We start from the raw sequence: 107,283 nt of genomic DNA, 5'->3' as shown, positions 1-107,283 counted from the left end.
GCTCACCCAGGAGGTGGGGTCAAGGAGCAGGCCTCAGGCTCCCAGCAAGTGTGCAGGAATTGCACTGCCTAGAGCCCCTCTCCCTCTGTGCTGTGGGAATGCTAAACAAAAGGGCTCTGAGGTCATAATCTGTAAAAAGGGAAAGGAGGGGCCTTGGCCCAAGCCAAAGCCCAGACTAGATTCAAGGCCGCTGCATCTCAGGTTCCCTGTCCCCAGCTCAAGGCAAAGTGGATACAATGGGGAGTTTTGACAATAACCTCCCTCCTGACCCCCTTTCAACACTAGGCCTCAGGGTTTCTGGTCTGGGTCTCCCCTACTAGGGGGTCCGGGGGACATCGCCCAAACGTCCACATGCTGCTGCCTCTGAGCTCCGCTTCCTCCGTCTGTGCCCTGCAACTCCAGGTGGCTGACAGTAACGGTCACCCACCAGGCCCTGGACTAAAACCTTCACTCGCATTAAGCTGCCGAATCCTCACACCAACTCAGGGACGGAAGCATTGTCATCATCATCACCCCCATTTTCCCGGTGGCGAAACTGAGGCACAAAGACTCTCACTTGTACAAGTTCATCCAGTGAGTGGCAGGACCAGGATGTGAACTCACACAGTCTGGACTCTCAGGCCCACACTCCTCACCATGTTGCTTCTTAAGCCATTATTTCACAGACACCCTGTGGTCCATCTCCCTGCTCTGCCAGTCCCTGCTGTGTGGCCCCGAGCAGCGCGACCACTCCCTCGGCTTTGTCCTCTTGCACAAAAAGCCAGGACTGTCCACAGGCTGCGGCCCAGCGCTTTAGCGCCGAAATCTGCCAGTGTTAGGCAGCGGGCACTGCACCAGCATCGGGGCTACAGTCATTTGTTTTCTCAAACAGGAGAAGGTTCCAGATGTGGGCAGGGCCTCCCTCGCCCCGCCCCGCGCCCCGGTATGCAGTTGGGGGAATGCAGGGGGAGGGGCTGCCCCCAGCCAGTCATTGCCATTAATAGAGACCTGAAACACCGCCTGCTAAAAATACCCGGCTGGCCCATTATAAAAGCGCTGCGGGCTCGGCCCACCGACACTAACTCCCCTTCTCCCAGCCGCAGCCGGACGCGTCCAGCCAGCGCAGCCAGCATGACTGAGCGCCGTGTGCCTTTCTCGCTCCTGCGGAGCCCCAGCTGGGACCCTTTCCGCGACTGGTACCCGGCCCACAGCCGCCTCTTCGACCAGGCCTTCGGGCTGCCCCGGCTGCCCGAGGAGTGGTCGCAGTGGCTGAGCCACAGCGGCTGGCCGGGCTACGTGCGCCCGCTGCCCCCGCCCGCCATCGAGGGCCCCGCCGCAGTGGCCGCGCCCGCCTACAGCCGCCTGCTCAGCAGGCAGCTCAGCAGCGGCGTCTCGGAGATCCAGCAGACTGCCGACCGCTGGCGCGTCTCCCTGGACGTCAACCACTTCGCCCCCGAGGAGCTGACGGTCAAGACCAAGGACGGCGTGGTGGAGATCACGGGTGAGCCCCCGGGGACCGGGACGCGCCCACCCCCCGCCCCTCCCGCGCTGCCTCTCGCGCTCTTTCCGGGGAGGAGCCCTGGAAAATGGAAACTTAGCCGAGGACGGGGCCAGAGCCCGGGGAGCCGGCCTGGCCTCTTCGCCCTGCCCCTGGCCTGTGCCTGCTTCCCTGGACTTTGGGGGGGGTGCTCCTAAGTCCTAAGGGATCTTTTGGCCCTAAAAGCTCTCCAGTCAGGGAAGAAACGCCCCCTTCCAGCGGAGACGCCCTCAGCCCCAACGCCATCCGCGAGGGACCAGGTCTCCCCGCGCCGCGCCGCCCCCCCCCGGCCCCCGGCCCCCGGCCTGCAGTTGGTGTGGCAAGGGCGACCCCCTCCCCCGACACGCGCACGCACACGCACGCACTTCCTCCCCATCCCTAGTCCAGGTCCTCGGAGGGGGCGTGTGTGCGTGCCCATGGCTGCTGCCCCACGCCCCAGCCCCAGACTCCTGGAACCGAACTTTCCAGAAGCTTCTGAGGTCCCGGGACAGGTCTGGGGTACCCACATCCCTTAGTCCTCTCCTGGCAAGCGTTCTGGCCACCGGGTGGGGCTCGGCTGGCTGTGGGCCAGCGGGAGCGCCGGCCCCTTCAGGCCTCCTCTGACCTCCCTCCCCCACCCAGGCAAGCACGAGGAGCGGCAGGATGAGCACGGCTTCATTTCCCGGTGTTTCACTCGAAAATACACGTGAGTCCTGGCTCCGGGTGGGGTGGGGGGTGGGGAGGGCCCAGGGACGCACCGTGGGTCACTCCTGTCCTGCCTCTCCCTGTCCAGGCTGCCCCCCGGTGTGGACCCCACCCAGGTCTCCTCCTCCCTGTCCCCTGAGGGCACGCTCAGCGTGGAGGCCCCGCTGCCCAAGCCAGCCACCCAGTCGGCAGAGATCACCATCCCTGTCACTTTCGAGGCGCGGGCCCAGCTTGGGGGCACAGAAGCTGGAAAGTCGGAAAAGCCCGGAACCAAGTAAAGGCCTTCGCCCTGCTGCTCACCGCCCCCCGCCCAAACCCGCACCAGCCATCCCCACCTGCCAACTCTCTGTGCTCTTTTGATACGTCTACCTTCTGTTTTTCTCGAATAAAGTTCAAAGCAACTGCCCGCCACTGTCTCAGACCCTGGTGTGCTTGTGGAGGCTCAGGCGTCACTCCTGGTTCACGCACTCATCACGTTTGCCGAGGGCCTCCTGTGTGCCAAGCCCTGTGCTGGCCCCTGTGCGTGCTGCGTCCATCACAGGGCACAGCCCTGCCCTCCAGTCCCTTGTTGAGGGAGAGACTGTTTATGCGGCAGTTAAAGCCCCCGGGGCCAGTGTGGGAGCAGGGACGCCAGGAGAGGCACCCGGCCGAGGCACTCAGGACACCTGGGCAGGGGGCGAGGGAGGGGGACGTCCCGGCAGCTCAGGGTTCCTTCCTGACCGCATCATAACCTCCTCATCTCCACGGAGAAGAGCAGGACCGCAAAGACGGGATGGGAGGGGTGGCCACCCATCTGAGGCGGTGGCCTCCGTTCCCCCAGGCCTGTGCAGGCAGGATGGGGCCTTGACTGGCCTGGCAGGAACAGTCACACCCACCTTGGCCCTTGCTTTTGTCTGTCCTTGTCCTACCCACCACCCACTCGCTGGCCCGGGGAGGGAGAAAGCAGACGGGGGCTTTGGAGTCCAGGCTTAAGTCCCCAAGATCTTGAGAGACCCCCACTATTTCTACCAAGGTCCCAGAGCCTGAGGCTGTGGCCATTTTCCTGCTTTGCCAGGGTCCCTGAGAGGGGAAGGGCCTGGGGCATCCACACACACCTGCCACCCCCACCCTGCCCCGATTCTCCAGTTCTCCTCCCTGGTGCAGACTCCCTGTGGGGACACGACAGTCTGGAGCAGGTGCAAGGCCAAAGCAGGTCCCAGCCCTTGAAGGCCCCGCCGAACCTGGAGGGAGGCCCACAGGGAAATAAACACATGGAACAGGGATGTGGCCCAGCTGGCAGCGCGGGCCTGGGCCTGTGTGCCCGGGTGCTGCCCCGTCTACTCCCCGTCCCGCCACTCCTCTCCTCCGGTCTCCCATGTCTTCTGTCCTCTTCCACGACACACACCCCACATCTCAGGTGTCTCCTGGATGCCTCCATGTCCCCGTGGCCGTGACCCAGAGACAGCCTGTGGAGTTCTCACCCTCACTCTCCTGGCCAGCGGCCTTGTGGCTGGCAGCGGGATGGCCCTGACGTCCAGGGGTGTGGCTGGGTGCTCCTGCTTGGTCAGAGAGGGTGATGGCAAGGCTGCCAGCTCCTCCACCCGTGTCCTTGAAGTGTGGGAGAGCTGATGCCAAGCCTTTGATGAGGTAACTCTCACGTCAGCCCTGAGAAGAGGTGCAGTTACTCCTGCTTGGCCCCTGGGCAGCGAGCCTCAGAAGGGAGCAGCTAGTTCTGGAGAGGGTGTGGCACCAGGAGGGGAGGGCAGATTAGCCCAGACCGCTGCCTGGGTGGGGGGGGTCTCCCCAGCTTGAGACTCCGTGGAGCCTCAGGCGGCCTTGAGAAGATGGGATGAGTCGCAGCTGAGCCTGGGAGCCAGGGCTGCTGGGGGAGCGAGGCTGCAAATGGTTAGGAGAGAGCTGATTAGGGTCCGGGGCAGGGAGGGGTCAGCACCTTACGAATGGAATGTAGGTCCCAGGGGCCCAGGCCGTAGTCAGGGACACAGCTGGGGCACAGGTGAGGTAAGAGGTCAAGAATTCAGACCCTGCAAAGGAAACAGGCCCCAGGCTCCACGGGAAACTGACGTAGGAGACGGGAAACAGGCAGATGCCGGTGGCCTGCCTGCGCTGCTCGTGGGGCTGCGGCTGGGCTGGCAGAGTGGTGGGTGGGGCAGGCAGGCTGGCTCAGGCCTGGGGTCTCCACTCGGAGAGGCTGGCACTGGGTATGGCGAGACCTGGTGAGTCCCTGCCCTGCTGCTGGTCCCGGCCTCTCTAGGCCTCTCCCTCACTTTCAGTGGGTTCCTCTCTGAGGCCTCTGGTGTCCTTCAGGCCTGCACATTCAGACACTGGCCTTGGCTCAGTAAATGCGTGACCTGGGCCTCTCTGCTCCACTGAGGGGCGTCCGAGGGGCAGCGTCCCCGCCCAGGCCGATGACCACGGCTTCCTCAAGGACCTCAAGTCCCCATAGCTGTGGCTCACCTCTCCTGAGCTCCAGCTTCCCTGGGGATGCATCCGGCACATCAGCCATCCTCACTTCCAGGCTGACCCTGGGGTCTCTGCTTTTCTGTCTCCCTCTCGATTATAAAATCTGACTTCCATTGCTTCTCAGCCTTTTGGCTAAGATCAAGTGAAATCTGCCCTCCGGGTGGGCACCTCCTCCGGACCCAGCACCTGGCCCATGGGACGAGCCCCTGGTTGAGCTCAAGGGGGGCAAGTGGAGGGCACAGCACAGTGATGAGTAGCACTCTGCCATTAGAGAGAGGCCGGGATTTCTGGAAGTGGCCCCTGTGTGACAGGCAAGGGGGAACTGCATGGGCGAGGGCTGGAAGGCTGGCCGCAGTCAGGCTGGAGGAGGGGCTGCCAGTGGAGAGGGCAGGAGAGGGAGGCAGGTGGGGCCCATCTTCCCAGGCCTTGAAGGCCATGCTAAGTACAGGCTAATCAAAGGATTTAATCATCCTTGCTTTTGAAGTTCCCTCATGGTGCAGTGGGTTAAGGATCCAGCATTGTCATGGGTTCGATTCCACATACTACAGATGCAGCCAAAAAAATAATGTGTCTCGGAGTTCCCATCGTGGCTCAACAGTTAACTAATCCAACTAGCACACCTGAGAAGACAGATTCGATCCCTGGCCTCGCTCAGTGGGTTAAGGATCTGGCATTGCCGTGAGCTGTGGTGTAGGTTGCAGACACGGCTTGGATCCGGTGTTGCTGTGGCTCTGGTGTAGGCCAGTGGCTACAGCTCCGATTGGACCCCTAGCCTGGAAACCTCCATATGCCGTGTGTGCCGCCCTAAGAAGACAAAAAAAAAAAGGCGTCTTTGCTGCAGAAACGGTTCTGGATTTTAAAGGAGGGTGGTTGGGAGGTGCCAGCCTTGTGCTGCTGAGATATAGTGAGCATAGGTCCTGCCAGGAGGCAGAATATTAACCCAGGTAGACCGTGGAGGAGTCTGGGCTTGGATGCAGTCTTTGATATGGCTGTCGATGAACATTTGTGGTTCGAGGGCTCCAAAGAGCGATTCCCCACAGGCCTTGTTTACTGTAGGAAATGCGCCTTCCTCCACATGGACCTTAATCTCTAACCCACTCCTCAACTGATAGGAATGAGAGGAATGGTGACTCAGAATAAGGGAAGAGGACAAAGAAACCATAAAACTGTGGGACAGGTCCACCCGTGAAACCCCTATTGGACAAGGACTGATACAGGAAACTGGACAAGGCCAATGGGAGAAAGCCACATCTTTCTGGACCCCACGTTGGTATCTCCCCCCAACTTTAAGAGATAAAAGCCCCGATAGGACCATGGGGGCGGGGCTCTTCTCCCCGCTCCCAGCAGCCCTGGGAGCTATTTGCTTTCCTTTAATAGAGATTGTGCTTGCTTGCTGCCTGTGTTCCTGGAGTTCATTCTTCCACTGCATGAATAAGAACCTGGATTCTGGTAACATCCTTCCGGCATCACCAGGATGTGGCAGCAGCAGGCTCTGCAGTGTGGGGCGACAGCCCAGATGTGGGGTGCTGGGGCAGGGGAAAGAGGGGATCTCTGAAGTCCTGAGCGCTTGACTGCCACGGCTCCCTGCCTGGGGCTGGCTGACTGCACAGCCTCTGGAAGGTCAAGAAGCCCCCAGACCTTGGCTGCTGGGGAAGTGAACTGTTCCCAGCCACCATCGTCTTCCCTGCTACAGAAGCAACGTAGGGTTTGCCAGGTGCTGACTGCTCCAGGGAGAGGGTGGGGTGGGGAATAAAAGCTGCCCAGAGCATGGCTGAAGACGAACCGTGTTGGGGCCAAAGGGCATGGCCAGAGCACCTTTGTGATGACAGAGGGACAAGCAAGCGAAGAAAGGAGAGGAGGGTGGGGTAGGGCTGGAGCCTCTGCCCAGGGCGGCCAAGAGACCCCTGGCCTGTTGGCAGCCATGCAAATCCTACCTGGCAGAGTCCAGGACAGAGCAGAGAACAGGCTGGCAGGGGTCAGGTCTGCTGGCCTCGGCCTAGCCCCCCTGCACCTGTGCACTGACCGCCACAGGGCATGGGGGTCTGGGACAGCCCTGCAGCCAAGGGCTTGGTCCCAGGTCCAGACTTGCAGAGCAGCAACTGAGCTGCCAGCTCAGGACCAAAGCAGAGGAGGAGGATGCCATGTGGATGAGGACTGCTGGGCGAGCCTGGGCTGGTCTTAGCCAGGGTCTGGCACTGGGCCCTGCAGCTCAGACCCTGATGAAATGGGGGCTAAGCCTTGACCTTATGCTGCTCTCCTGAGGAAGCGGCCCCCGGGAATGCGAAGGAGGCCCCACCCTAAAGTGTACACTGTCGCTCCATCTACCGATGCCCCTGGTTCCAGCCCTAAAGAGCACCGGAGCCTTTGGCCACCGGAATTACTCCATCCCTGGCAAGATCCTTAGAGTCAAGGGCTCCGGATCCTCCCCTCCCTCCTCCACCTGCCCAGGTGACTTCACTGAATGCATCTAACGCTGCCTCCCAAAGATGAGCCACATTCTCATGGGCCTTTTTTTTTTTTTTCTTTTTTCTTTTTGGCCATGCCCTGCATCATGCAAAAGTTCCCAGGCCAGGGATCAAAGCCACACCACAACAGTGACAAAGCCAGATCCTTAACCTGCTAGGTCACAAGGGACCTCCTCAAGGGCCTCATATGAGACAGCTCTCCCAACAGCTAGTTGTGCTGGGAGAGCTGGAAGCATGAAAAACCCCAGGAAAGCCAGACTTAACTAAGAAGGGACAGTTCCAGCTCAATAACAGATTTCTCTGGGTGGCCTCCAGTTGGCACATGGAGGGTGGAAGAGCCTTACTGACCTGCCAGCCATCGTATCAGAAGGGCAGACCAAGGGCAAGGAGAAGTCAGGTGCCCAGCTGGGGCTCCCAACCCCCTGCCCAGAGAGAAACAGTCATGTCTGGGACCCCGGGGAAAACTGACCCGCCCTAGGAGAGGTCCCAGCAGCTTAAGGGCCCTTCCCACCCTTCCTTCAGCCTGGCATGCCTACCAGCCTGTACTCCTCCCTGCCCAGCCTAAGTGGCAGTGGTTAGTCAGGATGCAGCACCGGCGATCCAGGAGCTGCCTCCGTGGAAGGAAGCCTCCCCTCACTTCAGGGCTGAACAGGGTGGAACCTGCCAGGAAGGTTTATATTAAAGAATGGATAGAAGTGGCAGGAGCAGCTCTGCGTTCAGGGAAAAAAAGCACTGGGCTCGAGCCAGCTCTGTAGCTCTTGGAGGCATGATCTGGGGTCTAGCCCCGCCCTGGGTTCAGTGTCCATCCTGAAGGGTCTGAGTGGCCCCTCGGGCCCCTCCTGCCTTTGCTGTGTTGTCAGCTCCGTTCACACCAGGAGACTGGCAGCTACCCAGAGTCTCCTAACAAAGGTAGGAAGGCCAAAGCCCCAGGGCGCCCCAGGGTATAAGGATGGCTCTTTGCAGGGCCAGCAGGAGTTCTGTTTGTCTTCCCACAGCTTCCCCCTTCTCAAGATGGGTTCGTTAAATTCGTTTTGAAAATCCCTTAGCAATGGTTGTGTTCAGGCTGGGAGACAACGGGCGGGGGGGGGCATTGAGAACCCAATCAGGGGGACCCCAGCCATCCCTGAGCCCTCTCCACCCCAGCCCCCGCCCTGTCTGACTCCTCCCACACTCGCTCAGCCCTCCTCTCCTCCCCCAGCCCCTCTGGGTTCCCACCCTCCTTGCTGGGCCTCCCTGTCCCTCTCCGATCCTCCATCTCCCTCTCTTCACCCCACCCCCTCTCTGCACCCCTCCCAACACCAAGTCCCTTCTCCAGCACTGAAGCCCCCCTCCTTTCTGGAGTTCTCCCGTCTTCTCTGCACCCCCTCAAACCATCACCGTGCCTTCTCACTTCCCCAAGCCTCCCTCCCCTCTTGGAGCCCCCTGCTCCACCTCTCTCTGAGGTGGCTGAGCTATCCTTGCACTAACCCGTTGGGGGCCCTGTTGAAGATCTTGAAACCCCCCTTCTCTAGGCCTGAGCAGCCTGAAAGCCTTGAACTCCTGGAGTGGTCCCACAGGCCAGTTCCTCAGCAGGAGTTCTGGAGCCCCGAGGCTCTGGGTGGGAGGAAGAGTGATTCTGGAGGCAGGATGATTCCCATCAAGAGGGCAGCAGGCCCTGCCTGCTCAGGCCTCAGGCTGTACTGGCCAACTCCAGAGAGGAAGTCTTGGCCCCACATGCAAGGGGGATGGAGCAGGGCCAAAGCAGGTCCTGCGTCTCCCTCTGCAGGACGCCCTGGGGCTGGGCCTTCCCAGCCTCCCCCCACCCCTCTAGGCCCAGATAGGACAGTAAATGACTGCCCCCTGGTGCTCTCTCAGAGACACCCAGATACCTGACGCCACCCACAGAATCTTCCAGAATCTCTGCCTAGCTTCTGGGTCCCGCCAGGCCCGGAGTAGAAATAGGGGCAGAAAATCCAAATTCCGGAAAACATCGACAAGCCCTAGCCCTGCAGCTACCACGCCTCAGTCCCTGAGAGCTCTCAAGCCTCCTGGAAGTTCCCTGCCAGAGGACCCAGCTTACTTTCTCAGTCTTTTGAAGAGTCTGGCAGCCAAGGCCTGGAGCTTGGGGGTGACAGAGGACTGCCCACCCTCTGTGCCTTGCTGTGTAGGTGTTCGGTTATCATCACAACTGGCACATACTGGGCACCTGCCAGCTGCCGACCACTCCTTAGCTTATGAAATCCTCAGAGCAACCCCGTGTCACTAAGATGCAGCAGAGGGTTACAGCTGAGCTTGTGGCCACAGGCCAAGCTGCCGGGATTCAAATCAGCTGGGGGCACTGACTAGCTGTGGGACTGTGGGTGAGTTACTAAGCCTGTCTCTTCCTCTGCAAAATGAGGCTGATTATAAGAATGAGTACATGTGAAGCCTTTATTTATTTATTTATTTTTGAGTAAAGACAGAAAAGCTTATGGGAATTACTTATGGGAGGATAATTTTTATTAAGACATTCCTTATTACCTAGTGGAATCATTGCTGATCTCTGTAAGTCAAAGGTTAAGGGAACTATGAGGAAATGCTAACTGTTTCTTTACACAAAAAGTTACAAAAAAGGAAGGAAGATGGGACTTGAGCTTTAGCAAGTAAGTGCAGATAAGATTTCCTTTGAAAATTAAAGACAATGTGTTTAAATGATGTGAGGATGGATGAAGAGAAGCAGTGGAGAAGTTGATCATGGAGATGGAGGTTTAATTAATTAGTTAATGAATCAGGCTGCACCCATGGCAGTGGAGACCTGTGCCACTGCTGTGGCAACGCTGGATCCTTAGCCTGCTGCCCACCAGGAACTTCTGGATATTTATAAACAGGAATATAAAGTTCTGAGAAAGAAAAGAACAGATGGAAAGAAGGGAGGAAGGGAAGGAAAAGAAAATGGAGTTAGGGTAGATGTGACCATTCAGGATCAAGGAGAAGAAAGAAGAGTGTTTGAAAAAAAAAAAAAAAACCAAAAACACCAAAAACTCATTTGAGTAAATTAGAAGATCTAATTGGCTTCAGTCAACTATTCATGAATTATTATTTCCATTTTACAGATATGGAAACTGACCCTCTGAAAGACTAAAGAACCTGAGAAGTTATGCTGCCCCACTAGGACGGAATGGGCAGAGAATTCAAGTCCTGACCTCTTATGCTTTCTGCCCCTGAGAGCCCTTCATTTGTAAAGTGACAGAAGTTGCTGAGTGAGAGAAATCATAGCTACACTGAAGTGGGTCTTCTGCCAGCTCCTAAGTCCACGTTTATTTCCCTCCCCTCTCCCCCTCCCTCCCTCCCCTTTCCCCCCTCCTCTCTCCTCCCCCTCCCCTCCCCCTTTCCCCCCTCCCTTCCCCCTTCCCCTCCCTCCCCTCTCCCCCTCTCCTCCCCTCCCTCTCGCCTTCCGTCCCTTTTCCCATCCCTTCCGGCCCCACAACACGTGGAAGTTCCCGGGTCAGGGATCTGAGTTGCACAGGAGCGTGGGATCCTGACACCACCGCGCTTCCTCAGAGGCAACGCTGGATCCTTAACCTGAGGCGCCACGGCGGGAGCTCCCCTAAATCCAGTTTTGGCTCTGCCTTAGGCAACCCATCTGCCCTCCTGGCCTCAGATTATACAGCTCTATGTTGGGAGATGAGAAGGGCGGAGGTCGGAGTGCCTGTGACCCCTAAAATTTCTGACCTCTTATTCTGGGGTGAGCCCGGGTTGAGCACTACTCAGTTGCAGCTGGAAGCGGCTATGCACGAGCGAGGGGAAGGGAGGGCCTCTAGCGGGACGATGGGCCGACAACGCAGGGGACAGGCGGCAGGCGAGGCTGGACCGGTGGGCTGGGGCCTGGCCGGGAGGGCCCACGGTGCCCGCGTGTGGGGTGATGATCCTGACAGACCTGAGTCACCATCGCCCTTTGGCCAGTCCCTATGCTCTGTGGGCCGGGCAAGCTGCAGGGAGCCCGGGCTTCCTCAGCTTTTTCTGGTTCCAGAAAGAGCGAAATGCAGGTGAGAAAGCGTGGCGAAGCCGCACAAGACTGGAGAGGCGGTGTGGGTCGGCTGGGGAACCTGAGGGCAGGCACGCCGCCGTCGAGAGCCAGCGGCACCCCGCGCCCCGCCCTCCCAATCCAGCTCCCTCCGCCGAAGACGGCAAAGGACAACGCCCACGGATGTCGCTAACGTCCTATTAAGGAATTGCAGTGCCCTGCAGAGCCCAGACCAGGTCACTGCAGGTGACAAAGGCCCACGCAGAGGGCGGAGACCAACGAGAGAGGAGGAGGGTGGGGAACTAGGAAGAAGGCCGGCGGTGGGAGGAGGGGCGGAGGAGGGCCAGAGGGGAGCGAAGGGGTCGGGCAGCCGCCTGGGGGATCCCGGCTCAGAGCCCTAGCAACAGGCGGGCCATTGGACGAGCGGGGCAGGCTGGCTGTGATTGGCTCTCGCGCTGCCGCCATTGGAAGGCGGCCGCGTTCCCGCCCCCCTCGTATCCGGGCGTCTGGTCTGGTCTGGAACCTTCGCGATCTCGATTTGTCAGAGCTCCTCGACTGCTAGGGATTGAGGGAACAAACGGCTGGCGGTTTCTCAGAGCGGTGCAGCTCACCCACACCGACTGGTCATTGCGGAGGCGGGCATGTGTGCCCGCGCAGAAATGAGGCCCCAGGGACAGGCAGACAGCAAAATCCTCACCCTGGGGCCCAGATGGGCTGCAGCTGGCATCAGGGCGGGCTCGAGGGCGCTGCTGTCGTCCCGGGGTCTAGGCCTAACCCGGGTCGCACGAAGGCTTGCAAGAGCCCGAACCTGGCTGGCACCGGGGGCCGGGCGAGCCAGTTGCAGAGCGGCGCTGTGCCCAGCGGGGGGCAGCAGAGGACGGCGCCATTGGAGCCAGCCCCTGGGCGGGGGTGGGGCCGGGGCCCAAGTGGATGCTGAATCCTCTCAACTCCAGGGCCCTGCAAACCATTTGGCAACCCATAAGGGGATAGGGATGGCCAGACCGGTTGCTGGTGAATTCTTGAGAGCTGAAGCCCTCAGGAATGGACCAGGGCTGTTTTGTTATCTGGGTTCGTTTTGGCCCTGTCACCCCTGGGTTAAAGAAGTCTTAAATCATAACATCTCCCGGGAAGCTCGGCTCCTTTTGCTTTTACCCAGGAGTGGAGCGTAGGATGTGTTTAATCCTGGGGATCTGGACATTTAGGGAAGTTTCATGGCAAGGAACTCTCCCAAAATGCTTGTGGTCAGCCACAAACTGCTCATCCTTCATTCTGGTTACCCAGCCATTATTTCCCAAGTCTATCTTGTCTCTATTTGAATATAATCTCCCAACTTGGGTCAAGAGAGTATTTTTCACTTAGGTCTGCTCACTACCCTACCTTCTCCAACCTAGCACTCATCACTGAGGGACCACAAAAAGAATCTTTATTTGTTGTCTTTTTAGGGCCGCACCTGCGGCATATGGAGCTTCCCAGGCTAGGACTCTAATCAGAGCTACAGCTGCCGGCCTACATCACAGCCACAGCAACACCAGTTCCGAGTCGCGTCTGCGACTCGGCAACGCAGAGATCTTTAACCCACTGAGGCCAGGGATGGAACCCGCAACCTCATGGTTTCTAGTCGGATTCGTTTCCGCTGCGCCACGATGGGAACTCCCCAAGAATTTTTTTTTAAAACAGAGCACTTTCCAAACTTGAGCAGGCAAGACCACCTTAATACCTTCATACTTTGGGAGGTAAGGGCCCCTAGAAGGCATTATGCTTTGATAACAAACGTGAGGGAACCCAAAATGTGCTTTCAGTCCAGCTTTAAAGAACTGACCAACCATCAAAACCCCATCCCAAAAATCTGGGTTCAGGCTAAGTGAGTGAAAAGAGATGAAAGGTTTTGATGTCTCTTCTTGGCCCCTTCTCTAAGAGCCAGTAAGTAGCAGGGTAATTTGTCCATCCTGGTGGGAATAACTATTTAACCCTGAGATTTTAGATCCAGTATGAAGGCAGCCTCTCAGGATTGCGGGTTCCTGAAAACTCTGGGAACGTGGTGGGCTGCACTATTTCACCACCTCCCACAGGCACGGGGGCCAACAGCTGCAGACCAGCAGGGCCGATTGCGTACAAGTGTGAGGTGGATTGCTGACGCAACGCACGTGGCTCAGGGGCATCCACCCATCCAGGGAAGCAGGAGAGGGTTGTGAAAGGGCAAAACACCCTAGCCTTAAAAACTTCCAGTCAGAAAACAAGATGGCTCTCCTGGGTGACAGGCAGGCAGCTTTGTCCCTGGGGGCTCAAGTCACAGGACCTGGTGCTGACAACCGCTACAGACCACCTGATTCTGGGGGAGAGCCCTGGGCTGGCCACCTTTTAATTCAAATTCAATTCCACCTGAGCCACTGAAAAGGCTGGATGAAGAACAAATCTTTATGCAAGACAAAAAAGTGCCCCAAAACGGGTGGAAACAAGTCAAATGACACAGGAGACAAGTCAAATGACACAGGAGACAACAGCTGTACAGACCCAGGATGCGAAACTTCCTCTAAGACCACCAAGCAGTCAGAAAAGTCAGTGCTATTAAAAAAAAAGAGGTGAAAGTCGTAGAGACTAACAAAACTTAATCAATTTAATTAGACCAGGGCAGCGGGACACGAAGCACAATCAAAAGCATTCTGGGCACAATTTGAGGAAATCTGAGTATAGGCTATTAAGAAATTATTGTGATCTTAGGTGTGATGACAATGTGATTGCTATAATCTTGTTTTTAGAAGTATGAACATAGGGAGTAAAATGTCCTTACTTTCAAGGATCCACAAGACAGAGAGAGAGATAAATAACATATTAGGTTATCACTGTACCATTCTTTTCAACTTTTGTGTTTGAAATTTCTCTAAGTTAGGGGTGTGGAGTTTCCCTTGTGGTACAGGGGTTAAAGATCTGGTTAAGGGTTGTCACTCCAGTGGCTCAGCAACTTCCATATGCCACAGGCACAGCAAAGAAAAACTTGGGGGTAAATCTCCTGATACCACCTAGCTACCCTTGAAACAGGGTTAAGTCTAACTCAAGAGGCAAATATTGTTAACACTAATTTGAATATCTACATCAAAAAATCACAAAGCAAAGCCTTATACGACTTAGTGCTCAAAAGCAGCAAAAATCCTTCTGTCTCAAAACCAGAATCAAGGCTATTGTCTTCAACTGAGCCAGATGAGGAAGCACAGAAGAGAGTGACTGGTTACCTCTAGGAAGGGCAGGTTTATGGTTACTCTTACCTGGTGTTGCCAGACTACTTGCCAGATGGTATTTTAAATTTCATGATCGATAAATATACTGTCTTCTTGCACTTTTCCCCTTTTACAATCCTTTAAAAATATTGAGCCCGGTGTGGACTCAGCATGAAGATAAAACATCAAAATCCCGTGAGCTGCTGCTGAGGACTCAGTGTTACCCAGCCACTCTCACCCCAACTCCTCCCGGACCACAGGTATCTGGTTAATTGGAAGTAGGGCTTGTGTCCATGCAGATCCAACCACATTTATCCTATCCGTACCAGAACTGGAAACTTCAAACCAGCAGGCTAAATTAGTAAGCTGGGACATCTTAACGTTGATTAAGCTAGAGACCACTTAATGTCAACTCCTTGAACTAGAAAACAGTGTTCACCAGCTAGTTCTCAGGTTGTTTCTCCAAGCTTGCTGGGAGGACGGTGCACAGGGCCAGGTAGCTGTCATTCTTAGCCACTCAGATCAGTGAGTCAACATGCAGGTTCAGCTGACCGGCACAGAGGCCAATGCATGCAGTAATCACACATAAATAGAGCGGAGGGAGTCTCGGCTCCACCCAGCTTCCCTGCCACCAAAACCCCATCTGATGTCCCCTCCACTTGCAAAGGTCTAGGGATGGAGAACTCTGCTCTGCGGATGCTCTAAGCAGAGTGGGTTATTCACTGCTTTACCTTTACTCTCCCACCCATCACCTCTATCTCACTGCTTCCATAGCAGTTATTTTTTAAGTTCTGGAGTGCACTGAGGAAGAGGACCTCTGTTATGGGTGTTTAACCCCAAATATCACTCAATTCCTGAATTAGAAGAGCTTTCTTTGTGTGTGTGTGTGTGTGTTTCAGCCACAGCATATGGAAGTTCCCGGACTAGGGGCTGAATTGGAGCTGTAGCAGTACCAGCAACACAGGATCTGAGCCGCATCTGCAAACTACCTACACCACAGCTCACGGCAACCCACCCTGGATCCTTAGCCCACTGAGTGAGGCCAGGGATCAAACCTGCATCCTCATGGATACTAGTCAGGTTCATTTCTGCTGAGCCACGACAGGAACTCCTAGGAGAGCTTTCTAAACCTCAGCTCTTCAGGAGGTGGGGAGAGGGTGCATGCCTGCAGTCACAGCATAAAAGTTCCAGGAATCAAACGCATGCCACAGCAGTAACACCACCAGATCCTTAGCCCACTGAGCCACCAGGGAACTCTGTCTTCAGGGCCATTCTTTCACAGTTACTTATCACTGTGATGCCAAATCTTTTTTTTTTTTTTCAAATACTTCATATCTGAAATGTATCAAGAGATTGAAAGCAAAAGCAGCTATCAGTCCAGATGACTTATACTGAGATCTGTGAACGTGTAAAACAATGCTACTTTTATTTTTTTGTTTTGGAAAAGTTACTTTTCATGAAATTATATGTATCTTAACATGTAATAGTTTCTTACTCTTTTTTTTTTTAATGAATTATTTTCAGTTTCTAGTTTTTGATACACCCTACCTACACAAAAGGTCTTATGTAAAGAGGTCCTGAGATGAAAAAGTTTAACTCTGAGAAACACTGCATTAAGGAACTGCTAAAACTGGGTAGAAATGCAGCACCAGAGAGCATTTTATCTCAAGGGAAATTTAAGTTGTCTGTGGAACAATCCTCTGGGCAAATCCCAGTCTCATATATCAAATTCCATTCAGTCTTATGTCAAATCCACTCATAATGGGAAGTCACACCAAAGGGGCAAGGGTGTCATTTAACAGCTTCCAGGAGCTAGGCTTCTTTCTGAAAAACCTCAGCGAGCCAGTTCTGATGGTGCCCATATCTCTACCTTCCTGCTGGCAAGATATCATCTGACCGTCTCTACCCTCAGTGACCCCCACACTGCAAGGGCTCAGTCAGCGTGTGCTGGGTGTTGGTTGCTGCTCGGTTTGATCTCCTAGCTGAGCACAAGCAGCCTGGTGTTAGGAGACGCATCTCAGGAGGGCCAAAGACTTGGGGCTGCAGTGTGGGTCACCAGCGAGTCGTGGGACGTTGGGCTCATTGGTCACTTTTATGGCCACAGCTTACATTTGCAGTGAACTCTCAGGGTGTTTCTGAGGGACAATGAGCCAAAATAGGTGAATTCATTCAGTAGCATGGCAAAAGTCTGGTTACACAGTGTTACTCTTAAAATGTGAATTAAAATTTCTCAAAAAATTGAAAAGCTATCTTCTTCCACTGCATGAACCAACACACCCTCCCCAGCCCTTGCTGGAGCGCAGGCAAGCTGATGGGGAGAGCCTTGGCCTTGGCACTTCGTCCTACAGACAAGCCCCTCCTCACGGCTGGCTGGGGCAGAGCACCCCATACGTCCAGGGTGGCTGCCATCAGCAACGCAGCCTGTTGAGACCACAGCCCACATCAACTAAGGCTGCTGACCCCTCAGGAAGACAAAAAATCCCAGGACAATGTATTTACAAATATTTTTAAGTGCAAAACCCATCTCATCCAAGACATAATGAGCTCTTCAACAGGCACCTAATTGAGATAGCAAACCAGGCCCATGACCCAGTATTCATTTAGACCTAGAGCCCCCACCCCAGGGCTCAGAAGTTTAGTCATCTGCCTGAGGATCAAAAAAAAGGAGCCATGATTCAAACTTAGGTCTGTTGAGGTTTGTATAGTAAGAGAAATGATGGAGACCCAAAAGATGTGATCATGTTTCAAGGTCAATAAACCCAGGTCCGACTTCCCGATACAGGCACCTTCCAGTATACACTGCTTTGCCCCCCCGCCACATCCAACGTCATTCTTTTAGTGGGTGGGGGGGGGGGAGAGGAGAGAATATCCATGTTCAATCAAACCTTCAAAAGCAAAAGAAAATTTCAACTTATTAAAATAAAACTAAGTAGCACTGACATCAGATCTGTAAGTTTATTTGCTCAATGTACGACAGCTACATAATGACTCACATTCATGATATTCCATCACTGAGGAAAACTGCTAAGAATGGTCCGTGTGTGAAATAATTCCTTAGAGAAACACGGAGTTGGAAAAATAATCACTGATTAGACCTTAAAAATAGTTCACTGCATAACATGACAAAAAGCACAAAGGCTCATTCAGAGAACATATTCGTTGTTCTCCTACACTGTAATAGTTATAATTTCACCATGACAAACACCAGACATTAAGATTAAGCTAACACTGGTGTTTCTTTTGCTCCCCCCCCTTTAAAAACAAAATATATAACTGCATGTCACTATAGCAACATCCAAAACAGATCAATTTGTTTACGATCACTATTTGGTAGAGCAAACTTTACCCCCAAAGGAAAAATTAAATTAAAAAAACTTTAAAAAATTTGAAGACTTAATTTTTTTTTGTCATAGGAATACATAACACCTACAGTATAAGTTAATAAATTTCAAGCTACTGTATAGAAATACAACACTAGCATGCACAATATTGTATCAATAGAGTAATGGAGGAGTAATCATTTCACTGGAGAGACAGTATCATAGGCAAGTGCATTTCTTTAAAAATAAAGAAAAGAAAAGAAACCATTCAAGCTGCTTAAATATCAAGTCTCCCATTCCCTCTTCATTTTTAGCCCTCAGATGTGGTTTTATCTTGCATTATTCTAAAAAGCAGCCAGAGCCAAAGCTGAAATTTTAAAGAAAAATAGGTTTTGTAATTCCAGTAAATCATTTCCAAATGCTACAAGGAAGGACACAACACTGCTCACTGGACATGAAGATAAATTAAGGAAAGCCCCCCCAACCCCCCCCCACCTCCCTCCCCCGCAACTGTTCCCATCCATAGCTTTGACCTTAGGCCCCCGTCAGGGACAGAAGCTGTAAAGCTCTCTTCCGTTGGCTCTTCTAACAGGTTCGGTTAGTTGGGACTTCTGCTCTAGCATGTGAGGGGACCTCCTAAGGAAAGTCATGCTGGGTAAACTGTGCTACGTTACAGGGCATCGCCACACTCTTCTGGCTTCACTGCCACCTGGATCCTGGTCAATGTGTGTATTTCACAACTGGAGGCTCAGGTTTTCCTCAATGACTCATTCCTCTCCTTGCCTAAATAAAGCAAAGAAACAAATGAGCCCAGTGTCATTACCTATCTTGGAAGTTCATGCTGTTACTATCTTATAAAAAAGGCTGAACACACATGCGACAGGTCGTGTTTTCAGAAAAACTTAATCCAAAATGAGAATGAAGGACCCAAGGCTAACGGACACAAACTTGTGGAAATAGCATCGTGGTTTCCCTTCAATTCTAAAACGTGCACAGACGGCACAAGCGAAATCCATCTCCAACCTCTATGCTTTTGTTAAAAAGGAAACAAATACATAGGAAAAGTTTTGGTCAAATAGGAGTTAAATATTTATTATCTGATAGTGATTTTAGCTTATTTTCCTACAATGATTATTTGGGGAAGGAGTGTTTTCAGAGAGAAAAACTGACACACTTACAAGGCTCTCGAAATTGGACAGAATGTTTATGCACAGGGCTCTTCCTTTAGGATTTTTCTACCAGTTAGCTCCTGGCACCTGAATTTTCACACACTGCACCACGAGGTTTCTCAGAACCACCACCAGCTTCTACAACCCATGGGGGCTTTTCAACCCATCCGAACGAGTGCCACTGAGGTACAGTGGGGAAGACTCAAGTGGAACGAGAAGGGGCAGCCCAATTCCTGAGGAAGGAGCTGCGGCAGCTTAAAAATCAGGATTTCTCTGAAAATATCAACATAATAAATGACATACAGACCTGAATTTTCTCTATTTTTGTGGTGTTTAATGTTTCTATTAAAGTGATTAATAATTTTTGTGGTGGGTTTAAGTTAAGAAGAAGGGACCAAAAAAAATCCCACAGCCACCTGCCAAGCACCTGTTAACCAAAACCTAAAGTAGCTCTGATTCTCCTCAGGCAAGCCTTCCGGCCTAGGAGAGAGAGAACAGCAAAACCAACCTGGATAAGGCTGAATAAGGACGTACAAGCCACAGTAAAGAAAAATACACAATCAATGGCTTGATGTTACATATGGCTGTAATGTAGAAATACTGTAAACTGCAATTTAGTGTTAATACTGTCAACCAATCAGGAACTTCTGAAAACTGGCAACGCCTAACCCATAAGGATAAATATACCTTATGTTCTAAGTCTATCAGCTTGGGATTTAAACTATTCCATGTCTGGTAGAGTACACCCTGAAAAAAAAATGCACAGCTAAAACAGATGAGACAGAAAGTACCCAAAACTTAAGACAAGAGCATATGTACATAAAAATCCTTACTGGAACCACAGAACTTATTGAATGAGGGCCATTCCATTTAAGTTTTCAATTCATCTTTAAACCCTATGTTCTAGCAATAAGTTAAATTAAAGACAGCTCCACTTGCATTAATCTACAGAACAGTCCATAAGCCAGTGTGAGGCTGCTATTCCAATACCAGCACAGCTAGCCTGACTTTCCACTAGTGGTATTTTGGCAAAAATGTCAAAGAGGCGATCAAAGACAGGACAGGTCGTGGGTTTCTCCCTAGGAAGGTCATCCCTCCCTTTCCCTCCCCCACCCGACCCCCAACTCATGGGAAAAAATAAAGACTGCAGTAGTAGCATCAGCGTGCGCTGCCAGTCCACCTGGGGCCTTAATTGTTGCCTTCTCCACCGTCGTCGTCTTGCTGATCGCTTGTCCAGAGCGTGAGGTTGTCGCGGAGGAGCTGCATGATGAGCGTGGAGTCCTTGTAGGAGTCCTCGTTGAGGGTGTCAAGCTCGGCGATGGCGTCATCGAAAGCGGTCTTGGCCAAGTGGCAGGCTTGCTCCGGGGCGTTCTGGATCTCATAGTAGAAAACGGAGTAGTTAAGGGCCAGGCCTAATCTAATGGGGTGAGTGGGCTGCATGTGCTCCTTGCTGATCTCATGGGCTTCGCTATAGGCCTTCTCAGACGACTCCACGACGGTCGCCCTCTTCTCTCCAGTGGCTACTTCGGCCAGGTAGCGGTAATAGTCCCCTTTCATCTTCAGGTAGAACACTTTGCTCTCATACTGGGTCTCGCTGCAATTCTTGATCAGGTAGTTATCCAGCAGGCTCAGCACATCCTGACATACGGCCTCCAACTCCTTCTCTATTTTTTCACGGTAAGCACGGACCATCTCTATCTTCTTCTCATTGCCATCTGCAGAGGTCTTCTGCTCAATGCTACTAATGACCCTCCAGGAAGAACGGCGCGCCCCGACTACATTCTTGTAAGCCACAGAGAGAAGGTTTCTTTCTTCATTGGACAGTGGCTCATTCAGCTCTGTCACCTATTAAGGAGGAAAGAAGACAGAGTTGTTACGGTACAGATGATGTCAGCTGGATTAATCACTTCTTTATGCCGCTAAAACATCAGCTGCTAAGGTCATTAACAGTCAGAGAAGTTAGGCCGTGCAGCTCTATGGAAGGGGGACGGAGGTGGGACGAGCAACAACCAAGGAAAAAAAACTGCAGCTGGATCACTGGTGCCTCAACTCCTGCTTCCTTCCTAGAAAAGGACACACACACGTGTCACGTAGCTCTCCCGTAAGATGACAAACCAAATCTCGATCTACATTACAAAAGGTCAACAGCTCTCATGCAACATTACATAGATACCAATCCTCAGGACTTTAACTAGAGATGGCTTCCATACAGCATCAGTTTTTTAAAGAAAATGGAATAACAGCTTCTAAGCTTGACCTGCCAAATTTCAGTCCCAGCCCTCTGGATGAGAGTATCTTGCATGCTGGGTGAGAATATATCGAGTCAACTTCAAAGTTGACTTTTGAGAAACAAAGAAACTTTTCTGTTCTTACGTTAGTATAAACTAGAGTTCCTGCTGTGGTGCAGTGGGGTCAGTGCCGTGTCTGCAGCACCAGGATGCAGATGCAGGCTCAATCCCCGGGCCTGGCACAGTGGGTTAAAGGATCCCACCTCCCGCAGCTGCAGCGTAGGTCACAACTGCAGCTCAGATTTGATCCCTGGCCTGAGAATTCCATGTGCCACTGGGTGGCCGAAAAAGCAAAAAGGATAATATAAATTACAAACCTCAGAAAGAAAGTAAAAATTGGGGGCATGGGATTGACTCTATAATTACTGAGATATTTGCAACTCAGAGAATAAATACTTGAATACAATTAGCAAAAAGATGGAGAGGTGAGCAAAAAAAGCACTTCTGAGTTGAGGAGACCAATAGGAATGAATGCTTCTTTTTTTTCCCTTTTTATTTTTTTCTGTTATAGTTGATTTATAATGTTCTGTCAATTTCTGCTGTACAGCAAAGTGACCCATTCATACAGATATGAATGCTTCTTTCCATTGTACTTATTTATTTTTCTTGGCCATGCTTGCAACATGTGGAAGTTCCCAAGCCAGGAATCAAACTCTCACCACAGCAGAGACCTGAGCCACTGCCATGACAATGCCAGGTATGCAATCCGCTGTGCGGCAAGGGAAGTCCCAATGACTAAGAGCTTTGAGGAAAATTAAGCAACATACACCAATATTCCGTATTTTTATGACTACCAATCAACTACATATAGGAAATGGAATCAAGTGACTAAAGTTATTTATTTAATTTATATTACCTGATTTCTGTGATGTTAGAGTCATGCACCTTTAGACATCTGACAAGGACATGAAATAGAAAGTTTTATAAGAAGGACAGAACTCGGAGTTCCCGTCGTGGCTCAGTGGTTAATGAATCCGACTAGGAGCCATGAGGTTGCAGGTTTGGTCCCTGCCCTTGCTCAGTGGGTTAAGAATCCAGCGTTGCCGTGACCTGTGGTGTAGGTTGCAGACGCGGCTCGGATCCTGCGTTGCTGTGGCTCTGGCGTAGGCCGGTGGCTACAGCTCCGATTAGACCCCTAGCCTGGGAATCTCCATATGCCACAGGAGTGGCCCTAGAAAAGGCAAAAGACGAAAGAAAGAAAAAATAGAAAGAAAAGAAAGAAAAGGAAAGAAAGCAAGCAAGAAAGAAAGCAAGAAAGAAAGAAAGAAAGAGAAAGAGGACAGAACCCTCCCTATCCTGGGGCCACATTTTTATTTGTATGGTTAACTACCATATCTAAATTGGTACAGGCTACGTCAATGGCAACATCAGGAATGCCAGATTATGTGTCTTACAACAGACTAAATGCTTCGCTCACCTCATCTTCTCATGTACTGGTACTTCAGTGGTAACATGGTAACTGCAACAAACTTCATACTTCTGCCCTTTGTTCTTCTGCCTCTGCCTACACTATTTCCCAGTGTTCCCGCCTGCAAACTACTTAACACAGTTGTCAAGAATCAAATGAAACTCATGTCCTCTATGAAATCTTTCCCATTTCTATTCCTCCCACCCCAGTTAAATGGGCTACTCTGTTCTCTGTGTTAGATCAACCACGGCGTCCACATAACATCATATTACTTATAGATGTGAAAGATAGTGGCATATGGAGTTCCCGTCGGGGCTCAGTGGTTAACGAACCCGACTAGTATCCGTGAGGATGCAGGTTGGATCCCTGGCCTCAGTCAGTGGGGTTAAGACCTGTCATTGCTGTGAGCTGTGGTGTAGGTCGCAGATGTGCTTGGATCCCGCGTTGCTGTGGCTGTGGTGTAGGCCGGCAGCTGCAGCTCTGATTAGACCTCTGGCCTGGGAACCTCCATATGCCTTGGGTGTGGCCCTAAAAAGACAAAAGACCAAAAAAAAAGGTAGTGGCATATAATCCAAGAAAAGCTATGCTAACCATCTGGGGAAGGAGGGGTTGGGATACCAAGTGACGTCTATTTAAGGATCATCTACGTTCAGTAGGTGTTCCTCTTTTATAAAGGGGGGGGGTTATGCTGTGAAGGGGTTATGCTCAATTAAACTGGCTGTAAAATTTAAATAGTACCTCTAAGATAAATCAGAATGTAAACCATACTTATTAGTTTACTGAAAGCAATTCACTCTTTGAATGAAATGATCACGCTTTGCTTACAAGGCAAACACCCATGCTGTAACTCTCACAACATCCAGCAAATAATATACATTCAAGTATTTCCTAAGCTTTTAGTGGTTTTTCTTATGCTGACCTTTTACTACACATGTCTGCTTCTCCACTCTAATGCTAGAGAACAGCAGCTCTACCAAAGGAGGCCCAAGTGAAACAGAAGCAGAGTGGGGAACAGGGTTTGGGACTACTGACCTCAGGACAGAGGGAAACCAGAAGTGAGGAGCTTTGTACTCTCTGGGTCCCGCCCGGCCCCCCATGGAAACCCTACTTCCTTTGAACAGAGGCTTATCGCCTCATCTCTGTTTCTCCATACCTTCCAGACCGTGGAGAAAGCATTCCCAGCCTTCAGACCACGTCACTCCTGTTTCTAATGTTTATGCAAATAACCCAGAGGACGAGGGCTTTCCAGTCCCACCCTTTACTAAGTGATCTGGGGGACAAGCCATTGCATCTCTGGGCCTTGGTCTGTATATCTCTGAGACAGATCTCCGTCTCTCTCACGAGGTCACATAAGGGCATGTCAGATGAATGAGAACGTGCCCCCAGCACAGTACTGTGCTACAGAGATGCGAGCAATGACTCTTGAGGATACCCTGAGCAGTTTCTCTACATTTTAACTTTGACCATGGGAGGCCTCTAAACTTAGCATTTCTGAGCTTATCTTCCTGTATCAAGTATCTCTTCTCCATTTCATGCTGTTTTCTAGTCTAAGTTCAAACTTCCTTAGCTACATACGTTACATCACTTCCTTTCCAGAAACTTTACTATGACGTAGCCTGGAATAACTCCCCAGACTGGCTTTCAAACAGGCTGAGGCTTCTGCAGGCCCTGGGCCCGCACACTGCAACGGCAGGACACGAGCCCGTATTCACTGAACGCACAGATAGTGCAGATACTGGAGACTAGTCGCCTCTGGTGTAACCTGATAACTGTCCCCAATGCAAGAAGCTACCGTACCCAAGGCCACTGAGATGGGGTCCTGGCCTTTTCCCCAAATCATGCTGTCCTTATTTCAAGAGCCAGCGACTATTTAAAGCTCGATCGCCTCACCACTACTCTATACCATGAGGTCTCCTCCTGCTGCAAACGCTGGGTGGCAGAGCCCGAAGGCAGCCACTCGTGCTTCTGTAAAGTCTGTCTAGTTGCCCCAGACAAAGCGGAACATGGAGAGGATGAAATGCCACCCTCACCTTTAGATACAGTAACTCAACCACATTTGGAACATGCCCAGATGTTCTGTGCCACTGAAAAACTAAGTTAGAGGGGAAAAGCTTTCATTCTTAAAAAAAAAAAAAAGTCTGCTCAAAGGAAAGAGTTCTCTAAAAACCATAAATCAGACTTTAAAAAAAATCCTTAAGATCAAAATAACTTGTAAGAGTTAATCTGTGATTTTTACATTAAAATAGAGATCCCAACAATACTACTTTCAAAAGTCATCATCTTTCCAGAAGGTCAAAAACATTATTCACATAGCATCCAGAGAGGTTTAACCAATGTGGGAAGATGTGAGCTATGCGTCATTTGGAAAGGAAGGTACTGCTTTACAGCACAGTCACTGATCGAAGAATGCAACACTTAGAAACATGGTACCCCAAATTTACTATCATGGCTATTGGAAAACGTGGACAGTTTATAAATTCTCTAGTGTTTTATGTTCTGCTTAAAAACAAAATTAAGGTTTCTCTTCTCAACCCCTATGATACTAGCTCAAGCGCAAATTTCTTGTGGTGAGTTAAGACAGAGCTGTTGGCAAAAAGTTTAGAAAAATGTGTTATTTCTCACCAACAGTTTAAAAACCAGAACTCCCCAAATCCCAGCTGCTAAGGAATCAGATATTAATTAGTATCAGCTGTTCTCCCCTTGGAGTTGATGAAGAGAAAAACTGTTCTACCTAGATTAGCAACCCTTGAGATTCTTGGAAGTCTATTTAGATGACTTTCCGACCCTGTCTTGGAGCACGAAGTCATTCACAATTCCTTAAACTATCAAGAGGCATAGTCGTAATGAACACAACTTGAAATGTTTAATCTCCCCAAATACAACTTAAATTAAGCTTACTTTATTTAAAAGGTGGGGTGCTTTTGGCTGCACCCGTGGCATGTGAAAATTCCCAGGCCATGGATCAAACGCATGCCACGGCAGTGACAACACTGGATCCTTAACACACAAGGCCACCTGACAACTCCTTAAAATATATTTCTTTTATGCAGAATCTGTACAGAAGTTACAAAGTAAGTTGAGGTGGTAAACTTAAGTTGATTTAAGGAAAGCCAAAAACCTCCAAAAAGAAAGAACTTAAGTTTACATCCAAAAAAACAACATAGAAGGAATGAACAGGTTAAAAGAAAGGATTCTTAGGGCAGTGAAACTATTCTGAATGATATAATGGTGGATACATGTCACCATACACTTGTAAAAATGCATAGAATATGCAACACCAAGACTAAACCTTAAAGTAAGCTATGGATTTGGGTAATAATGACGGGTCAGTGTAGGCCCATCAGTGACAACCCGTGCAACTCCTCTGGGATGCGGATAATGGGGGAGGCGTGGAGATCATTAGAACTCCTGTGCTTTCCCCTGTGAACCAAAAACTGCTCTGAAAAAAGTCTTTAATAAAATGGAGTTCCCTGGTGGCTCAGTGGGTTAAGGATCTGGCACTGACATTGCTGTGGCTTGGGTTACTACTGTGGCGCAGGTTCAATACCTGGCCTGGGAACTTTTGCATGTTTCAGGAGCAGCCAAAAAAAAGCAGACTCTATAGTCATAATATGTGGCCTCACCATGCAGTTTTTGGTCTTCCAATGTTTAGAGTTCTTTCGTCTGAAAGGGCCAAGGGGCCATGGAAAGGGTAAATGCAGTGATTATTATACTTACAGCAAAAATAAAGGAAAAACATGACAAGGTGCAAGACGAGCACTGGTGTCCATGCAATGGACACAGTTACCTATGCACCATGCAGGCAGCAGAATAAATGACTGCAAGTAGATGTGACACTGTCCTGCTTGACTATAATCATGCATGTATTCTACAGAAGACCTACTAATGGCATACTAACTTTCTTGAAAATATAAAATCTTGTCTTGGATATCTGAGCATAATGCCTTAAACTTGAAGTATAGTCTGTGCAGAAGAGGTAACACAACAGGCTTCGGGCGGCTATCTTTAGAAAGGTCTGCTTGCAAAGTGGACTGTTGGCTAGTGTCTCAGAACTTGAATTTTGGAAGGGTGCCCGCCATCCACCGATAAGAACAGCTCACTGTCTCTAAACTGTCCAAACAATGTGGTTTCCGCTAAACAACTGTTTTCCTTCCAGGAGTCTTGACTTTGGCATGTGCTGGGCAGAAGGTGCCTGTGTGACCATCTCCCAATCAAACCCTTGGGCAGAGTCACTGATGAGCTTCCCACTAGACAAGGCTTCACTAGTGCAGTTCATCTGAGGTCCCGGGAAGAATACTCTTGAAAAAACTTGCTCCTGGTTACTCTCCTCTTCACCCCAAGCACCTTCTCCCCTTGCTAATTTAGCTTTGTATCCTTTCACTGTAATACATCAGAGCCATGAGTACGGCTACAGGCTAGGTGCTAGCAACTCACTGAACCTGGGGGTAGGCCTGGGGACCCGACACATATTCATTCCCTAACTTTTTTTTTTTTTTTTGGTCTTTTTAGGGCCACAGCCACAGCATATGGAGGTTCCCAGGCTAGGGGTCGAATGAGAGCTGTAGCCCCTAGCCGACGCCTAAGCAATGCCAGATCTGAGCCGGGTCTGTGACCTACACCACAGCTCATGGCAACACTGGATCCTTAACCCACTGAGTGAGGCCAGGGATTGAACCTGTGTCAAGGATGCTAGTCAGATTCATCTCTGCTGAGCCACGACAGGAACTCCTCATTCTAGGAAACATGATGTAATGTGTCATGTAAGGTCTGATGACAAGAAAAATATACTTAGAGGCCAGTGCTTATGAGACGACTCACCAAGCATTCACTGAGCATCTGCATAGAAAACGTGAGGTATCCTCAAGGTGCTAGTCCACAAAGAGGAAACACAAACTTAAATTAGACTACCAGTCACAGAGGTATTCTCAAAGGCAGCAAAACTCTGCCTGGAAAGCCCAGAGATTTTAACTAGAAAGTAGCAGTATTAGCTGGACTTTTAAAATTAAAACAGCAGCAGTCACCCTGGATAAAAATTGTGAAGGGAAACATTCCAGGAGGAGTAACATCCTAGGAGAGTCATGAAACTCCCCTGGCATACTCAGGACCATCCTCAACGTCTCAGAGATGAGCAGAGAGCTGGCTAAAAACGGGGCTTTTTTGACAGCCACCAGCTCCAATTTCCTTTCAACAAGGTGGACACAAGTGGGATTCAGAGAGAAAATGCATGGACCTTCCCCCCCCACACACACTGCTAACACACAGCAGGGCAAAGACAAACTCTGGTCCTCTGACTTCAAATCTTGTACCCTTTCTCACCTCCTGAGTCTCCTCCAATGATGTTAAATTTTGCAACACATCCCAGAGAAAGGGCCAGTTTCTCTAATATAGGCAATACCTTGTTTAGCGCGCCTACAGATACTGCCATTTTTACCAACTGAAGGATTGTGGCAACCCTGTGTTGTCAGATGGATGGTTAGCAATTTTTAGCAATAAAGTAAAGTACTTTTTAATTAAGATATGTACTTTTTTTTGAAGTTCCCATCATGGCACAGCAGAAACGAATCTACGAACCATGAGGCTGCAGGTTCGATCCCTGGCTTTGCTCAGTGGGTTAAGCCATGAGCTATGGTTTAAGTTGCAGACGTGGCTTGGATTCTGCATTGCTGCAGATGTGGCTGTGGCCAGCAGCTGTAGCTCTGACTGGACCCCTAGCCTGGGAACCTCCATATGACATGTGTGCAGCCCTTTAAAAAAAAAAAATTTTTTTTAAACATGCTACATTGTAACACTTAACAGACTAAGTATAGCGTAACTATAACTTCTATATGCCCTGGAATATCAAAAAATGTGTGCAACTCACTTTATTGTGATATTTGCTTTATTGTGGTGGTGTCGAACTGAACCTACCCTATCTCCAAGGGTGGGTTACATAAAGACCTCCTAAAAAGAATTTAACACCTATCAGTAATAGAAAAGTAAGTGAAAGGAATGGACAACTGAAAAAAAAGGAAAAAACAGGTAGAAAACCTAACTTTACTCATTTTTTTGGCCCCACCCCACACTCTGTGGAAGTTCCTGGGCCAGGGACTGAACCCTTACCACAGCAGTAACCCAAGCTGCTGTGATGACAATGCCAGATTTTTAACCTGCTGCACACCAGGAAACTCTTCACTTTATAAATGCTAATTTTTTTCCAATCAGACTGACAAAACTTTTTTTTTCCTTCTTAGGGCTGAATCTGTAGTATATGGAAGTTCCCAGGCCAGGGGTCAAATTGGAGCTGCAGGTGCCAGCCCACACCACAGACACACGGGATCCAAGCCATGTCTGTGACCTATGCCCCAGCTCACAGCAACACAGATTCTTAACCCATTGAGCGAGGCCAAGGATTGAACCCGTATCCTCACGGATTCTAGTCGGGTTCGTAACCGGCTTAGCCACAACAGGAACCCCAGACTGGGAAAACTTAAACTTAGCTGCCTCACTGTAAAGGCTAACTGTGTGGATAAACGGGCACTCTCATCCACTGCTGGAAACGATAAATTAGTACAAACTTGATGGAGGGCAATCTGGAATAACTATCAAATTGATGTCATTACAAATGGTAAAACAGCCTTCTGACTGGGCCATTCCATTTCTAGAAACTGATTCACTGCATTATTTGTAACAGCTAAAGTCTGGACTCACTTAAATGGCCCTCTAGGGGAGACTGGTTAGATGATGACACATCTACAGAAGGGAATTCTAGGTAGCCACTAAAAAAGTAACTGTATATTCTCAGCGACTTTCTAGAAGGGTCTGAAAACAAAGTAGCTGTGGGAGGCAGTCAAGGTTGAGGAGATTGAATTCTGATCTGTTACCAGTTGTACTTATTCAAACAAACCCTCTCCATAATATACCCAATTAATTACACTAACAATTAAAGCTTAAACCCAATTTTGAAAATCACATTTTCAAAAAAGCTCAAAGCCAGTATTTTTATGTAAACAGATTTATTCCTACATCTGTTGTTTTGTGCTCACCACACCACCTCTACCAAGAATACCTCACAAACAAAAAAACTGGGAGTTCCTGTCGTGGCCCAGTGGTTAACGAACCCAACTAGGAACCATGAGGTTGTGGGTTCGACCCCCGGCCTCGCTCAGTGGGCTAAGGATCCAGCATTGCCGTGAGCTGTGGTGTACGTTGAAGACATGGCTCGGAACCCGAGCTGCTGTGGCTGTGGCGTAGGCTCGGAGCCGCCGTTCCCTAGTCTGGGAATTTCCATATGCAGCGTGTGCGGCCCTTAAAACAAAAACCACTCTCCTTAGCTATCCTAAGCCTGAAAATTCAGGAATGCAGGGGATCCACATGTATCCATTTCTCAAAACTGCAGCACAATGTTCCTCAACATGCTGAGTTACCACACAACGCAATCCACATGAAAACCTGCACACACATGTTCCCAGCAGCCCTAGCCACAACAGCTAAAATGTGGAAACCATCCAAATGCCAATGGACGGAGGGAATACTATTCAGGCATAAAAAAGGAATAAAGCACTGACACATGGTACAACACGGATGACAATGAAAACATTAGACTAATGAAAGAAGCCAACCACCAGTGACCATATATTATATGACTCAAATTATATGAAAATAGTCCCAGGCAGAAAAATCCATTAAAAACAGAAAAAAGATTAGTGGTTGCTTAGGGCTCGTTTTCCTTTGAAGGGGGTGCAGGCAGTGATGGCTAATGGGTACAGAGTTTCCTTTGGGGGAACAACAGTGTTCTGAAATTTATATAACAGTGATCATTAGGCAATTCTGAAGTAAATCGTACACTTGGGGTAAGTTGTATGGTATGTGATTTATATCTCAATAGAGCTATAAAAACACAATTGCTTCACAATATCATAGTCTACATAGCACTTCCACAACTATTAGTAGTTAAATATTAGCTTGTTTGACAAGTTCAGAATTCCAACTAGTTCATGCTTCCCAACATGTGGGTTTTTACAAAGAAAATTCACTGTAACAGAGCATGGACCTCTACCTCTTCATTTAACCCTCCTCTTGAGACTCCAAATAAACTATGTATGTTGTCTGATGTACGTTAATGTTTCTCAATATCCTCTCCAAAAATGAGAACAAGAGCACTATTTATGTTTATTGCTCAGATACAGTTAAGCAAACTTGAAAAGGGATAAGAATTTTATATTCCCTAAAGTGGGCACTTCATTATGAAGCATTAAATTCCACCACCATTGGGAAAAAAGGTCAAGGAGAGAAACATCAAAACAACTTCTCAAACTCCAATCCACATACACACCAAACCACTGTTCCACCCTCTACTTGTACACCTGTGAGAATTCAACCTAAATTCACCCTTAGAAAGCAACTTGAGAAGGACCTGACTTCAAGCTAAAGTTAAGTTTCTCTCCCTACAACTGCTGTCCGCTAGCCTTAAGAATTGTATTCCTTGGCACTGTGATCATCTCTTGCAGTAGACAAAGACAGTCCTCCGACCCTGAAGGCTTCTCTACCTACAGTTTCTAGGATCCAGATACAGCGCCCCCACCACCCTCTTTCCCCCACACTAAGGGAAAGTGTGCCAGTACCACTCAGCCTGCTACTTACAACACTTCAAACTTCAGGAGTTCCCGTCGTGGCGCAGTGGTTAACGAATCCGACTAGGAACCATGAGGTTGCGGGGTCGATCCCTGCCCTTGCTCAGTGGGTTAACGATCCGGCGTTGCCGTGAGCTGTGGTGTAGGTTGCAGACGCAGCTCGGATCCCGCGTTGCTGTGGCTCTGGCGTAGGCTGGAGACTACAGCTCCGATTGGACCCCTAGCCTGGGAACCTCCATATGCCGCGGGAGCGGCCCAAGAAATAGCAAAAAAGACCAAAAAAAAAAACAAAAACACTTCAAACTTCAGCTGGATTAATTTCTGAATTTAACACAAATGAACTAACATGTATAACTGTTAGCTTTACCACAGATCTGTTTGGGGTGGGGGAAGAAGTTAAGCAAGCTGGGTAAAGTAGAGTATATGTTTAAAACACTCTGATTATAGACACTATCTATCGGGCAGAAGCCAGGCATGCTGCTGAACATGCTACAAGGCCCAGGTCTGCCCCCTCACAAGAGCAAAGACTAATTTATTCCAAATGCCAATAGTGCCCAAACAGAAAAATACTGCTGCAAGTCATCGATACCCAGACTCAGGTCTCACACTCTTGCTCACATTACACACTCCTCTGCTCCTGCTTTTCCTACCACGGGAAACACTTCCAGGACCCATGAGGAAAAACGCTCTTTTATATGTCATTCTTTAAGCCCTACCTCAAATACTACATTTAGTTCCTAAAGCCTGAAAATTTCTTAGGCAGAACTAATTACCACATACTCTGTGTATTAGTAACTTTACCTTGCACTGTTCTTTGGTTTTGTTTTGCTTTTTAGGGCCACACCTGCAGCATATGAAGTTTCTGGATTAGGGGTCAAACTGGAGCTGCAACTGCTGGCCTACGCTACAGCTGCATAGGATCCAGCGGCAGCGCAAGATCTGAGCCACATCCTTGACCTGTGCCACAGCTCACAGCAACACAGGATCCCCAATCCACTGAGCAAACCAGAGATCAAACCTCTTGGATAGTAATCAGGTTCATAACTCGCTGAGCCACAAGAGATCTCCCTACCTTGCACTTTTTCTGCCTTTTTCTTTTTTTTTTGGCCACCCCATGGCATATGGAGTTTCCAGGCCAGGGATCAGATCCAAGCAGCAGTTGCAACCTATGCTGCAGCTGCAGCAATGCAGGAACTTTAACGCACTGTGCTGGGATCGAACCTGTGTCTCTGTATTCCAAAAATGCCCGTCGCACCACAGTGGGAACTCCTATACTGCTTATTTCTAATGCCCTGTAGTACAACTGTGTAACTTTCTTTTTCCCAAAAGATTAAAGTCCTTAACGGCAGGTGGCACACTTCACGAATCACTGAATAACCAGAGCATCTACAGCTACTTCTAAATGTTAAGTGATATGAATCTATATAGACTGTATCCAGCCCAGACTGCCTGCATAAAGGCCTTCCAACCCTGTTCATATCTTTTTGTTTGTTTCTAGCTGCACCCACGGCATGCGGAAGTTCCTGGGCCAGGGATCAAACCAGAGCTACAGCAGTGACTTAAGCCACAACACTGACAACTCCGAATCCTTCACCATTAGGCAACAAGGCAACCCCTCTCCTTCCCTTTTAATATGATTTTCAGCTTCTTCTACCAAGAACTGGAACGCATTTCTCCATCTCTTCAACCTGAACTTGGTCATACAACTTACTTCGGTTACTGGAGCAGTGGCAAATAAGCATGAGGCAAGCAGAGGCCTGAAAAGCACTTGTGAATTGGGGCTCACTGTTGGGAACCTCCCCCAATCTGAGAAGCCTGGGTTCATCTGGACATGAGGCTGTGTGAGGAGGTCCCAGCCTCTCTGTGGTTCACCCAGCCCCCTCAGGAGCAAGCCTACGCCAGTCCACAGAATCGTGATAGCTAATATTAAGATGGCTACTGTTAAGGTGCCACATGCACCAAATGTAATGAACAGCTGAATTTTAGGGTCAAAGTACAGGACCTGAAGCAAAAATAAGGCCACTTCATTAGCCCAGATTCCACCCATTGCTGCAGTCTGATCTCACTTTTCAACAACTGGGACACATGCCAAAGCTTGGCAGCTCACCATTTAGCCCCACGTTATCAGGGAACAGATTACTATGCTCTTGCACTCCCTTACCTAGCAGCCAATTAATCCTATTCTAAAAATTAGTGAAATCAAAATTAAACAGGTTCTTATACAAACCCATACAGATTCCCTCACAATTATCTCCTCTATCAAGCCTTTTCTTCGCTTCTAAAATTTCTCCTGGGAAATGGAGCTCCCGCTGTGACACAGTGGGTTAATGATCCAGCTTGTCTCTGTGGAGGTGCCAGTTCGATCCTCAGCCTGAGAACTTCCATATGCCATGGGGACAGCCGAAAAAGAAAAAAATTAAAATAGTATTTCTTATGAAACCAGTGTCAAGTTCACTTTCATTAAGATTGTTTACCTGTATGCAGACCTCTGGCCCCACTTCCTTATCTAAGGCTATTCCCTCAAATTAATCATAAACAACAGTTACCTCATAGATTTTGACAACTTATCCCCAAAGCACACCTTTGGCCTCATTCACAACCATTCACTTTAAAATCAAACTCTTGGGGGGAGGGATGGACTGGGGGTCTGGGATTGGCATGTGCACACTGATGTGCATGGAATGACTGGGCAACAGGGGCCTGCTGGATAGCACAGGGAACTCTACCCAATATCCTGTGATGATCCATATGGACAAAGGAATCTGAAAAAGAACAGATGTGTGTGTATGTGCAACTGAATCACTGTTGTACAGCAGAAACTATCACAACATTGTAAATCAACTATACCTCCACAAAACTTTAAAAAATGAAAATAAATAAAACTCTTATCCTCCAATATTACCAGTCCTCACTCCCACCTACTACCAGACTTGCTCCTGATGCCTCTCCTTTCTCTCAGCCCTTTTCTCTTTCGGCTTTATTTCTTCCTTCTAAGGTTCATCAAGATTCATCAAATTCAACTATTTTGCATTAATATCAAGTTTCCTATGCCTTGTCTTTCTGCTACACCATCTCTAAAACACCCAAACGCTCAATCAATACAACCACCCAGCCTGATTTTTCTACTCTTACACCCAAAATGTAGGTGAGGAGAGGGAGGGAGAGGCCAACCAAAAAACTACAGATTGTAGTCACTATAAACTGAGGTTTTGGAATTCCCATTGTGGCTCAGGGGGTTAAGAACCCGACTAGTATCCATGAGGATGCAGGTCTGATCCCCTAGCCTTGCTTAGTGGGTTAAGGATCCAGCACTGCCGTGAGCAGTGGAACAGATCACAGACGTGGCTGGGATCTGGTGTTGCCGCGGCTGCGGTGTAGGCCAGTAGCTGTAGCTCCCATTCGACCTCTAGCGTGGAAACTTCGATATGTCGTGGGTGTGGCCCTAAAAAGACAAAAGGAAAAAAAAGAAAAAGAAAAAATGATACGGTTTTCTTACCCTCCACTGGGCCCTTAGCACTCACTGCCTGACAGTCCTTGCTCATCACAGCCTCTTTAGGGGAAAGTGACCAAAGGCCTCTACCTAACCAGGGCCCTACCACTGCCTCCTCCCTGTAGGCAAACACGATGTTCTTCCCATCATTCTCTTCTCTGCACTTTCCCCTTAACTTGTAGTCCAAGGAGGACTTTTTATCACATTTCTTCCTTATTTCCCTCAAAATCGAGTTTCTAAAAAGAAGCTGTACTTGTTACCATTTCTGGTGCTTTTAGTCACTCCTCCCCCTGTAACCACTGTTATCAATGGTCTTTCTATCTCACATACCCCATCTTCTCTTCCCTCATCTTAAATTTTAGTTTGCAAGGAATGTAACACTGCAGACAGATTCCCCCTTCTCGACCCTCTCATTCCTCTGTTAGTTTGCTTTCTTGGTTTTCTATCAGCATCTATTTAATCTTTTCTTCCCCATTCTAGGAACTACTAAAGTGTAATTCCCCAGGGTTCCCATTTTGACTTGACTCCCAATTTTCCCCAGGTGACCTTAGTATGCCTGGTTTTAACCATGGGATTAATGGAAGACTCTCCCACTAGAACATAAGTTCTAGGAGGCCACAGGATATTATATTCTCCAGGTCTTAGGCTAGAGCCTGGTTCTTAGTGGCCTCTATATAAATACTTGTTTAATGAACAAATAATAGCTAACAGTGAGCACACATTCTGTGCCAGGCACTGTTCTAAGGGCTTTTTGTGTGGAGTTCCCCTTGTGGCTCAGCAGCTACGATCCCAACTAGTATCCAGGAGGATTTGGGGTTTGATCCCTGCCCTCATTCAGTGGGTTAAGGATCTGGCATTGCCACAAACTGAGGCACAGGTCTCGAATATGGCTCGGATCTGGCGTTGCTATGACTGCAGCTCCAATTCGACTCCTAGCCTGGGAACTTCCTTATGTTGCAGATGCATCCCTAAAAAGCACGTGCGCATGTTTACCTCCACTTAGTTTTCTCAAACACAGCATGTCAGCAACTGACCTCATCTCCTCCATCATCTCCCCTTCCTCCTATTTCCAGCCATGAAATTCTCTCAAATCTTCCCTCACAGACCTTGTAAGGGCCTCATCCCATCAGAATCGACCCTGTGATACTCGGCCCCACTCTCCTATTCAATTTCCACACTGCTGCCAAGGCGCTCTCTAAACCAAAAATTGCATCCTACATCTTCTGCCTACAATCCTTCAATGACTCTCCACAGCTTAAGAAAAAACCCCAAACTCCACGAGGCCTTTCACAAACTGGCCTCTATTTACCTCTCTGGATTCATCTCCTAACATTCTCTCAGTGCAACCACCAGTGACTCCATGAATGATGCAACAGCTTCTGCTCCTTGTACTTCTGAAACTAAACAATGCTATTCCCTCTGCCTGGACACGCCTTCGGCCAGCCCCCACAAGACACCATCTGCTACCATTTATTTTCCTAGGAAACTCCCCTCTGTCCAGGATAACTTCAAAGTCCTCCGACTCCATAGCAGCAGGCCCACGTGCAACTGTGGGGTGTGGAATATCCTCATAGATGTTCAATAATCCCCCCTCACAACTCTATCTCCCCAGTGTGATTTTTGGATCAGTACCATCCACCTCTTCCACTGCCTGTAACAGCTACAAAATAATCAAGTTAGTTTTCTGTTCTCCCTTTGATCTTCACTCAGATCCCCTCAAAACATGTTTCCACTCCAGTTTGTGAATTCCACCCAAGGCCATATTTTTGATGCACAAAACAGTCACAGCTTCCTCCCATTTTCTTTCAGGAGAGGTATACTCTTCCACTGAGTCTGGAGTGACTCCTTTCACCTCCTGCCAATACCTGTCACGACTCCAAAGCAAAACCACAGTACTTACCTCCTCAAGCTAAAAACTGCAAGTTCTCCTTTGTTAATATTTAAAACCTATCATAATCACGGGACCAAATGTCTTCTAAAAGAAAGAAGATTACATTCTTGAGTAATTTATCTTAGGGCTGCCCTAAAAGAAGTTTGTTCTGTATTCAAAACCCATACTACATAACCACTCTCTCAAGGACAACTAAATGGAACAATATTAAATATGCAGCAGTTTCAAGTATTTTCAAAGCTTCTGTAAACAATGGAACATTGACCAAAATGAATGGAAATCAGATCATGGAGACACTGGCTCAAAAATCACCAGTATCTATGTATATATATACTCTTTCCCTAAGACTCCTTTTTGAAAACTAAAAAAAACCGCTCGAGAACCTTACGGGGGAAAAAAAAATCCTTTCAACTCAAGTCTTATTAAGCAAGTTAAACATTTCCACTTTTAAAATGAGACTACCACTTTATGAAACTGTTGTGAAAGAGAAAAGCATATAGCGATGCTTCCCAAGTGACAGTAAATGTCCAAATATACTGCAATATTTTATCTAAGAGTGTGTAACTTAAAATGTTTTGTCTTTCCAGAAAGACTACAGTCAGTACAGAAATGCACGGATTTTTTAAAAGTCATACCAACAAGTACCCTAGGTTTTCCACTGTGGTCCAGATGCTCAGTTTAATTCATCAATATTTCAGGGTTGGAGTTACCACCCCGTTGCTGTGCTGTAGGCTGGCAGCCGCAGCTCTGATTAGACCCCTAGCCTGGGAACCTCCATATGCCGTGGGTGCGGCCCTAGGGGAAAAAAAAAAAAAATTCAGGGTTAAGGCTATGCTATAACAGCTTAGTAGATATCGGTACTGCCTTCATTTTTACAACAGATACAAACACTTTATTAAAAAATGTGTGCACATAAGCCAGCAAGATTATTACGAGAAAAACAAGTTCAAAATGCTGGAATACTGTAAATCCAAAATAAGAATTAATTATAACAGTGTTTTTGAGAATCTATACGCCAGACAAAGTCCTAAGTAAGCAACAGAAATATACTTTACACAAGTTTTTGTCGTCCCCCCCCCCAGCTTTTTAGGGCTGCACTTGAACCTATTTAAGTCCCTAGGCTAAGGGTTGAATTGGAGCCACAGCAACGCAGGATCGGAGCCACGTCTGTGACCTACGCCACAGCTCACAGCAATGCCAGATCCTTAACCCACTGAGCAAGGCCAGGGATCGAACTCACATGCAAATGGATACTAGCTGGATGCGTTTCCACTGAACCACAAGAGGAACTCCCAATTTTATGCAAGTGTTAAAATTCAACCCATTACTATAGCTGTTTGAGGTTTTCCATATTTTCTCCTCCTCAAAAAATGGATCTAGTTGCAAAAATCTAGCCTTTTTCTGTATGACCTTCAAATGGTAAAAAAAAATAAAACAGCGGTATATGCATCTAAATTATTAAGTATACACAATAAAACTGGTCAACTCCATGCTCCTGGACTCAAACTCAGACTGCCTGGGCCCAGAGAGCTAGTTTACATACTATCTACTTACTCACCTACGTCTTAGTACATACAACCACTAGTACACTGACTTGAAGGCAAAAATTATTTTTTAAAAATGCTTAGCAAGCAACAAAACCAACACTTGGTTATCCACATCGCCCTCAATAGATCAACTGTGTTTTAGCACTTTTATCCAATTGGTGGTAAAAGCCAGAACTGACAGACTATCTGCCTTCACCATCCTCTGTAGGAAAGAACAGTCCTGTAACGATAGAACCCTTCTCTAAACCTACGGACACAGCATCACCTTTGCTCTCCCCACTCCAGACACATCCAGCCTTTCCTTGAGCAAAGGCTGATAGGAGGCAGCACTTGGACGTCAACTGAAGAGAAACACTGCTCTGAAAAAAAAAAAAAAAAAAACAAGGAAAAACTTACCTACCAGCTGGATTAAATGCTTTAAGAAACTACACTGAGGTTGCCAAATTTGAATGTAAAGAATCCTGCCAGCAACTGAGCCATTTGTGGCAAATAAGAGATTTTAAGTCAACAAAAAGCCATCTTGCAAGATGGTAAATGCCAAGGAGACCAGGAAAGTAGGAAAGTATATAGATACAAGATTGGCCAACAGGCTCACAAATGGTGCAACTGCTTACATGGGGATATATCATGCCACCCTTCTTTATTCTGTATGTATCTGAAAGGGCCCATACAGTTGAGGGTTTTTTTTTTTTTCAATTGTGGCTCAGCTGTTAATAAACCCGGCTAGCAATGATGAGGATGCAGGTTTGACCCCTGGCCTTGGATCAGTGGGTTAAAGATCCAGCGTTGCCTGAGCTGTGATGTAGGTTGTAGATGCAGCTTGCATCCCACGTTGCTGTGGCTGTGGTGTAGGCCAGCAGCTGCAGCTCTGATTCCACCCCTAGCCTGAGAACCTCCATATGCCACAGATGCGGCCCTAAAAAGACAGAAAAATAAATAAATAAAAAATAAAATATTAAAGGGACTCATTCCAACCATAAGAAAGCTTCAAAGGACTCTTGCTTCAAATAAGCTAGCAGTCAAGCTTTCCCATTTCAATCTCATTTTCTCTTTGGAGCAGAAATGGCAATAGGGTACCCTTGAATTTTGAACCATGTGTATGTAATAACTATCCAAACAATTATGACTTCCCAAACTTTTGAGATAAACATCAGTCATAGAGATGGTTTCAAATTTCTTAAAAATCATCCCAAACGCTTCTTCCAGTAATTCCACTTTGGGGTCTCTGTCCTAACAATCCAAGTTGAAAGCTTTAGCCACAAGTGTTTATGGTAATTTTAGGAGTTCTCGTCGTGGCTCAGTGGTCAACGAATCCAACTAGGAACCATGAGGTTGCGGGTTCCATCCCTGGCCTTGCTCATCGGGTTAAGGATCCGGCATTGCTGTAAGCTGTGGTGTAGGCTGCAGACGAGGCTCGGATCCCTGCGTTGCTGTGGCTCTGGCGTAGACTGGTGGCTACAGCTCCGATTAGACCCCTGGCCTGGGAACCTCCATATGCCGAGGGAGCAGCCCACAAATGGCAAAAAGACCAAAAAAAAAAAAAAAAAAAGTTTATGGTAATTTTATTTACAAATTTGAGAACAGCCTAAACGCTAAATAAAAATAAATTGACACACAGGATTGTTTAAGCCACTGGAAACACTAACAGAAGAAAGTTTCAAGGGAAAAGGTCAAGGTACAAAACCCTGTAGAAAAAGACACGGAAACATCCCTGTGTGGGGAATTACTATGGTGATACGTGTCACTCCCCGCCCCAAACTTCCTAGTGCCCTAAAGGCCAGATATTTTTTGTCATCAGTCATCAGTCCCACTGATGATAGCCTTCCAAAAACTAGACTCCCTTATTAAATCAGACCGTCCCAAAATTCAAGATATCCTAGAATTTTCCTTCCCTACTCACTTGTCCCCACCAGCTTTCCCTGTCTGGGAATGCTATTCTGCTGTTCTTATCCTATCTTGCTAATTCTCCTTTTCCTTGTGGATCAGGTCATTTTCAAACTACTAGAAAAAAAATCTAGTGTATATCGTCCATCCACCAGTCTACCGGGGCCAGTCAGGCCCTCATGTACCAATGTTCTGGGGCAGAGTATGGGATGGCTTGCATGACGACGATCCTTGCCAGGCCTCTGCTGCAAAGGCATGCTCATTCACTACTTCACATCAGACTCACACAAAAGGAGCATTGTGTTGAACTGAATGGTAGAGAATTGAAACAGTTCAGTCAAAAAAATGTTAAGCTTCAAGTACTGGCCCCACAGACCACTTTGTTTCCTAGATGCTGGTTATTTGAACATAGTAGCTGAAGTGACTTAGTAACTCCTTTCAGAAAGTGAAAGCTGTTTTAAATGAGCTCTACCTTCCCAACAAACCTGCACTTTTCAGAGCCTTCCTCTTGTTACCTCTTAGCCTCCTCCACCTCTCACACCACAGCTGCTCTGTCACCCTTGGCTGTGGGGGAGGGGGAGGGGGGAGGAGGGATTCAGCTGCCCACTGCTGTCACTGTCAAGTTCCCAGCTCTGGCACCCCTGTTCTAGTAAGAGAATTATTAAGAGGGAAAAGCTGACACCACACCTGGGTCCAACTCACTGAGTCTGGCTTTACATCTCTCCAGAAATAAGATACCACTCCAAAGATGAAGAGGTTAAGACCAAGTTTATTTGGAAAGTATTTACCTGTTCACAACCCAACTATGCTGGGCACCACATTTAACAGCGTTCAATTCAGGTAAAGAAAACCCTACCTCCGTGAGACACTCTTACAAGTAGCATACTGACAAAAATTTGGCTTAGGCTTCACCAGTTCTTTTAAAAGAAAGGGGAAAAAAAGACTCAAGCAAAGTCTTAAGATTGACAAATTTTTATTGTTTCTGCAAAATCATGGAACCAAACCAATTTACCTCTTATCTTAAAATTAAAGCTTTCTTTTGGGACTTTTTGTTGATCACTTTTCAAGTAACTACTTTGTGTAATACTCAAATTCATAAATTAGTAAAAAAAACCAAAATTTCAAGGATTTCTACAAATGCCAATCTGAAGAAAGAAAACATGGTTTGCTACTAAACCAAAATGGTAAGTCATACCTAAAATGTAATTTGGGAAGACAACAACAACAAAAAATAATTGTGAGAGAAAAGGCCATAGGCAGCTCGTGCTGGCAGCCTTTATAATCTTAAAAGACAACACATAAAGGCCCCTACAATTACAGTCGACTATGTGGTCAAGCTCTAACAAACAGAGCTTAAAAAATTAGACAAGACAAGGGTTTATATGCGATCTCCCCCCGCCCCCCAACTGTTACATAAAATGATCATTGCTTCTTTTCTTCCACATCTCGTGGGATCTGGTAGAAATACAGAAATAATTAGATGCCCTGCCAGATACGAGCTATGGTTGGTGACAATGGGCTAAGAAGTTGTTTCTCGATGTCTCAGAAACACCAACACAGTGTGCTGAAACATCTTATTTACTCGACGCCCATCAGTTTAGAATCCGGTGCCCAAAGAGCTCCCCACCCTCAGCACTGCACAGTGTTCTTTAGGGAGCCGCTGCCACGCAGCAGGCAAGTATGTCTAACAAAGTCAGCCTTGGACTGGAAATGAGTGATACTAAGAACACCAGCAAAATTCCTGTAATCTCCAAATAGGTAACACTTTGCTGATTTCAGGTAAACTGTTATTCATTTGGGTAAGCATCACGTAGTTTTTAGAACCTTTAACTTTTTAATGGAAATACAAATCTAGCCAAGATAGGTCCCTATTTTCGATTTAGGCTGAAAAGGGTCAGATGTCAGTTAACAAAGACAAAGGGACATGATTACCATTGGCTGTGAACACTTCCTTGTTGACACATTCCTGAATCAGTAATCAGGTACTGAAATCCAGCCAGCTACAGCCAGATCATCACTTTAAAATATCGTTTTCCCATTTTTTCTAGGTAATGGCTGCCTATCATTGCGAATGTACTAAATGTTACTGAATCATACACTTGAAAATGTTTGTGTTATGAGACTTTTACCTCAATAAAAACAAAATTGTAGCCTCCATTCTTTTTTTAATAATTTAATTTGTTTCAATAACTAAGTCTTCCGCCAAGTGCTAGGGGATGAAATCCTCCCCAGGGTCTGCAATTTATCCAAAGAACTGTAATGAGGATGCACATTTAGCAACTTCTTTTATCTCAATATAACTCAAAAGATACATATGAGATATTTTAAATAAGAAAAAGCACTTAACAGTCATTGCAGTTACTGCAAAGGATAATGTAAAGGGCGAACTGTTATCTGTGTTCTTCCAATCCCAAAGATGAGAACTGAAACCACATGACTTAAGAGTAAAGGCTGGCAGAACTCCGCCTCTCAAGTCTACAGAGGGGTCATTACTCCATTAGTGATAATGGCTATTGATCTAGCCTCCTGGAAAAGCTAGGAGGAAACAGAATATTTAACACAGTAAAAAAAATGTTAAGGTGTATCTATTCCACTAGAAAGACTTTTTTATATTATTAAGATAGACTTCCGCCACCACTGCCCTCTCCCACACACACCTGAGTTAAGTTGCTTAACCCAGTAACTTGAACAAAATTAGTAGCTCAGAATCTTTTCTCCACCTCTCACCCCAAGCAAGTACCAAAGTCTACTCAGAATACCAACTCAAGAGGCTATTAAAATCCAAAGGACAAGTAAGTATTGTCTAATAGGAAACATCTCAGGATTCACTCTTTTTAGATACAAGCTTATGCATTTATCTTAAAAGACTAAACTTCCCCCTCTTCCTCCCTTTCAAAATACTGCATATTATTTCTACCCTGGTCACCCACATGTCACAGGTCCTAACTATTACTAGGGTAATTTCATTAAATTCAAATAAATTTCATCACTCTAGCACCTGGATTACTCCAACCTTAAGGGAAGGACTTTTTTTTTGTATCTTCCTCTATTTTCCAAATTCAGTGATAACCTTTACAAAGAGAGGAAGAAACAGTTACTTTTTTAAAGCATCTACAGTTTTTATTTAATCCTTGCAACTTTTTCAAGTAGGTATTGACCCATTTTACAGAGGAAGAAAGTGAAGGTCAAAGGTAAGCCTAACCCTCAGAATCACAGTAAACAGGTTCGAAAAATGTCTGCTTTATTTTATGAACTGTTCTTTCCTCCATGCTCTGTCGTCAAAGAGCAGAAGCATCAACACAGCAAAAGAAAACTTTTCCCAATCCCAAGCTCAAGTGTTCTGAAACGGATTCTCATTCCCTGACATTTACTGAAAATGACCGAGTAGGAAGTTGTAATTTTTTAAAGGTTTTTTTAAAACCTGCCACATTAATAATTTGCAATAAAGCCATGTATACAACCCACCCCTGCACTATGATCACAAAAAAATTGCTTAAAATTTTTAACTTTATTCCTTCATTGCCCAATTTTAATAGTGAGATGAATGTTTAAAAACACTACTGTATCCTTAAACTTTTGAGAAAACTAGAAATAGGAAGGAGAACAGGCATATCTAGAGGTCCCTGATTTGCAAGTCTAAGGATAAATGAAATACTTTATTTTGGGGACCAATTCTCATCTGATAGAACATAAAGTACTCAATTCCACCTGGCTCATCTGATAATTTCTGCATTACCTTGGACAAATGCCATCTGAATACTCCCTACCAGCCCTTAGGTGCATTGCAGCCTCTGTGTCATTGTGTGACATCACTGGGTTGCTATGGATATAGGTGCGAGGTCACTCGCTTTCCTGTGAAACTAGAAATATGGAAAAATTAGAAGAGTCTAAATAATTGAACTGAAGATACTGATATCTATTAAAGTATAACTTCTATCATTTGCACTTTAAAGACAGCAACTGTAGCAGTCTCTTAATAAAGCAGTGCTCCCAATTTCAGAGTCAATTCTCTTCCTTAAGGGAATAAAAACCCCTTATTAATGTAGATGACTTAAATATAAAGGCATCAGTATTGTCATCTTTTGTGAACCAGTAAAATTATTCAAGAATTAATGAATCTGTAATACCTACACTGCTTCATTAAAAAGATTTAACACGCAAGGTACACTCCTGCATCTGCTACACACAGGAGATGCACTTTAAAACCTTTGTTACATAAGGCAAGAAGTATTTAACTTATTTATTAAAATAGTGGGAGACCTAAATCACTAGATAATTTTCTAGGTTTCATTTAATAATGGTCAATACTCCCCCCCACCATCAAACTGGTTGTCTGCCCATTAGACAAATGTAGTGTTACAAAATGGTGCAATACAGGCAGGAATCTGCATCCCAGACAAAATGCGACAACTGGAGATCAGTATTCTCTTTTCATCACCAATAAGGATGTGATAGCTTTTTTTAAGCCTCAGATATATCTAACAAAACAAATTAAAAAAAAAAAAAAAGATATTTTTTCCCCTTTAAAATAACTCCTCCCAGCCTCCACCCAGTCTAGGCTCTCTGCAATATGACAAATGCAGAATCTTCTGGAATGACTTGATACTGCCTCCCACCACCGCTTTGTTTGCAGTATCAGATCAGAGAGAATATTTTTTCAACTTATAGGAATTTCAACAGATGTGTGCCTGTGTTTAAAAGAGAAACGGCATATTATCACAAATTGAACCAGTCAGCTAAATTCACAACCTTTATTTTTAAGACAATACCTACCCTTTTCAATACAAAAAACACTAGGAAAAATTAGAGATAACATATTAAGAACAATCAATGAAAAAGCTAGCCAAACAAACGTTCCCCTCTTCCTAAAATCAAGAGGGCTTGCTTTGAGGTAAAGAAAGAGGAGCCTTTTGTTAAGAAAAACGTGAGCAAGGAGGTTTCGATTTTGTACTACTGCGCCCAGGTTTTCAGGACAGCCTACGTTTTTACCGGGGAGACTCTAAAGGACCTGTCTCGAGAGACAGTGGGAAGATTTGGGGAGAGGGGGAGCATCAGAAAACCGGGAGACCTGCTGAGTGAATGGAAAAGGCGCCGCCCAGACACCAGGGAGAAAAGAGGAACCGCATCCATGCGGTCCCCCGCCCCCACACGCCCAGGCTGGGAGGAGGGGAAGTGGGGCACAAAGGATGCGCGTGGCCCCGGCTCAGGTCCCCGGCAAAGCCAAAGGCGCGGCGGCCGGAGAGCCGGCTGCCCAGACCAGCCCTGCAAGACCCCGCCCCAGCCCGAGCGCGAGGAGGGCTGAGGAGACAGCGCCGCCGGCCCCGGGGGACGCTCGGAGCGAGGCCGCGTCACACCCGGTCCTCAGCGCTCTCGGGACCCTCCCCAGCTCCCTCAGGGGCGAGAGACCTGCAGCTGCAACAGGCAACCAGTCCCCCGGAAGAGCCGACGAAGGCCCGCGTCTGCAAAGGGGCTGGGGCGAGGCGGGGGGAGGGGAGGAGAAACTCACGTTCTTCATGGCCGCGGCCATGTCGTCGTAGCGCTCCGCCTGCTCCGCCAGCCGGGCTTTCTGCACCAGTTGCTCGCGGTCCACCATCTTCACGGGCTGGGTCGGGCCGGGCAAGGAGACCGGGGCGGCCTGAGGGGCTCAGGGGACGGCTGCGACGCGGCTGGAGCCCGTGTGCCGGAGGGACCGACCCACGAAGCGAGCGGCTGAGGCGGCGACGGTGGCGGCGCAGAGGCTGCGGCTCGAGCTGCGACCGCGGGACCGGGCGCGAGGCGGCTGCGACTGCTGTGCGTGCCGCGGGCGGACAACCCCCTGCGGCCCCGCCCACGCCGCGTGACGCAACGGCCCCGCCCACCCGCCCGCGCACCCCCGCCCCGGCCCTTCCGTTCCTTGGGTTTCCCCTCCCCAACTCAGCTCGGCGCCGCTCTCTGGGCGTCCCCTCCTTCCCCGCTGCCCCCCAACGAGCCGGGTGCTTCCCTTCACCCCGGCTGCTGTGCCCTATCTTCTCCAGACGGCCCCCACCCTTCGTCCTGCAGACCGCGGCCCTCTCAGGCCTCCGGCGCCTGGGCCCCTGGGAGTTGTAGTTCATCCTCGGGTGCGGCGATACGTTGGGGAGATCAGGGACAAAGGGGCAGCCAAGACTACATCTCCCTGTTGTCGTAGCGCTCAGACAGAGGAGGATGGGACGGGGAGGGGGGGGTTCCTAATTCTGCGGCCGCTGGGGACCCCTGGCGGGGACGGAGGATGCATCAGTCCCAGTGAGTGCTGATTCACGGCCCCGCCCCACATGCTTGGGGAAATTACTGGAGGAGGGGGCCAGGGCCTCAGCCCTGGACCATGTTTCTGAGATAAAATAGCAGGACATGGAGGGGGGTGGGGGTCTGGAGAGGTGGGGTCCGTACACTATTGATTAAAACTGTGAGGGTGGTGACCGCCTGAGGGATGGTTGAATTAAGGAGCCAAACCTTGGGGGACTGTCACCCTCCCCCACAAGGTTCCAGCTCCCTCCGCATCCCCACCTTGAGATTCTTGGACCTGACAGGTGGAAATCTGGAAAGACAAATACCAGGAGGGCGTCCTGGTCAATTTGTAGAAAGGATACAGCAGTAGTTTGCGGGTCTACCCCTGGTGAGCCCCTTCCTTCCTCTCCAGGGTGGAGCATTAAAGATTCAATTCAGTTAGCCAATGGCTGCTCAACACTGGGTTGTGTGTAGGGGTTAACCAACTCTTTTCTGCCCGCCTAGAATATACACGCTGAGGTCAATCTGACTAATTCTTGCTCATGTGCTTCCCTTTTTGACATTCCATGTAGCTCACACAACCCACAGTTTTGACTGCACGTTTTATTTCGTTTATCCAGCACTTATCTTATTGCACACCTACAATGTTCCAGGCACTGTTCTAGGCAATAGGGTACGGCAGAGAACAAATCAAATAAAATCCCTGCCCAAGAAAATAGGCAAAGTAAAGATAAGTGTGTAGAGTACTTTAGAAAGTAATAAAGAATTTTTTTTTTTTTTGCACCCACAGCATATGGAAGTTTCTGGGTCAAGGATCAAACCCACGCCTGCAGTTGAAGCCTGCACCACAGCTGCAGCAATAGCAGATCCTTAATCTACTTCCCACAAGGAAATTTCCAGGGATTTTTTAAAACAGTGAATATGAAGTGTTGTGTATGAGACCAGAGAATAAAGGAGTTTCGGAGAATTATTCCAGGCTTGATTCTGGAACAGGGCGTGGAACCTTACCCTCAAGGGATTCAGAATTTGTTAAGTGGCGTTAAATTGGTTTTTGTTTTGTTTTTTAATTCAGGCTAGATAGGAAGAGGTTCTGAAAAGCTTCCCCAGGGAGTTAGGTAACATTTCCAGTCCAGCCCTTAAAGATGTGTAGGATTTGAGAGCAGGCAAAAGACACAGGCAGTTTCTTCCCGACAAAAGTTTTTGTTTGTTTTTGTTTTGCCTTTTAGAGCTGCACATGTGGCACATGGAAGTTCCCAGGCTAGGGGTTGGATAGCAGCTACAGCTGCTGGCCTACATCACAGCCACAGCAACGCAGGATCCAAGCCTCGTCTGCGACCTACACCGCAGCTCAAGGCAACGCCAGATCCTTAACCCACTGAATGGGGCCAGGGCTTGAACCGGCTTCCTCATGGATACTGGTCAGGTTCTTTACCACTGAGCCACGACGGAACTCCCCTAACATATAAACATTGATAGGCAAAAAATCCAATGTGTTTGTTGCCTGAAGTGATGGGTATTGGGGCTGGACATGGAGTCAGGAGCCAGAATGTGAGGAGCCCTGAATGGCAGTCAAGGGAGTGCAGTCTTTCTTTCAAAATAAATAGAAAGCTTGTGAGATTTTAACCAAGGCAGAAAAGGATGAGATTGGCATTTAATCTTCATCGCCATTGCTTCCTCAGTGCTGGGCACAGTGCCTGGCACACCTTAAATACGAAGAACATGCAAAATGAAGGAATGAATGAATGCATGAATGCATGCACGGACTTAGGGAGACAGCTCTGGGCTGAGTGAGGAGAGTCTAGAAATAGCTCTCTTCTCCCCTCCTCCAGTATAGGCCCTGGTCCCTCTTCTCTTACTACACCACCCGGCAAAATGCAATCCTGCTGGTGAATATACCCTCCCACTTCCTTCTGTCTCTTACAGGAGTGTTCGCCAAGTCATTTCTCTTCCTTTCTCTTCCTCCCTGCAGGCCAGGCCTCAACCACTCTGGCCTGGGCCACCCAGGTCCGGCGGGAAGGAACCCTGACAGCCAACCCTGGTTGTCTACAGTGGATTAAACATGTCAACGATTTTAGGCCCTGGAACCTAAATTCTCGGGAACTTCCTGGCACATTTCAGGCTGCCTCTCTGACCTCGCCACCTCAGTTCCTTCCCCACAACCAGTCCAATGTGCATTAAAAAAAAAAAATAATAATAATCCAGGCCAAATCTGTTTGGGAAAAAAGTAAAGCAGAGGCAAAGACAAGGATGTGCCAAAGCCACACAGGAATGACATCTGCAGGCTCCTACGGCGCAGGAGAGCTGGCCCTGCCCTCCTTTCCCTTTTGATTCTTTTTAAGACTCTAGGCTTAAAGCCGCAGCTGCCCAGAGGCCCTGGCTGTTGAGAGGGCTGCTTCAAAGCCATGGCGACATGACACAGAACAAATGGCTTAAGATTCTAGCTTCCTCCTCTACGCCTGCCTGGAGGAGGGAGGTGGAGAACTAGCATTCTGGCTTCTGCCTGGCCCCCAGCTCTAGACGCAAGGCCTGTGCCCTCTCTGGGTCTTAATTTCCCCACCCTTCAAGTGAGAAATTAAAGTAAAAGAGCACTGAGTGCTCCGCCCTGCTGTGACAAGTCACAGTGCTAGATCCAGCCTGTTCATTTTCTCAAGTGGAAGGCTATTGGCTGCGGAAACATGGGCTCTGCACCTGCAGTCCTGGGAGATGGTTCAGTCCCAGAGTTGAGAGGCTCAGAATCAGCCCTGTTTTTTTAGACTTGGAAGCTAAGACAAAGAGATCTCGGCTGCATGACCAGCCAAAGGTCACATGTCAGTGACCAGCAGAGCCTGACTTCAAACCCAGGCAGATCTTCTGTGCTCCTGGTAGCAAGGACACCCTTTCCAGCCCAGACTATGAGCATCTCCCCCTTGGCATCTGCTCAGGAAAGGAGGGGCCTTGCCCTCTGGTGACTGGCCTGACACAGGGCACTGGGCAGGCACTCTGTCTGGCTAACCCTTTGCCCCATCTCCAGTGCTGGAGGATTCAACCTTTAGACGGATCCTCTTCAGGCCGAGTTGGTGGACGAGCAGGCCAGCCAGAAACCTGAGTGTCCTGCTGTTTCTGTGCAGTCATAAATCACTGCAGCCCCGTCCTCTGGCTCCTGGCTTCCTCCTGCGGCTAGAAAGCTCCCTGATTGGTGTGGAGGCGGTGGCAGCAGCGGCAGCAGCAGCATCTTCTGAAGCAGACCGGCAATGCTCCCCACCCTGTCCTCTGGGAACACTTCCCAGTCACTGCCCTAACAGGCTGGTCTGCAGTGGGGGCAGAGTGCACGGTGGACTCAGAAGCAAAGCACAAGGAGATCTCAGCAGGCTGCTTCTCCTCCTGAGAGTGCTGGGCCAGTGGGGGAAGCCTGTGCTGGCAGGCACCACCCACAGGTTGAAGCCTTGACTTTGCTACTCACCTTGCTGGGTGACCTTGAGCATGTTACTTTACTTCTCTGGGCCTTGGGCTGCACATCTATAAAATAACAGAATTGGATGGATGCTTCTTAAGGTCTTCCAGCCTCTAACTGCCCTATCTTAAAGTCTTCCCAGCCTCTCCTTTCCGAGGTCTGAGAGATCTTTCCAAATGTGCATGCTCTCTTCTCTTTCCCTTGCCTTGGCTCTGCCAGGTGTGCAACTCCACTGCATAGGGGCCAAGTCCCTGCTCCTTAGCCGGGAATTCAAGGGCTTTCCTGAGGCCCCTGCCTACCTCTCCAGCTGCATCTCACATGACACTTGACTGACACATTTCTTTTTTCTTTCTTTCTTTTTTTTTTTTTTTTTTTTTTTGGTCTTTTTTGTCTTTTCTAGGGCCACACCCACAGCATATGGAGGTTCCCAGGCTAGGAGTCTAATCAGAGCTGCAGCCGCCGGCCTACGCCACAGCAATGCCAGATCTGAGCCATGTCTGCAACCTACACCACAGCTCATGGCAACGCCAGATCCTTAACCCACTGAACGAGGCCAGAGATCGAACCTGCAACCTCATGGTCCCTACTCGGATTCGTTAACAACTGAGCCACGACGGGAACTCCTAACACATTTCTTGACCATGCAGTCCTCTTCCAACTCTGAGCATTTTCAAAAGCTGTTCCTTATGCTGGGAACTTCTAATCGTACCTAACCCTGCCCCCATCCAATCCTACCGATTCATCTTTTTTTTTTTCTTTTTTTTAGGGCTGCACCTGCGGCATATGGAGGTTCCCAGGCTAGGGGCCTAATCGGAGCTACAGCTGCCAGCCTACAGCACAGCCACAGCAACCTGGGATCCAAGCTGCACCTGTGATCTACACCACAGCTCATGGCAATGCCAGATCCTTGAGCGAGGCCAGGGATCAAACCCTCATCCTCATGGATACTAGTGGGGTTCATTTCCAATGAGCCACAATGGGAACACCCCTCTTCATCTTCCAGCCTCAGACAAGGTGTTGAACTGACCCCCTCCCCCCTTGCTCCCCCCAGCTCCCAGAAAGGGTTCTAGACTTTGTATGTGGCTCTGTCTTGCCCTGTGGTCTTATAAATAGATTCCTCAAAGACAGTTCCATTGAGTCACCTATGAGCTCCGAGCCCTGCTTGGAGCAGGGGCTCAGGGAAGTTTTGTTCAACGAAAAAGACTGCTTCAAGAACGAATTGCCTGGAGTTCCTGTTGTGGTCCAGAAGAAACGAATCCGACTAGTATCCATGAGGATGCAGGTTCAATCCCTGGCTTCGCTCAAGGGGTCAGGGATCCAGCGTTGCCGTGAGTTGTGGTGTAGGTCACAGAGGTGGCTCGGATCCTGAGTTGCTGTGGCTGTGGTCTAGGCCTGCGGCTACAGCTCCTATTCATTCAACCCCTAGCCTGGGAACTTCCATATGCCGCAGGTGCAGTCCTAAAAGCAAAATATTAGTAATAATAATAAATGAATTCCCTGGTGATGGTCTTAGCTCTTGGGGAGGATTTGAAAGGTTCTGCCCCAAACAAATGGCCGTGCTCAAGTTATGGCCCAAACTGAGGAAGACAGAACTGCAGACAATCCCAGGGGCAGACAGGGCCACAGTCAGAAAGGATGGTCTTGGAGAAGATCCAGACTGAGGATTTCAAAGAGAGGCCTGTCGACGTGGGGCTGACAACCCACAGAAATTCTCTGTTCCAAGGGCCTGGGGCTGAGTGTTCCTCACCAAGCCAGCTTCCCAAATCTAGGGCCTCTCAGATCCACTAGACCGATTGCGCGAGAAGGAAGGCGAGACTGAAAAATCGTAGCACCTCTTTGCAATTTACGTTTTGCATTCTCCTAAAAAGAGCGCACTTCATAATTTACCACACCAAAGGGAATGCCCATCACCACAGAAAAATAGGCCATTGTTTCAAACAAAGAGATAAACTGTCCCCGTTCTCAAGGGATGGGCATTTCAGAGCAGAGCAGCCCCTGAAACTCAGCTGTGTGAATTTGAGCCCGTGCTTCACTAATCTGGACCTCGGGTTCCCCCTGGATCTTAAAGAGAAATCACCGCCACGCCCTCTGAATTGGCCTATAAAAAGGAACGTGTTCTCGACTTGGTAGAGAGGTCTGAAGTGAGGAGTTTGGTGCCTGAAACTCGAAGGGCAGATGACACGGGGCAGTTTGATGGGGATGGTGGCAGCTTGCCTACCACAGGGAATGAGGCAGGTGCTTTTTGTTTTGGGAAGACTCCAAGCTTGCAAAGAGCCCCTTGCTTTCAGCTCTCTTCTAGGAAGCAATGTCCCCATCAGCTGGAGCCATCTACCAATGGCAGGGGCTGGGTCTGGGGAGAGTGGGACAGGAACCAGGGCTCAGAGACCAGCAGATAAGCAGGACCAGAAGACCGGCCACTCAGAGGTGATGTGGGCCGGGGTTCCCAACTTGGCTGTGAGTCCCCCCGTACCTGAGGAGAACGTGTCTAGAATCCAGAGTCCTAGGTCCAATCTACTGGATCAGAATCTGCAAGAGTTGGGTCTGGAACATGGGTGTTTTTAAAGCTCTCTGGGGGACGCTTCCACCATCAGTGGTCTGCCGGAGTGACCTCAAAAGGTCCTGAAAACCCTGAAGAAGGCCAGGCGGGGCTGCTCAGAGAGGAAGTGGAGTGGCCATGAGGCCTTCTGAGAGCTTGGTGGAGGAGCTAGGGAAGCAGCAGTTTCTAGCGTTGGCCATTCTGCCGAGTCAGCCCGGCACTAAGGCTTCCAGAGTGCAAATCCCACTTGCTGGTGTAATAGGAACGCTGGTGCTGACCCAGCAGGCAGACAGGAGCCCGGGCTGCACCAGGGACAGGAGGTCGGCACAGACACTCAGCACCAACTCCTTGCTCGGAGCCTGGGGACAGACAGGGGCAAATGGCACTCCCTCCATACCAGGCCTTGGGCGAACTGAGATGACTCAGGAGCATGGGGCCTGCACTGGCTTCTAGGTATCAGGGCCAGCCAGCCTCCCTCCCTGTCTTCCTGGAGCTGGAGCTCATAAACTGGAAGGGACAGCAGAAGGAGCCTCATCCGCCCAGTAGACAAATCCCTTACGTAGCACCCCATCTCCTGGGCATCAGTCCTTTGCGAGCACACCTCTGGCCACACACAATGTATATTTCCTGAAGTCTCCCTTCCTCTGGGGCACAGCACTCAAGCTCTCAAATTCTTTTGTCCATCATTCCTCAGTCTATCTTCTGGAGTTACAAGAAAAAGAAGAACCCTTCTTCTCCCCAACAGTCTTGTAAATTTTATTTTATTTTTTGGCTTTTTATGGCTGCACCTGTGGCATATGGAAATTCCCAAGCCGGGGGTCAAGTCAGAGCTGCAGCCCCTGGCCAAAGCCACAGCCACAGCTACTCCAGATTTGAGCCACACCTGTGACCTACACCACCGCTCACGGCAACACTGGATCCTTTAACCCACTGCTCAAGGGCCAGGGATCAAATCCCCGTCCTCATGGATACTAGTCAGGTTTGTTACCACTGAGCCACAACCTCACCTCAGTGTCTAACACTCAGATGGCAAAGAAAAGCCAATAAGTGAGAAAAAGGAGTTCCCGTGGAATCGGACTAGGAACCATGACACTGCAGTCCAATCCCTGGCCTTGCTCAGTGGGTTAAGGATCTAGCATTGCCGTGAGCTGTGGTGTAGGCTGCAGACGTGGCTCGTATCTGGCATTGCTATGGCTGCAGTGTAGGCCAGAAGCTGTAGCTCCAATTCCACCCCTAGCCTGGGAACTTCCATGTGCTGCACTTGCGGCCCAAAAAAAAAAGAAAAGAAAAAAAGTGAGAAACAAACGGGGAGAGCATATGCATTTTTTTCCTCATGCCCTCAGACAGGAGAGATGCCACTCTGTAGATGAGGAATCCAAAGCACAGAGAGGTTAAGTAAGCCATCTAGGTCACACAGCTAATCAATGGAGGGGCTGGGTCATGAAGGAGGTTCATGTGTTTCCTACTCCTCATTGCAGAGAGTTTTTTCTTTGTTGGCCTCTTTTCAGAGTCCGTGAAGGCGGGCTTGACTCTCTACCCAGCAAGCCTGGGTTTACTTCTAAGGGCTCCAGTGGGAGGCTGCAGGAAAAGCTGGGTAGGAGGAGGGGCCTAAGAGAGGAAGTAAATGACCTGCTCACTCATGGGAATGGGAATGGGAGTGAGTGTGGTCTCCAGGAGGGTGAGTCAGAGCCAAGGCCCCCCTGGAGAAGCTGGAGGGATGGCAGTTCCCTGGCACACTGCCCAAGGCTGTGAGTGTCCACGCTGGATTCAGGGGGCGGGGGGCACAAACAGGACACTGGAGGCCTGCTTGCACCAAGGACGACGTGCTGAACAACCTTCAGCACATCACTTCTTTCCTCTGCATCTGTCTCTCCTTTGCAAAATGAGGAACCGATGGTCCAGCAGCTCAGAGCAGGCCCCTTGGGTTCATACTAAAACCTCTACATTCCCAAATTCTCAGGGAGGTCAGGGTCCCTGGAGGAGGGGTCTGCTGGGATGGAAGGCAGGTGGGGTGGACCTCTGAGTGGAGAGCAGGGAGGTTCCTGAGAACCTTCTTCTCCGAGAAGGAGAGGCTGAAGTCATCTGCTGAGTCACGGGAGGAGGAGGGGAGGCGGCTGGTGAACAGGCTGAAGGCTTGAGAGAGCCTCTGGGGAGGGTGGGGGAGGGAGCTGGGACGAGCACCAGCTGGGCCGAGGCCATGCGCACACAGGGCCCCCATCTGCCCAGCCCTCCCTCCGGCAGCCCTGGGCAGTGTGGGCTAGGAGCTGAGAAGGTCGCGGTCAGACCACCCAGGGCAGGCAGTGGTCAGCTGCAGCCAAGGGGCTGGGAGACCGGGGACCAATATATCAGAGGAGTGAGTGCCAGGACTGGCCAAGGACCAGCCAACATGGGGAAAATAAAGACCAGGAGAGGGTCAGAGGCCAGAGGGCTCAGGGACACAGAAGAGCAGGCGGAGGGCAGCAGTGACATGGGAGGGCCAGAGCCTCGGGAGAGTGGGAAGTCCCTGCCAAGACCTGCAGAAAATTCTGGGGAGTGGACAGGGGCTGCGCAGAGGCCCAGGTTTGTGCTGCTTTACTTGAGGGGCTCCAGGGGAAGATGTGCCTGTGGATACTGGAAGCCGCCAGGATGAGGCAGCGCCTGGAGGAGGAGGAAGACTACAACCAGAGGGCCCCCCAGGAACAGGTTTTTTGGGCCCAGGGATGGTTCCCAAAGCTGTGGGGTCGGAGCCCCAAGGAGGGGGTTTGGAGGAAGCAGTGCAGCAGGAGGCAGGGCCGCTAGTGGCTTGAACCTCCGCACCTTTCAGTTCTGCCTGGCACGGGGCCCTGCCACCCTCACATCCTTCTCCCATAACAGTGGTCTCTGGGCCAGCACTTCTATTGGAAAGATGGGGACAATTTAGGCATCTTGAGCTTCACAACCAGGGAAAAGGAGGCCAAGGGCTTGAACAAAGAGGAGTGTGACTAGGGTACTCCCGTGTTTTGTACTTCTGGGTCGTGCAGGTGGCAGAGGAGAGGTACCAGGCAGAGTAGGAGACCACGATTCCTGCCGCACCAGATGTCCTGTGGTTACTCCTGGGGCAGGGAAAGGCCAGGGAAGAGGCCCTAGGACAGGCAAAAAAAAAAAAAAAATATATAATAACATGGGAGTTCCTGTCATGGCACTGCAGAAACGAATCCCACTAGGAACCATGAGGTGGTGGGTTCAAGCCCTGGCCTCGCTCAGTGGGTTAAGGATCCAGTGTTGCCATGGGCCGTGGTATAGGTTGCAGACACAGCTCAGATCTGGCATTGCTGTGGCTGTATGGTGTAGGCCAGCAGCTACAGCTCAATTCGACCCCTAGGCTGGGAACCTCCACATGCCGCTAGTGTGGCCCTAAAAAGCAAAATACTAATGATAATAATAACAGACAGACAGAAACTATTAGACTCTGACAGAGGACAGACAGGAAGACAAACTGCCTGAGACAGAGACGAGGAGAGAAGGTGCCGAGCATGCTGGCCAGGTGCCCACGGCTCATCCCGGAAGCTTCTGGGCTGGACCCAACCCAACCGGTACAAGATGGATGTCTGCTCTGGGAAGGCAGAGGCCTCAGGGCCAGGCAGCTGGAGCGGCTCTTCCATCTGCACCGCCTGCTGCAGAAAGCCCAACCAGGTGACCCGTGTGCAGACTGAGAAGTACCCCCCTGCCAGGCCTCCTCAAGGGCAGCAGGAGGTTGGAGAAGGGGCTGTTTGGAGGCAGGACCCCCGCTCTGCCACTCGCTCACTGTGAGGTTGGGTAGCCACGGAGCTCCCTGCAGTCCTGGTCCCCATCTGTAGAATGCGAACAGCCCCCCCCAACCCGATCTTCAGTGACTCCAACATGTTTTCGCCTGCCCCACAGAGGACCTGGGGAACCTGGGGCATCAAGGGTGCCCTTTAAGTCTGACAAGAACTTAAGAGTTCCCATCGTGGCTCAGTGGTTAACGAATCTGACGAGCATCCATGAGGACGCAGGTTTGATCCCTGGCCTTGCTCAGCAGGTTAAGCATCCGGGCGTTGCGGTAAGGTGTTGTGTAAGTCGCAGACGCCGCTCAGATCCCACGTTGCTGTGGCTGTGGCGTAGGCCAGCAGCTGGAGCTCCAATTGGACCCCTAGCCTGGGAACATCCATATGCCTCGGGTGCAAAAGACAAAAAAAAAAAAAAAAAAGAACTTGGAGGCAACAGATGCTTTCTGTTCCTGGCACCCTTTGAAGATAGTTCCTAAATCTGGCCAAGCAGTTTGTGCTGAAGATGGGGAGTCAGGTGAGTAAGCTGTGACCCCAGTTCCCAGGCCTGCACTATTACAAAGATCCCGCCAATTAAAGGCTGCGCCCCACCTCCCCCCATCCCAGCACTTTTGCTGCTGCCAAGCCCCACCAAAACAGGAAGGAAAGGACATGCTTCATTGCTGTCCTACCCACCCAAGGGCTCTGTCCCAGATGGCAGCCCTCCAGCACTGGGTTGGAAGAGACCTTCCTGACTACCGTCACCTGCAGTCCGGCCTCATTCTGCCTCTCCGCCATGTATCTGCCCCTCCACTGATTCAAATGTTGAGTGCCTTTTAGGTGCATAAAATCCGGTGAGGTGAGACAAGTAATGGAACGTGATGAGAAGGTGAGCCCAGGATGCTGGGGAAGGACACAGAGGGGACCCATCGCCCCACTCCCACCTACCCAAATCCATGGCCTTCAACTCCAGCTTAAATGCTCCTTCTTCCAGAAGACTTCCTGGAACTTCTACCAGGAGTGACTTCTGCCTCTGAGCCCACACCACTTCTCCAAAGCCCCACACACTGGGGTCTTATACGTGGGCTAGGGACGGGATGTATATGCATTATATCTATGGATGGCTTCCTCTCTGGGGACAGAGCCCCGATCCTGTTCAGCTCTGCATCCTGTGGAACCCAGCATGGTTGCAGGGGATCACAGTTCAATGGATACATATTAGCGTCTTTTTTGAAACTCAGTGGAGCTCCTCAGATGCATAACAATTTGAATCTTTAAGCCTCAGTCTCTTCACTTGTTAAGTGGGCATAATAATTTTCACTTTCAGACGAGGCCAGATGGATCAAATGAGATATTGCATGTGAAGTCCCCTGGCAAGCTGGAGGCTGTATGACTCTGCGCAGTTGTGGCTTGTTGCTAATAATACAGCAATCTCGGGGCTGGAGTCAGAGGCAGAGAAGCAGGGAGGCAGGGAGCAGGCGCCCCTCTGTCTGCAGCTTCTCCTCCTGCCTGATAGTGGTGGAGAGGCTCTCTGAGCCTAAAACAACCCAAATGTGGGCAGGCAGACTGCAGTAGGAAGAGGAGCCAGTGGGAACCCCGATACCCAAGTTCCAAGTCTCAGGTGGGTAACTTTGGGCAGGTCAGTCCCTTCTCTAAGCATCGCTTTCTGCATCTGCCAAGTAGGAATAGATGAGGGGAGCAGCAGAGATAAGGGGAGGCTCTGGTGAGAGTTGGAATCCATAGGAACCCCCACATCAATGTCCAAGCACTGTGCAGCTGGGTCCTGGCACGGTCTGCACCAACCCCTCTGTAGACATCACCCCTTCTCTTCCGCCCCGAATGGGTCAGACAGCAGCCGCTCTCCCTGGGAAACTGGGCATACTTTCCGGCCACAGTCAGCTCAAATATTTGTTGAATGAGAGAATAAATAAATGAGTAAATAAAGGGAGGACAACAGAGGAAGCACCACTCCAAGGCTCCTGAATCATTAGAGCTCCTGTTAGACAGGTCAGCAACTCATCCTCTGCTCACTGTCTGTCCCATGTCCACCAGAGTCCAAACCACCATCACCGTCAACTCTCCCCTGCATTAATGCAGCTGCTTTCCCTGTTTCCGTCTCACTCCCCTACAATCTAGCCCTTCTCCACGGGATGCCCAGAGTGACCTTTTTATTTATTTTATTTATTTATTTTTTCTTTTTAGGGCCACACTTGTACATTTGGAAGTTCCCAGGCTAGGGGTCGAATTGGAGCTGCAGCTGCAGTGCCTACACTACAGCCATGCTGGATCCTTAACCCATTGAGCGAGGCTAGGGATTGAACCTATATCCTCATGGAGACCAGTCAGGTTCTTAACCCGCTGAGCCACAATGGGAACTCCAGAGAGTAATCTTTTAAAAACTCAAATCTTATTAAGTCTCTCCTCTGCTTAAAATCCTAGATAGCTTCCTAGTACCCTCAGGATAATCTCCCTAATCTTTAAGGCGCCTACAAGCCTCTCCTCCCAGCTCAATCCACAGTCTCCCTTGAACCTCCCTTCCAACCATCTGCTTCTCCTTCCATTCTTTCAGTAAGGCCAGGCTCCCTTCCCTGTGGTTAAAAACTACTTTTTTCCAAAAGCTTTCCCTGGTCCCTCCGCTCAGACTAAGTTAGGGGGCCCTGCAACTGCCCCTGACTTAGCACTCTGTCCTTCCCCCATCCAACTCTCAACAGCCTTTGAGAATTTACAGTCTGGGCAGGAGACAGACCGATGGTTACATCAGAGACCTGGTTGGTCCTTGATGGGCCCTCTCTGCCCCAGCCTGGCACAAGGAAGGGCTCAAATATTTGCTGAGTATTAGCTAATGCTGGGGCGGGGGGTGGGGTGGGGTGAGGGGGTGTAGAGAGATGCCAGGGGTCTTTAGGCCTGGACCATGGGTTTGAAAAGCAAACTGGTGAGATCCAGAGACCACCCTCCCCACCTAGTCTACATCTCAAAGGTCCTCGGGGGACAGCCTTGGAGACCACGTGGGCCACAGCCTCAGCATGACCGCGCGGCACAGCCACGCTTTAGTAAGGGTGCCTCTAAAGGGCAGGTCGTTAATCTCTCAGCCTAGTGAGTAAATCTGCAAGTGTCTGGTCCCGCCCCTTTCAAATACCAGTTTTAACGAAAATTGGCCTTGTAATTTGAACAGGCCTCTGTAGGTTAACCGTCACCTAAAACCAGAATAAGGATCCCAGCTCTGCCCATCGGGGGAGGAGAGGTTATCAAAAGCTCTCTCTAAGCCGAGAATGGCTGCATAGACTAGAACAGGTCGCCTTCACCCCGGCTCCTCGGGACTCCTCCCGGCCCCGCTCAGGGTGTGGCCACCCCCACCCTCACAAAGGCCGAACCCAGTACGCTCCCCAAAACCTCAGTGGCGCGCCCGGAAGGGGCAGCTCTAGGAGAGGAGAGGGCGTTTCCTTTGCCTTCGACTCCGCCCCACCCACACACCGGAGCTTGCTGTGATTGGCTCTGTTCGTCCAAGGCTTCCCAATAGGAAGCCACCGCGGAGCCAGAGGTGGGGCTTCGGTTCCTAAGCAGGGGCGGGCTGCTACTCGCCTTCCTCTCGCAGGCCCGCGGCGCCCGCCCCGCCCCGCGGCCGTGACTCAACAGGAAGGCGTGACCTGGCTGGGCCTGAAGGGTCGAGCCACGCCACCACCTCTAGGTCCGTGCCTCTGAGCGGGTGGCGCTGGGAGGAGGATTTGTGGGCCGAGAAGGGAGTTCCTAGACTTGGACCCTGATCTTTGTGATCCAGAAAAACTCCTGACCCTTTTCTGGCCCTGAGTTTCCCGTCTGTACAGTAAATATTTGCAGTCCTGAGGCAGGATGGAACTAATTAGTAGGAAGAGCGTGGGGCCTTTTGGAGTTTGACGGTTCGCGGTGCAAATCCCACCCCCTAATTAGCTAGTCAGTTTAATCCTGGCCTGCCCCTAAATCCTCATTTGTAAAATCAGAGGAAGATTTTACCTCCATCTCTTAGGCTATGACAGTAAAAGGAGTCACTGTATACAAATGAGGAGGAAACAAAACCACTTCGTTTCATAGGTGACTGCAAAATTCCAAGTAGGAGAACCAGCTTTGAGTAGCAAAGCAAAAATGGGAGTTTTGCAAAGCTAGTTCTGAAGGCTAGGCAGTAGGCAAGATATCTACGCAGTTCTACAAAAGAAACAAGAACCCAAGTGAAAAATGGGCTAAAGGACTTGATAGACAATTCTTCAAAGAAGGTATACAAGTAGCCAATAAGAACAAAACAGACACTCCTGATATAATTAATCATTAGGGAAATACAAATCAAAACTAGGAGTCAAGGAGTTGCCGTCATGGCACAGCGGAAATCAATCTGTCTAGGAACCACGAGGTTGCAAGTTTGATCCCTGACCTCGCTCTGCGGGTTAAGAATCCGGTGTTGCCATGAGCTGTGGTGGTGTAGCTTGCAGACATGGTTCGGATGTGGCATTGCTGTGGCTATGGAGTAGGCCAGCAGTTGTAGCTCTGATTCAACCCCCTAGCCTGGGAGCCTCCATATGCCACAGTGCAGCCCTAAAAAGCAAAACAAAAACAAACAAAAAACCCTAGGAGGGGGTTCCTGTCATGGCTCAGTGGTTAACAAATCCGACTAGGAACCATGAGGTTGCGGGTTCGATCCCTGGCCTTGCTCAGTGGGTCAAGGATCTAGAGTTACCATGAGCTGTGGTGTAGGTTGCAGATGCGGCTTGGATCCCACATGGCTGTGGCTCTGGCATAGGCTGGCAGCTACGGCTCTGATTCGACCCCTAGCCTGGGAACCTCCATATGCCACGGGAGTGGCCCCAGAAAAGGCAAAAAGACAAAAAAAACCCAAAAACCAAAAACAAAACCCTAGGAGACAACACTTTATAGCCATCAGGATGGCTAGGTTTTTTTTTTCTGGTTTTTTTTTTTTTTTTTTTTTTTTTTAGGGGGAGGGAATATCAAGTTAGCAAAGATATGGAACGTTGGAACCCTTGTGCAGTGCAAGTGGGAATGTAAAATGGCCCAACCACCCTGGAAAACGGTTTCATGGTCCCTCAAAATGTTCAACACAGAACTACCATATGACCTAGCAATTCCACCCCTGGGTATATACCCAAGAGAACTGGAAACTGGTTCCCAAACACATACTTGTACAAGAATGTTCACAGCAGCACAATCACAATACCCAAAAGGTGTCCATCAGCAGGTGAACGGATAAACACGTTAATAAGTCCACACAAAGGAATATTATTTCACCATAAATAGGACTAAAGTACTGATACATGTTACAGTGCAAATGAACCTTGAAAACATTCCACATGAGAAGCCTGTCATGAACGGCTACATGTTACATGTTGCCTGATTCTGTCTATGAAATGTCTAGAATAGGCAAATCCATAGAGACAGAGAGATTAATGGTTGCCAGGAGCTGGGGGGTGGGAAAATGAGGAGTAAGCACCAATGGGGATGAGGTTCTCTTGGTGGGGGTGATGAAATAAATGCTCCAGAATTAGATAACTGTGAGGTTTGGTTCTGCAAATAGCTAAAAACCACTGAATTGTACAATTTAAAAGGGTTATTTATTTATTTTTTTTGGCTGCGCTTGTGGCATGCATTAGTTCCCAGACCAGGGACTGAACCTGCACCATAGCAGCAACCCAAGCTGCTGCAGTAACTATGCCAGGTCCTTAACCCACTGTGTCACAAGAGAACTCCTAAAAGGGGGAATTTTATAGTATCTCAATAAAGCTGTTATTTCAGAAAAGGCAACAAGCAAAAATGGGGGAGTCAGGAGTGCTCACTGTGGCTCAGTCGGTTAAGAACCCAGCATAGTGTCCAAAAAGATATGGGTTCGCTCTGTGGGCTAAGGATCCGCTGTTGCCACAAGCTGCAGCGTAGGTCGCAGATGCAGCTTGGATCCAAGTTGCTGTGGCTATGGCGTAGGCCCAGCAGCTGTAGCTCTGATTTGACCCTTAGCCCTGGAATTTCCATATGCTTCAGGTGCGGCCTTAAAAAGAAAAAATGTGAGTCAGAGGGCTTGCATATCTGGAAGGAGGTGGTAGGAGAGAGGGAGGGTCTCAGCATTTGGGGTAGGCCGTTAGGGCTAGAGTACAGAAAATCAGTCAAAATTATGAGGGAACATGTCTGTGTTTACAGTGGTGGTGTGTGTGGTGAATATACAAGGACTTTTTTTTTTAATGATTTTTATTTTTTCCATTGGAGTTGATTTACAGCGTTCTGCCAATTTCTACCACAGTGTTCTGTCGATTTCTACTGTACAGCAAATATACAAGGACTTTTTGCAAACAGGGCATCTCATTTTCAGTGTTCAGCTGTTGGTTGAATCAGCTCATCAGCCAAGTGTGCACCAGGCAAAGCCTGGAATTGGTGGAACTTTGGGAGTGAAGGGCTTAGTTGGTGAAAAGGTGAAAGGAGAGTCAGGCACAAAGGAGGCAAAAGCAGCTGGGAGACTGGGACATCAGCAAAAGTCAGGGGTACTTAGTAGAATCTAAGCTCTGGAATTCTTGAGTTGTTTGGTAGGGTTACTTTTCTTTTCTTTTTTGGCCACACCTGCATCCAGGGATCAAACCCAAGTCACAGAAGTAACAATGCCAGGTCCTTAACCGTCTAAGCCACCAGGGAACTCCCGGACATCCTACTTTAATGAGTCCTTTTAGTTAAATCTTAAGGGACAAGTTGCACTCAACAAGCTGAAAGATGTGAGAGATGCCCAAGATGCCCCCTGGGTCGCCAACATCACTCATTTTCCAATGGATTCTATTGCCCTTAGAATAAAACACCTCCCTGTGGCCTAGAAAAGCCCTGAATGGTCTGGCCCTTACCAGCTTTCCTGACTCATCTCCTAGCACGTTCCTCTTTGCTCCAATCACAGTGGCCTTCTCGCTGGTCCTTCTGCAGGCCAGGCCAAATCCCCAAGGAAGGACCTGGAATCATCCACCCCAAACCTTTTCATGGCCAAAAGATTCATGGCTGGTTCCCCCTCATTACCCAGGCCCAGCTCAAGCCTCACCTCCTTAGGGGCCACCCCTGACCACCCAACCCCTCCCATAACATCCCACCTGCTTCATATTCTTTGTAGCACCAATCACTAGGCGAAACTCTCTTGGCTACAGATTTGTTTAATGGCTTATCGCGGTGGTCTCTTGCAGGTAACCTCTGGGCCACGCAAACAGGAACCCATTTAGATCTCACCTTGCTCTGCAGCCCCGGAGGCCAGCACAGTGTTCAGGTTAGTACAAAGGTGCATACCCTCCACTCACTGGACAAATATTTGAGCACTTGCTGTGTGTGAGGTCCTGGCACAAAGTCAAGCACAACAGACCCAGCCCCAGCCCTCAAAGGCCCCCTGGGCTGCTGGAGGACACGGCCAGTGGAGGCGGTGGAGGCGGCTGTCTGCTGAGACGCAGGAGTGAGTGCTGTCCCTGGGGAAGTACAGGGTGAAGGGGGCTCCTAGCCCAGACCGTGGCGGGGAGGGGGTATCCGTGCAGGCCTTCTGGAGAATCCGAAAGCTGAGCCAGGAGGCTAAATAAGAGTTGACTAAGGGGAAGGAGGAGAGAGAGTGACGTGTATTCCAGGCAGAGAACAGCATGTGCAGAGGCCCCATGGGAAGAAAGCCCAGACATTAGAGGAATTGAAAGTGGTTCAGCCTGGCGAGATCCTGGCAGCAAGTGATAAGGGATGATGTTGAAAACACAAGCAGAGCCAGGCTGTGCAGGACCTTGTAAACTGGGCTGAGCAGTTGAAGGAAGCACTGGGGAGCCATGGAAGGGGTGTGAGCAGGGGAGTGGCAATATCAGCTGTGCTGACGTTAGAGAGCCCACTGTCCTTGTGGAATAGGGAATGGGTTGGAGACAGAAGAGGCCAAGGTAAGAAATGGTTAACAAGAAGCAAAGAGTTTCCAACAGTGTTTGGGAGATAGGATCCGTAGGTAGGATCTAGTGACTAGTTTTTCGGGGGTGGGGACTGTTGAGCACACCACTCAGGTTTCTAGCTTAAGCTAGTGGTTGGTAATGCTACTTACTAAACAGGGAAACCCAGGTTTAGGTGGACGCGACGGAGTTCTGAGTGGCAGAGGTTGAGTTTCAGGAGAGCGTGGGACAGGCAAATTCGCTTTGGGATTATTCCGTGAGTTTCTCAAGGGCAAAAGCTCTGGCTTATTTAGCCATGTGCTCCTAACCCCTCTAGGCCCTGGCCCACAGAACACCGAAGTGTACACAGAACCACAGAAAGCAGCAAACAGAATCAGCGTTGATAAATAAATAACTGGCTGGAAAACAGGTTTCAGGTAAACCCCACAGGACGGGAAAAATTGGGGAGCCTGAGAGTCTCGCTCAGAATGGACTAGGTTACACCGCTCTGATGCCCACCCCTCCTTGGTCATTAACATTTATTTCTCACTCACTCCACCTGTCCATCGGGAGTTGATGGACGCTTTCCTCCAGGTGGCCCTGATTCAGGGACCCGGGCCGATGAAGTCTCCTCTGCCTGGAATGCCACTGGCCACCTTGAAGGATGGCATTTTGTGCTTGGGTCCCTGAAGGCTCCCGCCTGGTGGATACCTCCCCTCACATTTCATGGGTCAAAGTGCCAGGATGGGGAAGAATGGGGCCTGTTGGTGCCCAGTACTGATGAACACTGAGAATCTCAGCTTCTAGTCCTGGATCCACTCTGCAGACCTGGACCAGTCATTTTCCCTCTCTGAGCCTCAGTTTTCCCTGTCTGTAAAAAGCGATGGGAGTTCCCATTGTGATTCAGCGGTTAACGAACCCAACTAACATCCATGAAGACGTGGGTTCGATCCCTAGCCTCGCTCAGTGGGTTAAAGCAGCGAGCTGTGGTGTGGGTTATAGACATGGCTCGGATCTGGCATTGCTATGGCTGTGGTGGAGGCGGGTGGCTACAGCTCTGATTTGACCCCTAGCCTGGGAACTTTCATATGCCTCCGGTGCAGTTAAAAAGACAAAAAAAAAAAGGGGGGGGGATGTAATGCTTTCCTTTAATTGAGCATTGATGGAGCACTTTGTTTAGATGGAGCAGGGGAGTCCAGGAAGCTGTGTTACTTCTTTTTTTTTTTTTTTTTTTTTTTTTTTTTGTCTTTTTGCTATTTCTTGGGCCGCTCCCGCGGCATATGGAGGTTCCCAGGCTAGGGGTCCAATTGGAGCTGTAGCCACCGGCCCACGCCACAGCCACAGCAATGCAGGATCCGAGCCGCATCTGCAACCTACACCACAGCTCACGGCAACGCCGGATCGTTAACCCACTGAGCAAGGGCAGGGACCGAACCCGCAACCTTATGGTTCCCAGTCGGATTCGTTAACCACTGCGCCATGATGGGAACTCCTGTGTTACTTCTAAAGATGACGGCGACGCACGCCCAAACGCGCATGTGGCTGGACTGGCCGTGATCACAGGCTGGGCAGACTCCGAGGGTGCCGTACACAGGTCTGGAGATGGGGACATTCTAGCTGCCTGCAGCCCAGGTGGGCTTAATATAATCAGGGGGGCCTTAGAGGGAGGAAGAGAGAGGTAGAGGGGTCAGAAAAGGAGATGAGATGATGGAAACTGGGGTCAGAGTGATGCAACTGCTGGTCCAAAGGCCATGAGCAGGCACGGAACACAGGTGGCCTTTAGAGGCTGGAGAAGGTAAGGAACCAGATTCTTCCCTAGGTCGTCCGGAGAGAATACGCCCTGACAACACCTTGAATTTAGCCCAGGGAAGCCCAATTCAGACTCACAACCTCAAAAATAAATTTGTTTTGTTTTAAGCCACTAAATTTGTGGTAATTTGTTATGGCAGGATAGGAAACTCATCCAGAGCCTGCAGGCTAGACGTGGAGGGTGGGGTTTGGGGTCAGACAGTTGGGGCTACCAAGTTACCACCCTGGGGCTGAGAGGCTTTGGCAGGGTCCCCTCTTCTCCAAGGCCCTGGGGCTCCAGGTGAGATGCCCCCAGAGCAGCCCCTGAGGGAACCCCCTGCTGCCCTTCTCTCCCTCATCACCCTTTCTGCCTGCTCTCAAATGTTCCTCTTCCAGTGACTGTGCCACCTTGCTCTGTGACCTTGAGTAGCCCTCTTCCTTTGGCACACCTAGGTCTCTCTGTAGGTGAAAGCAAAGTTGGGCGAGGGGATGGGCTAGAGGACCCTCTAGAGGCTTTCCAGGCCTGGCACCATGAGTCAGCATTTCTAGGATGTGAAGGCCTGTGGAAAGCTCTTGGACGATGCTCTTGAACTGCCCTCAGCCCCAAGCAGGTTTCCTCCACAAAGTCCTAACCGAGTCTTTCCTGCTGCCGCAAACAACACACTTATGCCCAAACGCCCAGGTAACAAACAGGGGACAATGCTTTATTAACTTGGCACCTAATGGAATGAGAGGCTACAGGCCCCCACGGTTCTTTGCTTCTGCAAAGTGGAGGCTCTGTGGTGGGGGCAGCATCAATCCGAGATGCTGGTTTCAGCTGCAGGGAGGGGCCGCTGTCCCTGCTTTGGCCCCTCGAGTCCCCCTGTCCAGCCAAGCACCATCTGAGCCTAGGCCCTCATGGAGAGGTCAGGGCAACGGCTCAGGTTCTTCTGCAGCCCCAGGCAGTCTAAGGTAAGAGCCATAGGCCGCTCCTGCCTTCCCTCTTCTTGGGGATCCCAAGATGGATGGGGGAAGGGAGATACTCCATTTACAGAGAGCCCCTGAAACTCTTGGACCCTGAGCAGGGATGCTATAACAGGAGCCCCGCCAAAGAGGAAAGTTAAGAGTTACTCCCTTCCCACTATTTTCTGTTTTTAGCTGAGCAGAAAGCGAGAGCTTTCATTGAACTGGACCCATGTTAGGTGATAACAGGTGAGGTCACATGCCAAGTTGATGGGGTGGAACCAGGCTCCCCCAGGAAGGACCACACCAACTGGACAGGCTCTCTCCCAGACAAGGGGAGAGAGGAACAGAGTGAACTGCAGTTATCACAGGAGGACTTCCTGGAAGAAGAGGGGCAGGTCACAGGAGGCTCCCAGAGGAGGTGGTCTGCAGAACAAACGGGCTGAGTCATGCCGGCTGGCACAAGACACTGGCATCCTCGCTGTGGTCACAGTTGTGAGCATCCCAGCGGATGTGTGAGCAGAGCAGCAAGGCACTCTCGTCCCCACGGCACTTGACATTGTCCAGGAGGATAGGGCCTCGTCCTGGGCCGAAGTGGGCCTCACCAGGGGCTGCCAGGGCCTGGCCGCAGCCCAGCTGGCGACATAGGACACCGGCTGCCCGCAGGTCCCAAGCGTCATCGCAAACAGTGCCCCAGCGCTGTCCTAGGAAGAGCTCTACACGCCCCTCGCATCGATGGGCTCCGTTGGCCAGACGTAGATGCCCTGTGGGAGGAGAAGGCTTGGGGCTAGAAGGGGCTGGCCCAAGCCAGACCACTCCCAAGCGAGGCCAGGGGACGGGTAGATAGAGGAGGCAGAAGGCCGTGGTTTGGGAGGGTGCTGCCCTGGGAGCCACTGGAGGAGGGCAGACAAATGAGATTAAAATAGTATGGGCATCAGGCCAGACCTAATCTTCAGACCAGGAGAATGCGTACAGGCTTTTGTGGGGCGCTCTGTGCCGGCGGGGAGCTTTATGTCTGCTCTTTTCTTGGTTCTTTGGTCACAATCCCAATACCTCGGCCCCAGGGCTGCTCCCTATAAACTGTGATCCCCTGAAGGTCATCATCTCCTTTCCCCCCTGGACTCTGACTTCTTTCACTGCTCTCCTCAGGACAGGAGCCCCATCCTCTCATTTTGGTCCCAACTCTAGAAATCTCTAGGTTGCTATAGCTTAAAACCTACCTCCATTATTCTGGATAGCCCATCTCTATTAACGAGGCCTTAGACTAGCACGAACAAAAATTCCGGGATCTGGTGCAACTCTGCTGTGTGACCCCAGGCTGCGACCTCCCTCTAATTCTGGTTCTTCCTATCCTGCTGCCTTCAGCCTCACTCTTAGGGACTGTGGGCACCTACCGTCCCTGGGCCGAGGAGTGGGTACCCGGGTGGTCTCAGAACCATCCTGTTGGACTAGTTCCTCTGGGCCTGGCTCAGCAAGGACAAAGAAAAAGGTGGTTGTCATATTGTTCCCCAAGCCAGGTCATCTCTTACCTTCCAAGAGAAACCTGATCTAGGGTCAGGGAGCACTTCACAGGTCCCTGCTCCTTGGAAAAGAAATAGGGGTTGTGCTTTTCATCCTGGGAACTAAAGCAGAATCCTTTGTAGCCTAGCCTTTTGTGGCCAAGGCTACCAGAGCACCAAACAACGGTGAAAAATATCAATTCCTACACCAATCAATGAAGAGATGCATTCTTAAATGTCAGACTTTGCAAACACCCCTTTTCCATGGACTCCTCCCAAAGGTCAGAGCTGATCAATTCTCTCTGCCAGCTAGAGCTTTCTGGGTCCCGACGCCGCAGAGCAAATGCGCCCGGGCTACGCCCTTCATAGCCTCTTCCACGCTTGATCCCAGGACTCGGTCCCTCAGCTCGAGCCCCGCCCTTCGCTGCCGCAGAGGGCGCTCCCTTCCCGGCCCCGCCCTTGCCGCGCAGCCGCAGAGAGCGTCCGTGGTGGGCTCCGTCTCTCTCTGCGGAGTGTGAGTCCTTCCCGGCTCACGCCGCAGTGCCGCAGAGAGCCTTACGCATGGCCCCGCCCATTTCCCCAACAGATCCCCGCCCCGCCCGCGCCGCGGCGCGTGCTGACGCGCGGCCCCGCCCATTCCTCAGGGTCCGCCTCTTCACGCCGGCGCCGCAGAACACGCCTGCGCAAGGCCCCGCCCATTCCTCAGACGGAGCTCTGCCCCGCCCCCGCCGCAGCGAGTTCGCGGTCCTACCGCCGCCTCACCTGAGCAGAGCGCGCCAGCATCCTCGTGGTGGCCACAGTTGTGCTGGCCCCAGCCCAGGTGGAAGCAGTCGCTTAGGCGGGCTTCGGTGCCGGCGCAACCCACGTTGTCCAGCAGCACCGGGCCGCGGCCGTAGCCGAAGTGGCCGAGGCCCGTGGCACCCAGGGCCGGCCCGCAGCCTGCCTCTCGGCAGGCCACGCGCGCGTCCGCGAAGTCCCAGTCATCGTCGCACACGGTACCCCAGCCCCCGGCGTACAGCACCTCCACGCGGCCGCGGCACGGGCCCGGGCCGCCCACCAGCCGCAGCCGCCCGCCTGCGGGGCGCACAGGCCCGCGGCCAGAGGGGCTGGACTGGGGCTGCCGGTTCCAGGCGGAGCCCTGGCCCCACCCTCTCCCACCCCCGCCACAACCTGGGTTCTGCCACTTACTTTTCTTCCCCGCGGCCCAGGCGGCTGTGGTGAACATTGCTGGCTCCCTAGAAGGCAGGGCACCAACTCCTGTAGCTGCGGAGACAGGGCATCTAGAGCTCTTGTGGGGGACAGGGAGGCCTTCTGACATGCCTCAACTGTACCACACCTGCACCCTGCCCTCAGCCTCAGTCCTAGAGTCACCATGTTGTCAGCTCTGATGGGGTCCTTAGGAAGCTTGAGGGAAATGAACGGAATCCTATTTCCAGGCATTACCCTAATTTCAATCCCAATGATAGTTCCAGCCCTAATTCCAAAATGTACTTCTCTCCTTCAGTTTTTTATCTCAGCTCTCACAAGGCCTCTTTCAGTTTCCAACCTGAGCACCAATCCACATTTTATTTCAGAGCTTTGAAGAAATCTCTTACTGGCTCCTCCCTCCCCGCTGAACTTTTCAGAGCTCTAGATTTCATCCTTTTTGCTCCATCTACACACCAGTTCTCTTACCCCCCTCTTTACCATCTGGCCAAAAGCCATGGCCTGCTGGCCCAGGCCTCCTCCCCATGGATCCAGAACAGCCTTCCCAGTTCCCAGCCCTGCCCACCTCGCCCCTCCCATTCCAGCTTGGAGGGCTGGGTTCCTTACCCTCTGGCTCTGTGTGCCAGGCCCAGGCCCCTCTTGTGGCCAAGGATAGTGGTGCTGTGAGAGTCGGGCGGCCCAGGACTAGAGCAGGAGAGAAGGTAGCAGGGTCAGAGGCCAAGGTCCTGGTTCCTGATCAGCCTTGGGCTATCAGAAAGAATACTACAGTCTCCTTGGAGAAGACAACAGGTTTTAGTTCCAGAGCTGGGGGCTCAGCCCCAGGAAGGGTCCAAAGAGGTCTGCCCCACTTTGCCAGTTCTTGTCATTTATTTGTGCTGCCAACATGCACATGTCAGTTTATACAGGACTTTCACAGCTGGGCTTTCATTTCTCTCCAGTGTTCTCAGAAACCCACTATGTGTCCAAGGAGGGGCGGTAAAGAAGGCCTTGCCCACCAGGGAGGGCCATGCATAGTCGTAAGGGACTTGCAGAGCAAAACTCATTACCCCATCTTACAGATAAAATAACACTAGCATGGGAAGGGGCATGCCCAAGACCATGCACACAGCAAGGTTAGCTGAGGGTTTTCCAGGGCTTGCTGTGTGGTAAGGCTCTGCCTCATTGAGCTTCAGCTTTCTCATCTGTAAAATGGAATAATGGCCCCTGGTTTGCTGTGAGGCATGAGCAAGCACTTCATACCTGGTAGAGTGGAGTCCATTTGTGAAATGCCATTATTCGTCTCAGTATTCCTATTCCCAAAAAACCTCTCAAAATGGGAGAGAGGCCAGGTGAGGAAAAACACTATACATATGTGTGTGTGTGTATGTGTGTATTTTTTTTTTAGGGCCACTCCCATGGGGCATATGGAAGTTCCCAGGCTAGGGGTCGAATTGGAGCTGTAGCCGCTGGTCTACACCACAGCCACAGCAACGCCAGATCCGAGCAGTGTCTGCGACCTATACCACAGCTCATGGCAACGCAATGCAACACCAGATCATTAACCCACTGAGTGAGGCCAGGGATGGAACCTCCATCCTCATGGATACTCACTAGTTGGGTTCGTTAACCGCTGAGCCACAGAGGGAACCTCAGGAAACATACTATTAACAGAGTATCAACCACAACAACAAATTTTAAGAAAACAGTTCTAAAAGCAACTAGTGTGCCAAATTTTCACATCTGTTCACCCTCACCTAAATAAATAAATAACTCATTCTGAGATCTTAAAAAAAGGAGAATTCTGGGGACATACCTGGGTTACAGTGGAAGAAATCTGGAGTACCTCTGGAGCGATTCTAGATTCTAGAGTACTATTACTTTACTCTGAAGTTATTTTGTTGTTTTTTTTTTTTTGTCTTTTTGTTGTTGTTGTTGCCATTTCTTGGGCCGCTCCCGCGGCATATGGAGGTTCCCAGGCTAGGGGTCCAATCGGAGCTGTAGTCACCAGCCTACGCCAGAGCCACAGCAATGTGGGATCCGAGCCGTGTCTGCAACCTACACCACAGCTCACGGCAATGCCGGATCCTTAACCCACTGAGCAAGGGCAGGGACCGAACCCGCAACCTCATGGTTCCTAGTCGGATTCGTTAACCACTGCGCCACGACGGGAACTCCTCTGAAATTATTTTGTAACAGCACTTAGAAGGTGCTAGAAAATTCCGGAGGCAGGGATTTTGGAGTACTGTTAGATAATTCTGGAGTATTGATGGGGTAACACAGCAGCATTACATAGAAGTGGAGTCTACCACAGAGGCTGCTAAAATTTTCTGAGGTACTGTTAGAGCAGCAATGAGAAACTAAAACTAATCGCACATCCGTGGAGAGCTCAGGGAAGCACCACACTTCAAGCCGGTTCCCGCTCCGCTTCCTCCTCCTGAATCAGGCCCCGCCCCCGCCCTCCCCCCGGGCCCCACCCCCCGCCCTCCCCCCGGGCCCCACCCCCCGCCCTCCCCCCGGGCCCCACCCCTGGAGCCCGCACCTGCGCAGAGCGCGCCGGCGTCCTCGTGGTGGCCGCAGTTGTGCACGCCCCAGCCCAAGCTCAGGCAGGCTGCCAGACGGGGCTCGCCTCCTTCGCAGTGCACGTTGTCCAATAAGATGTGCCCCGTGCCGTAGCCGAAGAAGGCGTTGGTGGTGGCTGCCAGGGCCGCCCCGCAGCCCAGCTGGCGGCAGACCACGGCAGCGTCCGGCAGCCCCCAGTCATCGTCACACACCGTGCCCCACAGGCCACCGTGCAGGATCTCCACTCGGCCCTGACACGGGCCCACGCCCCCCACCAGGCGCACGCTGCCCTCACCTGGTGACAAAGGTAGGGGGATGTGGAGGCAGGGAGCATCTCCCACAGGGCTTTGCTGCCTCTTCCCTCCAAAAGTGCACACATCCCAATGCTCTTCCACAATGCCCGGGCCCTCGGTATAGCCACCGTGCACGGTGTCCCAGGACCTAAAACCCAGGAGGAGCTGCTCATCCACTCACTTGCAAATCACTGCCTCCTCACAATCTAGATTGGGAGCGCTTTGCGGCATCTGAGAACAGAGCCCTGTGACTGTCACTTCCTGCCTAAAAGCAGTCCTCCCTTCCCTTATCCACACTCTCCTAACCATCCAGGATGTGCTGCTTCCTCCTTGATTACTGCAGTGAAAGCCTTCTGTCCTTCCCAGGTACAGCACCAACAACTCTTCCTCCAGAAAGCCCTCCCTCCCCGGTCTCTGGTGAATGGGACCCTCTTCCTCCTCTGACATCTTTGCCTTTTTATCTGCCCTTTTTAAAATTTTTTGTTGTTGTTGCCTTGCGGGCCTGTGGAGTTCCCAGGCCAGGGATCAGATCCAAGCCGCAGCTGAGACCTAAGCTGAAGCTGCATCAGTGCCAGGTCCTTAACCCACCATGGGATGGAACAAGCATCTCAGTGCTCCCAAGATTCTGTTGCACCAACCGGGGGGAACTATCTGTCCTTCTTTAAGGGAATTTTCACTTTCTTGTTCTACATCATATCAACTGTCGCATTACATTGGGCATCAGCCTCCACCTCTTATTTTCTCCAATCTTGTGCTATTTTTATTATCCCCATAGAATGAATCCTCTTTCCGAATCCAGACAGTGAGTGGCCTGAGGGGGTGCAGGGGACAGGGTGGGGAGGGGGAATGACCAAACTCGCCCATCAGTCATCCCTCTTTGCCCACTGCCTAAGGTCGGGTATGGGAGAGTCCCCCCTGGATCCCTCTCCTAAGACCTAGGGGGTCCCCCACGTTGCCTTACTTACCGTTTCCGTTCTGGGGAGTTGTAGGAGGTGCCCTACTGGTTAACGCTTTCCTTGTTGGGGGCTGCGTGGGCAAGAATTCTGGGAAAGAACAGGGTGGAAGGGAGGAGAATGTGGATTTCTCTGTTCTTCATCCTCACACACTCAGATGTGTGGGGGCGGGGCATGGACCCCTAGGTACCCGCCCTCAGCGCCTCTGAGCACCCGAAGGGTCAAAGCTGGGAACTGTGGGGTATGAGGGGAGGAAGGGCCACCTGAGTCCTGAAAGCAGTTGCTTTAGAGGATTCCTTCTAGTTCTTAGTTCTTTTTTCTTTTCTTTCTTTTTTTTGGGGCCACACCCATGGCATATGGAAATTCCCAGGCCAGAGACTGAACCCATGCCACAGCAATGACCCGAGTCACAGCAGTGACAATGCCGGAAACTTAACCTGCTGAGCCACCAGGAGACTCCCAATTCTTTTAGTTCTTAAAGCAGTATTACATCACTTGGGAACTTAGAAATGCAAACTCTTGGGCTCCGTTCCAGACCGGCACAACCAGAAACTCCAGGATGGGGCCACGGTCTGTGTTTTTTTTTTTTTTTTGTCTTTTTTCCATTCTTGGGCCGCTCCCACGGCATATGGAGGTTCCCAGGCTAGGGGTCGAATTGGAGCTGAGCTGCCAGCCTACGCCAGAGTCACAGCAACGTGGGATCCCAGCTGCGTCTGGGACCCACACCACAGTTCACGGCAACACCGGACCCTTAACTCACTGAGCGAGGCCAGGGACGGAACCCGCAACCTCATGGTTCCTAGTCAGATTCGTTAACCACTGCGCCATGACGGGAACTCCCACAGTCTGTGTTTTAATGAGCCCTCCAGCTCCTTTTCTTGAAAACCAGAACTGCTGCTCTCAATGTCAAAACCTCTCAGAGATTTGTTGCAACTCTGTGCTAGGTGGGCTTTACCTCCAGGGTTGACCATAATCGTCCTGTTTTAAACATGGGAAGGGGGTTCTGCTTGGACAATCAAAGCCCTCCATGCAAGCAATAACACTGGTTTTCAGCAGAGGCCATACAATGAGCCAGAGCACTGCTGGGACCCAGGCCCCTGACAGCCAGGCTGAGGCTCTTCCCAGCACCATGCACTGCAGCTGCTGGCTTGGAATACTGTTCATTGGAGCATTCTTAGCACTGGGAAGTCCCTTCATGTATCTAGCCTACAGCCCTGCTGCCTGCCCGCCTGCCTTTCTGGATCACAGGCTGTCCTGCTCACCGTCGCACAGGACAGCCACGTCCTCGTAGTGAAAGCAGTTGTGGACGCCCCAGCCTCGGCTGCCGCACTCGCTCAGCGCAACTTCCTGCCCGAGACACTCCACGTTGTCCAGCAGGATGGGGCCTCGGCCCTGGCCAAAAGCGAGGGGCCGAGGCACCGGCAGGGCCAGGCCGCAGCCCAGCTGACGACACACCACGTTGGCATCGACCACGTCCCAGTCGTCGTCGCAGACGCTGCCCCAGGAGCCGCCATGCAGGACCTCCAGGCGTCCCCGGCAGCGGCTTGGGCCCCCCACCAGCCTCAGTTCTGCAGAGAGGGTTGAGCTGGCACGAGGGGGATCCCTGGGCCCAACCTACAGGATGCCCACCTTGCCATGAAGCCGTGGGAGCCAGGGGATCATCCCTCGTGGGGCTTATTTCTCCGTTGCTGTGAAATGGGGAGACTGGAGCCATCCCTTTGGGGGCATCTAGAGTCGTGGCGGGCTGGTCAGCCACCATTCCCTGAGGTCTTCTGTCTGAGCGTCTGAGTCCCTCGGGAGTAGGGGTGGGGGAGAGGGAGGCAGGGCACCTACCTGGGAAGGGCAGTGAGGTGGGCTGTATGGCGCTGGCTGGAACAGAGTGAGGAAGAGATTGGCCGCTCAGCTCCCTCCCTTGGCCACCTGGCCCCTGGAACACAGCCTCCCCTCCTGCTGCCGTGGTCCTTACTGTCACCCTCCCCTCCTCTTCACTCCCCCTGCTTCTGCAAAGCCCCTGCAGGCCCCACTTGGCCTCCTTGCTGCATTCCTTGCCCACTGGTCCATGGACAGCCCCAGAGAGTTCTGCCTGAGACACAGGTCAGCTTATCCCCTAAGATTCCCCCTTTCCTGCAGGTGTCCCAGACCCTAAGCCTTCTAGGATCTTCTGACCAGCATCACCTTACTTCTTAATCCCCCATCAGTCTTGACACCAGGTCCTTAACCCTGCAGTCTCCTCTGCTAGCCCTGCTCGCTGCAGCCCTGCAGATCCAGCCCTCCTACGGAGAGACTTCCTGGAGCTCTCAGCTAGAAGGGTTTTCTTTTTCCTCTTGATCCCTGGCCACCATATACATACCCCTTTCCAGGCCTTCTCCTGGGTGATGCAGCCACCTCGGTTTCCCCCAGAGCCCCCTGCCCACAGCCTGTTACTTCCCTCATGCTCAGTAGCTCTGCCTAAAGTGTGTAAATTAACTTTGGGATTGGTTCTGATTTCCCGCCAAAGATTTACCTATGTAAGTCCTTCTGCATCAGCTCTCATGCATTCACATGTCAAGGGCTGTGCTCACTGCTTTATGTGGCCTGGCTCACTTAATCGTTAGGATAACTTACGAGGTAGGTTGGATTTTGCAGAAGGGGAAACTTCAGGTTTAATGAGGTTAAGTAACCTGTTCGGTGCCACACAGCAAATAAAGGGTAGAGCTGGTAGATTCCAACCCAGACAGCCACACTCTTCCTCACCGTACAATTCTGAGCACGTGGCCGGAGAGGGAAACGGGGCCAGCCAGAGAGGGAAACGGGGCCAGCGTGGGAAATTGATTACCCCTAACAAGCCCTCATTTGTGCACAGGGTTCTCAGCTACACCCATGGACATCACTTCATAGAATCCTTATGATCTCTGCGCACGCATTAGTGTACCCACTTTACAGATGAAGAAACAGACTCAGTGTCTTCTTTCCCAAGTTAGGATAGTCCCTAGGTGGTTTGATTCCATCTGTTCTCCCAGCTGGCTTTCCAGCAGCCACCTGTGAGCCCACGCCCTTGCCTCCTCCCCTATTTCCAGCTTCCTAACTGCTCACACGCTGTGCATATTGAGCCCACACCTCCAGCACTGAGCTGTCCACTCCCCTGACTCAGACCCTTAGCTTTCATCAATCCTGGGCAAATGTCAGTGCTAAAACAAATGTTGGACACCATCTCTTTGACCAACCATCTCCCACCACAGTTTTACAGCTGGGAAAGCTGAGGGCCAGAAAGGGGACGGGTCAGGAGAGGTGGGGAGAGCACTCACCCAGTGGCAAGAGGAAGAGGAAGGACAGGGCTGGGGGAAGGGGGGCGGGGGCAGCGCTCCTGTCTCCAGGCCTCCCCACCCTGATCTTCTCATCAGGCTGGGGACCAACTTGCATCTCCGCTTCCTTGTGTTTCCAGCCAGTGGATGGCTTTTCCAGCGGTCCCATCGAGGGGTGGTGGAGAAGTCACAGCTGGAACATCTGGAATGAAAGGTTCCAAGTCACTTCTTCCAGATGGAAGGGCCCAGGGAAGAGTTTTGGGAGGAAGTGACATCTCCACTTGGGTTTGGTATCCTGAGTGGAGGCAGCAGCTGGAGGATGAGGTTGGAAACACAGAGAAACTCCTCATGAGGAGTTAGGCCTGGCTGGAGCAAAGAGGGTACGGGAGCAGGTGTGGAAGATGAGGTTGCAGGGCTGTCTGATCCCAGGGGGAGACGGGTCTGCATGGCTTGGCCAAGAGCTCAGAGCTTTTCCTTTAGGGCAGCACATCCCAAAGCAGGGTGTGGGTGCCACTGGTGACAACCCACATAATTTTGGGGGGAGACAGATGGACATTAACTGTTTGATTTTCATTTATTTTTATTTATTTATTTATTTATTTACTTATTTATTTACTTATTTTTGGTCTTTTTGCCATTTCTTGGGCCGCTCCCACGGCATATGGAGGTTCCCAGGCTAGGGGTCTAATCGGAGCTGTAGCTGGCAGCCTACGCCAGAGCCATAGCAACACGGGATCTGAGCCGCATCTGCAACCTGACCTACACCACAGCTCACAGCAACGCTGGATCGTAACCGCTGAGCAAGGGCAGGGATCGATCCTGCAACCTCATGGTTCGTCGTCGGATTCATTAACCACTGTGCCACGAAGGGAACTCCCCTTATTTATTTTTTTAAAGTTTATTTATTTATTTGCTTTTTAGGGCCACACTTGGGGCATATGGAGGTTCCCAAGCTAGAGGTCTAATTGGAGCTGTAGCTGCCAACCTACACCACAGCCACAGCAATGCAAGATCCAAGTGTCTGTGACCTACACCACAGCTTGTGGTAATGCCGGATCCTTAACCCACTGAGCAAGGCCAGGGATGGAACCTGCATCCTCATGGATACTAGTCAAATTCGTTAACCGCTGAGCCACAACGGGACCTCCTGATTTTCATGTATTTCTTTTACGGTGCCTTCTATTGATAGCAAAGGATTCTGATTTTCCATCTACTTGGAGCAATATAAAGCTTCCATTTTAAGTCAGGAAAAAAAGAATCAATTTAAAGAAAAACACCCAGGAAATATGATTCCTAGGAGTTGCAAACATGCAAAGGGCTGGAAGAGTAATGCAGTGTGGGACACTCTGCCCTTTCGGAGTGTTGGAGTGGGAAGTCCTCGGAGATTTTTTTTTTTTTTGCATTGAGCTTTACACACCCCTAAGTGCATAAATCATAAGCGCAGAGCTCAGTTAAGTATTCATGTCATGTAACCAGCCCAGTGTGGGGACGATGATTGGATGGTTTCGGAGGAGTGGGGGTGGGGCTGGTCTAGAAGATGGTTCTGTTTGGGATATACTAAGACCAAGGTTCCCTGGGGACTTTGATGCCCCTCTCAGCAGGGACGCTCACCCCCATCATTCCCTGGCTTTGCCTCCATCCTGGCACATAAACAGTCTGCTTGGGAAGAGGATGAAAACCTATCTGGATGTGGACACAGGGTTTTCAACACTCCATTCATGGGGCCCAGTACAGCCCCTGGTGGAATAATCAGCTTTTGTCCTCCTGGGGACAGCTGGGAGATGGGAGTCCAGAGCTGTGAGGAGCGGGGAGCCCTGGTCCAATCTTTGTTGAGGGGATCCAGAGTGACCTGAGCCAGCCCCTGCCTCCCAGGCCTTGGGGTCACCCATCTTTCAGGCTGCCGGGGTCAGGGAAGCCTCTGCTATGTGAAGATGGGGACACACAGCTTCCAGGGAACCTGGTTGGGAATCCTGAAGACCCGGCACCCCCACTCTATCCCCTGCCCCTCTGGTCCCAAAGTGAGGGAGGAAGACCGCTGATCCTGACCCCTGCGGACCTCAGGTGGAAGCTGACCCCAGAGCCCTCAGTGGGCCTGGTGGAATCTGCCTTCCCTCCAGCTTGGAGCTGGGCCCCCGGGCCTGCTCCTGCCTTACCCCCTGGGCACCATAGTCAAATGAGGTTTAACCATTCCCTGCCTTCACGGCCTGCAGCTCCCACGCTCCCTCCATACCCTTGGCCCTGAACTGTCTCTTTACAGGGTGGGGCAGGCAGCATACAGAGTGGGTGTAAAACTCAGCTGGCTGAGCCTCACTGTCCTCCTCCGTAAAAGGGGGCTAGGAATACACGGACCTCTACAGTTGTTGCTAGGATACCTGAGCGAAAGTTTATCCAACGTTTATAAAAATTTAGTCCAGTGCCTGGCCCACCATATGCGTGGGAGCTCTTCCTGTGATTTCTGTCTCTCCTTCTAGACTGCGGACCCTCCAGAGCAGGGGGCCAGGGCTTACCCAACGGCCTCACCTGGCCCAGGTGGGCGCTGAGGAAATTGGAACAACTGAACGCAGGTTAGGGCTGCAGAATCTCAGCATTGAAGCTGTCGGAAGGGGCCCAGGGGACCCCTGAGGGCAACTGCACACCTGACTAGTGGAACACTTGTCCCGCACGCTCACTTGCACTCACACATGCCACTAAAAGCGAAGATTTCATACCTGGGGGAATGTTCTAGGCTCTTTCTGTCCCTTCTTCTGGAGACAATCCGAGGTCAAATCACTTTTTCTGCACCCGGAAGCTCAGGACGGGGAAGGATCCCCCAGATGCAAATCAGCACAGACCTTTCTTCGTCTTTTCTTTCCAAAGCTGGGCGGTAAGCAGAAGCAAAGTCCCCGTCCATGGAGCTGGCTGGTGGTCCCAGCCTGTCCCCATCCAACCTTCGGGGCAGAGGGAGGCAAAGGGAGAGTGGAGGTGGCCTGCAGGGTCTGGAGCAGCCCTGAGCAGGGCCACTAGGCAGAGGAGGAGCTCCGGGGTGGAGGAGAGGGCCAGACTTGGACTCTTGGGGCCAGACAGCCCCGCCTCCCCTCCCCCCACCCTGGGGCTCAGGTTTCCGAAAGGCCTGGGTAGGTCTCCACCCCTTTGCAGGGCAGCCAAAAGCATCCTTCACCTTTAGCAGCAGCCCTGATCCAACCCGTGGTTCTGTCGCCTGGGACTCCTCTTGACCACGTCCTGACCCACGTCGCACCTGGGCATTGGGGTACCCGGTCACAGCAGCCGGAGTGCTCGTGGTGGGCTCCCCAGGTCGCCTGGGCCTCTGATTTGGCTGCTGATTTTTGCCTTGCTGTGGTTCCTCTTGAGTTCTGGTAAGTTTGGGACCTTGGGGCTTTTGTAGGTGACAGGAAGTGGCATGTGGCTTACTTTGTAGTTCATAGCTTCCGTCAAAAGCTGTGCTGGAATTCTGCTCCTTCTGGCTAGAACCACGAACTCTCAGAGCTGGAGGTGTCCTCAGAGCCCCCGAGGGGTGGTTCCCAAACCTGGGTATGTGCCCACGTCACCCCAAGGGGGAACTTTAAAAATGTGTACAGATTCCTACCCCCACCTCTTTTGCCCCCGTTTCCAATCCAGCAATTGAGGCATGGGGTCCACCCCAAAGTGATTTGTTTGTTTTTGTTTTGGCTAACCCGAGGCCTATGGAAATTCCCTGGCCAGGAACTGATCCCTCGTCGTCACAGCAGTGAACCAGATTCTTAACTAGCTGCACCACAGAGCAAACTTCTTAAAAATACACTTGGTAATCCACTGTGGCTCAGCGGATTACGAGCCTGACTAGTATACATGAGGATGTGGGTTCAATCCCTGACCTTACTCAGTGGGTTAAGGATTGGGCCTTGCCACAAGCTTCGGCATAGGTCACAACTACAGCTCCAGTTAGACCTCTAGCCTGGAAACTTACATAGGTCGCAAGTGTGGCCCTAAAAAGGAAAATAAAAAAAAAAAATTAAAAAGTGTATTTTTGAGAATCTACTGAGGATCCAGCATGTTCGGTGATCAGGGGTCTAATCCCAGCTGTTTCCCATGCCCATGGGAAAACTGAGGCCAAGAGAGGAAAACAGAGACACAGCCTGTGCAACCTCGAGGGATTTAGTTTCCTGACTCTGGGCCCTGATCCTGCACCCACTTCTCAGAAAAAGAAACGTCTCTGATGGGAGGCCTGCTGTCACCTGGCTCCCAAACCCACACCCCCTTGCATGTCTGCTCCCAGCCCTCTTCCTCCTGCCAGCAGGCCAGTGAGGAACTGCTCCCCCGCGGAGCGGACCCCATCTCCCTCTGCCTTCTCAGGGACCTCCCTCGCTCCATCTGTATGTCTTCTCTCTTTCCTATTCAGCTGCTCTTTCCCAACCGGATTCCTTGCATGGGGCTTCTAAGCAAAATCTGGTCTCTGTCTTTTCTGTCTTTTTTTTTTTTGGCTTTTTAGGGCCACATCCATGGAGGTTCCCAGGCTAAGGGTCCAATCAGAGCTGTAGCCGAAGGCCTGCACCACAGCCACAGCCCCAGCAACGTAGGATCCAAGCCACATCTGTGACCTACACTACAGCTCACGGCAACACCAGATCCTTAACCCACTGAGCGAGGCCAGGGTTCGAACCTTCATCCTCATGGATGCTAGTCAGATTCATTTCCACTGAGCCACCATGGGAACTCCTAAAAAAATTTTTTTATGATATAGTTGATGTACATTGTTCTGTCAATTTCTGCTGTACTACAAAGTGACAAGTCATACATATATAAACCTTCTTTGTCTCGTATTATCTTTCATCATGTTCCATCACAAGTGATTGGACATCGTTCCCTGTGCTCGACAGCAGAGCAGTTGGACTCTTAACCCACTGCTTCACAGCAGGATCGCCTGGTCTCTGTCATTTCAAGCAAAGGACAGAAAGCCCTTTCAACCTGTGTCCGTTGGGTCCTCAGGGTAGAAATGACCAGGCCCTAACATCCCTCCAGGGCTTTGTCCCTGGCTGGGGATGCCCAGGAAGAGTGTGCCCTTAGCTCACAAGCTGCAGCAGATTCAGGAGGTGCTACGGAGGGAGGGTGTCAGCTGACTCGCTTCCTCACAGCTCCCGAGCAAGTCCTTTCTCCAAAGGCAGAACCGAGCAGAGCATCTGCACGGCTGCCCCTGGCCTCCACGCGCCCTCCAGCCACTGCCCCCATCCCCACCCCCCGCCACAGCCAAACTGCCCCAAAGTGCTGTCTGCTCACCCATCTCTTTTTCCTCACCTCTCGCCCACTGCTGGGCTGGCTCCAGGTGGCCCTGCATCTTCCCACACCCCTGGCACAACCCTTCCTCAGGTCCACGGTGACCGCCACGTGCGGAGATTGAAGGGATAATTTTCACGCCTTGTTTTAGTTAGAATATAAGCTCTGAAACTGTCACAGAGAGAACTTGTATTCCTCAGTTTTTGCCGTGATATCGTGCGTGACAAACAACCCCCAAACCGCAGCGGCTTACAACAAACACTTTTCCCCATGGTTCTGTTGGCCGTGATGGCTCCATTTCAGGCTGTGGGTTGGTTTCAGGTCTGCTCTGTGTGCCTGGGGACATGCTTTTCTTGTAGACAAGCAGAAGCATATGTATTTATTTGTTTGTTTTTGGTCTTTTTTTCTTTTTTTTTTTTGGCTACAACCACGGCACATGGAAGTTCCCAGGCTAAGGGTCAAATCGGAGCTATAGCTGCCAGCCTACACCACAGCTTATGGCAACACCAGATCCTTAACCCATGGCGTGAGGCCAGGGATCAAACCCGAGCCCTCTTGGATACTAGTCAGGTCCATTACTGCCGAGTCCCAACAGGAAGCATCTTTAAAGCCTCTGCTGGGCCGTGACATACATCCTATGTGCTTATGTTTCAATATCTACAGCAGGTCACATGACCAAGCCTGTCAGCTGTCGGTGAGGCAGGGGAAGGGGGCCTTTCCCATAAGTAGGGAGGAGGAGAGTGAGAATATATGCTGGACGGTAGTACAACCTGCCAGAAAATAAGCTAAGCTAAATATCCAAATTTATGTTTCTCTGTCACCTGTACGTGCTGGCAGTTACTGTTGAGCCACAACAGGAACTCCTATTTTTTTTTATTTTTAAAATTAAAGTATAGTTAATTTACAATGTTGTAATATTTTCAGCTGTATAGCACAGTGATTCAGATATATATATATATATTTTTTTTTGTTTGTTTGTTTGTTTGTTTTTGGCTTTTTAAGGCTGCACCCGCAGCATATGGAGGTTCCCAGGCTAGGGTTCGAATCGGAGCTGCAGATGCCAGGCACAGCCACAGCCACAGCAACGCCAGATCCGAGCTGAGTCTGCAACCTATATCACCGCTCACGGCCGGATCCTTAACCCGCCGAGTGAGGCCAGGGATCGAACCCTTAACCTCATGGTTCCTAGTCCAATTCATTTCTGCTGAGCCACGATGGATACTCTTTTTTTTTTTAATTGTAGTTGATTCACAAGTTGTGCCAATTTCTGCTGCACAGCGAAGTGACGTGGTTACACATATATACACATTCCTTTTCCTCTACTATCTTTCATCAGAATCTATCCCAAGAGATTTGGTAGAGTTCCCTCGCTGTACAGTAGGACCTCATTGCTTGTCCATTCTAACATATATTCTGTTTTCAGATTCTTTTCCCTTAGAGGTTACTACAAAATATTGAGCATAGTTCCCCGTGCTATGCGGTGAGCCCTTGTCGTTTCTTAGTTATATAGTAGTGTGTATATGTTAATTCCAAACTCTTCATTTATCCCTTCCCTCCAGAAGTGTTTGATCAGTTTTTGGCTGCAAGTAATGGAAAATGCAAATCAAAGTCACCCCAGAAGTATAATTTGTATGACACTTAATAAGAAGTCGAGGAGTCCCCATTGTAGCTCAGCAGTAAGGAACCCAACTAGTATCCGTGAGGACATGGGTTTGATCCCTGGCCTTGGTCAGTTGGTTAAACGATCCAGCGTTGCCATGAGCTGTGGTGTAGGTGGCAGGTGAAGCTCAGATCCAGCATTGCTGTGGCTGTGGCGTAGGCCAGTGACTGCAGCTCTGATTTGACCCCTAGCCCGGGAACTTCCATATGCTGCGGTGTAGCCCTAAAAAGGAAAAAAAAAAACAAACCCACACAAAAAAACCAAAGTTTATCCATGTAGTAAAATGTATCCGTACTTTATTCCTTCTTATGGCTCAGTGACCTCTTCCTGTATGCATATGACATATATGAATAGATATATTCCTATCTGGAATAGATAAAGAATTCTCGAGACTCAACATTAGAAAAATCAAACACTCCAATTTGACGATGGGCAAGCCACAGAGGGACAGGTAACCGAAGGGGATATACGATGGCAATGAGCACATGCAAAGAGAGCCAACATCGCTAGCCACGAGGGAGATGCAAATTGAGTCCAGGAAGAGATCTCACCACACACCTATCAGAACGGCTACAGTAAGACATAGGAGCAGCATCAGAGGCTTGCAAGGATGCGGAGAAACTGGATCGCTCATCCATTGCTGGTGGGAATGTCAAATGGTCCAGCTGCTCTGGAAAACAGCAATTTCTTTAAAAACTAAACATACACTTACCACACCACCCTGAATTTCTATTCCTGGGCATTTTGTTCCAGACAAATGAAAATTTATGTCTGCACAAAAACCTACAAAAGAATGTTCCCAGTAGATTTACTTGTAATCACCTGAAATTGGAAACAATCAAAATGTCCTACACCGGGTAGATGGTTAAACAAACCGTCGTACAGCCACTCCGTGGAAACGTCTCAGCAAAAAAAAAAAAAAGGAATAAACGACTGATACCTGCCACAGCTTCAGTCATTTCAAAGGCATTGTGCTGTGCGCAGAAAGCCGATCTCAAAAGAGATTACACACACTACGATTCCATTTATATCCTGTCTTGCAATGACCAACTTACGGAGGTGCAAAATAGATTAGCGATGCCCGGAGTTTAGGGACTGTGGAGGCAAGAGAGGCAAGTGTAAGGCAGTTGCCCAAGAGAGAGCTCTGTGATGGGAGAACTGCTCTGTATCTGTTCTGATTGCCACGAAGGTTACAGACGTCTACCCACACAATAAAACGACAACCACACACACGCTTTGTATAACCGTCACATGTGTGGCTGTGATATTGTGTTGCCGTTAGTAAGGTCTAATCATTGAGGGAAATTCAGGAAAGGGTACATGGGACCTCCCTTACATGTCTTGGCAACTTCTTGTGAGTCTGTAATTAGTATTTCAGAATAAAACATTTAAACAAAAAGTCAGATTCACAAGAACAAAACCGGCGAATATGGCAAAATAAAAGCAAGAACTGGGAGTTCCCATCAAGACTCAGTGGTTAACAAATCTGACTAGGAACCATGAGGTTGCGGGTTCGATCCCTGGCCTTGCTCAGTGGGTCAAGGACCCGGTGTTGCCATGAGCTGTGGTGTAGGTCACAGACTCACCTCGGATCCTGAGTTGCTGTGGCTGTAGTGTAGGCCAGCAGCTACGGCTCCGATTAGACCTCTAGCCTGGGAACCTCTATATGCGGCGGGTTTGGCCCTGGAAAAGACAAAAAAACAACAAAAAAACCCCAAACAAAACAAACAAACAACAACAACAAAAAGAAAGAACGGGAGTTCCCGTCGTGGCGCAGTGGTTAACGAATCTGACTAGGAGCCATGAGGTTGCAGGTTCGGTCCCTACCCTTGCTCAGTGGGTTAACGATCCGACGTTGCCGTGAGCTGTGGTGTAGGTTGCAGATGTGGCTCGGATCCTGTGTTGCTGTGGCTCTGGCGTAGGCCGGTGGCTACAGCTCCGATTCAACCCCTAGCCTGGGAACCTCCATATGCCACGGGAATGGCCCAAGAAATAGCAAAAAAAGGCAAAAAAAAAAAAAAAAAAAAAGGCAAGAACGGTTGAGCTCTTCTGGGAATCATCACCTTGAGGTGTGAAAATGGATTCTGACAAGTGGTTTTCCTGGGACGAGACACGGCAGGTGCATGGGGATTGATTCCCTGAGGGACCTTCTCAAGGATCCTTTGCATACAGCCGGCCGTGGCCAGAGAGTAGGCAAATCTGCGGTGCAGGTTTGTGATCGGATCCCCACTGGGCCCCCACATTCTGGAATGCCTTTCCACATGGAGCACCTCTTCCCTTCAGGCCTCTGGGAGGGTGGTGACACCCCAAAGCCTTGATCATTCCTTCCAGGTCCGTTATGAAAAGACCTCCTGAGGCCCTTCTAGCAGCCCCGCCTCTCCTCAGGAAATCTGTTGCATGAAGTCCTAGTTCACAGCATTGTAAATCAAGGATACTTTAATTAAAAAAAATGAAAAATTAAAAAAAAAAGTCTGTCAAGTGCCCATACCGCTGTTCTTTCTTGGCGTGTTTTTCTTGGCATGACGGCCGATGGGGGACCCGCAGCAACATCTTTGTTGGGAAATGAAAGTCTCATTGTGAAATGCGACTGCACTGGGACAAAATGCAGTTTCTACAGAACATGCAAGTGAAATCGGAGGCTGGAGGAAAAGTGCCCAAGAGTCCCCCCTAGAGTCACGGAAACTTCATTCTTTGATCTTTCCATTGACGATGGTCGGGAGCGTGTTTGGAGAAGCACCGATGCTGAAGAAGAGTTTTGTGTGACCAGAACTGGGAGCCATTATGTTTGTCCAGCACTTTCTTTCAGAAGCAACCTAAGGCCTAAGGGCTGCCAAGGCAGAAACATCCCGAGGGATGTGCTCTTCTATTGGGTAACCAATGCCCAGAGGATCCTTCTTGCAGCAGCTTCGTCGTTCTGAGAATTGAGCAGACACTATTGGCTGGCAGCTGTATTCTTTTTTTTTTTTTTTATGCAATGTTTAACATTTTTTAATTTTCTTTTTAAGTGGCAAAAATATATTTAACAGGGAGTTGCTGTGTGGCTCAGCAAGTTAAGGATCTGGCATTGTCACTGCGGTGGCTGCGGGGGCTGCTGTGGGTTGGGTTTGATCCCTGGCCTGGGAACCTCCACATGCCATCGGGGAGTTCCTAAAAAGAAAAAAAATATGACCTCAACATCTTATGAGCAAAAGCAAGTTGCATAACAGGAGAAAATGATCCCCATTGAGAGCATATTTTTTAAATAACATTTTTCTTGTGGAGTAAGTTTAAGGTTACAGAAAAATTGCCAAAATAGTACACAGAGTTCCTATAAATTCTTCACCTAGTTTTCCCTTCATGTGAACAAGAATATCATACAACCATGATGCCTTTGTCAAAACCGAGGAATTTACATGGGTACATTAATATTAACCAAACTCCAGACTTTATTTTGATATTACCACGTTTCCCACTAATGCCTTTTTTTTCTGTTTCAGAATCCAATCCAGGATACCATATTGCATTTAGTAACTGTATTTTTTTTTTTTTTTTTTTAATCTTTTAGGGTAGGGCCACACCCGAGGCATATGGAGGTTCCTAGGCTGGAGGTCGAAATGGAGCTGTGGCCGCCTGCCTACACCACAGCCACAATGACTTGAGCTCCAAGCCACATCTGCAACCTACACCACAGCTCATGGCAACGCCAGATCCTTAACCCACTGAGTGAGGCCAGGGATCAAACCCACAACCTCATGGTTTCTAGTTGGATTTTTTTCCGCTGCACCACGATGGGAACTCCAAAGCAACTGTATTTTTAAGTGATTATATATGTGAAGAAAAAATTGTCTGCAAGGACTTACCACACACTGTTAACAGTAGTTGGGGGTGGGAGAGAGTAGATTTCATTTTCCCTCTAGGTGTTTTATTTTTTTAAGGAATTGTTAATACTCTGTAATTAAAAGCCAAAACATTGCCCCAGATATCCATTTTCCTTAGCTATAATCAAGGTCACATACTCGGACAGGTGGGCCATAAATTTTATACATTACTTGTAATTTAATAATGAAATAGTGGAAATTCCCGGTGTGGCACAGCTGAAACGAATCCGACGAGCAATCATGAGGTTTCAGGTTCGATCCCTGGCCTTGCTCAGTGGGTTAAGGGTCTGGCATTGCCGTGAGCTGTGGTGTAGGTTGCAGATGCGGCTCAGATCCTGCGTTGCTGTGGCCGTGGCGTAAGCCGGCAGCAACAGCTCCAATTAGACCCCTAGCCTGGGAACCTCCATATGCCGCAGGTGCGGCCCTAAAAAGACAAAAGACAAATAATAATAATAATAGTGAAAAGTTTCCCACACACTCCAGAGCTGCTTTCCTTTTATATCCTTACATCTCTTTCACCTCTCCCACTGCCCCCAAAATGTGCTGAACCTCCGCCCACTGGGGGCCCATCCAGCTAAAGTCTGGCTACAAAACTTGATGAAATGGCAGTAGTGTCAGTATATGTGTGTGTATGTCTGGCAAATTCCAGCTGTCCCACAGTTTTGGCTATTCTTTTTTTTTGTCTTTTGTCTTTTGTCTTTTTGTCTTTTGTTGTTGTTGTTGTTGTTGCTATCTCTTGGGCCGCTTCCGAGGCATATGGAGGTTCCCAGGCTAGGGGTTGAGTCGGAGCTGTAGTCACCGGTCTACGCCAGAGCCACAGCAATGCGGGATCCGAGCCGCGTCTGCAACCTACACCACAGTTCACGGCAACGCCGGATCGTTAACCCACTGAGCAAGGGCAGGGACCGAACCCGCGACCTCATGGTTCCTAGTCGGATTCGTTAACCACTGCGCCACGACGGGAACTCCGCTCTTCTTATTTTTAATCACACACCAGCTATTTTGTCTGCCCAGGGTGACAGGCAGAAAGTCCTATTTGGAGGGGGGGCTGTACCCACGATATACAGAATTTCTGGCGCCAGGGATCGAACCCAGGCCACAGCAGTGACAACACTGCATCCTTAACTCGCTGAGCCACCAGGGAACTCCTGGAAAGTCCTATTTCGTAAGTACCTGCTGAATATCGAATATGAATAGCTGGGGGAGACAGACATGCAAATCCTAATGCTTGTTTAGAGGTGGAGTTACTAATCTGGGTATACAACTCCCGCGCCCTGTACACAATCGGGTGGTATTAATTTTATTGTGAAGTGTCAGAGAGACAATAAGCTGTAGAGACGGAAGAACAGGAACTGGAGTCTAATAGATCTGGGATTGAATCTTGGTTTGGGTGCTTGCTGGCTGTGTGACCGTGGGTAAAACTTCTCCGAATGCTAGTTTGCACATCTGTAAAATAGGGCCAATGGGAGTTCCTGTCGTGGTGCAGCGGAAGCAAATCCGACTAGGAACCATGAGGTTGCGGGTTTGATCCCTGGCCTCGCTCAGGGGGTTAAGGATCCAGCGTTGCCGTGAGCTGTGGTGTAGCTCGCAGATGAGGCTCGGATCTGGTGTTGTTGTGGCTGTGGTGTAGGCCGGCAGCAACATTTCTGATTCGCCCCCTCGCCTGGAGCCTCCATGTGCCACAGGTGAGGCCCTAAAAAGACAAAAAAAAAAAAAAAAAAAAAAAATTCAGGCCATCAACTCCTTAGATGGGTATGGGCATTACTCAGCCTAGTCCTGGTGTATCTTAAGTGATGAATGGTAATTATTATTATTATTATCTTGTGTTTTAGGGTTGTATGGGCGTCATATGGAGGTTCCCAGACTAGGGGTCGAATCCGAGCTGTAGCTGCCAGCCTATGCCACCTTAGCCACCCTGAGCAAGGCCAGGGATTGAACCTGCGTCCTCACGGATGCTAGTTGGTTTTGTTAACCACTGAGCCACGACGGGAACTCCCAATGAATAGTAATTCTTCTTATTTTTTCCCTTGTTTTATTTGTTTATTTATTTGTTTGTTTGTTTTAATAGTTATTTCCGGAGTTCCCGTCGTGGCGCAGTGGTTAACGAATCCGACTAGGAACCATGAGGTTGCGGGTTCGGTCCCTGCCCTTGCTCAGTGGGTTAAGGATCCGGCGTTGCCGTGAGCTGTGGTGTAGGTCGCAGATGCGGCTCGGATCCCGCGTTGCTGTGGCTCTGGCGTAGGCTGGTGTCACAGCTCCGATTAGACCCCTAGCCTGGGAACCTCCATATGCCGCAGGAGCGGCCCAACAAATGGCAAAAGACAAAAAAAAAAAAAAAAAAAAAAAAAAAAAAAGTTATTTCCCCAATACATTTTTTTCTACTGTACAGTCTGGTGACCCAGTTACACATACATGTGCACATTCTATTTTCAGAGATTATCATGCTCCATCATAAGCGACTAGGCACAGTTCCCAGTGCTACACAGCGGGATCTCATTGCTAATCCATTCCAAAGGCAGTAGTTTGTATCTTTTAACCCCAAGCTCCCCAATCATCCTACTCCCTCCCCCTTCCTTGTTTTTTTAATTTGGCTACACCCGCGACATATAGAAATTCCCGGGCCAGGGATGGAAGCCAAGCCACAGGAGTGATCTGAGCCACTGCAGTGCCAGTACTGGATCCTTAACCTGCTGAGCCACACAGGAACGTGGGTAATTATTATTATTGCAGCTGTTTTATCATTATTTATGAAAGTGCCCTAAAAGTCGCTTTTCTTTGATGATTTGTGCCTTTGTGTGTGGGGGGAGGAATCATATGTGGGAACCACCCTTCACTCAGTCTGCCCTGGGTGTTATATTTACTCCAAAGGTTTTGAAGTTTCGTTCTTTCCCATTCAGCTCTTTTAATTGCTCTGGAATTCACGTTTATGTGTGAAGTAGAGATCCAGGTTTTCCTCATTTGGAGAATGCTTGTCACCTCCTATTGGACCGTCTGTCCTCTGTCCTCTCTGTCCGTCTGTCCTCTCTGTCATGTGTCACATTTCCACATATGCAAGTGGTTGTTTCTGGGCTCTTTCATTGATTCCACTGTATTTTTTTGGTCCTAACAGCTCGTTGCTTTAATTACTACAGCTCTGTAAAATGTCTTAGTATCTGTTAGGGTGTTTCTCATATCGTTTTTTTTTTTTTGTCTTTTTTTTTTTTTGCCTTCACAAGTCTTGGTTTCCTTGGCTCTTAGCCCTCCCTTCCACACAAATTTTATTATTTATTTATTTATTTAGGCTGGTTTTTTTTTTTTTTTTTTTTTTTGCTGCATCCTCAGCATATGGAAGTTCCCAGGCCAGGGAGCAAATCAGAGCTGTAGTTGCCGGCCTACACCACAGCCACAGCAACCTGGCATCTATCTGAGGCGTGTCTGCGACTTACACCACAGCTCACGGTAATGCTGGATCCTTAACCCACTGAGCAAGGCCAGGGATCGAACCCCGAATCCTCATGGATACTAGTCAGAGTCATTTCCCATGTGCCACAGTAGAAACTCCCCCATATAAATTTTAGAGTCATTTTCTCATTTTCCACCCAACCCCCCCAAAACACAACCTGTTGGGATTTTGATAGAACTTATAAATTAATTTTGAATTAATTAATTGATATGTTTAAGATGGCATTTCCTATCCATGAATATGGTATCTCTCTCTGTTTATATATTCTTTGATGGCTTTCAATAAGTTTCAGTAAATTATTCCTCAAAGATCTCACACATCTTTTTGTTTGTTTTCTACCTGGTATCCTCGTAATTTGTTTGACAGCCTTCTTGGTTTGTTTGTTTTGTTTTGTTTTTGGCTGGCCTAGGGCTTGCATAAGTTCCCAGGCCAGGGATTGAAGCTGAGCCACACCAGTGATGACTCAGGATTCTTAACTGCTAGGCTACCAGGGAACTGCACACCTTTCTTCTGAGAATGGATGCCTTTGTCTTCTCTTTCACTTGAATCTGACCAAGAAAGAGTTTTTGTTTGTTTGTTTGTTTAATGTATTTTACTGGGAGTTCCTGCTTTGGCTCAATGGAAACGAATCTGACTAGGATCCATGAGGATGCAGGTTTGATCCCTGGTCTCTCTCAATGGGTTAAGGATCTGGCATTGCCGAGAGCTGTGGTGTAGGTTGCAGATATAGCTTGGATCTGGCGTTGCTGTGGCTGTGGTGTAGGCCAGTGGCTACAGCTCTGATTCGATGCCCAGCCTGGGAAACTTCATATGCCGTGGGTGCAGCCCTAAAAAGCAAAAAAATGAAAATAAAAATAAAAATAATTTGTTTTTTGTCTTTTTAGGGCCGTACCTGCAACATATAGAGGTTCGCAGGCTAGGGGTCCAATCGGAGCTACAGCTACCGACCTACACCACAGCAACAGCCACAGCCACACTGGATCCGAGCCGCGTCTGAGACCTATGTGGCAGCTTGTGGCAATGCTGAATCCTTAACCCAATGAGCAAGGCCAGGGATCGAACCATCGTCCTCATGGATGCTAGTCCGTTTCCGCTGAGCCACGACAGGAACTCCTAAACATTTTTAAATGTAGAGTTCAGGGGCATTCTGTATGGTTGTATAACCATCACTACCATCCATCTCCAGAGCGTCCCATGCCCTCAGCTTTATTATTATATGATTGACAGATAGCATTGTAAGAGGTGTGCAACACGCCGATGTGATCTCTTGTATTTTGCAAAATGATCTCCACCATAGAGTTAGCTAACATCACACCATTAGCTTTTTTTTTTTTTTTTTTGTATTTTGAATTTTGCCTTTTCTAGGGCTTCTCCTGCAGCATATGGAGATTCCCAGGCTAGGGGTCTAATCGGAGCTGTAACCACTGGCCTACGCCAGAGCCACGGCAACGCGCGATCCGAGCCTCGTCTGCAAACTACACCACAGCTCACGGCAACGCCAGATCCTTAACCCACTGAGCGAGGCCAGGGATGGAACCCGCAACCTCATGGTTCCTAGTCAGATTCGTTAACCACTGTGCCACTACGGGAACTCCTCATCAGTTCATTTTTTTTTTTTTTTTTTTTGCTTTTTAGGGCCGCACCTGTGGCACAGGGGTCAAATTGGAGCTATAGCTGCCAGCCTACACCACAGTCACAGCAACAGAGGACTCGAGCCATGTTTGCAACCTACACCACAGCTCACAGCAATGCCGGATCCTTAACCCACTGATCGAGGCCAGGGATCGAACCTGCAACCTCGTGGTTCCTAGTTGGATTTGTTAACCACTGAGCCATGATGGGAACTCCATCAGTTCATTTTTAACACTCACCTAATACTTCTTACTGGAATCTATTATTACAGTGATGATTGCAAAAGGTTTTTTACTGAATCATCTTTCCTTCTGTGATTATTTGTTGGCATTGTACTGTAAGGAAGTTTCCCTTTTATGGGAAAAGTTTTCCCATTTATGGTTTTTTTTTTTTTTTTGTCTTTTCTAGGGCCGCACCAGTGGCATATGGAGATTCCCAGGCTAGAGGTCTAATCGGAGTTGTAGCTGCCAAGCCTATGCCAGAGCCACAGCAACGCAGGATCCGAGCTGCATCTGCCACCTACACCACAGCTCACGGCAACGCTGGATCCTTAACCCACTGAGCAAGGCCAGGGATCGAACCCGCAACCTCGTAGTTCCTAGTCGGATTCGTTAACCACTGAGCCACGACGGGAACTCCAGCCATTTGTGTGTTTTTATGTATGTGCTTGTTATTAGCACAGACACTCGTGAATTCTTTTTTTTGGTCTTTTGTCTTTTTAAGGCCGCATATGCAGGTTCCCAGGCTAGGGGTCAAATTGGAGCTGCAGCTGCCAGCCTACATCACAGCCACAGCAACGCCAGATCTGAGCCACATCTGCGATCTACACCATAGCTCACGGCAACGCCGGATCCTTAACCCACTGAGTAAGGCCAGGGATGGAACCCACATCGTCATGGATACTAGTCGGGTTTGTTAACCACTGAGCCATGAGGAGAACTCCATGAATTCTTACCTTATTCAGTAAGAATTGACCCCTTATTGTCCTCACTCATTTTGATGCACAGTTGTTCCCAATTTGGCCAGTGCCCCCCACCCTGTTAATCTGGTTCCTCTGTTCTTTTGACACATCCTCATCATTTTATCAGCACTTTTTTGGTGTAACAATGTGTTCCAGGAGTTCCCTCAGGACTCAGCGGAAATGAATCTGACGAGCATCCATGAGGATGTGGGTTCGATCCCTGGCCTCGCTTAGTGGGTTAAGGATCCAGTGTTGCTGTGAGCTGTGGTGTAGGTTGAAGATGCGGCTCGGATCCCACATTTCTGTGGCTGTGGGTAGGCCAGCAGTTGCAGCTCTGATTCGATCCCTAGCCAGGGAACTTCCATATGCCACAGGTGCATCCCTAAAAAAGCAAAAACAAAACGAAACAAAACTGTTCAGATTCACCTTGTACTTTCCTGGCCCTAATCCTGGAGTCAGCCAAGGAATTCTCCAAGGAGACATTCTCCAAGAATACCTGGGTCCTGCTCTTAGGGAGGAAGAGTATTCAGAAACCACTATCTAGGCTGTAAAGAATTTTGAGTAAGGAAAATGCTCTGGGCTGGTGGACCCTGCTTTGAGTGCATTCTGGCCACCAGGGGGCAGCACTTCCCAGAAAAATACAAAAGACCCAGGATCTGGGCAGTGTTGGGAGCTGGACTGGCTGTGCTCCCCGGAGTTCTCTTTCTGGAAAAGGGGAACACACTATGGGATAAGGGATAGCACATGCTCACCACCACCCCCTGTGCATGAGACTTCCCTGCAACCTTACCCAGACTCCTCCCACCAATCCATGCCCCAATCCCCACCTGCCCTAATTTCATTTTTTTTTTTTCATCTGAAGCCCTCGCAGGGGGGTTAACACCAAGGCAAAGAGGGAGAGAGGATGACGTGAGGCGGCCCTAATCGCTCAACTCCAGCCTACGCCACCCTCCTCCCAGCACAATCAAGTATGGAGGCCCCTTCCCCAGTAGGGGACATGGTCTCTCTAGCTGGCTCTCCCTTGGGGGCCTCAAGCTACAGCTGGCTCCCTTCCTCTGGGCCTGCCAGGCAGGAAACCCAGGTGGAAGGGTTTCTGCTGAGGGAGGCCAGCTTGGAGCCCGAACTCTCACCTACTGCTCTCAGCTGGCTTCCTCCACCCCTCCCCAACCCCCCACCCCCCATGTTGATCGGGTCGAAGGAATTTGCGGAGGTAATCTCTCTTCTCCATTTATACATTTTCCCACGAGTAAACTAGAGCAGTTTTAAAAAGGGACTTCTGTTGTGGTTCAGTGGGTTAAGAACCCCACTAATATCAGTTCAATCCCTGGCCTTGCTTAAGGATCTGGTGTTGCCGTGAGCTGTGGTGTAGGTCGCAGACCTGGCTCGGATCCCGTGTTGCTGTGGCTGTGGTGTGTAGGCCAGCAGCTGTAGCTCCGCTTCGACCCCTAGCCTGGGAACTTCCATATGTCGCAGGTGTGGCCCTAAAACCAAACCAAACCAAAACAAAACCAAAAACCGCCAAGGGGATATATTTAAGCAAGTTGAATGTATGGTTCAATTACTTTAGAAGCAAGCATTTGCAAGTGAGTACACACTTCTGCCCCTAGGGGTTCAATGCCATGAATATTTTGTATTCTTCTCCTCCCCCCACAACCCCCGACCCCAAGGGGCCTGAGCTAGGCCTGGCACAGAGTAGGTCATGAGTAAGGGCTGACTCTGTCAGTCCTTCTCTGCCTCCCCTGCTAGGACTGGTGCAGTAGCCTCCTGACCCTTGTCTCCAGTGCTACGCCTGCACTGCTTGATCAGGCACATGCTTCAGCACCTTCTGGGGCCTTCTTCGCCCCTCAGAGCAAAGTCTAGTCTCAGCCCAGCACCTGCACGATCTTGCCCCCCACACCTCTCCAGCCCCCTAAACTGCCACCCTCACCCCCCAGGGACCTGGGGCTCCAACAACTCTGAGTTCTGGGGTTTTTCTCTCAAGCCCACACAGTGCCGTCTCTACACCCCTGCCCCTCTGTTCACACCTCCGCCCGAACTGCCCTTCCCTCCTGCCTCCCGTAAAGTGGGCCAATGGCCTCTAACATTCCCTGTCTCCTAGGAGACCTCCCGAAGGAGGGGACGTCCCTGCATCTCTCATCGCCCTCTCCTCCTCTGTCGATCAGCGCCTTTCTCCTGGTCTCCCCTAGCAATCCAGGATCGCTCTTAGCTTCTTTCCTAGGGGATAAGGGCAAAGCCAGAGAAGGGTGGACACGGAGGGGTGGGAGCAGGGCAGAGGGGAGAGGTCACGATTGACCAGGCTGGCAGCCCATGCGTCTCACAATGTGAATACAAATCACTTGGGGGGACAGCAGAAAACCAGGTCTGACTCAGTCGGTCTGGGGGTGGGGGCGGTGTCAATGGTTCTAATGAGTTCCCAGGTGAGGCCGATCTTGCTGGAAGCCTCTTTAAGCAGCAAGGGCCTAGAGCCAACTGGATTGGCGGGGGAAGGGGGCGGCCCAGGTGTAAGTAGCCATCACCCAGGGTATAAGATGCTGGGGGTGGTGCCCGCCCAGTACCACTAGGGAGGGGAGTGGCCTTGTGAGTGCCATGGCGCCGAGCTGGAGGTTCTTCGTCTGCTTTCTGCTCTGGGGAGGTACAGAGCTATGCAGCCCGCAGCCCGTCTGGCAGGACGAAGGCCAGCGCTTGAGGCCCTCAAAGCCACCCACCGTAATGGTGGAGTGTCAGGAGGCCCAGCTGGTGGTCATTGTCAGCAAAGACCTTTTCGGTACCGGGAAGCTCATCAGGCCTGCAGATCTCAGCCTGGGCCCTGCAAAGTGTGAGCCGCTGGTCTCTCAGGACACGGACGCAGTGGTCAGGTTTGAGGTTGGGCTGCACGAGTGTGGCAGCAGCTTGCAGGTGAGGCTTGGGCCCCCTCCACGGCCTTGGCTGTGATGGGCTGACGATGGGGAGTGGAGAGGCTGTCTGGGGATCCTTTTCCTTTCTGGGGCAGCATGGGTGGAGTAGCTGAGGCCGAAGCTGGGCCTCAATGGCACAGGGGGGTGGGTGGAGGTCCCGCCTCTTGTTGCTGAACTTGGGTAGTCTGGGTGAGGTCCAGGGGTGGCCGTGCACTTTGGGCCGGACTGGGCATCCTGATTCCTGAGGATTTATGAGCCCCTGCGGGCATCCAAGAGCGATGTAGCTGTTGGAGGTGGGGGTATGATAGGATACCCAGTAGGTAGCCCAGCCCTGGCTCAAGCCCTAGAAACGTCTATGGAAGAGACCAACTTTACCACCTCAGCCCAGAAATCATTACAGAAAAAAACCCTTGTGTGTCCCTCGCCCGTGTTAATGGCTGGAAGCTTTGCACTAAAAGCGGTGCTGAGGGAGGGGGCAAAGGACATTGCGGTCCCCTGTGTTGAAGACGCTGGAAGTGGGTCATAGGTGGGGGGGATGTTTCCAGCTGGGGTGGGGGGGTGGCGGGTTCCGGGAGCGAGCTGAGTAACTCAGGCCAGACCCCCTCCTAAGGAGACAGGCGTAACTCGGGCCGCAAGGAAGTGCCTTGGAGTAAGGCAGTTCCCTGGACCGGCGTTCCGCTGCCCCTCGCAGAGCCGGTCTCTCTCCATCATGTCCCCCCCCTTCCCCCCAGCCCGGGACTCCGGCTCAGCTTGGGTAGAGTCACGGCTTGAGCTCAGCCCCTGGGGTCCTCTGGTCCAAGTATGGTCTCCAGGGCCGGCCTTGAAGTCTCCTGGCCCTTGTTTATCTGGGGAGAGGGTCAGAGGCCAGAGCTGCAGAAGTTAAGGAATTACTCTAACTTGGTCACGCCCAAACTTTGGGCATTAGAATCACCTGGAAAGCAGTTAAAAAAATCCCAATTTCGGAGTTCCCGTTTCAGCTCCGCAGGAAGGAACCTGACGAGGATCCATGAGGATGTGGGTTTGATCCCTGGCCTCGCTCAGTGGGTTAAGGATCCCACATTGCTGTGAGCTGTGGTGTATATCACAGACATGGCTCAGATCCAGCGTTGCTGTGGCTGTGGTGTAGGCCAGCAGGTGCAGCTCCATTTCGACCCCTAGCCTGGGAACTTCCACATATGGCAGTTGAGGCCCTAAAAAAAAAAAAAAGCCTAATTCCCATATTAAATCAGAATGCAAGTGGGGGCAGACATCAGTATCTCTAAGATGCCCGGGTGACCCTGACGTGGAGCACAGGCTGGTGATGCCTCTGCCCGGGGCAGCGCTGCCCCATCTCACTTAAGAATCACAGGGGCTGGGTGGCTTGCTGGGAAGCCCATCAGGGCCCATGCTCAGTTTAATGATGCGCTGTTGTCTTGAAGAAAAAAAATTTTTTTAACAGGTGCACATGCAGCATATGGAAGTTGCTGGGCTAGGCATTGAGTCAGAGCTGCATCTGCCACCATAGCATGGATCCTTAACCCACTGAATGAGGCCAGGGATCAAACTTGCATCCTCCTGGACACTATGTGGGGTTCTTAACGTGCTGAGCCACAGAAGGAACCCCTTGACTTTCTTTGCTTTTGAATAAGGAGCCCCACATTCCCACTTCGCCCTGGGGCCCACAAACACGCAACTGGTTCACCTGAGGCGCCCACTAATAGGCGGCTAGGACTTGCCCCGGAAGCCTGAGCAGGAGGACAGGGCCAGACAGGCAGACGCTGAGGGCCCCAGGTGATGCAAATGGCCCCAGTAGCACCTGCAGGTGCTCTTCCTGCCTCAGGCTACCGCAAAACCAGCTTCCCCTTCTGTGAAGTGGGTTTGAGGCTAAGTCAGAAGGAGGAGGGCGGAGTTAAGTGTTAATTGCTGCAGCAATAAGTTAAAATTCCTGGAACTTTCTGGCCTCATTCTGGGGGCCTTTTTGGCCCCAGGCCTCACCTGGGAAAGGAAACTGTGTGTGTTGGGAGGTGATGCTGGCAGCCTGAGAAGGGAGCACACACCCAGTGTCTCTGGTCCATTGGGCACTGCTCGGTGATGACAAGGCGAGGCGTTGATCCAGACCCCCTGCGGTGGTGTCACCCTTTTGGGGTGAAAGGAGATAGAGGTGGTGCCCATCCTGGGTCAGTGGCAAAGCGGGCTTTGAGCCCAGGGCCTGCATTCTCTCCACCTCCAGCAGCGTGCCCTCCCCTCTCTAGGGCACACCTGGGGCAGGTGATGCTGGCAGGGTTAACCCCTTCCCTTCTTCTCAGGTGACTGATGATGCTCTGGTGTACAGCACCTTCCTGCGCCATGACCCCCGCCCTGCAGGAAACCTGTCCATCCTGAGGACGAACCGTGCGGAGGTCCCCATCGAGTGTCACTACCCCAGGTCAGTGTGGCACGGTCCTTCACGGCCCCCCTGCAGAGGCCCCTCCGTGACAGTGACGGGGGGAGGGTGCTGGGGCTGTGGTTGCTGCCCTCAGTCCTGGTGGGAGTCCGGAGGCCAGTGGCCTTAACTGAGCCTCTGAAATCTGTTCAGCCCACAGCTGTCAGATGGGGCGGGACCGCCCGGCCCCAGCTCCCTCCGAGTTCAGAAATGGTCTTTCAATAGTGCAGGGGTGGGTTTCAGGCTCTGACTTTGGGCATCACCACCTGCTCTTGCCCCACGGCTTCCCTCTGTACCTGGGGGAGGGCGGGGGAGGCCCCAGCATGGGTCGCGTGCCCATGAACGCGGGCATCAGGTGTGAGGAGGGGGCGAGTGGTTTAGAACCACAATGCTGGGCCCCAGGCTGCGTACTAAGGCCTTAATCCCTGTGTTCGCATCTGGGAGGGGGCAGGGGGTGGTGTGGTTACCACGGGGGCACCTGGGATGAGAACTGTGTGGAAGGGCTTCACAGAACAAGATGCTGGGAGGGGGCCTCAGACAGGTGGGCAGAGCCACATACACCTCAGAGGAGGGCCATGTGTCAACAGGAGGGGGCGCAGCCCAGGGCCCCTCCATAAGGAAAGGAGGGCAGACGGGCCGGAAAGGCCCAGCAGATCCAGCGAAGGGATCCAGGCTCACACTGGGGTGGGTGTCCTTGGGGACCAAGCAGAATGGGTGAAAACGTCTCTCAACCCAGAAGGTCCTCTGGCTACTGGTGCAGAAGGTGGATGGGAGATGAGGGAGAGTTTTGATCCTTGGCAGCCGGTGTGTAGAGGGTGGACGGGACAGAGCCGAGAACTGGAAGCGGCCACGTGGAGGGGGAGGAGCCAGGGGCAGATGCCCAGCTGCTCTCTTATGGGCCGAAAGGGCTGAAGCCCTCGTGGGACCACGCCTGTCTCCCACTTGAGGACGGCTCCACCTGGGGCTGAGCCGAGAACATTGGCTGGCCTGTCGTGATGGCCGTGGCCAGTGCTGGGCAGCCCACAGGCTGGGATGCGCTATCCGAGTGCAGATACCTGAGGTCTGGCTCTCAGCAGATGGATCACCGGGGGCAGCTCTTCATGAGACCCCACAGGGTCAGCGGGGCGGACATCTGGAGATGCCAGCTGCTTCCAAGGGCCTTCTTGTCCTGGTAGGGGCTGTGTTTCACTGACATCAAGAACCAGAGGACCTGGGAGTTCCCTTTGTGGCTCAGCGGTTAACGAACTTGACTCAGATCCATGAGGACGCAGGTTTGATCCCTGGCCTCCCTCAGTGGGTTAAGGATCTGGCATTGCTGTGAGCTGTAGTATAGGCCAAAGACCTGGCTCGGATCTGGTGTGGCTGTGGCATAGGCTGGTGGCTGCAGTTCTGATTTGACCCCTAGCCTGGGAACTTCCATATGCTGCAGGTGTGACCCTAAAAAGCAAAAAAATAAAAAGATAAATGCAGGTGGTCCTCTGGTTCTTTTTTTTGTTGTTGTTGTTGTTGTTGTTGCTATTTCTTGGGCCGCTCCCGCGGCATATGGAGGTTCCCAGGCTAGGGGTCTAATCGGAGCTGTAGCCACTGGCCTACGCCACAGCCACAGCCACGCGGGATCCGAACCGCGTCTGCAACCTACACCACAGCTCACGGCAATGCCGGATCGTTAACCCACTGAGCAAGGGCAGGGACCGAACCCGCAACCTCATGGTTCCTAGTCGGATTCGTTAACCACTGCGCCACGACGGGAACTCCCTCTGGTTCTTTTTTTTAATCTCTGAGGGACCCACCTGCAGAATCCCAAGCGGGAGTTCCCTTGAGGTGCAGTGGGTTAAGTATCCAGTGTTGTCACTGCAGCAGCTGCTGTGGTAAGGGTTTGATGCCTGGCCTGGGAGCTTCCACGTGGCATGGGCATGGCAAGAAAGAATCGTGAGTGGTGCAGAGAAGGACAGCGCAAATCTGAGCCTCTAGGGGTAACGTGAGTGAGGCGTCAATGTGGACCTAGAAACCAAACTAGGTGTATCTGACGCTGCAACCCAGCCCTCCTCGGGGCTGGGAGGGATGGGCCTGCTTCCAGGTGTTGCATTTGGGAGGTTAAGGGTCAGGCTGAGACTTGAGGTGTCTGTCCAGCTTCCTGGCTGGGCTGTAGCTGAGGACTCGGCAATGAGATTCCCCTCGAGCGAGGGGCCAGATGGGGGGGCCCTGATACGGGCGTGGGCAGCTACTCTTTGTTCCCAGGCAGGGCAACGTGAGCAGCTGGGCCATCCTGCCCACCTGGGTGCCCTTCAGGACCACGGTGTTCTCCGAGGAGAAGCTGGTGTTCTCTCTGCGCCTGATGGAGGGTGAGCAGGGAGGGCTGGGGTGGGGAGCCAGCAGGGGGCGCTCTGGCAGCCCCTCACTCGGGCCGTGTCTTGCAGAAAACTGGAGTGCCGAGAAGATGACGCCCACCTTCCAGCTGGGGGACAGAGCCCACCTCCAGGCCCAAGTCCACACCGGCAGCCACGTGCCACTGAGGCTGTTTGTGGACCACTGTGTGGCCACGCTGACGCCGGACTGGAACACCTCCCCCTCTCACACCATCGTGGACTTCCACGGGTGAGGCTGGGCTACCTTGCTAAGAAACTCCTGTCATCACAGGACCTTCGCCAGCATCTTGTAACTGTTGGACTTGTTCCCTTCAAAGCTGTCTCGTGGACGGTCTCACTGAGGCCTCATCTGCTTTCAAAGCACCTAGACCTGGACCAGAGACGCTCCAGTTCACCGTGGATGTGTTCCATTTTGCTAATGATTCCAGAAACACGGTAATGGCTTAATAGCCTAGAAGAAGGCTGAGCTTGTGGGGTCAGGCTGATGAGACTTCCTCGCAGGTGCTGTCCCCTTATTCGGCGACTTGGTAGCTCCCCTATCCTAGTCACTCTGCAGACTTGACACATAGATAAAAGTCATGAATTCTAGTGATCTTTGGGGAGGCACAGGTGATAAAAACCCTTAAGAGACCAGTAGAAAACCCATGGAGGATGGAGAGAGTTGGGGATCCTGGAAAGAGAACAAACCACGAGAATAGGAACCTGGGAGACTGGGGACAGCTCCTATCACATCAAAGGAGTACCAACAGGGTAGCATCTGCTGACCAGGCCACGGACCTTGTCCTCACCATAGTTGGCGCGGCCAGAATCCCGATGGGCTGAGTAAAGGAGTTAATAAGAGCAGATGTCAGCTTTCCTGGAGGGTTTCTGGAAGGGCAAGGGAAGTGGTGTGAACTTTTGGTACTACGTAGCCTCTTGAACTTGCTCATGGGTTCCCCAAAGTTGCGGATCTGGCCTAAGTGCATCTGCATCACAGGGAGGGCTTGTTGACAGACGGCTGCTCCACCCCGGGCTTCAGAGTTCGGTTCGGTAGGTCTGGGGTGGAGCCTGGACTCTGCATTCCTAACGAGTCTCCAGGTGCTATTGCTGCTGCTGCTGCTCTGGGGGTCCCCCCTCCCACCCTTTATGAACCAAGCTAGAAGGCCCAACTTGACTCAATGGAGTTGGGGGTAGGGAGCAAAGCTGTGCACAGCTGGTGACGGCTGGGGCAGGAAGCACAGGTAGGACTGGCCTCTAGCCAGAAAGTGCTGATAGGATCTTAGAAACAAAAATCAAGTAGCTTTTAAGTTTCTCAAGAGAGTAGAAGGATGAAAAGGATGAAAAATATGGAAAAGCTGCTCAGAAAGGAGTAGTCTCCAAAGCAGGGATTTCCAGCTCTGCCTGTGCTACGTCCTCACTCCCAGCAGTTCTGTTCTGAGAATGGAAGGTAGACAGAAACACGGGCACAACTGAAGCTGCTGGGAGAGGTCCTGGAGCTTTCTGGTGGCAGGTCCTGTGTTCAGTGAGGCTGGGGACAATGGAGAGTAGATTCACAAAGGGTTCTGGTCCCCAGATTGGTGACCTTGTGGGCCCTAAGGTTGGGGTAGGGAGTCAAGGAGGTCTGGGGTGGGGGAGAAGGGAATGAGGCTCACACAGGTGCTGGCCATCAGGACAGGGGACATCGGAACTGGCCTCTATCTCCAGGGGTAGGTGGTAATTAAGACGGACAATTATTTTAATTTTCTCCTCAGGGCACCCATGGCATATGGAGGTTCCCAAGCTAGGGGTCAAATCGGAGCTACAGCTGCCAGCCTACACAACAGCCACAGCAATGCTGGGTCCAAGCCACATCTGTGACCTACACCACAGATCACAGCAATGCTGGATTCTTAGCCCAAGGAGTGAAGCCAGGGATCAAACCTGCATCCTCATGGATACTAGTCAGATGTGTTCCCACTGAGCCACAATGGCAACTCCCAGATGGACAATCCTGATCAGTGGAAGGCAGCCTGAACTCTGGGCAGGCTCTCCCTCGAAGGTGGGTGGCTTGGCTGACAGCACTCAAGGGAGAAGGGAACCCTTATTCAAAAACGGATGGGAGTTCCCGCTGTGGCACAGTGGGTTAAGGATCTGGCATTGTCTCTGAGGCAGTGTTGGTTTGATCCCATGCCCAGTGCAGTGGGTTAAGGATCTGGTGTTGCTGTAGCTGTGGTAGAGGTCACAGCTGAGCTTCTGATTTGATCCCTGGCCTGGGAACTTGCATGCTTTGGGTGTGGCCATTTTATTTTTTAAATTACTTATAGTTGAACAACAATCACCACAACCAAATTTTACACATGTCCATCCCAAACTCTCAATGCATCCCCCCACCCCCCAACCTGTCTCCTTAGGAAACCATGTTTTCCGAAGTCTGTGAGTCTGTGTCTGTTCTGCAAAGAAGTTCATTGTGTCCTTTTTTTAGATTGCACAGGTTACTGTTAGCATTTGATGTTGGTGTCTCATTGTCTGAATTCACTTACTGTGATAGTTTCTAGGTCCATCTATGCTGCTACAAAGGCCATTATTTCTTTCCTTTTAACGGCTGAGTAATACTCCATTGTGTATATGTACCACATCCTCTTGATCCACTCCTTTTTCATGGACATGTAGGTTGTTGCCATGTCTTGGCTGTTGAAAATAGTGCTGCAGTGAACATTGACTACATGTGTCTTTGTGAGTCATGGTTTTATCTGGATAGATGCCCAGGAGTGGGATTGCTGGATCAAATGGTAGTTCTATGTTTAGTTTTCTGAGGAACCTCCATACTGTTTTCCATAGTGGTTGCACCCATTAACATTCCCACCAACAGTGTAACAGGGTTCCTTTTTCTCCAGCACTTACTGCTTGCAGACTTTTTTGATGATGGCCATTCTGGCCAGTGCAAGGTGGTACCTCATAGCGGTTTTGATTCGCATTTCTCTAATAATGAGTGTTGTTGAACATCTTTTCATGGGCCTTTTGGCCATCTGTATGTCTTCTTGGGAGGGAAGAAAAAAAACCTGCCACAGAATCTGAGGCCCCAGTTGGCATCAGAAATATGTACTGGGGGAGCTCCCTGGTGGCCTTGTGGTTAGGACTCAGTGCTCCCACTGACATGGCCCAGGTCTGATTGCTGGTCTGGAAACTGAGATCCTACATCAAGCTGCTGCATGCTGTGGCCAAAAAAAAAAAAAAAAAAAAAAAAGGAAAAAAATATTCTGGGAAGAAGTTGAGGGTGAAAGCGGTTCCCTCCTTGGAATCAGGACACTATAAAAGGACCCTTCTCTGTTGGGGCAGATTAGAAGGCAGGCAGCCGGGAGTGCCTCCTGGCTCATTGGAGTCGCCAAATTGGTTTCCCTGCTGGCGCTTCCAGCCACTAGGTGGTGGCCAAGGTGTGCGGGTCTGCAGAAGGCTTCGGCAAAGGTGGTGGAACTTCAGCGCCTTCGCAGAGTTGGTGGCGGGACGTCGGACCCTAAAGAATGAAAGGGGACCTCTGGATGTGGGTGCCTTTGCCAAGAGCCCTCGGGCTGACCTGAGCTCTGGTTTTGTCAAATTCCCTTCCTCCCGTTGGGTTGGGTAGGGTTTCGGGCCCTTCGGGCTTGATCCTTGTCTCTGAAATTGAGCTTCAGTGGGTCCAGCAGAGGGTGAGGCCTGCTGGGTGATCGGACAAGTTTAAGAAAAAGTTAAGGGAATAAAGGTGACAGGTTCCAATTCAGAATCCAGTTGGCTACTTGCTCTGAAGTTCTGGGCATGTTAACCTCCAAGCCTCCATTGTCCCATCTCTAAAGTGGGGTTCCTCTCCCCCCACCAAGGGCTTGAGGGGTCTATATAACAGGGCTTTTCACCACTGCACCACCTAGGACTCTGCCTCCTCATAGCTGCTCTCATTTCCAGATCTACATCACCTGCCATCTGAAGGTCACTCCGGCTGACCGAGTCCCGGACCAACTCAACAAAGCCTGTTCCTTCAGCAAGTCCTCCAACAGGTGAGGAGGCTACACTGGACAGGACTGGGTGGAAAAGCTGACCAGCCACCACTGCATGTGTGCCCCCAGTGTGCTCACGCCCAGCCCACCGCCTCTTGTGGGCAACATAGCCGTCTGACCCTGGTCCTTCCTTCTCAGGTGGTCCCCGGTGGAAGGGCCTGCTGTTATCTGTCGTTGCTGTCACAAGGGGCAGTGTGGTACCCCAAGCCTTTCCAGGAAGCTGTCTATGCCGAAGAGACAGTCTGCTCCCCGCAGTCGCAGGCACGGTAGGTCCCGGGAGGGCCCTGGGGCTACTGCCCTCCCCTCGGTCTAGGGGACCTGCTGTCATTTCAGGGGGACACTCTTTGCCCTTGTCCCCCATTTAAGGCTTACTCTGGGGGATGCAGTCTTGGGGCTAAGGAGGAAGGGCCCCAAGCCCTTACCCTGGTGTTGGCCAGGGCAGCTCTGCAGCCATCTTGGAGTTAGGTTCACTTATTTTAGGGTCGCACCCACGGTATATGGAGGTTCCCAGGCTAGGGGTTGAGTCAGAGCTGTAAGTACTGGCCTACACCACAGCCACAGCAACTTGAGATCTGAGCTGCGTCTGTGACCTACACCACAGCTCATGGCAACACCAGATCCTTAACCCACTGAGCAAGGCCAGGGATGAACCTGCATCCTCAAGGATGCTAGTCAGGTTCGTTAACCACAGAGCCACAACAGGCTCTCCCATCCTGGAGTTCTGACCCGTCATCAGGGGTATGGGAGAAAAATGCCCCTGTTAGAACAAAGCTACAGGTTCAGCCCACTGAGCAGAACAGAAGCCCTAACCTGGTTCCTGGACGGGGACTGTGGTGACCATTGGATGTCTGGTCTTGCAGTGACAGATGAAGCAGATGTCACAGTGGGGCCTCTGATCTTCCTGGGCAAGACGAGTGACCACGGTGTGGAAGGGTCCACCTCCTCCCCCACCTCGGTGATGGTGGGCTTGGGCCTGGCCACCGTGGTGACCTTGACTCTGGCTACCATTGTCCTGGGTGTCGCCAGGAGGCGTCGGGCTGCTGCCCACCTTGTGTGCCCCGTGTCTGCTTCCCAATAAAAGGAGAAACATGATCTCTGGGGTGTGGCTTAGCGATGAGACGGGGTTGGGGGGGAGGGTTGAGCTGGGAGTGGCTGTGGGGGGGGCCCAGGGGGGATTAAAGGGCTATGGGTTCAAGCAGTGACGTCTAACCATGGCTGGGCCTCCAGTGAGTCTATACAGCGGGGAAGCCGGGTTGGTCTGTGAAGACAGGCCTGCATTTTCCTGGCTTTGGGCAACCCCTCCTCCTTTGGGCCAGGGCTCATCGTGCTGTGGGAAACTCAGCTTCCCGTTGCCAAGGAGGCCGAGATGAGAGGTGCTGGGGGCTCAAGGGGGGTGGCCCTTCCAGCCTCACTTGTAGGTGAAGATCACCTTCCCTGTGGCACCTGAGGTTTGCTTGTCACCCACTGTGAGGCCGAGGGTCCCCAAAGACAAAGCGGGGCGGGTTCTTGCGGGGCACGGCTGTTCGGCATCAAGTCATTGGCGTCAAATGACACCTCAGTAATTCAGAGCACGGTTTGATGTGATTCGGGGTCTCAGAAGTACAGGAGGGCCCGGGTCCTTGCCCCTCAAGTGTGGTTTTGTGAACACCCTTGGGCTTCACCCGGGGATGGTGGGAAAGGCAGCATTTGGGGCCTAAGAATCTGCATCTTAACTAAATGCCCACTTGACTTGGTTCAGGTGTGTGAAGGGCACTGAGCCAGGGGATTTGGATCAAGAAGGAATCCTGGCCCCCCCAAGCAGGTGTGCCGTGTAAGGGAGGAATGACGCGGGGGTAAGAGGGGTGGGCTTCCTGGAGGTGGAGATCCTGGAGTAACTCCTTCAAGAAGGAGCAGGTCTTTGCTGGGCAAAAGGGGCGAGGTGCGTGTGGAGGGAGGAGAGGACGAGAAGACTGTGTGCTCTGGGGGCACAGAGGGCCTGGCGCTCCAGGAACGGGGGGAGGGGGAGCCTCCTAGCACTGATCACATGAAAAACGAGCCGCGGGAGGGCTGAGTGCCATCCCTGCCAGGCCTTGGGTTTCAACGCCTCTTCAAGGAAATGGAACTCAAAGCCTCTGGCCAGGGCCAGCATTACCAGACCCTTGTTGCCCACCCCTCTCGATGTAATGCCCCCTCCCCACCTTGAACAGCCTGGCCTACTCCTTACCCCCTGTAGGAAAGGCGTGTGGTCCATTCCTCGCCCTGCTTCTAGAGGCCCCCAACCAGCAAGGGGATCATAAGACCCCTCTTTCCCCAACCAACCAGCAGGTGTATCCTGAGCCCTCTCCGCTCCCTGGGCGATAAAAACAGACTTGGTCCCACACTCAGTGTCAGCTCTGTCTGATTATCAGGAAGTCAGCCTGCTGTGTTCACATCGCCTCTTGCTTCAATAAGCGTGTCTGTTCTTCACCTTGTCTTGAATCTGGAAATTCTTCTTCTGACCCACGTGCCCAGACCACGACATCAGGGAGATCAACAGCAGCAGAGTATGGCCTGGAGGCGGAGAGAAAGCCAGCTGGCTCCCTGCCCCTGCTAGGTTGGCAGGTC

The 107,283-nt window shown here is 50.6% G+C and overlaps 4 protein-coding genes across 5 annotated transcripts; 2 read left to right on the top strand and 2 right to left on the bottom strand.

Moving 5' to 3' along the window:
- HSPB1 (heat shock protein family B (small) member 1) lies at positions 1,111–2,478 on the top strand. The gene is made up of 3 exons (NM_001007518.1): positions 1,111–1,480; positions 2,138–2,201; positions 2,289–2,478. The coding sequence occupies exons 1-3, from the start codon at positions 1,111–1,113 to the stop codon at positions 2,476–2,478; spliced, it is 624 nt and encodes a 207-aa protein (NP_001007519.1).
- Positions 17,256–45,750, bottom strand: YWHAG (tyrosine 3-monooxygenase/tryptophan 5-monooxygenase activation protein gamma). The gene is made up of 3 exons (XM_005661962.3): positions 45,432–45,750; positions 19,989–20,653; positions 17,256–18,422 (listed from the first exon to the last, which is right to left on the bottom strand). The coding sequence occupies exons 1-2, from the start codon at positions 45,516–45,518 to the stop codon at positions 19,997–19,999; spliced, it is 744 nt and encodes a 247-aa protein (XP_005662019.1). The 5' UTR covers positions 45,519–45,750; the 3' UTR covers positions 17,256–18,422; positions 19,989–19,996.
- On the bottom strand, positions 66,222–79,856 carry SSC4D (scavenger receptor cysteine rich family member with 4 domains). Of its 2 annotated transcripts, XM_021086291.1 has the most exons (12): positions 79,415–79,856; positions 78,966–79,184; positions 76,261–76,459; positions 74,810–74,845; positions 74,239–74,544; positions 72,989–73,066; positions 71,711–72,025; positions 69,799–69,876; positions 69,175–69,249; positions 68,749–69,060; positions 67,882–67,950; positions 66,222–67,251 (listed from the first exon to the last, which is right to left on the bottom strand). In XM_021086291.1, exons 3-12 carry the CDS (start codon positions 76,424–76,426, stop codon positions 66,935–66,937), a joined length of 1,752 nt encoding a protein of 583 aa, XP_020941950.1. In that variant the 5' UTR covers positions 76,427–76,459; positions 78,966–79,184; positions 79,415–79,856; the 3' UTR covers positions 66,222–66,934. The 2 variants fall into 2 exon arrangements, with proteins under 2 accessions (XP_020941950.1, XP_020941951.1); XM_021086292.1 differs by lacking the exon at positions 68,749–69,060 and having other exon boundaries at positions 78,966–79,113.
- Positions 95,628–105,792, top strand: ZP3 (zona pellucida glycoprotein 3; the record flags this gene model as incomplete). The annotated part of the gene is given in 8 exon segments (NM_213893.1): positions 95,628–95,951; positions 98,236–98,354; positions 100,590–100,693; positions 100,769–100,946; positions 101,035–101,152; positions 104,609–104,700; positions 104,839–104,966; positions 105,561–105,792. Coding segments are annotated over 8 exon segments (1,266 nt in total). The 5' UTR covers positions 95,628–95,642.

This window comes from Sus scrofa, chromosome 3 (genome assembly GCF_000003025.6).
Source record: "Sus scrofa isolate TJ Tabasco breed Duroc chromosome 3, Sscrofa11.1, whole genome shotgun sequence".
Taxonomy (NCBI): domain Eukaryota; kingdom Metazoa; phylum Chordata; class Mammalia; order Artiodactyla; family Suidae; genus Sus; species Sus scrofa.
The sequence above is the reverse complement of the archived record's forward strand: the minus strand, read 5'-3'. Positions and strand labels throughout refer to the sequence as shown.

Excerpts from the sequence above, each read along its gene's own strand:
- SSC4D (XM_021086291.1), bottom strand. The coding sequence starts at position 76,426 with ATGGGACCGCTGGAAAAGCCATCCACTGGCTGGAAACACAAGGAAGCG. Across the intron at positions 74,846-76,260 it reads CCTCTTCCTCTTGCCACTGG|CCAGCGCCATACAGCCCACC; the intron begins GTGAGTGCTCTC and ends ACTCTGTTCCAG. Across the intron at positions 69,250-69,798 it reads CTGGCACACAGAGCCAGAGG|CTACAGGAGTTGGTGCCCTG; the intron begins GTAAGGAACCCA and ends CTGTCTCCGCAG.
- YWHAG (XM_005661962.3), bottom strand. The coding sequence starts at position 45,518 with ATGGTGGACCGCGAGCAACTGGTGCAGAAAGCCCGGCTGGCGGAGCAG. Across the intron at positions 20,654-45,431 it reads TGGCCGCGGCCATGAAGAAC|GTGACAGAGCTGAATGAGCC; the intron begins GTGAGTTTCTCC and ends CCTCCTTAATAG.
- HSPB1 (NM_001007518.1), top strand. The coding sequence starts at position 1,111 with ATGACTGAGCGCCGTGTGCCTTTCTCGCTCCTGCGGAGCCCCAGCTGG. Across the intron at positions 1,481-2,137 it reads CGGCGTGGTGGAGATCACGG|GCAAGCACGAGGAGCGGCAG; the intron begins GTGAGCCCCCGG and ends TCCCCCACCCAG. Across the intron at positions 2,202-2,288 it reads TGTTTCACTCGAAAATACAC|GCTGCCCCCCGGTGTGGACC; the intron begins GTGAGTCCTGGC and ends CTCCCTGTCCAG.